Raw genomic sequence first — 135298 nt, forward strand, 5'->3', positions numbered from 1 at the left:
TACATATTTCAAGAGGTCCGGTGATGATTATATCATTTTGCTGTTGTATGTGGACGACATGTTGGTAGCAGGCCCCAACAAAGATCAGGTCCAAAGATTGAAGACATAGCTGGCTATGGAATTTGATATGAAGGACTTGGGACCAGCAAACAAGATTCTAGGGATGCAAGTTCACCGAGACAGAAGTAACAGAAATATTTGGCTTTCCCAGAAAAATTATTTGAAGAAAGTCTTGCAACGCTTCAACATGCAAGATAGTAAATCAATTTCGACCCCTCTTCCTGTTAACTTCAAGTTATCCTCCGAGATGTGTCCTAGCAGTGAAGCAGAGAGGATAAAGATGTCTCGAGTACCATATGCATCAGCAGTGGGAAGTTTGATGTTCGCCATGATCTGTACAAGACCGGACATTGCTCAAACAGTGGGAGCAGTTAGTCGGTATATGGTGAATCCTGGAAGAGAGCATTGGAGCACTGTTAAGAGGATCTTTCGATACATTAAGGGTACCTCGTATGCTGCATTATGTTATGGAGGATCATATTTTACACTCAGGGGTTATGTCGATTCAGATTATGCAGGTGATCCTGATAAGAGGAAATCTACTACTGGTTATGTGTTTACACTTGCAAGGGGTGCTGTAAGCTGGGTTTCAAAACTGCAGACAGTTGTGGCGTTATCTACAACGGAGGCAGAATACATGGCAGCTACTCAAGCTTGCAATGAGGCAATATGGATTAAAAGGTTATTAGAGGAGATCAGACACAAATAAGAGAATGTTCCTTTGTTTTGTGATAGTCAGAGTGTCTTGCACATCGCAAGAAATCCAGCCTTTCATTTCAGGACTGAACACATTGGAGTACAATTTCACTTTGTGCGGGAAGTAGTAGAAGAAGAAACGTGGATATGCAGAAGATCCATACGAAGGACAACATAGCTGATTTTCTGACCAAGCCAGTGAACACTGATAAATTTGAGTGGTGTAGATTCTCAAGTGGTCTAGCGGAAACGTAAGCAGCAGAGAATGGCAAGATTGAAAGGATGTGTGGAAATGTGTTTGATTCTCAATCAAATCTCCAAGTGGGAGAAATGTCTGCAATAATTATTGTAGGGACCACATGCTTTGCTGCCTTCTTTGAAGAGAAAAAAAAAACGTGGGTTGCTATTTCAGAGGAAATTTCGTGGAAGATTATACGCGTCTTCACACGATCAAGGGGCTCTATAAATAGAGCTCCCTCCTTCATTCTGAAATCATCCCTTCTTCGAGTTTTCTCTCATCTTATAAGTATTTGAGTGCTTAGTTCTATAATATTTGTGAGGTGTTTTGTTCTCCTGTATTAAGAGAGTGTATTCTCTTTGGAAACACAGTGAGTGTGTTGTACACCACAAAATATTATAATGGAATTCTTTTCATCTTGCCCGTGGTTTTTACCCTAATAATTTTTAGGGGTTTTTCACGTAAATCTCGGTGTCCAATTTATTCTTTATTTTTGAGATTTATTATCTCAAATTCCGCACTTTGGCACCAACACCCACTATTTTGTCTTTCTTTGAATTTTCTACAATAATATATGTAATGATGGTTTATTAAGGACAATTTCTACAACCACTAAAGTTATAATGACGGTTGATTTTACAGGTCTAGTGCCGGACTTGTCACGGTGAATCCGCTTTAAACGAAGGATCCTTGCTCCATTTTCCCCGGCAGATACTCGGCAACAGTGAATCTTTAGGATTCACTGCGTGTCTTGTTATGTAATGAGTGTGAAACCGTAACGACGTGTAAAGAAGACAACGTTGAGAAATATCTATCTTGGGTTTTTCTAAAGAAGATACTCGGAATTTGGCGAGAAGGCGTTCGGACACAAAGAACCATGAATACCAGATGGAGCAAATGCTATATGTCCTTCCATTTTATTACAACAACAATCTCCTTACTTTCCGTGGCGAGACTGCCCCAGGCAACGGACATTTTGACTCCTTCTCAGGTTCTGAGAGATGGTGATACAATTATTTCATCTGGTGGAGATGTCGCACTGGGATTTTTCTCTCCTGGAAACTCCAAGAATCGATATGTGGGCATATGGTACAACAAAATCAAAGTACAAACAGTGATATGGGTCGCCAACAGGGAAACTCCCCTCACGAATACATCAGGCTTGTTTAAACTCATCGAGAGAGGGTTTCTGACCGTTATTGATGGGTCGAACCGTGTCGTTTGGTCTACAAACTCATCGGAAACCGTTCAGGATCCAGTAGCACAGTTGCTCGACACGGGGAACCTCGTGGTTAAAGATGCAAATAATCCCAACCCGGAGAATTTCCTTTGGCAGAGTTTTGAGCATCCCACCGACCATTTCTTAGCTGGGATGAAACTTGGTTGGAACTTTATTACTCGTCGAGAGGTCTACCTATCGTCCTGGAAAAGCTATGATGATCCGAGTACAGGAGATTATACAATTCATTGCGATCCATCTGGTTATCCGCAGCTTACAATAAAGAAGGGAGATGCTTTGCAGTTGAGAACTGGACCTTGGAATGGTGTTGGCTTTAGCGGAGTACCAAATGGGAGAAAAAATACTATCTACTCCTTTGAGGTAGTCATGAACGAGAATGAGACTTACTATCATTATGAGCTTTTGAACCACTCGGTTATTTCAAGATATACTTTGAATGAGAGTGGTGGTGGACAAAGATGGACTTGGGTGGATGATACTCAAGGTTGGGTCATTTACCTTACGTCACCAATAGATAGTTGTGATACATATGGTTTTTGTGGTGTGCACGGTAGTTGTGACATTGTGAATTCTCCTCTCTGTGGATGTTTGGATAGATTCGTGCCGAAAGATCCAATCGGGTGGCAGAGGACAGATTGGTCTAAAGGGTGTGTCCGAAGGACACCTTTGAATTGTTCAAAGGGAGACGTGTTTTTGAAGTATACAGGTCTTAAGTTACCGGATACGCGAGGTTCTCGGTTTAACGTTAGCATGAATCTTGAAGAATGTGGTGCGTTTTGTTTAAAGAATTGCTCATGTACCGCATATGCGAGTCTCGATATAAGAAATGGGGGCAGTGGATGTCTACTTTGGTTTGGCGAGCTTGTAGATATCAGAGTTGTATCTCAAGGAGAAGATATTTACATTAGGATGGCTTCTTCTGAGATAAGTAAGTGTGTGTTAGGTTTATTCTATTTGAAGCTATCTTTTGTTCATTAATGGAAGTCTAGTGAAAAGTGGAAAATTGGACTAGTTTCTTTAAGGTCATTTTTATCGATTTCTGAGCTTTTCATCTTCTAATTTGGGGTTGTTTTTACTGCTACAGATTCAAAAGGAATGAAACACAAACTTATGGTGATTTTGGCCCTGGTAGGGGGAATGATTCTGCTAGGCCTTAGCTTGATGCTATATTTCAAAAAAAGAAAGAAGACTAATCAACTTGCAGGCCGGGCTAAATCTGTCTCTTTGACAAATAAAAAAGATGAATGCCATGACAGAGAACTAGAGCTACCACTGTTTGATCTCAACTCATTAACTGAAGCCACTGATAATTTTTCATTGAGAAACAAGATTGGAGAGGGTGGATTTGGACCTGTTTACAAGGTAAATGTACCTATATATTTACCAAGTGATACCTTGCAAAATCAAATGATATTTACTCTAGGAAATTCTGATTCCAGGGCCTGTTGGAAGGTGAAAAAGAAATTGCTGTCAAATGTCTGTCCCAAACGTCACTTCAAGGAGTAGACGAGTTCAAAAATGAAGTAAGCTGTATAGCGAAACTCCAGCATCGTAATCTAGTCAGGCTTCTAGGATGCTGCACTCAGGGGGAAGAGAACATGTTGGTTTATGAGTACATGACCAACAGAAGCCTGGACCTGATTCTATTTGGTAACAATTGCTCCTTTTCGTAACATTTTCAACATCTTCATTATGCAAAATCTAAACTGAAATTAAATGCCATATCATTTATGAGACAGATCCATTGAAAAGCAGTTTACTTGATTGGCCAAAACGCTTCCACATCATAAATGGAATCGCTCGGGGGCTTATGTATCTTCATCAAGATTCTTATCTTCGAATTATCCACAGAGACCTAAAAGCTAGCAATATATTATTGGATTCTGATATGAACCCGAAAATATCAGACTTTGGACTGGCTAGAATTTTTGGAGGGAATGAGACTGGAGCCAACACGAACCGCGTTGTAGGAACATAGTAAGATTATCGATACCATTTGATAACATTTTTTCATGCATGCAATTCCTTTTCCTGGGATTTAATTTTCTGGTTAATATGATGCAGTGGCTATATGTCCCCAGAATACACGATAGAAGGGATATTCTCTGTGAAATCAGACGTCTTTAGCTTTGGTGTTCTAGTGCTTGAAATTATCAGTGGCAAGAAAAACAGAGGATTTTTGCACAGAGATCATCAACTAAACCTTCTTGGACATGTAAGCGTTGGATATCAAATGACATAGGTGGATTGCATTCCCCTTTAAAAATTTTAAGGAAAAAAATTATTCTGGAGGACTGCCCTTCCTCGGTGCAATCCACGTAGAAAACAATAGATGCTCAATTAAGAATGTTGTCCGTAATGTCCTGAGAAAATGAGTTTAATGATTCTAACAGGCCTGGATGCTTTACAAAGAAGGGAGGTCATTGGAATTGATGGGCTCTTATCCAGGAATCTCGTTGTGTCTGTCAAAAATATTGAGATCGATCCAAATCGGTCTTTTATGTGTTCAACAATACCCAGAAGACCGGCCTAGCATGTCATCGGTTGTTCTGATGCTGGGAAATGAAGGGATTTTGCCCGAAGCAAAGCAGCCTGGTTTTTTCACCGAGAGAGATGTGTTAAAGCCAGAGACTTCAGTTAGCTCAAATGTAGCAAGTTCAACAAATGAAGTGAGCATTACATTACTAGGGCCTCGATGATCGAACTGATTGTGGTATATTTTTCAATTTTATTATTATTAATATGAAAGGGATACAATGTAATGCGAATGCTTCCTTTAGGCATGTATTTAAATGAAACTTGTTTAGATACTCCCAGTCATACAAATTCAACCTAGACCGTGTTCATAAAACGGAACTCGGAGTCACCGATTGCCTGATTTTTGAAACACGTGGGCCTCATTTGACAATAATGATTTCCAGTATATGCATAATTTGCAGTTGTTAAACGGAACAATGGTATCATTCGGCGAACAATGTTACTCCAGTCACATGGGTCAACACCTCGTGGGGACCGCAGCTTGCTTTATTTGACCAAACAAGTCTACAATAAATATTCGTGTTTTGATAATTATCATTATGGGAAGTCATGGCATATCATACGTGTGGTTGAAAAGTACACACGAGTCACAAATTTTGAAAATAATATTTTAGTCCACGACTCGATCAAAACTATGCCCACATTCTGCGAATCGAACATTCTTTTGAAAATTTGAACCCCGAACTTGTTACGTATGCTTCAGAGTCCTAACTTGACACAACTATTCTTTCTTTTACCCTAAATCAACTTCAATCCCCTGGGCACTCACCTCCGGGTTCGAGATATTGTGTTCTCATGCATCTTTTATATCTTTGTTTCTAATTTCATCCTCAGATATATATTAATAAAAGATGCACCTATGTTACATATGTTATTATTATTTTTAATTTGATCAGATAATACTAAACGATTAACACGAAATTATTTTCAATTTAGAAGAGTTGTTCGATTTAGTGGAGTAAAAAAATAATTATGAAATTAAATATTTTGGTGTGTAGTTATTCTAAAAGTCTCGCACTTAAAAATATAGTATAAATATATATAAAATAAATTAAAACAATTTATATTTCGTGGGGAAAAAAAACACACAAACACATGACATGATATGTATGTATAACGAGGAACCCGGAACGATTGATAACACGCATATGCACCCCCAACATCATCCAAGCAAGAAAACGATTTATCACATTCATACTTTCCTTTCCTTTTTTAAAAAAATTCTCTTTTTGCAGTTTTCATTCTTCACCAAATATTCCCCACTACTGAAGTGTTTCTTCATTATTATTATTTTATTTTTATTTTTTTGCCTCTTTCCGCCCCAATTTTGAAAAGATTTTTCTGACAAAAAGTTGATTGGAATTACTCCCACATCTCGAGCAAAGCTGACGATTTTCATAAGTTAACACAACTGTTTGTGAATCAGACCATCTCGTCTTCTGCAAGTCGCACAGAAAATGTCGTGTAAAATACTTTTACACCAAAAATTGACACCAAGGAAAGACCATATATCTTGTGCCAACATACAACAAATTTGAACTAAAGCAGAGGTCTAACCCTATGAAAATGGAAGGTAGAAAGAAAACTGAAAGCTAAATTTATATCATGTCGAACAAACACATCGGCGGCTTTGTCCCGAGTATTGACTAGGAATCTTGTGGGCATGTAACCTAGTAATTTATATCTAAAAAGAAAGAAAAAAACTAAAATATATATTAAAAAAAAGGAGTTGCAGATAAAAAAACATGTAGCCAGGACTTAAATTTCGAGGAAAAAAAAATAAGTTCATCACTAGCACACTGATATATATTGCTAAACATCCCAATTCACTCTCTTTAGTTGGTTTCAGCACTAAAGTTAACCTAGCCGATTTCACCTGCTTAGAAGCTGGGATTCGATCAAAGGTCAATTCAGATTGTGCTCAAAATTGAAGACTTTAACACAAACAATCGTTATATTTGACATCAAGAGCTAAAGATCTCTACAAAAAAAAAAAATTGAATTCAAATGGAATGATCTTAAGTTTCCAGTCCAATGCCATATTATTAAACATGTCAATTGTCGTAATTGACTCGAACAAATACATTGAGACATAAATCATCCAGTGTTCTTTCCATGGATGCATGTGCCATGATTGCTTACACAATCGTCGTTCTTTATGTACTCAAAGTAGATTAACTCTTGCCAATAGTTTAAACCCTTTTAAAGCACAAGCAACACCTTTTTTCTTAAAAAAAACAAAGAAAAGAAAGACACTAAGCAGTTTGCACAACAATGGTTGATCAGTTGAGAAAATCAAACTTTAATTTTTCCTAAAGCTTAGAGTTTCCCATGTTTAAAAGTACGAACACAATACTTGACCAAGTAGAAAGTAACCTGGAGTTCACAATTTTTGTTGGATGCCACACGGACCTCCAAGCTCGAGGAATCAAACAAATGGCACTAGAAAAAGAACACATTACAAATGAGATTCAATTTAACCGTTCAAACTAGACCAAAACAAAAGACGATATAAAGCTGGCAATATAAATTTTCTGATTCATCTTGGAGAAAAATGAAGAGCTACAGCTAAACAATAACAAGATAAAGGGCAAATATATTAGCATCAACTTGTAGCAGTGCAGATGAAGATAAAGAATAGTCAAATGCTCCTACATCTCTTACTTATTATTTGAATTATATTAGTAGCAATTTGCGTATCCAACTCTGATTCATATTCAGTATAAAATAGATTTAAAAAAAGATACATCATCATTGTCTTTTTCATCTTTCAAGGCATCATGAGACGCTGGCTCCTCTTCATCCTACTCCGCTGAGGAAGCCACTTCCATAACCGGATGATCGACATCTTTTTCATCTGGATGTCTCACGACAATGACAGGACAAATACAATGCCTCACGCAGTAATCACTCACGCTCCCTAGCCTTCCGTTGTCCCCTCTTTTTATGGCACCGAATCCCATGCTCCCCATAATCAAAGCACTCAGTCCGAGTCTTTCAACCTCCAAACACAACCTCTCCTTCATATCATGATCCTTCACAATGTGAATTTTGAACGGAATTCGCGCCCCCACAAGGGGTTGAGCCAGAACGGATGCCTTGGTAGTTGTGAAGGCGTCGAAATCTTCTTCAAGCTTCTGCTGCGATCGCCCGTTCTCTGCTTCAATGATGGAGACGTCAACGGAGCCCCAATCGGCGCCGTATAGGACTGAGGTAGGGCGAACGTGGATCAAAATGATAGCCTCCCCGGGGCGGAGGTAATGGCGGACGGACCACTCAACGGCAAAGGCAGACTCGTCGCTAAGATCAACGGCGATGCCGATCTTGCGTTGGGCGTTGGCTGTGGGAGTGTCGGTGGATATGGGGGCGGCCGGGGGAGAAGAGCGAACCTTAATGGAGGCGGGAGGTGGCAATTCAGAATCCGGCGACGGTTGCTGCATTTTGGCAGTGATGTGCCGGCGTCGCTTGGTTGGTTGACCCGTGTCCGTGTCTCGTAGAAGGTTTTAGCTAGTTCGAAGAGTGGGAAGTAATTTTGCGAATATGCTTCGAATTTTGCAGGGCCCTCCGTCTGCTTGCCTCCAACGCTCTCTCTATTAACGGATCGAGCATAACCAATATATATTAAATTTTATTCTCATATATATATACATATATATACATATATATTTGTTTATATATTAAATTATATTTTCTGTTTTGGTAGATACTATCACATGGTCAGTGTTATCATCCACTCAGCACATGGCACATGTGTTGAGTGATAAATCACAACAGTTCATCCATATATCATAATTGAATGAATGATCATGATTTATCCACTCAGCATATGTGTCATGTGTTGTGTGGATAAAGAAATCTATGTGGATAGGATAAACAAAACCTTACTTGTACACTATTTATAAATAAATTTAACAAACACTTCACATTAAGTGAATGGTAAATAACACAAAATGAAATGTAAATATCAACTCTCTAAATTATATATATAATTATTTTTATTATAAAATTATTGATAATTGATTATAACATCAATTTTATTAATGACAATAGTGCATAAAGTAAATATATTAATAGTATAGAAAACGTGCATAGAATTATCACTTTTATTGAAAATTACAAGAAAAATGTTTTTTTTCTTTCAACAATAATAGCGATAACATAAATATCATAGGTAATATAAGTTACTTTTCTTTCTTAACATGATTTACTCAAATTTATATCATATAGAAATCAACATTTTAAAAAGCTATTGTTTATAGTCGTTGAAACATGAAATAACAAATTATTGGAATTTAATTAGGTACCTGATTATATTATCTTATCTTATTATTGTGTTCTATCCAAAAAATTTACGAGAGAGTTAAAAGAAATATATTTTCACATCCTTTTATATTAAACATGATTGTTTTTATTCAAGGATTTCTACATACGCATATGAATCTAACATATATAATGAAGAAATAAACATTTATTTCTTAATGATAATTTCATTGTTTGGGTAAATATTCAATCACAAACTATATCATATTAATAAATCCTTTTTAATTAAATAAATAAAATAACGTACTAGATCAAAAGGCTTCGATCAGCTTTAATGGTTTTACTGCGAGTCTTTGGCAGAAGCTGTGCCGCTTGCTGGTGATATAGCTCTCCCTGCACTAACATGCATGCAGTACCAATTACCATTCATTATTTTCTTTTCCTTCTCAGAATCCCATTTCAAAAATATATTATTAAAAAGTGCATGGTTTATCTGTTGTGGTACTCCGATTCTCCTTAATTTAAGGAAGGGGTCAGCAGCGATTCTTGTGTTTCAGCACTTACATGGCAGAAACGAACACTGGGGAGGCAAGCATTGATGCCTTCTCCATAATTAGCTACCTGTTTCGTAGATTACAAGTTCTAGGTTTTTCAAGAAGCACTACAGAAAATTAACACACTGATTAATTAATATTTTCTAAAAAAGAATTATAAACAGGGACTGGACTGGACTGGGCGGGCCCGTGATTTTCAGGGGAACAGCGAAATATAGATACTGTTTTTGTGTGTGTGTGTGTGTGTGTAAAATCTTGTAAGATTTATTGTGATTTAAAATTTCAGGACGTACGTTCGTAGAATAATTACCATTGCTAGTTTAGCATGAAAACCCATGTAAAAATCCCAACACCGGGAGACATCAGATCAAGAAACCGAAAATGTAGAGAACGAGACATGGTGGATCCTAAAAAACTCAGAAAATGTATTGCCCCAATCTGGAGTTGAAAAAAGTTTAGCAGCCAAAAGGGTAAGCATAAAGCTATATTTTGGTCCTTGATAACTGGTATTTCACAAAAACGTGAAAAGACAAAAACCAAAGAGCAGATAGCATCTTTGATTAAATTCCTGCATGCTAATAAGAAAGCTTGAGAGACAGATCAATAGAACCGGTGGAGCCATCCAAACCAGTCAGTGCTGCAGTGCTGCTGGCTCCACAACAAGATTGATCTCCAATATTCACAGATTCTGATCCCCACCCGGCCATTAGCTTCATCATCACATACTCATTGTTGTTTGAGTTAATTTTGCTTTTCATACCTTCACCAGATGGAAAAAATTCATACTCCATAACCAATGTATTGCCAGCTTCTGAATTTGATGTTGTTGATGATGATTCTCCTTTCTTGTGAACTGCCACAATCTCGACACCCTAAATGTGATTATGATATTAATTCTTCCAAATTAAGCATGCAAAATAATGTATCACTACCGTAGATGATCAAATTAATATATATAATCTAGAGTTATTTTATATGCAATTCAATTAAATAACTGCATCCGTATTAAAGATTATCAATTAGTAATTAATTACCGGGTGTCCATTATGAATTGTATAAGCCACATTAGGTTCCGGCCGTACTATTGTTGCAAGACCTTGATTTTCTCGCTTGGTGTAGGTAGTTTGTCCAACATTTAACCCCAAGAATCCACACCCACTAAAGTCAGGTTTCATCCCACAGCAGCCCAAATTTTGACCACTGATTTTCTTTTTCTGCAAGATCAAAAAATATTTAATGGAACAAGTCAAGTACTAATGATTTTAATGGATAAATATATGTACACATGTGTGTGTGGCTTCTTAATGCTGAAATATTTGAATTGTTAAAGATGCATATACCTCTTGACAAGCAAGGCAGAGCTGAGTGCAACTCTTCCCAACATTTGGGTTCGAAGAAAGAGCGCCCAAGTTATTTGATCCCTTAACTTCAAACGAATCTGCTTGAAAATGATGATCAGACACAAAACCTCCAAACCCCACCTGACCATTAAACCCCAATCTTTCATTTGGATCATTGAAGCCCATTTTTCCCACAGCGATATCGGGAGCCCCAGAACCACCCAGCTTCGGAAACTGAACAGGGCCCGAAACATTAACAGGAGTAGGATGAAAAATAGAAGAGGCTACGGGAAAGTTAAGTGCCTGATTAGTTGTGTTTATCTCAGTCATTTTCTTCAAATCTTGCATCCTGAGCCGCTCAAGTTGAGCCACCCCCATCCCTCTCTGCCGCTGCTTTTTCCTTTGCCCATTGCAAGACTCTCCCCCCTTTACCTTTGTCCGGCGAGACCGCTGTATTTGCCGGTGATTACGATCTTCCGGCATGGCCATACAGATGTCCGTGTTAGGATCAGAGACCTTCGTAACAGAATTAGCAGCCATCGTTTTATCAAGATACTGTGTATATGTCGTGTTTATACAGAGAAAGAGAAGAAAGAAAGGGAAAGACAACCAACCAGAAGCAGAGGTACAGCTGAGAAATGCAAAATGTGGGTGGGGGTTTCATGAAGTATTTGGAGTGTGTGTCCAAATATGTGAATATATACAGAAAGTTTCATAGTCGCATGTCCTTTTTAATCTTGTCAGAGCTTATCGGCATTTTTCTTTAGTTAGTTAAAGCTTTTGCAGTCTTTATTTGTTGATCTGAGATTTTTTAAACTTAATTCTGTTGGGAATTTATTCTGCGTAATTATTAATCGTATTCTGTGAGACGAGTCTCTGTTTGTGTCATCCATGAAAAAATATTACTTTTTATGTTGAGAGTATTATTTTTTATTTTGAATATCGGGAGGACTGACCCGTCTCACATATAAAAATTCGTTAAACCGTCTCACAAGAGACCTACTCTTGAATAATTATTAAGTGTCCTCATAGCTAGCTAGTAGAAAAGAAATTAACATGATTTGGTCAAGCTGAAACAAGGATTATTGGGAATAATTAAGAAAAATATCATCTTCACCGTATATATAAACATGAGATTAAGGACATCGCATGATTCATTGTGTTTATGTGATAGTACATGCACGTTGATCAATGATCCACTCTATGTCTTTAACGTGTATATATATACACACACATGATTGTATAAACATACCGTATGTGATATGTACACTTTGATTACGCAAACTATTAGTCCAAAAATTAAGTGTTTTTTCAGAAAACAAAACTTATAATATCCGGATACAATCAACAGTAAACACATACATGCACGTAATAGTTATGACCCTAGATGTATACACCGTAATGGATTTTTGGTAATGATCTTAAAATAACAATAATATCCCAAAAGCTTGAGGAGATATGGATTGGATCATTAAAATATTTATTTTTCATTTTTTGGTATAAGAACGATCAATGATGCCTTCTGAATTTGTAGTAGTAGTTATTTTCTTCTTGGGTGTAGAATCCTGACGTTCTTAGGACAGCAAAAGGCATGAGTCCTATAGAATAGGACTGGGTTTGCAAGGTCCAACTTATTGTTAACAGTTTAGAACGTTTTAAGTTTCGAGTTTTGTCATTGGATGTGTGTACATTTAAAGCAACACATAAAAAACACCGACATTGGTTTTGGTTATCGACTCATACATATCGATCCATACATAACTTTGTGTGTGTAAATTATGTGTGTGTGTGTGTATATATATCACAAAATAATTCTAATATTTAATAAAAAAAGATATTTTGATGTGATACGGGTAAATTGGGTGAGTTGGGTCGGACGATTTACTGGATCGGGTCAAAAATTAATAGAGAATGAGAGCACAAGGAGATGTATCCAAACCAGAGGTTTTTCTCCTGGGAAAGGCTGAGGTTGACTTGCAAACACAAAGATACTCACGTGAATGAGCGCCAGAGATGTGTCCGCCGTTACCACTCCGACGCTAAAATCAGTAGGTGAACGAAGAGAACCAATGTAGCAAGAGAATAATATGTCAATGGTCTACCCAAATCTAGAGATTAAATTATGTGTGCAATATATATATGTGCATGAATGCATAAATGCTAAAGAAATATGGTATTTATAAGAAGAAAGTCAATGATGACTTTGTTTTCAGTGCCCACTTACTAATTATAGCAAGATGATTGTCTATATCCTGCTGTCTGACACCAACTTCTCTGGCACATCAAACTGTCCATCTTACTTTGTCAAATCCATATGATTTTGACAGCAATGATTACCAAGATAAATAATCACATACGCGTGCAAGATAAATAATCCATATGCGTGCACTTGAGTGTAGTGTTATTATTGAGATAGCTCGGGTAAAAAGCCATTACCCGAGAATCATTCATAACCCACGACCCGAACCTCCCGGGATATCACCATTATTTATTGTTGATAACATATATTTTACGCATTGAAATAAATATATAGAAAGATAGATACGAGAAAGATAGATACGAGCACCGCATGATATTTTTAGTTATACTAGAGGTATAGAAATGTCTTAAAAATAACATTTCTTGCGCAACAAAACAAAAGCTGAGCACATCCATGTGAGTGATACAAGTCGTACGTTGAAGTATGCGAAAATGGCATTAACGATTGACAATGATATATTGATTATAGTATCAAATATTGAAAAGATAAACTCATATAGAGAATATCAGCGGTACAAATAACTTGTCTTGAATTTACTAAAATGTGTCCTAATTATGTCTTATATCGAGACTTATTTTTTTACCTCATTTATCTGGATACAAATTTCCAGGAGAGGTAAGTCTATATATTTCAATTGTTGCTAACTATTATTAATTATTTATTACGGAATTCCAACCGTCCTCAAAAAGGTTCAGGCAATGTGAAATCCCAATACCATTTAAGACATCATAATCGGGCTTTCACAAATCCTAAAATAATTCCACCAAAATGCCTATAAAATCCATGGACTCGCTCAGCTCCGTACTATGCAGACATTTCAAAATATAAATAAGTAATCGTAAATTGAGAATCATATTCAATCATTTTTACATAATTGATTAATAAAATGCATCTTAACATAGATTAAATTATTTGATACAAACCGCTACTTTTCCCTAGCCGCCGCCGGTCCGTACGCAACCACACAATCTTTTCTCCTCGTACCAATAAAAGATTCTCCTTCGGGGACCATTGGAGATCATGCTCTTATTTTTAAAAGATCAATGGTAAAAATTCATGTGATATGATTTTACGGATTATATTTTGTGAGATGAATTTTTTAATTGAGTCATCCATAAAAAAATATTACTTTTTATGTTATGACATAGTTTGGTACATGGAATAAGAGATGGATTGATAAATAATCATCTTTATCTCATGTCTAGTATCTTTTTAAAAATCACATGATATTGATAAATAATTTTTTAGAATAATAAAATGTCCCTTCTATTAGATGTAATAATTTTAATTTTATGATAAAATACACTACAAATGACTTAATTACTCTCAATTTATAAACAATTTTTATAAATCTATGCTAGTATGTAGAAATTAAAATCAAATAAATATTTTTATTTATTTTTGTATATTATATAATATGATAATTATATAAATGAATTCGAGATAATTATATAAATAATTTTTATAAATATTAATAAAATTATTAGTATCACTCGATTAACCTTAAAAATTGATATTTGACTTGACTCACAAAATCAATAGTTCAATTATCATATTATATAATATATAAAATTAGGTGAAAATAAATAAATCATGCAAGCATTATCGACGCACTGAACATATAAAAAATATGAACTCAAGCAACAATTTTGAAATTATAAAATTTATTATGATAAGATTAATTTTGTCATTACAATCTAATATATAAATTTAATCACTCCTATTAAAATCATACCAAACATTAAATATAATATCATACATCTTATTTATCATTAACTTATCATTATATTATATATCACATGTTCATACTATCATGTGTACCAAACTATGCCTTAGAGTATTGTTTTTTATTGTGAATATCGGTATGATTGACATGTCTCACAAATAAAAATTATCTCACAAAAGATCTACTCAATATGAACACAAGTTAAAAATATCTTCCATGGAGAAGCTGTATATGCCCCCACTCAACGCACACATACCTTGGACCCTTCCACGGGCCGGCCTAGCATGAATGGGTCGACCTCAAGGCAAGCCACGGTAGATCTTGTTTTGAAAACATTTTGTCAATTAAATCCACCCCTCCACAAAGGATATCTTATTTATAAGTCGGATCCATGGCATCTCCCAAATTAACTCAATAGGAACGTCGTCCAGCTCGCTTCTCTCCTCTCCTCTCCGCTCCTCTTAATTTTTTTTTTTTTGGGACATATGATTTTCATAAATGTTATAATGCAAAATGTTTTTTATTCCATAAATTTTTAATCATACGGCACCAAATATACGCATAAAATTTAAATAATATCTCTTATGAGTAGAAATTAAATGTTTTTTTTAAAAAAAAAACATTTGGGTGTTTATTCGATTGAAGCTAGTAAGAGATTAATATTTTTAAAAAAAAAAGAAAAGGAAAAAAAGTGCAAGCATGCGAAAATACTTTGGTGTGGCGAAGCCAATAATAAAGTCTATAAAGTAAAGATGTTACCTTCAATGCCAAGATATTATAAGTTCTTAGGCGTGCTAGGTTGAGTCCCAATCCAATATTCTACTATGACTAGTTCTCTTTTGAGACGGTCTCACGGATTTTTATCTGTGAGACTGGTCAACCCTACCGATATTCACAACAAAAAGTAATATTCTTAACATAAAAAAATAATATTTTTTCTTGATGATCCAAATAAGATATATGTCTCACAAAATACGATCCGTGAAACCGTTTCACACAAGTTTTTGTCATATGCTATTTGCTACATTATGCAACTATAAAAATAACTGATGACACGTTTATTCTTAATAATTTAAAATTTCGTATACCTACCTATACAGCACACAAAATTTTTTCACTAATAGCGGCGACCTAACTATAATCTGAGAATAAAAAATTAAAAGATCTCTTAGTACCAATAATGGGTAAATTACTTGTACATGGTATAATAACTATTAGCACATCGGACAAGATAAAGATGATCGTCGATCTCCCTCCACCTTTTCCCATATGAATAATTTTACGCTTTAAATGAAATCTTACGTAGATAATTAATACTGTGTTAAATGCGGAATTAAGCAAACAAATAAATCTGAGGCGTCCGTATGCAAAAGAGTCGGTACTAATTAACGAAAGACTTGGAGAATGGGAAAAAGAAAGGACAGATCTGGGTCATATCTTCTGCTTTTCATGTCGTGTTTGCCCAACAGGGTAGCAGTCATATATTATATGAGGGAGACGGAAGGAGTATAAAATTCGGTGCCAAATGTTTTCTTAACTCAAAATTATACTGAATTTATCAGATTCATAAGAATTCATGACAATTAAATGAACAAAGTGAAGCTGGAATTGAATTTTCCACGAATTGCGTGCTCCATGTAATGTCATCGAAGCTTTAAATGGAAGCCCCAAAATGCATGTACGCATACTTGAATCAATATATTAGATGATCAATTAATGCCGACACAATAATATTAATAATAAATCGATGGCATTTCAAAAAGTTCATGATCACTAAAGAAACAACTGATCCTTGGACTTCCAACAATCTTCGCATGCAAGGAAAAAACCCCAAATAATGTTTGGATACTTTATTCGACCTAATTCTTTCATGAATTCTTGTATTATATTGTTGTGTTATGGAACAAGCAGAACTCATATTTTTTTTTCCAGGACTTTGGTCACATTCCTAACATAAATAATTTAAAATATATACAAAGTTTCATTTTTAATATATGTTAAAAGTTTTACGTTTTCTTTACACGTAACAAAACAAACTAAGCACACGTATGGAGAGAGGAATCAAGCTACATATTAAAGAACACATTTTTTTTCCTGATGTTTGGTAATGAGATTCAAAAGTTTATACAATTAAGATTTATGTAAACTAGCTCCTGGGTGAAGGTGATTGAAATAACAAATATTAGTGAAGATAATTTACGAGTACAATTCCCTCTTATAATTACATATGTTCCCACAACTTTTCAAGAATCTAAAGAAACAAAATTATACATTAAAAAATTTTACACACTCGCACGCATTACTACAAGTACTTTTTCAAATTGTTTTTTACCCGAAGTTGAAGCAAGTATATCTTCTCGCTCGAACACAAGAAAATTCATTGTTGTATTACCCTGGGACGATTCCTTTCCAGCAACCCTTCCATGATCACCCTTTTCTTGTCCTCCTCTGAGTCGATGACGTAGTTTAGCGACAAGTCGACGCTATTGGCTGCGGTTTCCAGTCGGCAGCGCCGCTGGGGGCGGCAGGGAGCAAAGAAAAGGCATGCTGAAGTGCATGTCACAACGGCAAAAATCTTACCCCAAAAAACCAAAGCGACCAAACAGATAATAAACATGCACATTCCAACTGTACACCCACACTTTTCACCGTCCCTCTTTACGGCTTGTGGATTAATCAAGGTTTTTTTGAAATCCAGGGAAGATGCAGATCGCTTGATTCTTTCCGATCCAGAGCGCGAGTTTGATGAAATTGAAGAGGACCGGGATGACGATCTTGACGAATTTGTGACACTGGGAGAGAATATTGAAGAAGCGTTTGAATTTGTTCGTAACAGTAGTTCCTCTGAATTCTTTTTGGTATTTACAAATTTTGCGTTTGCTGACGATGATGAATAGCCACGGTTTGATCCTAAATGAATCTTGCCCGGATTTCTTGTTCCGAGATTTCTTGGCCTGTCAATTAATTTCAATGAATAAGGTTAATAAAGAAACATAACCCTTAATTTTCCAATTAATGATGGATCACATCAATGGAAGTAAGAATATTAACAGACAAGAGTTGAGCAAAACCCAAGAATTGAATCAACGAATAATCAATCGAAACCCAAAATTAGACAGTTAAAAAAAACTAAAACTACCCTTATCCCTTACCAATGACGTCTTGAAGAAAACGGCTTTCATCGCTGCGGCAAAACCCCGGCCAGCCCTCTTCTTCCATCTGACGGAACTCTCCGAGTCACGGCCGGGGTCATCATCAGCGAAAACTGGGCTAAAACACGTAAAAAACTTGCTCCTCCCCCGGTTCTTTACGTGATCCATTCCATGCAATTAAAATCTTGCAAATAAAGGGGAGAAGAAATGGAGAGAAACGGCAATTAAAAAAAATGGAAATAGAAAATGGAGAGACTAAGGTTTGTAAAAAATAGTGGCGAATATTTAGGGGACGGGTGTCTGAGAAAACCAAGGGACGTGTTCTGTAGTGTGTGGATTTGGACGAAGGGAGCAGAGGAAAGCCGGCTTTGCCGCTCTAGATAGGGGATGGATCGAGGAGATTGGATTTAAATTTAATTCGTATCCGAAGGAGACAAATTTCGGAGACAAATATGGAATTTTATTACACAGAGAAATGGGATGCTGGCTTTTATCCCACATATTTTTACAACAGTCCTGTTTTCACTTGGAAAACATTGACTTGTTTTCTTATCCGTACATGTGTTTGCTGTCTCCCAGAAATAATAAAATATAAACTTCCAACTGGTCCAAGATGAAGCCCAATCTTTTAGAGCATTTAGATTGGATCTAGGCCTAACCAAGACGGGTCAAAGTTTGATCCGATCCGCCCAGCCCACCACATCACGTCTGTATGCGAAAATGGATGGAACGGCTCAAGTAAGGCTCATTCATTGGAAGGTAAAATGATATCTAAAATAATTAATTTTTTTTTTTTAAAAAATAAAAATTCCAGCACGTGACTAAACATGTACCCATTGGCACCGTTTGGTTTCTTGGTTAGTATAAGTAAGGAAATTTAGTAAGATTGATAAGTAAAGTCAAAGTTTTGGATAATTATTTTATATTGGATAAGATATATTATGTTTGGTATTCTTACCAGTTGGATAATAGATTGTTGAATAAAATTGGCAATACCCAAAAAGCCCTTTTCTCTTTATTAAATTTATTATATTCGATCCTTTTGCTCACCTTCTTCAATCCTCTTTCTCTCCACACCAGTACCCTACATACGGCTTCATATTTACACAGAACACTTTTCTTTACAAACGCAAGTATTTCTTCGGCAACTAATCGTCTAAAGGATCTGCCGGGAAGGAATTAGTCTCCACTAGTGGCAACGAATGTTCCAATTCGGTGAGTTAACACAATTACTTTTAACAGATTTTTGTATTATTCTATTTTTTCGAAATGAAACCCGAAATTCCAGTTTAGATTGAGTGTCCCTTTGTTTCGCGTCTTAGTCTGATTATATGTTACTGTTGTCATCTAGCTTAATTTCATTACGCTCCGATCATTCGCGAAAATTTCTGGTCACTCATATCTGTAATTTGATACCGTATCTGCCCTTGATATTGTCTTGTTCTGAAACCTAATTTTTGTTCTTATAAATATGTATATTTCAGTAGGTCACTATTTATTTCATGTATTTAATAAGTTAGATTTAAATAATTACATGGTTTTATTCTGTATTGTGAGTTAATGTGTTAAATTATTTAGTGTTATGGAGACAAAGCCTACTCCTCAATGTCAGTGTTGCAATGGGTTGATGCTCTTACGGAAAGCTGGTGATCAATCCACTCGTCCGGGTGAATTTTACTACATATGTTCGGCAGCTCTTAACCATCGAAACAAATTCATCCTGGTATGACCAGTATCAAGGAAGTAACGTGATACACAAAAACAACATGTCAATGGAATATACTACGGGCTCTTGCAGTGGTACGAAGCAAACATGTATCAATCACAAAGGTCCCTCGACGCAGGAACATTCATTTAGTCAAGAGTGTTACCCAAGGAAGAAAGAATCAATCGCCCCCACAAAAGAATTTGTTGACATTGCTACTGACGTAAAAGAAGCAACCGGAGACAATAGAAAAATGGTCCCGAAGCCCATGCATATTTATCAGATGATATTTGTTGTTGTTTCGGGTGCACATGTTGTTTCGTAAGTGTGTTCCTCTTATTCCTACTATTGTGTGTTATTTTGTCAAAGTAAGATAAGTATAAATATTTGTAAGATCTCTGCTAGTTGTACATGTATGTTGTATCATTCATTTTGAAGTAGAATGATTCAATGTTAGTTATGAATATCACTTGTTGGTTTTGAGATTTTGTATTTTAATACAATGGAAGCAAATCAGTGGGCCTTCAATGACTTGGTAACAATATTTGTGATACTAGTTTACTCCCTCGAACTATCATACAGTGTATCAATATATCATTACCATCACTAAACATTGATTCAGCTCTTAATTAACTTATAATATGAAATATTTGGTGTTGTCTTGTGTTGATTTGGTCGATCATTTTTGGACTTCTCCACACCAAAACAATTGACACATATAGTAGAAAATTCAATGCTTCTCCATTTGCTGCTGTAATGCATTTAATATTTTTGTGGTTTCAATAGAGATGGGACATTACAATTAATATTAGTTGTCACACCCTGCTAGTGAGGAACAGATTACATGGAGTTAAAATATTGGTAGTAGGTGCACCATCATAAATACATGAATTACTTCTATTTAAGTCTTTCTTTCCTTGGTACTCGGACATGCAAGCATTTTGTAACACCACAAATGTAGTTGAAGAAAAAATGTCTCGAGATTTGGAGGTGTCATCTGAGGAGTCGGTGAATAGCACTTACAAATATGTATTCCCACATGTTATTGAGCTTATATCAAGTGATGATGGAGCTGAAATCGAGATTATAGTAATTTCATCGGACGATGAGAATGATCTCAAAAGCGATGAAGATGTCATATTGGGCTTCCCAACAGCTACGCCTCCAACAACACGTAAGTTTGATGAAATTGTTCCGCCTACTGCTGTTAATGGATTACTCTCTACCAACATTAGTGGAGATTCAACAGCACTACAACACAAGGGTATGAAGCCTAAGATGGTTAATGATCTTGAGGGACAGAAAGTTATAACAGATGCAGACAATGATGGCACAAATGAGCACGTTGTTGGGGCATTGGCTGTGAGAGAATCGGTAGAAATCAAATGCTACGAAACCCCGAAAAGTGCTATAAACTCCAGTGGCTGAATGTTGCATCCGTCACTAAAGTTAATTAGTTTTGGAACCTTTTTTGTTGTTGGTTTTCACCAATTTGTCTTGGGTACAATGGTGCGTAATGCTGTTGTGTATATAGGCAGCAATGTTTTTGTTTTTGTTCCAACAATTGTACATACTAACCCAAGATAATGTTACTGGTTCCAAAACATGAAATATCAAGTGCAAATTTTTTTTCTCAATGTGAACAATCGGAAAGGGCATATAACCTACTAGTGCAATTTCATCATATTTCCAAAAGAAAATACAGGTACAAAGTATTACATTGTCAAATAAGTTTCATCTACAAAATATGCCAACGGATTTTTCAATGTCAACCGTCGGAAACGACGGTAAATTAATAGTGCAATTTCATCATATTTCCAAAAGAAACTACAGATACGAAGTCATACATTGTCACATAAGTTTAATTTACAAAATATAACAACGGTTTCTGAAATAGATGATCAAAGCAACTAACTAGACCATTCCACACACAAAATAGATACTGTGGTAGTTAGTTGAACACAGTCATGCACAAAATACAAAACAATTTCATCCCATTTCAAAACCTTTGTCAAGTCCAATGTATGAAATGTAATTTAAACTACGTTCTTCTTAGTTCAATCTTCCTTAAGTAGCCTTCGAACCAACTTCAGCCTTGCATGTTGAGGAGCTTTAAACAACAGATTCTGTTGCTTTGGATTTTCTGCTAGCAATGCAGCCGCAACAACAATTTCATCTGGTACTAGTTCGGGGATTGATTCTAGCACAGCAAATACATCCTTTGTTGCGTTTACCGTGTCATACTCAACACCAATTCTCTTCACAAACTCGTTCATCACAGCTCTTGACATCTCAGTGAAATTGTTAATGGCATCAATGAATAGTTCTTCACCATCTGAATGCTTCTTCCGTTTCTTAGTGTTTTTTGATTTACTACCAACTTTGTTCACAGATGGAGCATTTGACACCGACATGGATTCACATGCTTCCTCACACTCCTGGAGAAGAACATTCGGTCCAATTTTGTCTTCGGGCACAATATCATTGTCATCAGTCATGTTTAGTACTCCTTGAAGGGCCTCAACAAAGCTCTCAGCATGCTGTCCCGTTGCACGGTCATTTCCAAATATTTCGCACCAATCGGGAAAATAGGGCCATGTTTTGTATCGCCACGTACGAACACTGCTATCAGTCTATTGTATATTGCAGATTAAATAGTGTACAAAATTAAAATTTAAATGAAAAATAGCATGGAGTTGCACACTGCACATAGTTATGAAGTAAATAAAGAATGCAAAATGTAAAAATTTCAAGTGAGCTTTACCTTCACAAATGAATCCCACGTTTCGTCAGTTGCTTCAATCCTCTTCTCTGTTTCATTCCAGCCAATTCCACTCCTGCTAAGCATTGTTAACAAAGAACCATGAGTCCTTTTCCAGACATGTACCTTTGAGTTAATATGTGTGTTCCCTCGTAAATCGGTGTTTGGAAAAGCCTGGACAATAGATTTCTCTAAGACAGTCAAGTATCCGCAGCGAAACCCATTTTCACTCTTCCATCCAGTATTCACTAGTTCTTTAAGTGCCTGAATGAGGAATTCATCCTCTTTTTGTGTCCACACTCGGCGAATTCTCTCAGATTTCTTAGCGGTGCTAGTTGCAGTAGCAATAGGTGAGCTAATATCCATGATGACTAGAACAGTTTATACTAATCCCTGTACAATGCAGAATTATTTACGTAGACAATTTTAGTCGAAAAATGGAACCGCCATACATAAATTTATTTAAATACACAACCAACATCGAGTTTTACATATCAAAAATATAAAGACAGAAAACTTCAATCACAACAGAAAACATAAATCAACAACCGTTCACATATTGTCTAAAATAGCACAAATACAGAAAACTACATGAACAACATCATTTCTCAGTTATTATGGTACATAGACAGTGCTAGGTTTTCCCTCCATGTGTCCCATGCAGGAGAAGATTCAACATTGCTAATGAAGTCAAAATCTCCGGTTTCTGTAAGTTCAACATATGACTCATCATCTACATCTACAGGGTCATCTACCATTTCGGAGCGAATGAAATTATGTAGCAGAATACAAGCCATTACTATACGGTTCTGAACTTTCAAGGGGTAAAACGATGGGCTACGAAGAATAGCCCATCGTCTTTTCAATAACCCAAATACTCTTTCAATAACATTACGAGCATGACAATGTTTAGAGTTGAAAAACTCTTTGTAATTTTGGGGTGCAAAAGAACCGCCCACCCACTGATCCATATGGTATCGAGTTCTCCTATACGGCGTCAAGAATCCTTCAACGTTTGGGTAGCCATTGTTGCACAAGTAATACCAACCTGACATTTGTCAATAATATTAAAAGTTAGCGACAACAAATACAAAAATACAAAAGGGACCTACCAACAAATTATATTTCTAATCTCATTATGAAATAATGTGCGAGAACTATCATTTCATTGATTACTAATTAAAACTTGAGATATTAAATAAATTAATATTAAATGATATTACAACTATAACAAAAAACGTGTACATAATAAAGTCGTAAATAAGAAAATAAGATATCAAACATGTTCATGTAACAAAACATATCCAAAAAAATATTTATACTCCATACTGAAATTATGCGAGAGTAGTTCGAACCTCTGGGAATTTTTAGCCCATCTTGGCGATTAACTGCATCACGTAGAACACAAGTGTCTGCCGCTGATCCTTCCCATCCGGTTAGTGCGTAAATAAACTGCATGTCACTATTGCATATCCCCAAAACATTTATTGATGTTGTTCCTTTTCTATTTCTGAATTTCGCTTTGTCTTTATTTGGTACTTGGACACTTATATACGTTCCATCCAAAGCACCCAAACAACCCTATAATGTATGTTGTTCATATACTTCAAATTAGTCGCAATAACATTTGTGGTTGCTAGTCTTCATATCATGAGTTTAAATGCATGACGTCTAACTAATGAGTTTTAGAATGGATGCAAATAAATGGTGATAATGAGTAAAGACACTTACCTTGAACCATTTCCAAGTATTGTTGGAGCAAGTATCATCCACAGGAAGTGATTTGACAAGTAGTAGGGGGTGTAGTTTCAGAATCGAACGGAGTACTTCGTGAAAATGAGAGCTCACTGTTTGTCCACTTCGTAAATAATCATGACCAATCACTCTATCTTTCTTGTGATATGCTAAAATAGATAAAAACATTGCCACCTTCTCCTCAATACGAACATATTTCGAATCCACTACGCCACTGACATTTTTTACCAAATAACAAAGACGTGAAAATGCATTACGATCCATTCTCAAATTCGCAACACACTGCACATCTCCTAATTCAATAATCCTATGTAGATGGTTGATTTGAGCAGGTATTCTCCCAGTAACATTATAAGACCGATCTCTTCTACGGTATCTACGAGGCGACCGTGCTACAAACTTCGTAAAGAAACGTATTAACATCACTAAGAACATGAAGGACCTGCTCAAATGTTGGTGTACCGCTACAAATGTTGCGATGTGCCGATGTACTTCAGCCATGACAGAAATATTTATGCCACAAGTTCAAACCATTTAAAGTGATCTACTAAAAAACACGAAGACCATGTAAAAACTTATATCGCAACAAGTATGTGTACAACAAAAAAATCCATAAGAATAAAGTAAATATAATACGAAAATGTAACGATACCAACACAAATACATATAAAAGTGAACAGAGTAGGTTCTTCCTTCGGCGTCTCGGAAAAACACAAACAAAATAAGCTGATCTTTGTAAAAATGCAGGATACGAAAGTATCTAACCCTTTGTAAGAAGATAGTAAGATGGCTTCCTGTGTTGTTCTTACAGGAATTTCATGGATGTTGCGTTCCAGTCTACAGCTGCGAGAAGAAGATAAATGAGATTTGTCGGTCAATGTTCAAAATAAATGCTAGGGCTTCGAGGGTAAATCGGTAAAATGTGTTCGTGTACTTCATGTCACTGTAGATATTGGCTATAATTGTGTTGGGCTCCATTTAGTATTACTAATATCTTCCACACAGTGAATTGTAACGGGCCCATACACAAACACACATGCGTTGTCATCGTACCAATCACGGTACTAAATCTGAAATTGACACAAATAAGCCACTTATACATGTTACCAAACGGTGCCATTCAGTATTGGGTTTTCCTTTGTTAGCGGGACTTCAACTTGTAGTAGTTTCTTGGGTTGTAAAAGTGGACTGCGCGTTGGGGAGTCCCTTTGTGGCCGTCATTTTTCCCCAAAATGGCCCGTCAGTTTAAAAACAAATAAATTTAACAATTTTTGTGTGAAAACCATATTATACAATTTAAATTCTAAATATCCGTTTGGAGAATATTTTTCACACACCAAATAAAATCAAAATCAAACTTAATAGTTTTAACTTTATTAAATAATAATCGTTAGAAATGTTAAGATTGATGCTTGAAACTATCTGAATATAAAAAATTAGTTCAAAGTAAGGATTGTCCAATTTCATTTATATAATTTCGAAGTTATTAATCTAGTCGATGTGAGATATTTAACATACTATCTCACGCCTATTAATGAACAAGTGGATCGTGAAGTTTATTAGATATTATCATATGTTTCATAGGGCCGTCAAATAGATATCGGTAGTGGGTTTTGACTCCGATATCCTGTTAAAATTAATATTTAACGTAATTCAACTTCAAAAGTTTATTCAAATGAGAAAATTATTTAATTCTATATATCCAACTCTCAACAATTTTATCAAGAGGATTTGAAATTTAACAAGAAACAATAATCGTCTAATGATCGAAATGTGCGTTGGTCGTGGTTTAAATTTTTTGAAATTATGTATATTTGTTGATAAAACTAGGAGTGATACAGCGCCTCCAGTAAGGTAAGTAGAGAGACACAGGACAACACAAACACGCCAACAGGACTGGAGACTGCTCTCGCTTTTGCTTCTTTCTCCTTCTCCAAACGTTAGGGCAAAGAATATACTCATTAATTTTATATATATATATATACTATATATATATATAAAATATATAACCAACACACACACTCTATTCTAGTATACACCATTTCGCCGCCTTACCGCATACTCTCAGATATCCAGTCGCTGCAATTTGTTCTATGGATTTGCTTCGATCGTATCTCTCTCGGGTTCGGATCCCTGAGCCCACTAACCGTATCTACAAGGAGGAGTGCTGCATTTCTTACGATACTCCGGTATTTATTTTCTCCTTTTTCTTTTCATGCTTTGCTTTTGCTTTTAACTTCTCCTATTCTTCTTTTGCAACTAGGGATTTTGTGCTTCTGAGTGCGGAGTTGTGTTGTTTTTGCCGATTATTCTTTTTGCTTGGCGTTCGGATACTCTGTTTGTGAATTAGGGTTCATAAGATGCTACTAGTTGAATCTTTCGGTCCGACTTCTGGATCGTAATCGACATTTGGTTTCATATAGTTTTCGCTCCCCTAATCCGCTTCAGCTTATTATTATTATTATTAATAATTTATTATTATTATTATTATGCATTGTGTGATGGAGGAGTTACCGAGCAATCTGTTTCTATCAGTGTAAGCTGAAGTGCGTCACTGCTTGCCCCTCCTCCATCGAGTATTGTAATTTAGAAGGTGGATGACCTGTGCCGCTATTTTTATGTATGTGATATTGTTTTCATTTTTTTCCAGAAATCAGATGGTGGATTGTTCGTGGATATGAATTCGTTTCTTGCTTTTGGCAAGGATTATGCCGGCTGGAACTACGAGAAGAGTGGAAACCCTGTTTATCTGCACATCAAGGAGACTCAGAAGCCTGTATCTGAAGACAGGCCTTTAAAGAAACCAACACTTCTAGCCATAGGTACTCAACAGATTTTACGATATTCTTTGGTTTCTGGAGTACACGTAAAGATGAGGTTCTTAGAAAGACTTAATGATTTGTTCATTTTATTTCTAATCACTCGTGCTTCAAGGGGGGAAAGCAAAATAATTTTCACGTAGAATTTAAATTCTGAATTACTTCTCAGCGGGTGCAGTTCAAATGATTGAAGATAATACCCTTTTGGCTTTTGGCATGTTTTCTTATTGTTTTGGATGTGCTATGATATCTCTATGTATGTATTTGGCTCATCAAGTGCTTTACTCTAGCAGATTCTAGAGTTTTCTTTGTTAATTGTATGCTTTATAGCTGTACCATTTTGAAAAATAGTTCCTTGAGTTACATTTTTCTATTTGCAGGTATTGAAGGAGGATTTGACAACAATGACCCAGAATTTGAAACAAGCTATGAAATAGTTATTTTGCCAGATTATTTGACCCTTCCTTTCCCATCAGTAGAGTTGCCTGAAAAGGTATTTCTTCCCCTTCGTGTATTACTCACATGTTATTTTGTATTGTGAAAATCTTCAGATAATCATCTAGATAAACAATTTAATGAACGATGTGAAATACACAGTCATAGTTTTTAGGTTTTTTGTGTCTGTCTTGTAGGTTAGATTAGCAGTTGATTCTGTAATCATGAATACGGGCGCAGAAAAGAAAGATCAGGTTGCTGCCTGGACTGCTGATACAAAAATCATCAGTAAACATGCTATGGATCTGAAACAGCTTGACAATGGTGTTGTAGTTCCTCCATCTGGTTGGAAGTGTGAGAAGTGTGATAAGACTGAAAATCTTTGGTTAAATTTAACAGATGGGTCAATCCTTTGCGGTAGAAGGAATTGGGATGGAAGTGGGGGTAACGACCATGCTGTTAACCATTATAGTGTGACTAAATATCCATTGGCTGTAAAGCTTGGAACTATAACCGCTGATTTAGAGGCAGCAGGTAATGCCTACTTCTCTTTGTTATCTGTAGCCTCCTGGGGATTTATCATACTGTTGTTACCCCAATCTTCATAAAAGATACAATAGTTTTATTTACGACAACCACGTAACCAAGTTATCTTGTTTGAAACCGATGCCCTTTGTTTCTCATTGAATGATGTCATATTTGTATGGCATCACGCCGTCACCTATATTGGCACCTGCTTTATCTGTGGGATGATGGGTAAATTTAATCGGCAGATAGAAGACCTTGATATTCCAATATGCTTATTGTACCAGTTTTTTTTTTTAGGCGTGGACGTGTCTTTTGTTTGTGGTGGTGCCAGCGGTCGGGGGATGGACTAATCGTCCAGGCCCTGAGAAAGCGTTTGGGTTCCCCATATTACATGCTATGATTGGTTTAATGATATTCCAAATGAGGGTTTTTGATATATTTATGAAGATGTTCACTCTCATACTTGCTAATTTTCACTCAAAAATCTAAAAAAATTTCTTCTTATTTTTATTTATATCAGAATGTTGTTGGAGCTGCGGAACTAGTTATAACTGCTCTTTGTGGTAGATGTATTTGAGAGACTGTTAAGAATCACAACGTTAACATGCTCGCCACCATTTTCAAATATAATCATGAAATTCAAATTTTGGCAGCTCAGATGTTTACTCTTATGACGAGGATGCAAGTGTTGTAGACCCACTTCTAGCACAACATATGCAACACTTTGGTATTGATTTTTCATCCTTGCAAAAGGTATGAGTAACTTTAATTCATTTAAAAATTTATTTATGTTATTTTTACAGAATCTAGAACTCTGTCCTGGCCCTCCCGAGTCTCCCGGGCATTGTGGATGTTAGAAAATATGATGTGCTAACTGCATATTAACTCTTTGTTTCCTTAAATAATCTCTTTTTGGTCAACTTTTGTTTGGACTCTGTTGAACTTTGCTGTTTATTTATTTATCTGGTTCGTTAAATATCCTCAAATAATAGTTAGTTGTTTGTTTGTTTTCCTAATTAAAATAGCCATTATTATTGGCATCATAATCCTAATTTTTGTTACTTGATAAATTTGACTTATTCCTGTGCTAGACTGAAATGACGACTGCTGAGAGAGAACTTGATCATAATACCAATTTTGACTGGAACCGCATTCAAGAGAGTGGAAAAGAAGTTGTACCTCTATCTGGGCCAGGTTACACAGGACTTGTAAATCTGGGCAACAGGTTGATTATTTTTATTGTAGAGTTGCTGAAATCTCATGCCATTTATTCCTTCTTGGTTCCTGAACTTTGTTATTTGCAGTTGTTACTTGGCTGCAACTATGCAAGTTGTATTTTCTACTTATAGCTTCTGTTCACGGTTAGTTGTTTGCAATGTCTTGAAGAAATTTAGCTATTCTTAGTGTAGGCCGCCACATCTTATTCTCTATCTGTTTACTTATTTACTTTTTTGGTTTTCCTTTTAGATACTATAAGCACCAAAGTTTGAAAGCAGCTTTTGATATGGCTCCTGCTGATCCAACTGTAGATTTGAATATGCAATTGTAAGTAGCTAGCCTTCATAAACAAAATAATGAATATCCTAGTTCGGTTGTACTTGGTGAAAAGTGTTCTGTCCATTTTTCTATTGTTTTGCAAATTAAATTCTTTGTTGATTGGAAACTGCTTCTTTCCCATACACAGTAGGATAATGGATTTCCTAAAGCAGTTGTACTTGTAATGCAAGAGAAACTAAATTATTTTATCAGAATTTTAGGAAGTTGCAATATTTACGTACTAGTTGATCGTCCTTCCTGGATGTTTTAGGTGATGTATTTTTGGCACATAAATAAAGTTTCAAGTCATCTTTTACGAATTAATTTCAAGCTTTAATGCATCAGATGTTTTAATCTTTCAATTATGTTGAATAAATTGGGTTGAAAGGTAATCATGACTCGTCTATTAGATGTGTGATTGGGGTTTTTACGAGGATTGATTATTTAGAAAGGTAAAAGGTTGATGTTGAGGTGGTGATACAGATCAGCATGACTATCAAAAGTTTAGTGGATTCTACAGCCCTTAAAGCTAAGTTTGTGTTGTCACTCCATAGGTCGATAATTGATATGAAAATGGTTGTTTTTAACTCTTGAGCTAAAATCTGTTGTTGCCCTCGTTTTCAACTCTTGGATGTGTCTTCTATGGTGCAAGGAGGTTCTTGTCTGATTGTACCAGGCAATATTGAAGAAAGAAAATTGCTGTTTCTACCATTATTTGATTAAACCTATTCCTTTTTCTTTGCAGAACAAAGCTAGCTCATGGCTTACTTTCTGGTAAATATTCAGTTCCAGCTACCAAGGTAAGTTATGCCATATTCATTGAAACTTTATTGTTTTTACTGTGGGTAACATTTGGCAACTTTGTTATACAGAAAGACAATGCAGGCGATGCAGACGGCACTTCATTAACTGCTGTAAGGATCCTTTGACTGCTTCCGTTATATGAATTCTGGCTCTCTAATCCAGGTTGTTTCTCTATCTTCCAGAAACAAGTTGGAGTTTCTCCTCATATGTTCAAGTCCGTTATTGCTGCAAAACACCCCGAATTCTCAACTACAAGACAACAGGTAGTTTATTAGGTTAAATGTTATTGTTAAGTTCATCTGTTTTGTGGTGAGACCGTGTGCACAGCTTGACAGGTAGGTTTTGAGTGCACGTGGACTGATACTTTTGTGAATTATTGGATCATGTTGTTGGTGAGACGATTCACCTTCAACATGTTTATCAGTTCAGGGGTACTGAATTTGTTATAAATGCCTTTTTCCATCTGTTGTTTTGTCTTGTATTATGATGCATAGTTGACTGACAGCTGCTTGTTGGTGGTTTGAGAGAATTCTTTTACGGAAATCTTTGTGTTGTGCTTGACAAAGTTGATTCCTGCAGTTTCTTCAGTCATTTTGTCTGTTATTGCTGCATTTGTTGTATAGTATAGATGACAGACATAAATTTTGTCTAGGATGCTTTAGAGTTCTTCATGCATTTTATTGACCAAGTTGAGCGGATTAACTCTGGGAACCCAAACTTCGATCCTTCAAAGAGTTTCAAGTTTGGCGTTGAAGAGCGATTGCAATGCAGCTCGGGCAAGGTTGCCTATAACAGAAGAAATGATTATATTCTTTCTCTGAACATTCCTCTCCATAAAGCTACGAACAAAAGTAAGTTTGTTTAATGATCACAAGTCTAATATAATGTAACTTTTCAAATAGTATATCCATTATTCTAACATCATGTTTCTTAAAATTCCAGATGAACTCCAAATTTTTGAAGCTGAGAAGGATGCTATGGGGAAGGAGCTGTGAGTTGGAATTCTCCCAAGCACCTATACGATCAGCTTCATCATATTCTTTGCTAAATATGTAGTATTCTGGCAGGGCATCTAATGAAATTGTTCACCCTCGCCCAAGGGTATCGTTGATGGATTGTCTGAATTGTTTCTCTGCCCCCGAGGAGTTAAATGACTTTTACAGCACAGCCTTAGATGCTAAGACTACTGCAATCAAGTGAGTTTCTCCTCTTCTTTTATTTTCCCTTATAAAAATAAAATTATATAACTATTTTTTTTGTTTCCTGAATTTAATTTTTGAGGCTGAATATTTGGCTTTTTATTTTTTTTCTGTATGTCTAAAATATTTATATTTGTCGCCACAGAACTGCAGGTCTGACTTCATTTCCTGATTATTTGGTATTGCACATGAGAAAATTTGTCCTCGACTCGGGGTGGGTCCCAAAAAAACTAGGTATGCGGTCGTTTATATTCGTTTCACTTGCTGAAAATAGCTATTGATTGGGAATGGTGGGTGACTCTTTTTGAATTGATTTCATAGATGTCTATATAGACGTTCCAGATATGATTGACATTAGTCATATGCGCAGCAAAGGTCTTCAGCCCGGGGAAGAATTGTTACCGGATAACGGTATGTCATTTCATCATTTTCCCATTGTCGATATCATTTTTTGTTAAATGCTTTCCTTTTTTCTTATAATTAATGGAACTAGTTATCGTCCTTTTATTGATTTGTTGATTGTTGAATGTCTGATCCTTCATTTGTTTCCTATTTTAAAAGGTGGTTTTTTATGTTACAGTATGTACGTATGATTCCAAATAGTTTGTGTGATTATAATAATTTTATAATATGTAGCTATCTCAATGGATCATCAAGGTGAGAAACTCTAATGGTGACCTTTATTTGATTCTTTTGTGATTGTTGTTTATATCAGTATTTTCTTACTAAGGAAGTAAGGATCATTAATGCTATTCAAAATTGTTACAAGGTCATCATCATTACTTAACTAGTATTTGGGAAAAAAATTATCCCTACGTTGGACCAATTAATCACAGACTGCTCTGTTTCATTAGCTGTTCTTTTGTTCCACAATACGCCTTAAAACTGTTGTTATTTTCAACCTCTCTGTTATATGTGCAGCTTCTTTAGATGACGGAGTGAAGACTGATGCTGATGAAGACATTATTTCCCAACTGGTGTCAATGGGATTTAATTATCTTCATTGTCAAAAGGCTGCAATCAATACCTCCAATGCTGGAGTGGAAGCAGCAACAAATTGGCTGTTTGACCATATGAATGATCCAGGTGATTCCTCTTCAAAATTGGATCTTCAGAGACAGTTTTGTAATATACTAATATAAGAGTTTCCTCATCGTATATGCTACACAAATTAATATCAGTTTTTTCTTCAAGATATTGATGAACCTATCATAAAAGAGCAGAAGAGTTCTCTACATATTGACCAGTCAAAACTTGATACTTTAGTATCATTTGGCATTGAGGAAGAAGTTGCTCGGAAGGCACTGCAGGCAACGGTAAAATACTATCGGCTAAATTTTTTTTGGGATACATTGTAGAGTTGCTTTCAGTAACGGCTAAATTTTTTTGGGATACATTGTAGAGTTGCTTTCATGTAACGCTCTCCATAATAATTTGCAGGGTGGTGATATCGAAAAGGCGACAGAATGGATATTTAATCCTCCTCCTGGTTTGTCAAATATGGAAACTCCACCAAGTAGCAGTGGGTCTGTGGTTGATGATGCTGTACCTGATGGAAAAGGAAGTTAGTTCCAAAATCCTTTAGGAATTTATAATCTCCTTCTGTTGATATTTCCTTTCTAGATTCTTATCAATGCCTCTACTTGTGCTTAAAGTAACTAATTTTGTGCTGAAATGTTTATGTTTCTTGTCCAGAATACCGGCTACTTGGGTTCGTAAGCCACATCGGCACATCTACTCATTGTGGGCATTATGTTGCTCATATCTACAAAGACGGGAGATGGGTGATTTTCAATGATGAGAAAGTTGGGGTTTCTCAGGATCTACCTATCGACATGGGATACTTGTACTTCTTCGAGAGATATGATGGTTGAAAAAAATTTTACGTACCACTGAGCATGTGGAGCATTTTTCTGAAAACAATCGGTAATATTCCTGGTTTTCTTTTTGATTGGTTTTGAACCGTAGTTAGGCCTAGTTGTGATAAACCATCTGATCCATACAGCCAGCGGAGACTCATTTGTTCACGATCTATATTTCTCCCATTGTCGTCGTATACCAATATTCTACTTGTTCAATCATCTGAGTTTGGTAATTGTCTTTCATGCTTATGGGTTGATTTTTAGGAAATCTACCATCTGTTACCTTTGCTTTCTTTACAATTGAACTCTATGCGTCAACTATTTGCAATTTAAATGACTAGATGGATTCATTTTGACAAACTCAACTAAAATCAATCATCATAAAATTTTCTAGTGAAATAGACAGCCAAATAGTTAGTTTTCATTTTAAAGTAAAAACTTGTGTGAGACGCTCTCACGAGTTGTATTTCGTGAGATGAATTTATTATTTTGGTCATCTATGAAAAAATATTACTTTTTATACTAAGATTATTACTATGGTTGATATATCTCACAGATAAAGATTCGTGAGACCGTCTCACAATAGATCTACTCTCATTTTAATTATTAAATAGTTTTTAAGTTATTTATTATTTGTTTTGTCCTTTTAATATTATGTGACAACTAGATTATAGGAGAATGAAGATTGCTGCTACTCATTATACCTTCATTGTGAATTTTTAATTATTTCATTCTTAGAATCCGCATATAGTTCAACAAATAAATATAAAGGCTAAATGTTGAGTGGGTTAATGGAATATTTACCAAATCACTATAAATCAACTAATTTATATATATATATATAACTAGTCATATTTGGCCTCCCAAAAAATAATCCAAATCCAAACAAATATTAAAAATTACACGCGAAAAGTAGTGTCGACATGTTCCATCGTAATATAACAATTTGTGTCAAACACATTACCTGTTTCGGAAGTTCGTAGCCAAAGAAAATCCAAAAAAACTCGTTCCTTTTGTGTCTGTATTGTATTTCGGTATTTGATTGATTGTTTGAAATATAGCGTAATTCTGCTTGGACGCATTTTTCATTTTCATGATTGTTCACCGTTTCAATTTTTTTAAAAAAAAATTAAATAACGCCACACTTTTATTTTATTATTCTTATACAAACCCTACATACCCTTTAAATTTTTTATTTTGTTTAATTTAACTGAAACGAGAAAGGAAGATGAAATTACATTTAAAAACAGAACAAATTCCATAAATCGAAATTTATAAACGCTTAAATTAAAAGTTTTGACTTTTTTTTTTTAAATTAATTCTTTTGATTTCTAAGATGTCAGCCAAGTTGAATTTTTTAACATAAACAATTAGAAAAACAACAGGGGTAGCGATTGGAAAGTAGTACATACGAGAAAGTACGACGTTACCAACATCTAACAAAGAAGCATAGTACAACAAATTCATACGATTGTACCACATGATTACAGCGCTTTATATGAAGAATGAAAAGCCCTAAGTTTCGTGAAGAGGTTTGAAAGCTCAAAAACGTCATTGAGTGCAGCGTTGATGATATCCCATCTATTCTTGGCGGATGTTTTTCCATTTTTGACTGTGGTTCTGTCAATGCTACACTCAATAACGTTTTTCATACTTTATTTGAAATCACAATTTATGGAAAGTTTTGTGGCTCACACTATCTTTCACTCTTTGTATAATTTCATCAAATTTATTCTTTGTTTACATATCAATCATGAGCATATTTACAATAAAAAGTAATAATTTTTTATGAGTTAACTAAAAAAAATATCTATCATACAAAATTGACTCATGAGATTGTTTTAGTTCTTGTGTGTATAATATTATTCTCCTCACACGGTGAGTCTATAATTTAACAGAATTATCTTACGATAAAAAAAATAATCAAGTGGCACTCACCAACACAGAATTAATATTTTAATGAATAACAATATATGATCATAGATAACCACAAAATTAACATTCATGCATAATATATAATATATTAAAGTTGAGTCTAATCAAATCTATATAAATTTAAAAATGATAACAAGAATATAAAAAATACACATCAAAGTCGTGGCCCATCGCCCCTACGTCCACTGGAACAAGTAATTCCACTGGGCATGCTATGCTAGGCTTCAAAAACCAGGGGCTTCTCGTCGCCTGTTTTCTTTACCAACTCACATCCAATTCCTTCTCGGGTCCCTCTGCATAAATAACAACCCTCACCATCTTTTTCTCCGCATCATCAAAACATCAATCGCAAAATCACCACTATTCGATCGTCGACATCTCTTGGAAATTTATCGATCATAATCAAAATATACAAAAGAATGAGTTCCGGAGGAAGAGCTTGGTTAGTAGCAGCAAGCATTGGAGCAGTAGAGGCCCTGAAAGATCAAGGATTCTGCCGATGGAATTACGACATCAGGGTCTTGCAGCAACACGCCAACAACAGTCTCAGGGCTTACCGTGCTACGGCCAAGAAACCGATCCCCGCACCGACTTCTTCTTCCATGGTTTTGAATAAGATGGTGGCAGAAGAAAGAATGAAGAAATCGGAGGAATCATTTAGGAAAGTTATGTACTTGAGCTGCTGGGGTCCTAACTGATACTTGCATTCTTGTTAGCCTTTATCATGCTCGGTCAACCAAAAGAATCAAAGTTAAAATTTTTCTTCTGAAAACTTTATTTAACCCTCATCAATTTTAGCATTTTTTATTTGATCCTTCACTATATATATTTCAAATTCTCCCACGGATGCAGAGTCTCAACAAGGACATGGACTGCTGTATTTTGCGAAACGGCTTCTTCAATCAAATTGGATTTGTGTGAATGGCAGCTAGATTTATGCTAAATCCAGAGAAGACTTTGATTCTAGCCCATTTTTAAAGTTAAAATACCATCAAACATATATGTTAAAATAAATATGAAATATTATACAATTAATAGCAGATGTTAATGTTTTAAAAATAACACCTTTTTCTAGTATAACATGAAGAGTAGTTTTTTTCTGACACAATCTCACGAATCTTTATATGTGATATGAGTCAATTCTATCGATATTCACAGTAAAAAGTAATACTTTTAACATAAAAAGTAATCATTTTTCACGAATAACCCAAATAAGAGATTCATCTCACAAAATACGATTCGTGAGACCGTCTCACACAAATTTTTGTCTAACAATGAAGTATATTTTGAAAGAACGACAACCATCTTTTCTAGATGCACGTTTGATCTTTCCTACAAGATACCATAAACCAATACTCGTGACCACTCATCCATATAAAATTGTTGAGTGAGTATGGATGAGTGAGTAGTCATGATTCATTTATTCAAAACACATTTTATGTACTGAATGGATAAGAGTACTACTCATATAGATAGCATGAACAAAACCCTTTAAAAAATGTATTCCACTTATTTATCTTGTTAAATCTTGCTTGTGAATCCATTAATGAGGTTCAATTTATTTAAAACATAAATTTATTATTTCAATTTCGAAAACCGAAATCGATTAATTGCTGATCCCTATTGAAATATCAACAGAATTAATACAGGAAAACTGTGCCGATTAAAGTTGAAAAGAACATTTCCCTGAAAAGAAGCGATATTTAACGAAGGAAGTATCGGAAAGAAACACGGACCTAAATGAAATAAATAGGTCACCAACCACCTAATCATTCTTATCAACTGTTCCCCGCCAGACCTTTAAAATACTTTTCTTAAATTCTGATTCCAATAATTTATTTTATAAATTAAAAAAATTAAAACGAAAACAGGAGTTGTTACAATTTTAATATGTATTAATAATTAATATAAAGTCACAAATTTGAAAAAAAAGAAGAAGAAAAAAACCAAAATAGTAGGACCTACCCTTGCTCTCCACATAGACAACAAGTTTAGTGGATGATTACCATTCGTTTTATTAATATAATGTTTTTTTATTATTTTATATTCAGAGTAGGTCTCTTGTGAGACGGTCTCATGAATCTTTATCTGTGAGACGGGTCAACCCTACTGATATTCACAATAAAAAAGTAATACTCTTAGCATAAAAAGAAATACTTTTTCATGGATGATCCAAATAAAAGATCTGTCTCACAAAATACGATCCGTGAAACCGTTTACCTCATATTCATTAGTTAAACGTCGTTTAATGAAATAATGTTAGTGATTTTAAATATATCAGAAAATATTATAAAATCGTCCGAGAAAGATATTAATAATAAAAATCAAATTTTTTGTCGTTGGATTAAATATTCATCAATTTTATCGATTCAGACAAATAAAATAAAAGTGTTTTCCAGCCAAACCATCTTCCCCAACTTATTCATGCGACTGTCAATTATGTTAATCACTGGTGAGACTGAACAGTAAGCGTGTGTTGGCGGACGCCAATTCCCACTCAATCCTGTTTAAATCCCCCCTACAAATCCGAGATGCGCTTCTGAGTTCCCTCTCTAGCATGGCCGCAGCCGAGAGTCACCATCACAAGAGGTGGCGCCTCTGCCCCTTGTGGACGAATCAATCCCACCACAGAAACGGTGGCGTTGCCTCCATCACTCGCTCCTCCTCGGTCTCATCCGTTGCCAGATCGATTCTTCCTGTGCGCAGAAGACTTCACCTCGATCCTTCGAAGAACCTCTACTTCCCTTGTGCGTGGTTTAACTAACTTTATTAGTTTTTTTCCTTCCTTAAGACTGTTGGTGAATTTGGAATGAATTTGATTTTGCTATGATTGAATTTGAACTTTATTAGACTTGTCGCTGATTAGCTTAGCGGGTTGTTTTTTGTTTGGTGCTCGTGATACTGAAGATGAGCCAGGAAAGCAGGCAAGGAGTGCTATATGGATTAAGAACTCCAGCAAGTCTCACGTTGCATTCAAGGTACGTAGCTTCTGCTTTTGACAATCATACTTTTTTTTTATTTGTTATTAAACTTGTAATTTTTTCTAACTAATGAAACAAAGTGATTTTTCGATATTCCTAATATCTTTATGTTTTTGTATTTTTTTTTTCCGAAGTTGGGAAATTCTAGTTAATTAGGGGAATCTTTCTAGATTACTTAGATTCCCAGGCACGACATTCTATCTCAATCTTTGGTTTCGTTTTAGGACTTTTGGGATATAACAATGGGGAAATAAAAGGTATCAAATTATTATTTTAAAGTAATGAAAATTGAAAACAAGTATTACGTACATTTGTTTTGACTTTCACACCATCGTTGTGTATAACTTATATTGGTTCTTTACGAGTCCAGAAACACACTTTATATATTGTTTCTTCAAATAGATATTGAAGCATCTGTTTTTGAAATTTCAATATCAATAAATAGAAATGGCCTAGAAGCAGAAAATACTCTTTGTTTATCTATATCACATCTGGTTTTCATTTTTCGTTTTTCGTTTTTTTTCCCATTTATTCTTAAAGGTTATGTTTTTATTAGTTCGTCCAACCTATCATCCTCTATATTCAAATGATTTATCAGTTATAATCTTTTACACATATTTTCAAATTTTTTAGATATTTTTTTATTTATTATTCTTTGTATTTCTCATTAAACATTTTTTTAAGGAAACATTACCGTATTAATTACTTTTATTTTAAAATTTTAAAAAGATCACATAAAAATACAAAACAAAATACTGTTTTATTATCTTATTTTGTTTTCAAACAGAGACACGGATTATTTGATGCCGAAAAAACAGAAGAACTGATTCTCCACTAAGGTGAAACAGGAAAAAACACAACAAAATGCGACCAATTGGACAGTTTATGGGATATGTTGATGGAGATTTGAACTCCATAAAAAAGAAAAAAAGAAATAAAATAGATTTATGCTTTCAGTGTTTGTGAACTGGATGATTGGTAGCAAATTGGGTTGACTGCTAGACTGTGTTGTTTTCTATCTTTAGTTTCAAACTACCGCACCAAAGAGTTGCTACATGAGACCTCCTGGAGGTATCCTTGCTCCTGGGGAAAGCTTCATTGCGACAGGTAATTGTTTTCGACATACTTTTGTCCTGAAAAGTCCACACTGATTATTCAATTCTCAAATCCTGACGGACATGGAGTGAACCAATTTGTATGCTTTATCAACAGTGTTCAAGTTTGTGGAGCATCCAGAGAACAACGAAAAGCCTATGAATCAGAAGAGCAGGGTTAAGTTCAAGATGATGAGTCTTAAGGTGATTGAAGGAACAGATTACGTGCCAGAATTGGTAAGTGAAACGCCCATTAGCAATTTTGTCCATGAAGCATTTGGTGATGAGGGTCATTGCAAGCGTAGAAGACTTGACGCAGTTGAACTCTGCGAATGTGGCACTAAGTTCACTTAAAGGGCCCTTACTGGTTCATGGTTTTCTGCTATAATGATTGAACATTGCCTACTAGCAATGTTGTCCATGAACTATGTATTGTGAGGCTTCTAATAAAATACTTGCTTCTGGTTTATTTCGTGGTCCCAATCTTTACTGTTGAGTTTATGCCTGCTCATGTGTGTTTAGCAAGGTTTAACGATAACCCACGATACTAAACTTGTAGAGTGCATTTTGTTGAATAGTTTGGAAAAAATCTGTTGTGGAATAAAAAGTTGGTCAAAGTAATATCAGTGTCTACTTACACTTATCATTTATCATAGAGTAGTTTACGTTTTAAATTGGTCATAGCTGGAAAATTAATCACCAACTGGCCTCTCTGATGGCCCAACCACTTGTCAAGAAATTTACCTGCACGAGGGTTCCTTGTCAATTCAACATCTGCTCCATGTTGCCTTTTTAAAATGGATCACTGCTGGCTGCTACTTCTTCTACTTAACATCCAAGACGTGTTTCCCATTACCTTCACCGGTTTCAAGTATTCGTGCACGGTTATTTGAAATAGTGTACATCTTGATACACTTGAAGGTAGCCAGTATGCATGTTGAGAATGTTAAAACCTCTGTTTCTCATACATGTTGATTTGAATTTTTGTGCAGTTTGATGAACAAAGGGATCAAGTGATGGTGGAGCGTATTTTTCGAGTTGTATTCTTGGACCCAGAGAGCCCTAATCCTGTAAAGCACGTTTTTCATCATTTCATGTTACGTTTCTGGCTTCATGTTTGCTCATCTTTGCATCTTATGGAATCATTTGTGAATCTAGGCACTTGAAAAACTGAAGCGTCAGTTGGCTGAAGCTGATGCTGCAATAGAAACTCGGAAAAAGCCTCCAGCTACCACAGCTACTGGAATGGTGGGGGAAGGCCTTGTTATAGATGAATGGGTATCCATTTTTTTGTGTATACTGTTTACCTGTTTGTGCTAGTATGCCTCTGATACTATTTTTCAGCTGTTAAATATTATGCAGTGCCGCAAATTTATTTATTTATTTTTTAATCTTTATTGTTCAGAAAGAGCGTAGGGAGAAATATCTGGCACGGCAGCAGTTTGAGGCTGTAGATGCTGCGTAGCATTGTTCGTTCTTCAGTGGTTGGCCTAATGCATCTGATCTCCCCCTTCAGTGGACTTCTGGGAATATTTCCAACTCGGTCTATTGGTTTGTTGGATGTACCCGAAGTAAAATGTTCCAAATTTGTAGATTGAGTCGAGATCAGTTTTTTTTTTGTGTGGCAACATTAGACTGTCACAAAAGATGATCCTTTTCGTTAATACATTCTTGCCTGTAAATATTGTTTTGTTTTGCAAGAATTATTGCTGTTCCGGTCAACTCCGACAATTATGTCCAGCAAAAGAGGTTCAGACCTGCATTGGTTTGTACTTATTCTTTGTTTTACCCACGTGCATGAACGAAACACAAATGTCAGAGATCAAATTTTTTCTCTGTCAATGATACATATTGACAATGAAAAAGATTAACTCACGGTAGCAGCAGCACTTCCTATTAGCAAGACCAAACCAATAAAATAAAATAATAAAAAGAGACCCACAACTGCACTGTACACATAAAAAGTGGGAACTTTGGTAAAACATGACCATCCATCAAAATCCAAGAATTGAATCAGCAGCTAACATATAAAACCATGACCCGATTAACTGCTCTGCTTAAAGAGGCGTATACGATGATGTTATAAGAAATCATATGTTCTCCGGCAACTGAAATTTCTGCGAGCCAAAGATCTGGTGAGACGCACTTTCCACGAAGACAGCAACCCCACATTTGGCTGAAATGAAACCTTCCCACAGGGGAAAATTGACAGTCCCGGAGATGGTTTTCTTTGCGGCGATGTCCTTAAATGAGCAGAGCTTCTCCAGCCTCCGGACAACGTAATCATTGGCCAAAACTCGACCTTTGTTGGGCCCGTTGGGACAATCTGTCACTAAGCTGCATTCGAACAAAGCAACCATAACATTGACAGCTTGGTGATCCACTTTTGTCCTCAGAGATCCTGTCAACGAAACTTGTAAGGAATCCGATGCTGGCTTCTGGAACGTCGCCTGTCAGAAAAAAAAGAAAGGAATTTTCAATGTTAAAACATTTGTAGATACAGGATATTTGATGGATATTTACAGCTATCGGTCCTGGATTGTGACCTGGAACGTGGGAGCAGTTACTCGGGGTGCGTCTGCAATGGCGGATATGAGCGCTTCTGAATCATAACCCACACATTGAGCCGTTCCCTGAATCACGATTTGGGGGGTGAACATTGTATCCATATTAAGGTTCTCGACGTAGGCCTTTTGCCTGACGGTCCACTGGCTAGACCCAAATGGATCTTTCCAACCCATGTAATCCCAGTAATCTACATGGTAGGCCAACAATATCAAGGGCACATCTAGGTTGAAATCTCCCCTCCCCAGCCGTGAAAAGAGCGTCTCCGCCTCCGGAGATGTGGCGCAGCCCTGTGATGTGAAGAGCTCTACCAACACGGGGCCACCTCTCCGCTGCTCCTCCGTCGTTAGATCCGCCGTCACATTGTCATCGTGACGTGAGGCGGTGGCGGATTTCCCGAAACAGCTGAAGAGACGGCGCGCCATCTCCGACGTAAGTTTGGTCCTATTGGTCTCTCTTGTGTTTGCTTCCTTTGGTGAAAATCGATACAGAGAGACGGGAGAGGGAAAATGTGAGTATTATGATGAAGGAAAAAGAAAAAAGGGTTGGAGAGGTTAATTATGTGTCAAATTCATTTCTAATAAATCTAATGAAGAGGTTAAATTTAATCATCTTTTCTTTAAGAATATCTAAGTATTATTTTATTATATATACAAATTAAAAGAAAGTCCACATACGTAATGGACAGGTGGGATGCCAAATGCGTAACTGGGTGTCGTTTGTTCGGAGTTAGTCACACATTGTTTGTCAAAATTAGGTGGGTCGGGTCGCCTTTGTCGGAGCTGTATAATTTATAATATTTTGAAGATGAATCACTTTAGAATGTATTATACATAATTTTACTATTAGACAAAAATTTATGTGAGACGGTCTCACATGTCGTATTTTGTGAGACAGATGTTTTATTTGGGTCATCTATGAAAAAATATTATTTTTTATGTTAAAAGTATTACTTTTTATTGTGAATATTGATAGGATTGACCCTGTCTCACAGATAAAGATTCATAAGATCGTCTCACAAAATATCTACTCTTATTAATATTGACAGCCAATTCTAACCTTACATGGTTATAACCATTTGTAATTTAAGAGAAAACCATATAATTAATGGTATGTATCCCTATGATAATTAATTTTTTGTAACTGTATTCTTATTTTTTATATCAATACTATATATATATTATTATTAAGTGTGAGGATATGATAGTAACCATTTAAAAAGGATACCAACTTTTTCTTCCAACTTTACCCTTATATGATACTAATATTACACTTTTGTTTTTTTGTTTTGTTTTGTTTTTTTAATTTCAACACACACTTTTATTTTTATTTTTTTTATTTCTACAATTCAAATATCAATTTAGTCCCTCCATAATTTGTCAAATTTCACTTTAGTCCATCGATAATGATAAAAAAATACTGTACAAACACTCATAGCGTGTGTAGAGTAACTAGTATATATAAATACTAATCATGGCACTAACTTTTATTTTTAAATTTTTATGAAAATATTTAAAATTTAATAAAGAGATTAGAAAAAAAAACAAAGAAGCAAAATAACATTAATTGTCGAAAACTATTTACAAAAATACCCAAAACTCTACAATTTAACGAAAACTAACAAAATCCAAAAGAAGTAAAACACCGTGCCCGTGACATAGAAAAATCAGAATTAAATTAAGTGTGAAATTGCACACGATTGCCACGTAATTTCCGTGAATGTTAATTTTAGATGTATCTACACAATGCAACACCGCCAAAAACGTATCCACAAAGTATCGCCAGGCGTCGTGGGTTCAGCCATCCCTTTTTTGTACATTACTGCCATTTGCTGGCATGCCATGCCCACAATTTCAATAAATATAATATATGACATAATCTATACATTAAAAAAGAATATTCCAGAGGTGTCCTAAAACTTCAAACAAATGACTCAACGTCGTCTTTGCATGCTATATCATTAGATTCAATAGTGACATGATTTCATTAAAATTACAACTCGCTTTGGGAAATTTTTTTAAAAAAATGCAAAAAAAGGGGTGGATTAGTAATCAATACGAGATTTAAATGAATCCTGATTGTAGGCAAGAGAGTACGTATAGGCATCTTGCAAATTAAATCATGTGGTTGCACAGAAAAATTCTACAATATGTGTTGTTCGGATGATGATGTTGGCCCAACTTTAATTCTTTGGCGTATTAGAGAATGATGTCACAGAGCATCATATGCATGTACACACCACAAAAAATGGAATCTTAATCTACTCGGCTACCTCATTGGTCCACACACACATACACACACACACACACACACACACACACATATATATATATATATATATATATATATATGTTAGGATATCGAAGATAGGAAGAGTAAAATCAAGAAACGTTTGTTAATTGTTTTCTTTGAAAATCTTCAGTATGTTGGAAGGAAAGGCAGTGATTGGTGAGACTGATATGCTTCAGACCATGCAACAAGATGCTCTAGATTTGGCTGCAAAAGCACTTGATTTCTTCGACGTCACAGAAGCCACTGAAATTGCCCGATCTATTAAGAAGGTAACCATTGTTTGTTTTTTTCCTTTTCCTTTTTCTAACTCATATCGTCTAACTAATATTATTCAATAGTAGTTCTAAGGAAAAAAATTATTTTAAATTTTATATTTTGTCTGTCAAATTCCAACATTAGTTTGTTATTTTTGATTTTTCTGGGTTATTTTAATTACAGGGATTTGATACGATGTATGGACCAGGTTGGCAATGTATTGTAGGAAAGGACTTTGGTTCGTTTGTCACACATTGTTACGGTTGCTTCATACATTTTTGTGTTGGGAGCCTTGCTATTTTACTCTTCAGAGGATCGACGGGACTAGAATTCGAGGGAGATCATGAATTCCCGACTTTGAAGAGCATTGCCTAAAGTCGTAGTTCAAAAACGCGTTTCTCTTCAGTCCGTGTATGTATTATACGCCTTAACGAACCCGTGATGTCTATCTAATTGTAAGCCACAAGATCGAGGTCCTTTTCAGCTGTGCAAATCTTCAAATGTATTTGGTACTTAATTACACCAATAGTTTTGGATTATTCAATATTATACACGATGAATTCTATCTTTTTACAAATTTTGTGCAATAAATTCACTAATCGTATCTCGAAAAGTAAAATTAATAATTTTTCATGGATGACTAAAATAGAAATTTATCACGAAATTAACCGTCTCACGTGACTTTCGGTGATTGATTATTGCCCAAATGTATTGAACACGTTGGATCTATACCTCCTGCCATGGTTGAATTAACCTTTGCAAAATGATATGGTAGATAATCAGTTGAAATAAAGTGTTCAAATTAAATATTTATTAAATTTCTCTGCCAAAATTAGTTTAAACAGACTAGGCTAGAGGCCAGAAGTGCAATTACAACCTTGGAAAATTGGTACGTACATGGTAAAAGGATACTACCTTTCATCCAACAATCCCAGTGTATTTGGAGTCGTGGAGTCCATGGTAGAAGAGCATAAGTCGAATCGAACGAGAACAACATGAAAAGTCTTTTTAACTACTCGGTGGAAATAAAGAAAAAAGTGAATATTCTGCACTTTTGAAATGGCTACAATTTTTGTTCAATTATTAATACCAATTTTCCAATAAAATTTTCTTAAAAATGCTCCATCAATTTGACTTACGGCAAAAACTTGTGTGAGACGGTCTCACAGATCATATTTTGTGAGACGGATCTCTTATTTGGGTCATCAATGAAAAAGTATTATTTTTTATGCTAAGAGTATTACTTTTGATTATGAATATCGGTAGGATTGATCCGTCTTACAGATAAAGATTCTTGAGACTGCCTCACAAGAGATCTACTTTTGACTCACAAGTCATATATATATATATATATAGGGGTGAATAGTTTCGGTGATGTTTTTTTAATATTCTCAAATTGCACTTATACTAACATATTAATAAAGTGTCAAATTTCTAATGTAAAATGTTTGTAGCTTAGTAGATAAATAGATAAAGCATGCTATTCTTAAACAAAGGTTGCAGGAAAATTACGATTTAATCCTTTCACAATTATGATATAATCTTCATTGAAATATAAATTAAATCAATTATAAAAAAAACTTTTTTGAGTGCAAAAGAACGCTAGCGTGTATAAATAGAGAGGTAGTATAACACAATTATAGTGTGATACAAACATGCAACGCGTGGAAACGAAAGCCGAGATATATATATATATATATATATATATATATATATATAGAAAAGCCTTTAACAATTCGATGAATTTACTAGGATACATTTCGCATAAATTCATATATAAACTCATAAAAACACAAAATTAGAAATTAAAATCATCCTGATTCGGCTTAGGCGAGGTTAACAGCGCCGTGTAAAGCCTGAGCCTGTCCTCGCCAAGCGAAGAGCTCCTAGACAATGGCCTCCTCGGCCGAATAAACGAAAGAGATGTAAGCGTCAGCCGATGCTTATATCTCCTCCAGGCCAATTGAATGGCCACAGCTGCCCATGTTCTCCATCCAGGAGAGTAGTAACGAGCACTTCTCTTAACTTTTTCATTCACAAATGTGTACCGAAAATGTTGGGTCACATACTTTACATCATCCGCTTCGAGCCCAAAAGCTTCGGTTGTTTCGAGAGTCACGAGCGTAGATGAAGATGGTGGAAGCCTTTCGATGAAGGGCCTTCGTAGACACCATGAGAGGAGCTCATCTCCACTGAAGTTTCCGGGGCCTAACATGCAGCAACTCTTTACGCCGTCGCGCAGAACTTGGCTGCTTTGGAGATGACCTCTTACTATGAATATCATCCTTTGAACTGGATCTCCTTCTCGTGTTATCTTCCCAACAAGAAAGAGAGTATATACTTATTAATTAATGAAGAATATATATGTCTATTGATTGATATATATTGTGTGGAAATATTTATTTTATGTTCTTCAATCAACGGTTGGCACAATATATGCTTGTTAATTTACAATATCTTATAACTTTTTACTATTTTACACTCACAATTTCTCCTTTTGTGAATATGAGGGACTTGACCCGATCACAGATATTCTCCAGGACCAAGTTATCCATGTGCTGGAACAAAGGGACCTGAAACAGTTCCATTAATTAATTTGAATAGATTTAAAAAGGAAACCAATTTTTCTGATAATTATTAAAAAATTACCTGTCTAACTAAATCTAAACACAGATGATATTTGATGTCTCTCCTTAGTCCTTCAGGCAGATTTCGAGTCATCTCGCATTCATCTACTCCGCGCACTGCTGCCCAACGTTGCCTTTCGTAGTTCCTCACCCTTTGCCTAAACGACACTGGCAGTTGTCTCTTTCTCATCCACCACTCTATGTTCCTCATCTTCAGTTGCATTGCTTGTTTCTTTGACGTGGTCGCATGCAGGAACACCTGATAATATCATTTAATGTGGCCATCTGTATCAAATTTTCATTAATTAATATTAGTGAAGAAATTAAAAGAGGATTATTTAACTTTGATCACCTTGATGTTACCGATCAACATTGTGACCAGAATTAGACCAGTGGTCAGCACAATGATGATAAAAACAAGTTCTAGCCAATCCGTAGTGCTCTCCAAATTCCCAAATGTACTGTTCCATTAATCACAAAGAGTGAAATTAATTTACGTAATGGTTATCACAATAATTTTTATTCAATAACTGTATATTATTTACCTGAGAGTCATGAGACCCCAGAAGATTGGAAACATTATCTTCTCCAAACGATTCTCATTCGTAACGAGCTGAACCGTCCATTTATAAGCTCCGTAGGCCACATTGTCATAGTTTTGGAGGCAAGTGGATCTTGCGTTGGTGTTTTCGCCCCATATGAATCGTGCTCTATCCGTTATCAAATTTGTTGTTCCATAATAAATGGGTTGTTGGCAAGTCATCATTCTGAGGTGGCAGTCTTTTGTAACCATGCATTGCTCCTTCAAGCACTTTGCGGCCCTTTGTATGCCTAGCAAGTACCAGCATGCTCCCACAGCCTGCAAGTCATTGGCATCATTTCGTCTTAGAATTTTATTTTAGACATGTTCAGGGGACGTTTAATTCTCAATAAACTTTTCAATTATTTATCGATTCCGAGATAATTGCGTAAAATAATTGGGTTATACACAAGAGCAAGCTTTTACATACATGAGATGCCACAAAATACGCAATCATGTTGAGAGCAATGCCCCACCAAACAGTTCCGAAAATATAGCCGGACAGATTCTGCATGCGTCGCAACAGGCAAACCGAATGGTAGATTTTGGGCACATACTGGAAGATAAATGTTACTAATAGTACTGTCATCACCACCGTTGTTGATCCTTTATCCAACATCTTGGGGATCGCCACCCACATTAGCATCTGAAAATTCATTTATTTCCCCAAACATTACTGGCCATCACTATGTTCCAATGCTTTTACAAATCCAACAATAAATTTGTTTAAATTTGTTCAATTCCTAGTCTCTATGTGACTTACACAACAGATACAATTGTATACTTATGCAATAAATAAAGGAAGATACCCTTTTATGCCAAATCCAACGCCTTAATACATTTGGGGTCATAAGGTTCACATATCCAGACATGGACCCGACGACTTCAAATGTATTGTGACCGTTGGGTCTAATAAAATGTTATTGTCCTTACGCTAGCTAGTTTTGAATTTTCCAATTCAACCTAAGGGTATGTTGGTATAAAATTCTAGTGACGAGGAAATCAGAAGAGGTGCAAAACCGATTTCTTGATCATTTTGCAGCCAAAATGATAACTTTCACTTGATTGAAAACTCACCAAAATATATTGATGATATGTCTTAATCCTAAACACTTGGTTTCAAGGTTATTTTTCAAAGATGCACATATTTGTTAACCAAACCCTTAATTAGCTTACTTAAAAATGAATTTTGTAATATCTTCATTATGAAAACAATGTAAATAAAATATAATTATGTGTACATATCGACATATTTAATTAATGGCTTCATGAATTATTGTACACTCCAAATTTGTATTTTTGTTTTTCGTTTTTAAATGATAATGTGTTAATTAGTTATATTATATTTAAATAAATGTGTGGACATTTACGAGCAGGCCCAGGTCACATGAACTCTAATGAACTGCGCAATGGGTACGATAGTATGCCAGTTATTTCTGCATGCATAGTAAATGTGATTCTCACTCCTACTGCATACAAACAATTCAGATGACATGCCGGATTCTTTACCTCACAAGAACCACTCAATACATCCAAACATTAGTCCAGGCAATTTGGCAGCACCCCCGCTGAGTATGTCACACAACTATTTCTGATAAGTGCCAGAAAAAGGAATCTTCTTACCTGGGGCAATGGAAGGATGATGAATAGATCAAGAAGGAAACCCTTTTTACCCTTCAAATATTTCGACGCGATGGATCGAGGGGTGGTGGAATTGACATCATGCAACTGGGAGTCACTCCTCCTGGGGGGGACCCCGGTGCTGCGGAGGTTCATCTTGAGCTGCAGCCACATGTTCCACAAGTGCAAGGCATCGGTCGTGGTGCGGAGAACGGTGACTGTGACAGCGAACCACCCGTCAACGAAGAGGCACATGCAGTTCTCGCTTACGGAAAGGGCGTAGAAGAAAAGCGGATCCACGAACAAGCCAGCGGCGGATACCAGGAGGAATATCCTGTTCCATTCTTGAACCCATCTTGCCCTAGGGTCCAGAACGTTGCCCCAGAACCACCCCTCATGACGTCTCCGCCCATTGCAGACGATAAAGCTTTTACAACAGTCTGGATTGATGTCTTGCTCCTCCTCTTGGTTCACCTCCTCCTCCACCTCTTCATCATCCACTTCTTCTTCGGAATAAAAATCAGTCTCGTTGCCGACATCGGTATGACTAATCCGTTCTCGCACATGGCTCTCCATGGCTGACGGATTAATCTTTAACTAATTTTGTTTTTTTTTTCAGAACACGATGGATGATAAACTGGGGGGACAATGCATGCTTGGAGACAAGGTGCATCATATAGCATTTAAGATCTGAAGAATGAACGACTTAATTTGGTGAATACCATTTGGTTAACTGACCACTATACCCTTGTGGTTGTATATATAGGCATATCTTTAATTCTTTTATATGTAATAATAAGATTTCGGAAAATCTTGATCCATTCGATGTCATCTTAGCACTTTATTGGAAAATAATTAAAACCCAAAAAATATATATCTAACCAAAATAAACATAAATACAAAATACAATATTAAAAATGTAATATTCTCTTAATTTTTTAAATATAATAAAGATACACAAAAATCGTAACAAGTTAATCAAATATCTAAATCCACTTAGAAGTGATCCAATTGTCAAACTAATACTGTTCAAAGAAACATTTCACCACGTATATTGTTCGAGCATGAAATATGTTGGTCTCTATACCTTACATTCAACTTAATTATAATTAATTGATTTGAAAATGAAATAAAGTCGATCCAAATTAAAATTATATATTAATCGTGGATATATGTCACGAGTCGAGAGGAGCTTGAGGGAAGTGAGCATAGGCCACAACGCACCAGAGGTGCACTTAGGAGATTGGTAGACTTTATATCAGAGTAACAATTGTATAGCATTTGTGGAAGAATTTGTAAAAAACGGGGAGTAAATTTTAGGAAGCAAAAGACGTTTATAGCTTGGATATCGTAAGTCAAAAAGAAAAAAAGAGAAAGAAAACTTGTTTGCATATAAATACAAGAAATAAAAGAAAATGGGGCCTATCCTTGAATTCAAGTTCCATTAACTCTTCTGTATTCATGTAACTTCTCTGTGAACTTCTATTCTTAGGTGCTAACCTGCAGGTGGATCTGATCTACCGAAGCGGTGTTCTAACAATGTACATCGTAATTTAATGTCTGACAATTCTTGTGTGGATTGAAACATTTGATGTGAAATGTATCATATGAATCCATTTTACATGATTTTGGTTTGTTTTATTTATTATGGCTTAAATTTAGGAATTGAATTGAATATCATGTTTTTGACATGATCACCTAAGTTTAGATCTTAATAAATGTCAGGGGTAAAATGGGAAATTAAATAGTTGAAAAGGTACTTGGTGTTGAGGTTGATAAATGCGTGAAAGGACATGAATCCCCATATTCTCATATAAGTTCGAACAACACAGGTTCGATGTAGTTTCCTCGTTTTTGTTGGTTTGCATTCATTATTTGTAAGAATAATATGTATACATATATGTATACTATTACTTCTTTCTATTATTTGGCTTCATTTGTGGGACTGCTCGGAGAAGTACGTATCATATCAAATTGTATAGGACCAAAGATACTCTAGTCTACACTACACCATAGTCGTTGGATGGACTCCAACCCTCGATGATATTGTGCACAACACCAGATCCAAACAAATGAGACAAATATGTGTGACTGAATTTTTTTATAGCATATAGTTATAAAAGACTTCTGATTTAATATATGATGATAAATTCATTCAATCTACGAAATTAAGTGCTTGATTGGTTGATTTTATTCACTGACTTGTGTATTTGTGCTTTGGTAGGACTACCATGAATCTCTGGCAAGAGGCACCCCACCCCAGAGTTCACGTACGAGATGTGAAAGTAGAAAATTAGGTAGAACTACACCAAAATTTTGTTTCCCCAAATGCCAATTCACTTGGACTTTACTTAAGCTGCTCCATCCAAAAAACTTGTTTTTCCATAGTAAATCTTTAAACCGGAGTTACCTTCATCATCATTCGACACGGTCCAATTTTAAAACTATATACATATATATATATATATATATATATATATATATATATATATATATGAGTAGGTTTATTGTGAGACGGTTTCATGAAACTTTATCTGTGAGACGAGTCTACTTTACCGATATTCACAATAAAAAGTAATACTTTTATCATAAAAAGTAATACTTTTTCAAGGATGACCCAAATAAGAGATCTGTTTCACAAAACACGACCCGTGAGACCGTCTCACACAAGTTTTTGCCAATATATATACACACCGATAATTAAATCTCAATTTTAATATATATATTTAATTTAATGGGTTGCACACAGCCATGGAAATATCACAAAAATGGCTGCGGCTTGCCAACCAACTCTTAGACGGATTTGGCATAAACCTCTTTCTACGAGAGAGCGTGAGTTCTATTTTCATGTTAATTAAAAATAATCAACACCCTCAAATAATTGTGATAGTTATATATACTAAATAAATAAATAAATGGTTGTGGGTTACATACTGATATTATAATATTATATTAAAAAAAGGATACTGAATCTGCAAATTTACAATAATTCCAGGCTACGTTTGGTTTGGAGGATAAAATAAACTAATGATTAGTACGTAAATGATAAAAAAATGATTGTGATAGAAATATAATACATAATATAAAATTCTATTTTGTTTGGTATGATTTTTAAATGTGGGATAATTTTGAATTTTTTGATGAAATGACAAAATTGTCATTTTCTTTTTTTTTCCTTCTTTACTCCAGCGGCAGCGACGGTGTGGTGGTCGGCGGAAGCGGTGGTCGGTCGGCCGGCTGCGGCGGTGGTCGGCCATCAGTAGGCGGCGGTCGACCTGCGACGGCTGCGGTAGGCGGCGTCGGCCGGCGGTTGTTGGCGGTCGTCGTCCGGCGGCGGTCGGTCGTGACGGTGAGTTTGGATATAAGAGAAGGGTAAAATTGAAAAAATAGGATGAATTAAGAGTTGGATAAATAATCCTAGGGGGTGAGGAGTGATTATTTTATCACACCTTATACAACCTAATCATTTAGAGGAGGGATTGAGTTGGTTAAATAAAAATCGTACCAAACGCTTGATTAAGTGGGTTTAAAAATCATAAACCACCTAATCCCATAAACCAAACGCCCCAAGATAATAATAATAAACCACGTTTTTCATACACAACAAGACCCAATATTATCGACACGTTCAGAGCTCTCTGTTAAAACTTGTATTTTGTTTAGAGAAATTCACGAACAAAAATTTCGTCTCCAGAAAAATAAACTAGCAGTTTCTCTTCTTTTTCCCTAATCTTATAATATTCGTTTAAATTTTAACATAAAAACGTCAATTAAATTGTCCATTTTAAATAATGATAAAATTTTATGAAATCATTTTCTTCTTATTAATTTATTTTTTTATATTAAAAGAAAACTGATGGTTTTAAAATTTTGTGATTATTTTTAATTATATTATCTATGAATCAATTTTATTTACTATGCTTAGTCCCTACGATGTCGGCCCGGCCCGGTTTGCCTATCTACCTACATATTGCCTGCTGTTCACAGCACATGAAACCAACTCTCAAGTTTCCTTGTAATACCTTTCCATTCTTTAATTTGGTCTCACACATTATATGAGCCGACATAGAGCATGCGTATCGCTTATGGTACATAGCTAATCCTCTTTAATGAAGAGTCGGAAATCGGAGGGTTACCAATGAAAATTAGCAACAAAAACTATGAGGGACTTCAAACACTGTGTAGAGGAGAGGCGTACTCACATTTATCATACCTTTGCCCCCACACTAATTACAACATTCAACTTTGTTCGGATTTGGATCTTCTGCTGTGGCTGAAGACACGACACCTGGTGCTGTGCACTTTTTAGAAAAGATAGATCAGTTGAAACCAGATCATCTGATAAAATTGCATATCACTATATGTCGTGTTTTCAGCCACAGCTGATGATCCAAATCATGTTTGTTTTTTATGATCAGATTGAAAATAATACAACACACACGACATCACTTTCCTAATATAGTTAAAGATAACTTAGAATGCGTGCACAATTCATTTATGAGTATGGAAATCGAATTGTCGACGTCACGGTTACATAACTCCATTGTCGTAAATGGCGGTAGATGCGGTAGGCGGCCCTCGACCACCGGCCTTCGCCTCAAGTGGGTGAGACGGTGAACTATTTTAAAATTCAACTTAGTACAAGTCGATTAATTCTTAAAACTTAGTCAAGTCTATTAATTTTAAAAATCGATCAATTCTAAAAACTCTAGTTAAAATAGAAACACAACCCACTTTCTTTTGTTTTTACTTTCCATCAACTTCCGAGTATTCTAACAAACAGCCACTGGTCCCCACCACTGATATATGATTATATATCAAATATTGTATAAAAAAATTCAATGTATGGTTATATTCAATTATCTATAAAAAAAAAAATTGCTTAAAAAATTAAATCTTACAACACTGCATGACTTTGTATCTCGAGTGACTTTTCCCCTACCTAAGTATTGCAGGACTGCTACCAACCTGAGTAGTACTGCAGCCCAATCCGAAGTTGAGATGAACATGAATCTTCTCGAAAAGAAGCATCTCACCGTCACTGCAATGTTGCTTGACACCAATAGGCAGAATACATTGATGCTAAAATCTTATACTTTTCCTTCCCCACCATTTCTTTCGGTGTTTCTCAGATTCAACCATCCCTATTCTGTATAATTTCGCCTTGGCTTCCCTAAGCCGAACTTTGTAGTTTTTTCTCCATTTATCAAATCTGTGTTTTAAACAGATTTCAAACATCTAAGCTGCTCTAACACGAGATCTTTTTCAAACACCCCTGGGAGTTTCCTGTTATTAGGTTTTATACAGCGAATGAAGTGTGGTGATGTGCTTTCGAGCTGCTGCATTAATTTAAACAGCTGACTCTGCAACCACATAAGAAACTATAAGAAATTTTGCTATGTATCCCAAATTATGGGAATTTTATTTAAGTTTTATACAAAGAAAACTTGGAAAAAAAACATCTATCATCCTTACATAACTAGTGATAAAAGACTAAAACATTCAAAGATATAAAAATTCAAAAACTATTTTTTATGTAGGTTAAAGTTTTCTCCTGTTCGTTTTTTCCAATTTTCATCCTCCAGCTGAGCATGTGTCAGGATTGGAAGTAGGGGAAGAATAAGTCTCTTCACCTTGAATTTGGTGGCCACACTTTGCTTTTGGCAAGCAACTAGCCCTGAGTGTATCATTAAACTAGCTGGACTTTGGGATTGTCTGCGCAGTGAAGAAGCAAACAAGTGAACAATTGAGGCAGTTGGACGGTGCATGACTACAGTAATTGAATGATTTCAGAATGCAATGGATCCCTGTTCTTCTCCAAGAACTCAGTTGTGTTATAAAGTACCTTAAGAAAATCATTTAGATTATCAAAGATGTTGAATGAAATTACAAGTTATGTATCCCAGTGTGTAGAGTGTCAAGTTCGATTGTAAACCAAATGGCTAGCTTATGAAACCTCAGTTTCCTAAAGTTCAAATGCAAACCCATGGACTAGGTCATGAAACATCATAATTTCAAGGGGGGTAGAAGGTACCTAACCTTATGACACATTAAATTAATTGTTATTATTGCTCATGGTCCATTGATAAGACAAAATTTAATAAATCAAACTTTGTAATAAAAAATGAAGAACTTTGCATAAGAGCTCCAGTTCCTACTAAATGATCACGGTTCTGTAAAGAATACATTTATACCCTGTTCCACATGACAAAGTGTTAAGGAACACCAGAAACCGACCACTCAAGAAGCCATATACTCACACATGCAGAAGATCACAACTCCATCATCTAGAAGCCTCTAGATTTATCTTCCGTTGTAACTAACTTGTTATTCTTTTTTACTCTTTTATCCTTGGTAATTGTAAATATATAACTCCTGTTTTTTTATCTAACTCATATAGAAAAGAGGACTACAATTTACAGAGCCATTTTCCCGTTCTTTTATTTTTCTATCTTGGTATCAGAGCATTAATGGCGGAAGCCACCTCACATGGAGAATCAAGCTCAGTCACAGCATCCAATCTCAACACTAACCTCATGATCTTAAATCCCTCCAACCAAATCAATCCCACCAAATTGACCGATGATAATTTTCTCCTCTGGCAGCTCCAAGTGCTGGCCGGAATTCGAGGACTGGGTCTTGATATGTATCTTGATCCTCAATCACCCATCCCACCCAGCTTCATACCCGGTGAAAATGGCACTGATATTCCGAATCCTCTTCACCTTGCTTGGTCCAGGCAGGATCAACTTCTTTTTTCATTCCTTCTGGCCTCCATGACCGAAGGAATTCAGAGTCAGATGATTGGGTGTTCCTCGTCTGCTCAAGTCTGGATTCGAGTTTCTACCCTGTTTGCTACTCGCTCAAAAGCGAGAATGATGCAATACAAACTCCAACTACATACCCTCAAAAAAGGTAGTCTTAGCATGAAGGACTATCTTGGCAAAATGAAAAATTATGTTGACTCACTTGCTGCATGCGGGCACCATATATCAGATGATGATCAGGTTCTTTATATTTTGGGTGGTGTTGGAATGGAATACGACTCGGTCGTTGTTCATGTCACCTCTCGAGTTGAACAAATTTCCCCTTCGGAGGTTAGTGCTCTTCTTTTATCTCATGAAGGGCGTATTGAGTCATACACTGTCAATATGGATGGCACCACACCTATAGCGAACCTCTCTACTTTCACTCCTGGCAAAGGTCGTCCATCGTCATCATCTTCTAGCTCCCCCTCTCGTGGCAGAGGTCGTGGACGATTTGTGCGGGGTGGTCGACGAAGCTGGTCTAATAGCAACAATCGTCCTATTTGTCAGATTTGCGGATACTCTGGCCACATTGCCGAGAAATGCTATTATCGTTTTGACAAGGAATTCATTTCACAGCCACGAAATTCAGGAAATCACTACACACATCCTTCTTCTAATAAGTCTGAAACACCACCAACTGCTGCAGTGGCTGTGGCGAACTCAGAGAATCTCAATGATGACTGGTGGTTCCCGGATTCTGGAGCTTCTCACCATGTCACCAATGATCTCGCTAACCTTGCTCTCAGTTCTGAATACACCGGCGGAGGTAAAGTTCTCATGGGGAATGGAACAGGTTTGCCTATCACTCATATTGGTTCTTCATCCTTTTTGACTCATGATTCGAACCACACATTATTCCTGAATCATCTTCTTCGAGTCCCTCATATATCTAAAAACTTGCTTAGCGTTAGCAAATTTGCTCAAGACAATGATGTCTATTTTGAGTTTCATCCCTCTTTTTGTGTTGTGAAGGACCTAGCGACGGGAACCACCCTCCTCAAAGGCACCTTACATGAAGGCCTTTATAAGTTCCCCTTGGGCAAACCAGCTAGCTCATCTACTCACTCTGCCACAAGCGTGCATACCCCTCTTTTCCCAGCGGTCTCTTTCTTCAATCAAGTGAACAAGTTTCACCAACTAACTGAAGTGGCACCCTCAACACTTAATCAATGGCATTATAGATTAGGTCATCCTATGCTTTCCACTGTAAAGCACATTTTATCCAATTGTAATATCCCTTTTTCAAGAAATGAAAAATTTGTTTTCTGCCCATCTTGTGAATTAGGCAAAAGTCATCGCCTTCCATTTCCTTCGTCCTTAACCTGTTACAACAAGCCACTTCAGTTAATATATTCTGATGTATGGGGTCCTGCTTACACCACTTCAACTAATGGCTTTAAATATTACATCAGTTTTGTGGATGCCTATAGTCGATACACCTGGATATACTTTCTCAAAGCTAAATCTGAGGTGTTCCAAATTTTCCAACAATTTAAGACCCATGCTGAACTACAATATGATACCAAAATCAAAATTCTTCAAATTGATTGGGGTGGTGAATATAGACCGTTAACTCCCTTCTTCCAAAAATATGGGATTCATCATCGTCTCTCCTGTCCACACACTTCACAACAAAACGGTGTTGTCGAAAGAAAGCATCGTCATATAGTTGATGTTGGTCTTTCTCTCCTTGCTCACGCTCACATGCCTATAAAATTTTGGGACGATGCTTTTTCTACCGCTGTTTTTCTCATTAATCGTCTTCCTAATTCTGCCATTCAAGGAGCTGCTCCTCTCAAGAAATTATCAAATCTTGACCCAGATTATTCCCTTCTTCGTGTCTTTGGGTGCTTGTGTTTTCCCTATCTTCGAGTCTACAATACCCATAAACTTGAGTTTAGGTCTAAACCATGCACCTTTCTTGGCCATAGCAACAAACATAAAGGGTATAAATGCCTAAGTCAAGATGGTTGTATCTACATCTCTCGCCATGTTAAGTTTGACGAGTCTTCTTTTCCTTTTCTCGTTACTCACTCTGAAAAATCTCTTCCTACAGAGACTTCCAATCTTCCTTTACCAATTCTTCCTGTCACCTCTTCGTTCCACTCTCCATTTCACTCACCCTCCCCAACTCCTGCCCCTCCCAACAACACCTCCGAGATTTCCTTTTCACCTCCGGCACACAATTCAAGCTCATCACCTTCCCTCCCTATTTCTTCCCCTGATTAGCAACCTGTTTCTCCCCCTACGAATGTGCACTCCATGGTCACTCGGTCCAAAGCAGGTATTTTCAAACCAAAGGTGTACACTTCTCAACTTACATCTATTCATGAACCAGCCACTACACATGATGCCTTAGCACATCCAGCTTGGTGTCATGCTATGAAAGCTGAATACAACGCTTTAATCCAAAATAAAACTTGGGTTCTAGTTCCAGCACCAACCAACACACCAATCATTGGATGCAAGTGGGTTTTTAAAATCAAAACACATCCCGATGGAACTGTGGCCCGGTACAAAGCCCGCCTTGTTGCTAAGGGATATTCGCAAACTGCTGGACTCGATTACACTGAGACATTCAGTCCAGTTATAAAGCCTACCACAATTCGTGTTGTTCTCACCATTGCTCTTTCTTACGGATGGTCTATTCAACAACTTGATGTTGATAATGCTTTCCTCAATGGTACTCTTAATGAGCTTATCTATATGCAGCAGCCTCCTGGCTTCGAACAACATTGTCATGGTAAACAACTTGTGTGTCAACTACACAAAGCGATCTATGGGCTCAAACAAGCCCCTCGTGCTTGGTTTGACAAGCCGAGATTTGCCCTGATACATTTGGGATTCATCCAATCAAAGGCCGATGCCTCTCTCTTTGTTAAACATGCCAAAGGTTTGATTATCTATATCTTGGTTTATGTCGATGACATTATAATCACAGGTAACAAGGCTGCTCCAATCCAGGATCTTATATGTCAATTAAATTCAAAATTCTCCTTGAAACATTTGGGCAATCTCTCGTATTTTCTGGGCATTGAAGTATCAAGGCCCTCTTCTACTGGCTTATTCTTGTCTCAAACTAAATACATACATGATCTACTGAAAAAAACGAATATGGCAAAGCAAAATCATTACCCACTCCTATGGTATCCGGGTTAAAGCTTTCTTCCAAAGATGCAGAATCTTTTTCTGATGCAACACTGTATCGTAGCATTGTGGGTGCTCTTCAATATCTCACCATAACACGACCGGATATCGCATACAGTGTGAATAAAGCTTGTCAGTACATGCAAAGTCCTTGTCTTTCTCATTGGAAGGCCGTTAAGCGCATCCTTCGTTATCTTAATGGAACCTCAACTCATGGACTTCATCTTACTGCTACCTCTAAGCTCTCCCTTCATGGTTTTTGTGATGCGGATTGGGCCAATGATCCCGATGACAGGCGTTCAACATCTGGATTTTGCTGGTTTCTCGGAAACTCACCTATCACCTGGTGCTCAAAGAAACAATCGGTTGTTTCCCGTTCAAGTACTGAAGCAGAATATCGTAGCCTTGCAAATGCCACTTCAGAATTACTATGGCTTCAGTCTCTGCTCACTGAACTTCATATTAACAGTCGTGTTTCACCCATCCTATGGTGTGACAATATTAGTACAATATCGTTGAGTGCAAATCCTGTACTACATTCTAAATCTAAACATTTTGAGTTAGATCTTTTCTTTGTTCGTGAGAAAGTTCTGGCTAAGCAACTCAATGTTCAGTTTGTTCCCTCCTCTGATCAAATTGCAGATGTCTTCACAAAACCATTAGCTTCTCACAATTTTCATCGATTTCGATCCAAGCTCAGCATTCTGGACAAACCAACGCTGACCTTGCGGGGGAATGTTAAGGAAGATCAGAAACCGACCACTCAAGAAGCCATATACTCACACATGCAGAAGATCACAACTCCATCATCTAGAAGCCTCTAGATTTATCTTCCGTTGTAACTAACTTGTTATTCTTTTTTACTCTTTTATCCTTGATAATTGTAAATATATAACTCCTGTTTTTTGATTTAACTCATATAGAAAAGAGGACTACAATTTACGGAGCCATTTTCCCGTTCTTTTATTTTTCTATCTCAAAGAGATTACTACACTTCACAAAGCAAAACCAACAAAAAAGATATAACTGTTCCTGACTAAATTTCCAATACTTCAGATATATTTATCATTATTCTGACAGGAGTTCATAGCTATCAACAAAACTGCAGCCATGAGAAAAACCAATCTCTCCAGCATATTGGCGAACACTAAATGCTCCACCTCTTTCTCCTTTAAAGCAGTGAAAATCATTCAAGTGCTGCTTAAGCTTCGTACCTCTTGCTCGGTAGTAATAAATCCAATATCTCATTTTAGTGGGTGTAAGTCCAATCTCTTTTCCAATAATATATTGGATTTATAAAAATTTATGATTTAAAATTTTTATATGAATTAATTTTATTCTAATCGGCTCCTCTCATATATCTTAAATTTTTTTTGGATAAGATAGTGGAGTTGCCATTATTATAATCCATTGTTAACGAATAAAGTTAGAGTGTCCGAGTCGATAGAGTAGATGAATATCTTTTGATTGTGACGACCAACACGTCACATGTTATATAATTATAATTATAGACGTGGTTTACAAGTAATTATTATTGTGCGAGCCATAATAATAGCCCGTTACCCAATAAAGCCCAATAATCTTTCGTCTCGGCCCAGTTGGTCCTCTATGAAAATCAACGACTATAAAATATCGGACTCCAGGGCATCGTTGAAATACATTTGATACTAGGGCGAAACTTGATGATATTAGACTAATGGGGAAGAACAGAAATAAGAAGAAGAATGGTTCGGAGCCAATGGCTACGGATTCCTTCCTGAGCTTTTCCGAAGGTTCGGATGATCTTTTGTATTAAATTACCCATTTAATTTTTTTTTGAAGTTACAAAAATGGAAACTTTACGCTTTCTGAAGCTTGTCATTTTCAGTGATGGACGCGTCAGAAGCTGTGGCTCCCAAACCTACTGCCAGTGAATCCTTTAGGTCAGTTCGATTTATCCGTCCGAAATTTTGATTGTTGTTTGAACGTTTATTAATTATGGTTCTGAGGTGTTATTCTTGAGCTATCTCTGTGAATAGAAGACTAGTGAGCCGATAATTGTGCATTTCTTGATATTTGCTGATCCGAAAATGAACTACAGATCATGTCAGTCCTGGTTGATTCTAAGTTATTGTCAGAAATCTAACGTATCTGTTAAGAATTTTGTGCTACCAACTTGACGATTTCAAATCATGGAACTGCTAGATTTGAATATTGGTCATTTATTTGTTTTTCGACCAAATTGACCACCCTGGATACGGGCTTGATGTGATTTCTCTTGCGAACGGGCTCTTGCAAGATTACAGATTCGAGGAGAATTAAATCTATTCGTAGCTGCAGTAGATCTTTACTGAGTTCTAAGGCACTTCAACCTAGGTTGTTTAAAAGCCATGCTGGTCATCTGTACGTGAACCATCTTGGAGCAATCAATTGAGTCATTTAAATCGAAAAGTTATGAAAAACTTGAATTTGCTATTATAGTTAATTTGTACACTGATCGAGTGGTAGATTTCCATTATCAGATTATTTTTCAAGAACGCAAGGAACGAATAAATGATAGTTCTTCGTGTATTGAGATAATATTTCTGAAAAACTAACTGTTTAGGATTGTAGTCTAGCTATTTATATATTACAAATGGATATCTCAATTGCCGTAGACTAATTAACCAAACACCAACTAAGACTTATAGAATGAAGTACTAGTGTGTGACAATCATCAAATGGGTGAAAAGCCTAATCGTTGGTATGGAAATATGATTGCCTCTTCTTGTGATCATCCTAAGAAGACTCATTTTATTTTTGACCTGGATAAATGAGATGATTCGACGTGGGATTGGAGATTTTCTCATTCCTCACACTCAATGCTGTCTAATATATCTTTTTTGCCAAGTGCACATTGTCTTTTAGCATTGTGACTGGATCAACTGGTAGATTGTCATAGAAATTTTGAAGAAACTTGTGATTTGGTGCCGATAAGATTTATACTAGGAAGCTATCCTTGTATTTTATTTGAAATGTGGAACAATTGTGTTGAATTACAATGCAGGAAGGTGAAAAAGGGAAGACCGATGAAGAGATCAAAGAACGCGCGGAAAATGCAGGCTGTCGCAAAAGCCATGTCTCAAATTGAGAAGACTGAGGTGAAGATTTTAAAGGGTGAAAGCAAGACAGCGAGAACTGATTTTGCCAAAAGGCTGTACGACTAACTGAATAGACATGGATTTTGTTGTACAAAGGTTTATTTATAATTTTTTTTCCAACTTTTTATATTTGATATGTCTTGGAATATTCGAATACGTTGTTAAACAATTCAACACATTTATTTATTACAAAATTCTTTATCCAAACACATACTTGTAAGTTCTGTTTACTTATGAAACACTAAAAATGTTTTTAAAATACTTGTTAAAACGACCTAATTGTTTTATAGTTTTTGGTTGCCAATTTTATTTTACACTCAACTTAATATTTTCAACTTATTAAAATTTCACGTCGACAAAAACTTGTATGAGATGGTCTCACGGGTCGTATTTTGTGATATGCATATCTTATTTGGATCATTCATGAAAAAGTATTACTTTTTATTGTGAATATCGGTAGAGTTGATCCTTCTCACAGATAAATATTCGTGAGACCGTCTCACAAGAGACCTATTTTTTCACGTCAAGTATATTACTTAACTAAATATTAATTAAAATCGTTGATGTGCATGGTTGCTAGTAATAAACAATTAGAGCTATTGAAAGCTCGATTGGATCCTCTTACGAACTAATACGGGAGTTAGCCCATTTCGACGACTCGCGCAGCACTAGCCATTAGGGCTTCAAATTATGAATAATATATTCCACTGAAATCTATTTACAAATTCATTAATATATCATTATATTAAATTTAATTAACATAATTCTAAAAAATAATGTAAATGTAGACCGATATAATTTTAGAAAACAATAATACAAAGTAATCAAATAGATTTTTATTCTTTAATTTTTTAATTAAATATTAAATATATATTTATTCTTATAGAAATAGTTATTAAAAACTTCTAGTTTTGAAATTAAAAAATCAATCCCGGAAACTAAATCATAGAATTTTTTTTAAATCATTCTCAAAAATGTAATTAATTGTATATAGAAGAAAATCTGAAATGTTTAAAATAAAGACATGAGTGGAGCTAGATATTGTATCGTCTAACGTATATCTATTTCTATTTTATATTTCTACTATATTTTTTGCTGTGTGCGGGTTGTGTAAGAGTTCTTTTGATAAATCTAATGTGCTTGCTTTTCTTGTTTCTTAGTTGGAGGTGATTTTAATTTTGTTACGGTGTTCTTTTCAGCTAATTTGTTCGCTATTGGGAATTTTGGGGGAGTGGAGCGGATTGTGTATACTTGCTTCTCAAGCAAAAGACCATTTGCGGTGTATTTTCATTGCTCCTAAATCGTTGCATTTCGTGGAAAGATTCTGCTCATTAGGGAAGAGAAAATGTCAATCATGATGGCGAGAGAAAATGTCAATCTTGTGACAAGATCAACTTCTTTACTCACTACGATAAAAAAATGTTTTTTTACGACCTAATGTTTTTTAAAATGTATACTGTCAAGGAGGCATCATGTAGGCAAGACTTCTTTTTCTTTTACTACATTACTTTGAAAATGCAATATCATATGCATCTACTTGATCTTTTGTTCTGGTTAGTTCATTGTGGGTGTATAGTATCATTCAATAATCATTTTCTGATGGATTTTGGTGGGATAATATCCTGTTGAACCTTTTTTTATACATGATTTATGCTTTATTATCTTGTTTTGGCATTATAGACAAAATTTTCATAATTAAAACAATTATCAATATTGTCATAATTTAATTTAAATAGCATTTGGTTCAAAATTTGATATATGAATATCCACGAGGGGTAAAGTGAAAATATGGGATACATCGAGGGGTGATCTGCATTTTACTCAAGGAAAAATCGTTAAATTATCTTCCCGACATCCACCTTCTGCTCCAACTCGAACTCCTCTTGTTTTCACGCAGCGTAAGATTTGCAAATGAAATTGTATCTACTCAACAGTTACGGCTGCAAATTTAGCTGTCATCATGTTCCAATTTTGAGTTTAAAACGTCCACCCACTGAAACTCGTGGTAAATTACACTCCGCAGCACAAACCCGCCATATTTCAATCAATGGGTTCTTGATATTTAATTTTCATTTTGATAAGGTCATCTTGATAAGGAGCTCTCCGGGATCCTCAAGCACGAGCCTGATATTGTTCAAAATGTGAATTTATCGGTTTCCCGTACTAGCAAATTTGATCTTATGAATCCCTTCATGAGTGCCTTTGCAGGTATTTGATATAACATTCACATATGCATGTGTTTTCCCACAAAATTGATACTTTTCTACATTTTGAATGATCTGTTACTTAATTTTTTTCTGGGTAGCTTTAATTATGGGTATATTTTTGTTGTGAAGCTTGCTTATATTCGACATGATACTATTTTATGAAGTACTGTTGGTTTTTGTAATGGTCAGCTGTGGCTTTGGTTGCGACGCCAATGACAAATGCTGTAACTATGGAATCGATAGCGGTGAGAACTTGTAGATTTGTGTTTTAAGAGCTCATTTATGTTTGTTTGTTTTTTTTTTGTTCGTGCAGCAAGAAAGGTTTGTTTTATTGGTTTGCTTGTCATTATTCTTGTAGTAAAAAATGGGTTCTTATGAACTATATATAATGCATAAAAGCGTTTACAAATACATAGCTACATCCAAATACAGTACTTCAGTAACACCTTTACATAACAGAGCAAGCATTTGAGTTCTCATCAGTAAATACTTGAGGCGCATAAGCATACTCCAAGTTGTACTTTGGAGACCAATACTCTTCTCTCGTTGTCGGTTTTCTTTTCATCGTCGTCCTTGCTTTCCTCTACTTGTCTCTTATCTTCTTGTTTTTCATCGTTTTTGTCGTCTTCTTTTTTCTTTCTTCCTTCTCTTCATCCTTCGCTATGGGGGCCTGTTTGACGGTTTTCTTGGACACATCATTCACAAGCTGTATTTAAATGTTTATTCATTAGTTTGGCAATTTGGTGACATCCTTGATATATTTACAATAATTTTGCTTTACACAGGGACAATCAAATTCTCTGCATACTATCGCTGATGGGAGCGCTGAAGATTGGGTTTCAGCCCTCCTATATTCGGCTGGTCAACAAGCTAATGTGGCTGTACAGGACCAGTTGTCAGCTCTCAGTTTTACGAGGTTTGTTTTGACTTGTATCAAACATTTTCTGGTTTCCACGAGGTTTGTGGCTTTTCTTGTAAGCTCTTGCTTTCTGGTTTTTATTTATATGTTTTTGCAGTTTGGCAGTTATTTTTGGAGCTGGGCTTGTAACTAGCCTGTCACCATGTACACTCAGTGTTTTACCTCTTACCCTTGGATATATCGGTAAGGACTCTGGCTCAGGGATTCTCGTGTTGTGTTACTGTGTAGTTCCTCATGATATCTTATCCGTTCTGGATTTTCTTGTGTATTTAGGGGCATTTGGCTCAGGAAAAAGCAGAACAGAGGTAAACATATGGCCTCAATCATTACTATTTGCTAGTCATTTTAGAGCTGGAACTTTAACAGAAAGAAATCATTTCATGTGTCTGAAATTTTAAATCTTTATATTGAAACAAAACCACACCTGGGTAACTTACCTCCAAGGATTAGAGGGCCTCGTGGACGGCAGAAATGCTGTACTATGAACCTCGTTTCTTCTATATTTTTACGTTTGCATCTGACAGGTGATTGGTAACTCGATTGCATTTGCAATGGGATTGGCAACTACACTTGCCCTCCTTGGTGTAGCAGCCTCGTTTGCTGGGAAGGCATACGGTCAGATTGGGCAAGGTCTACCTGTGGCTGCTTCCATTTTAGCTGTTGTCATGGGTCTAAATCTCTTAGAGGTAAATATAGCAGTGATGCTGCCTCCGTGACATGACGAGTTGTATCCAAGTTGGATTGTATTGAATAAAAGCAGCCTCTGATCTTTTGAATCGTCAATTTGTTCTATCTATAATAATTATTAAATTGCTATATTTGTGTTCTTTGCTCCAACATCTTTTCTTGTTTGATGTTGATGCAGATTATAGAAGTACAGCTTCCATCATTTTTCAACAATTTTGACCCTCGTGCAGCCGCAGCTAATTTCCCTTCAAGTAATAAGAACTTTATTTGGTTGCTGAAAAATATTCAACAAAGAAAAGAACAATCATTGCTCACGCTTATATTCAAGAAAGAAAAGAGCAAGCTTAGTTATGATTCTTTTTAATATTTAGCTCTCTTCACTTACCAGGCGTTCAAGCATATTTGGCTGGGCTCACATTTGCATTAGCTGCATCACCTTGCAGTACTCCTGTACTTGCTTCCTTGCTGGGATACGTTGCATCAACCAGGGTACTTTTTGATCTACTTACTATAGCTACACGCAGTTATTTGATGGGGCCGGGAGCACCCCCTCGAGTAACTTTCTTATATTCTAAATTTCATTTAAGCGAGTGAAAATGGGTTATTTGATATTTCCATGACAGAATCCGGTGATAGGTGGCAGCCTGTTGTTGACATACACAACTGGATATGTTGCTCCTCTTCTTCTTGCGGCTTCCTTCGCTGGAGCTTTGCAGGTACCAACTCTTACAGTACAAAATAATCCTTCCAGTATCAAAAGGTTAGCCATTTCTAAATCAGGTGTCGCATATGCAGAGCCTCCTCTCACTCCGCAAATTTTCAGCATGGATCAATCCAATGAGGTAGTACTATTTTTCATAAACATATCAAAGAATATTAGTCTTGACATGCGATTTTGCGTCTTATTTGCAGTGGTGCCCTCCTCCTAGGAGGTGGTGTGTATACGCTGTTGGATAGGCTTTTTCCAGCAACAATGGCAATGTAAGCATCCACTCAAAGTGGTGCACCTCCTTTGTATAGGAAACATGAATACTACGATCGAAACATCTTATTTGTGTAATAATTTAAGATAACTAGTGTCCTTTCGATACAACTCATGATAACAAAAGAACAGCCCCGGTTACAGGAATCAACCGTACCCAAGTGGGAAAATCAGATCTCATTATCACATTTACCTCATGACATTCCTTGCATCAAAACTTAGAAGAGATGCATAAAGAAACAATCACCATCTACCTATTTAGAACCATTCTTTCCATTTTTTGTGAGACGATGTCCAAAATTACAGAGGACAGTGAAGTTGTAGCTGCATAACACCTGTTTAGCAGGAGCCGTGGTTAACCATCTGCACATACTGGTTCAAGGACTCCTGCCGCTGCAGCCTCATATCCTTGTTGAACTTCTTGATGAAGTCCTCCACTCGCCGATTCAACTCGTCCTGGCTCAATGATGGTTCTTTCCTGAGCTTCCCTGACCCCGGTGATGGGGTCATCAGTGGGCTCTTGGCATTTGTCCGGTCATTGAAAGTTTCGGTTTTGGTCACGATCACCTTTGGTGGATTTGTCTTCTCCCAGGTTTCGTTCTTTCTCAAGTGCCTCGTCAATGGCATCGCTCGGCCCTCTGTTATTGTTTTCCAGGTGCTCTCCAGTGTGTCCTGCTTCTTTGGTTTCGACACTCCTAACACTGCTTTACCACCACCTGTTGTTGAACATGAAATGGAAAATGGAATTACGGAAAAAATTTCATACAAAGTGTTTGCAATGGGACAAAAGATCATCGTATGAATGTTTTGACAATCGTAAAGCATATCTTGAATACGTTTTGATTAAAATTTATGGTTTTTAACTAAGAAGTTGGAAAGTGATTATAATAATTGAAGCATGGTATGGGGAAGACGACATTGCGGCTGCGTATCGTTTCAAGTACCGAGGGCTTCTGTTTTGTCGCCTTAGAAGCTTTCTAGGGATAACCTCGGTATTTAACATTGTGGCTAAATTCCATTTCCGATGTCACCAGATTAGGGGCCAGCTCAACGGCAGCTGCCAAATGACCGCTATACTTTTCGGCCAGATCTCGCCGGTTCGCCGATGGCTTCCCGCGTCTCTCTGCGTACGAACGCACAGCTTTGAAAGAAAAGAACTAGGGAAAAAAAGTATAATTAATACCTTCGGGACTAGCTTTGAGATTTCTCCGGTTACCGAACCTAGCCGAGACCGGCGATTTCACGTTCTCTGCAGAATATTCCTTCGTATCCTTGCTGTCCGGCGCATTCCGTGTGGATTTCGCGTCCACATACTCGTTCTCTCTGTTGCTTGCAGTTTCGTCTCCAAACCCCATACCACCGTGTCTGTCAGACTCAGAGGTAGCATTTACAACTGATTCTACGTTTTCATACGCGTCGAATCCTACTCCTTTCTCCACCTTCACATCATAACCGCTGCTGTCGTCGTACTTGTACCCGTCCGTCTGTACAGCACCTTTAACGGCCACCGGCTGTGGCTGCGTGTGAACCATGCAATCTAACGGCTGCGAAGGAGTTGATAGAAACTCTTCATCATCCTTCCTCGACCGTAGCTTGGAGCAGGCGACGATGGAGATGATGATACAGTTGATGAATAGGTACATATACGGAGGCCTGAGCCAGGAGACGACGCCGTTGTATATTGACGGCACCTCATAGAGGGCAAAATCCGTAATCGTTGGAGCTGAAAATTTCAGTATAATCCCAGCTGACAAAAAGATGGTGGATATGAACACAACTTTAACTGATAAAATGGGGTTGCTAGATGATATTCGAGACAGCATCGGCATATTTGAATTTACGCTCTCCGACGGGTCTAGATTGATAAGACGGAGAGATGTGGAGCGGCGGCGTCAGCAATAGTGGAAGAGCGTGTGGTTGGGAAGAAGGGGGTATTTATAAACAAACGGGAGGGATGGTAATTGTTGCCTGGTACCGTGGATAAAATGGGAATTGAATATGCGTTAGCTGGCAAGTACGATTATAGGTGGCATTTCTCCTCTGCTTGCCATGGCCGACCTACTGTGTGTGTGTGTGTGTGTATATATATATATTCAAATACTGTTTATATATATATATATATATATTCAAATGCAAACAGTATTTACCCACGTTACGTGTGTGTGTCTATATATATATATATATATATATTCAAATGAGTATTTACCCACATTACGTTTATCGTGCATGCTTGCTAATTTCTACCAAACATGTCTATCATATAGCTGTCTATGTTATATGGAAATAAATCTTTTAATTTTTGTTTTATTTAAGATAATTGATCAATCATTCAATCATCTTATTTAAAACAAAAAAATTCAGGAACTATTAATATTATTTTATTTTATAATGAGACGATCGACATTATCTTATGTAAACTACTATTCGTGTAGCATAGACTCACCTACTATCATGTACAGAGAGTTTGAGATATATTTTGCTTATTTTAAAGTAATTCTTCTACTGATTATTTTGAAATGAGTGAAAAGACAAAATAGAAAGTGTTTGAAAATAAAAATGTAAAGCTAATATAAGTTAAAATTTGAGTGTTTTGAAAAAATTTACTTCCAAACTTAATTTTTAGTAAAATAACAATAATATCTTTAATTTATATATCATTTATCTTTTTAATTATCTAAATTTTGATATTCAGGTTATTGTCAATGTATTTATATCATTATTATTGTATTTTGAATATTTTGTATCAAAATTAATTTACTTTCTTACAACATGAATTCTTGAAAATTTATGCAAGATTAATAACAAAAACATGTGGAAATTTTTTGTATAAATGCACAAAATTTCTAAAAAAGAAATTCCAAATTATTTAAAAAATGTAAAATATTTTTTTACAAATAAATGTTTATAACAAAATATGATTGGAAATTTGTGCGTAGATAAATTAGATCCAGGACCTAAAGAAGTGCTTTGTAATTTTTTGTGCTAAAGGGTTTCAAAATATGGAAATAATGAATGCGTTTTTTAAACATGGGAACATGTGACTACGAATCAGTGGAGCCCCACAAAAGCAAAATTAAGGTTAAGATTCTTTAAATCAAGTAACAATAAGATGATTATCATTTTCAATATTATTAAGTCTGAGACAATTAAAATAACTAATTTTTGGTAGTCATATTTTGTTTTAATAATTATATATAAATAAAGTGTTAAAATTTTAATGAAAGTTACATGTAGTTCAGTGGATAGAGTATTTGTTTATACATCAAATTGTAGGTCCAATTCTTACTTCGATCTTTTTTTATTCTTTTCTTTTATCTATTTATTTTTAATACATATATCAAAATTTCAATGCAATCTCTCATTATTTTTTATAACTATATTTTGATCATCGTTTAAATATAAACTAAATAAATTATAAAAAAATATACAAATATGCATCACATGTATAATATATATAATGTGGCTGTGGACTCGTCCCTACAGCACTAGCCAACGGTGCTTCTAAAACATGTGTACGACAGTACTTATTCAAATTTAAAAATAATATAAAAATGTTTCTCGGTACAATCAATGAAACCAAGTGTACCTGAATTCCCCGTCATTCAACTTACTTTCGAATAATTAGAAATATTTATTTGTTTAATTTGAAATTATATATTTAATTCGGAGTAGCCTAGAATTACATAACTTCGTTTATGGATTTATTGTTTGATTGCTAATTTGTTATCTCTTAATTAGTGTTTGCTTAAAAGGGGAAAAAAACCCGTCAGCTTCATCTTTTTTATTTATATTAAACATGCAACACGTGATGATATGGTAAATGAAGTATAGTCCATGATAAAGGATATCTACAACTTTTTGCCTTCGACTCTTTTGCCGATTTGATTTAACCGACAGGACAATTACCATTAGAATCTTTGTCTCAAATTTTGGACACACACACGTGTGAAATAAAATATAACTGTATCCTTTGTATAGATCTTGCATTACAAACCCGTTATAACATACGTACTTGTTTCCACCGCCAGATTCACATCTTTCTTCATTTTTCTCAAGTATGCATATGACCTGTTCGAAAAAAAATCGTTTGTTCTCGAGGTAAGCTATATCAAAATGCAAGTCGAAATAAATCGCGGCCGCCGTCGAACCAATTATAAAATGACAAGCGCTGATACCAATATATTTTCCCCTGCAAGATATATATTTGGTAATAGAACAGTTTCATTAAAAAAAATTTATTTTTACCTACTTCTGTACGTGTCCCTTCACCTACTATTAATATTTATAGTAGGTTTCGTGTTATTATTTAGGTATTGAAAATCTGAGACAAATCTATGCGCTGTACACAACAAAAAACACAAGTAATGAGAAGTTGATTGGGATGTGAACTTGAATCAGGCAACACCACAACAAGCTCGTATTAAGAATATAGAATGCGATACTTGCATATGTAGTAAAGCTAAATGAGTCGAGAGCAAGTTATCGATTTTTGGAAAATAGAAAAAGATTTATCTTCAAAATATATCCAAAATTTGACACTTTTGTCGCTGCAGTGTGTTTTAACAGTCAGCATTGCAAATCAGTGAGACTATATATGAAAAACTGTGTTCCCTTTACGATAAAAATTCATCAAAATAAAATGAAGAGTAGAGTTGCGCTCTGACAAAGAATATCTCAAGCTAAACTAAGCTCTCACCCACATTTCTGCAAGAAAATACAATCCTCTACGAATAGTTTACAAATCACAAATGCAGGAGATTACACCCCCGGCCCAAAATGTTTTGTGGTATGTGAATGTGTGATACGCCAGAAGATCTTACCATTTAATGTTTTGAGAATAACCCTTGAGTTAAAGAGGAAAAATCGCACTCTTTCCTGGCTTGGGAAGTTCCAGAAGAAACTGGGGGTGTGGTCTGGTTGCTTGCTCTAACAGGTGTACTGCCATTGGTAGATGCACCGAGTCCCACGGTATATGCGCTGTAACAAATTTGTATTAGTAAATGTTAATAACATGCAAGTGAGTTACCACTTAATAACCCACAAACTTCGAAAATTGCTAGAAAGAGTGTAAAACTATGTTCTCTTTTTGCTGGGATAGAAGGAAGCTGATAAAACGACCAACTACCTCAAACAGCAGCTAGCCTGTTCGAGTCCTATGGAATTGAGTGAGGGAAAATCAGTGAAATAAGAAAAGTGTTGATGTATTTACAGGTGTCCTTCTATTAACAACAAAAATGATGCTGCGTGAGATGAATGATAAACCTCCATGAAGTGGTCAAAATTTACAAGCGGCCCTGCATATACCAGAGGCTGTGTTGCTATGTAATGTCAAATAAAATAAGCAGCACATTTTTTTAATTTTATCGGTTTCTGCCTCTAATATAATATAAAATCAGACATCATCAAGGAATTAGATCATACTGGTACCCCCTGTAAATGATGACAGGTTATAGTAGTATATGAAGCCTATTATAATTAAAAATGGATATAATACTACTCTGTTCCAATTCTGATACAAGAGCAAATAGTTTTTGAACTGCTCCTCAGGTACCATTTTGCAGATGAGAAGTGTTTTCTACGTACCAATAATTTTTTTAAATTATCATGCATAGCAAAAGAGTTAGGGAACATGAGCAGCACTTTTATGACCACTTTTGGCCAAACAAGTCCCACATTGTTAACTCAGCCCATCAGACAGCATCCAATGAGAAAGAAACTAATTGAAAAATGTTAGACGGCAACGTTGCTCCAACAAAAACATGAAAAGGAATAGATGAGCACCGCAAAAATGAAGATTTTAATTTCATAATTATATTAATTGCTAAAACTAAATGATAAATCTTTGTACAAGAAAACAATGAAAACATGCCTTCTACAGTGAAAGCAAAAAAGAGCATTAAATGCTCATGAACTGGAGCCAATTCAGGTCCTTCAACACTTATTTTACCCACCAAACACTAGGATTACATCAAGTGTAAAATATCGCAGTACATTGATAGTGTATACCTGGATATTGAAGGAGTAAAAGAGTTGCCGACCGAATGAGTAGCTCCTGCATTCCCCATCTGTTTCGGGAGCAGAAAAAGCAGAATATGAATGTAAATTTTCATCATTCGATGACGAATACCATATACAACTCTAATCTACCTGCATCATCATTCCAGGCAAATGATAGCCAATGTTTGGCCAACTTTGGTTGGGCAAGTTGGTTCCATTCAATGCAGGTTGCAAACCAGCAGTAGCTTTTGGCATTCCACCAGAAGCATGGGCTGCAGCAGCCATTAGAAGAGACTGTTGTTGAGCTAGAACAGCAAGTTGTTGCTGGTGGACAGAAAACGGTGAAAGTATATTCGACTGCAAAATGGAAAAAAATCAACTTGAACAGTTTTCTTTTATACACCAGGGCAGGACCAAAGCACATTTATAGCGAAAGTCTAAAAATCTGCTAATTTGAATCATCCCATCCTTGCAGATATAATTATGCATGGACTTGTTCAATCTCGTATCAAGTAATAATAACGTTACTGTTTTGGGAATGGATAACAGTTAGCACAGAGCACATAAACGCGGGGGTAGGGGTCGGCTAATGAAATTCTCTAGCACAAAACATACCTGATCAAAAAGAGACATTATATCCGTTTTGGCATCTTTTTGAGGCTTCCCTGGCACTAAACCAGGAATGATTGATGGCGAACCCGTAAAAAGATCTTCAATTCCTGAAGGGGATTGGGTCTTGTTATCATCAAGTTTTGTTTGGCTAGTCTTTTCTGTTGTTGATGATGATGCAGCAGCTGTTGCAAGTTGCCAGATGTTACTTACAGAAGAAACATGTCTAGGCACCAAACTTTTAAGACTCTAAAATTGAGATTGAACTATGCTCCAAAAAATAAAATAAAATAAATTTGAGATTGAATTCTTGGTGCCTAAAATATTTTCTCGAAAAGAAACAAACAATAAGCTGACAGAGAACGAGAGCAATTCACACATACATTGAAATCCAGCCCACGTATTGTCATCCGCAGATACCATGGCAGAACTTTCAACGGAACCATCCAGTGAAAGCATATTGAAAAGATCAGTAGCATAATCAACTTTAGGGGGGGAAACAGTTTCTGCAACATGCTTTGTAGGTTCAGCTGGTTCCGTTTTCTGAATCACTTGTTCAGTCACATGAGATGGAGCAATCTGCATATAAAAATTTAGACAGATAAACAAGGGTCTAAAGTTTGCATTTTCATCCTTCGACTATAATATATTCTAAAGAGAGTAGCACTAGTTTTTCATAAATCAACTTCTGCACTCTTCATGGTTTAATAAATTACTCTATGCTTACAATGAATATCAGATTTCTTTCCCAGATTTGACAACAATTTGCATCTTCAATTGAAATAAAATGCATCTGATTAAATAAGTATCGGAAGGATAAGAATATGGCTACATGAAATAACTCAATTAATAGCATCATGTATATGCAAAAGGACAAGTGGTCAAACTTTTAAGAAGACACGGGTAAACTAAAAGGTCAAATAAGAATGAAACTCGAAATACTTGTTCTGGTCCTATAGGAGTTCTAGGAGCAGCAATATTTTCTTTCGTAACAGGTGCTGGAACATGTTTCCCCTTATCGGCTAAGAGCCCAGAATGGCTGAGATGCCCGTAGCCACTTCTTTCACTTGGTCTTTGCTGCTGTACAGAAGTTTTTTCTTCTATTCTCCTAGGCGGTGACTTTGGCTTCCCATCTTTGGATATCCATCTCTTTTCTTCATACCTTAATTTGAGAAAGGAAAATATTATTTAAAAACCAGTTCATAGAATCAGACGTGAAAAAAGTGTGTGAAAGATGTCCTTGAAAAGAAAGTGGCTCATACTTCGCTCGAATAAAATTTTCGATCCCAACTCTATCATAATTAGGCGGCAGCTCTGCTTCCCAGTAACTGTTAGCCTTCTCGTTTCCCATTGCTATGTTTACGAGAAAAAATATTTAGTTAATATGATGATGTTTTTTAAATATCAAATAAAAATAAACCTATAACATTCAGACTTCTGAAATTATTACATTGAATAAATGAAACCTGTTCAGGAAGCCATGTGTCAAGTGTAGCAGATCTCACCTACAAAGTAGACACAAATGCGTCATCAGTTGGTAGGGATGTAATCGAGTCGAGCCGAGCCGAACTCTTGAATGTTTGAGCTTGGTTCGTTTATAATCGAGCCGAGATCGAGCTTTATTTAACGAATATATGCATGGCTCACGAGCTTATTCAAGCCTTTATCGAGCCTAAACAAGCTTAATAAATATGAATTATACATTTAAATTTTCATTAAATTAATTAAAAAGTAAATTATATATAAAGAAAAATATATTATTCTTATTAAAATAAATAAATTTAATAGATTTTTCTACATATTTTATAAATAATATGCAAAATCAATAAATCAAATATCAAAACTATTATTTTTTCATCTAAAAGATTACTCATGAACTTACCAACGAACATGTTCACGAGCTAACTAGCCGAATACTGTAAAGCTTGAGTATGGTTTGTTTATCTTAACGAGCCTCATTAAACGAGCTCAAACGAGCTTTTATCGAATCGAGCTTCGAAAAGCTCACAAACGGTTTGGTTCGTTTACATCCCTATCAGTTGGCAAGAGACTCAATTCAAAACTTTTAAATATCAAGATGTTGTGTCCAATCTCAGATAACATCAATACAAGAGCTGAACTCTAAAACCGACAAACCTATTTCTACATCTGAACATATCTATAAGGAACAGCTTCCACTGTTAGCTACTCTAAAGACACCATAGAAATTATGTAAATGTTACCTTGGAGATGTGCACTCCAAGACTTCTGTGGATCCCAGAGCATTGCATGCATATGAAAACACCTAAGTTCACACTTGCCCATCGAGGACCTCTGGATTTCAGAAAACATAAGTATTACACTTGAACTTAATTCATGAAAAAAAATTATAACTATAGATTCCACCACAATGCATAATTTTAAAATCAGCATACCATTTTTATTTACTTTTAACGATGATACGAACACATATAATATATTAGAAATACGCACTTGGTTTTGCAATCAGCACATTCCCTATTCTCTGGCAATTTAAGAAGTCCTTCCAAAACCTGATAACACGGAGATCAATGTAAATACAAGGAATAGCGAGAACCTAGTGACACCGTCACAGAGCTAGAAATCCAAGTGCTTTGGGGGAAAAGTAATCCTCATCAAAATAAAATTATCAACAACATAGTAACATAAGGGCGGAGAGCAAAATAAATTTTGACAAGCCATATACAATTACAAAAGAATCTATTCTGATTTACAATTTAAAGAAACTACTCAAGCCTTTCACTTTATTTCAGCCCCATAGCCAACAGTCTTCTAAGTAAGCTCACGACAAACAGTAGGCCAGAGCCCGGGCATTAGCAGATATTTCTGGCATATAGATTAAATAACCACGTACACCTTCAAATAATAAAAGATCATCTAAATTTTCATTAAAACTTCATGACTTCAAATAAACTCTCATATCATCACTTAAACATTATGCAATCTCGATGATACGAAACTGGATCCTTTGTCACAGAACCATCACCAACACCAGTCACGGCCAAAAAATACCAGATCAAATCAGTCAACAATCTCAAAATAAAAAATAGGCCAGATTTTATAGCAACAACTTTCCGAAAACATGTAACATGCGATTACAGTAAAATAGGCCACGCACTAAGAAACGTAATCTTTCAATAATTAGGCTAGGGCAAATAACATCGAGAATAAAATAATCGAACGAGAAAACCGTAAATCAGAAAACAAAATCAGGACCTTTCGGTGCTTCACATTGAGCTCCTTGGAGACATTCGCTTTCTCATTCATGGCAATAATTACTGTGAAGCAAAAATTGGAAGAAATAGAACAGGAATTTGACGACTTCGATTCGATATTTTCCTCTCCCCTCTTCCTCCCACCAAGGACCGTCCGATTCAATTATCGGTGACAAGAAGTTGCTGGAGAAAGAGAGGAGAAACGGAGAATACCAACTAACTGGCTTTTCGTTTGTAAATCGCCCTCCGTTCACGATTTTGATGTTGCCTTATTTTTTTTCTTTTATTTTATTTTCTTTTTTTCAGTGCTTTAGGCGAAGTGCGTGTGAGGTGGAGTCGTTGAGGAAACATCATCCACTCTCACGTGTCACATATGTGGACGACCCCACACGGATGGAAATGCCCGCTTAAAAAAGTCTTCAATGATATCTTAATTTACTACTGGTAAAAAATAAATAAAAAAATATATATATATATATATTGTTTTTTAATAGAGTTGATTGATTTACGAGAATAGACATTTTTTTGAACAACGAATTTTAAATTAAATAAGGATAAATTTGACATTAATTGAATGTTCCATACAAGCATATGGTTAGATTTGAATATAAAATATAAAGTTTATAAGTTATGGAACTTTATATGAAATGCGATTGTGTTAGAGCCGTTTTTTTAATTCAAAGTTAATGCTTGAGTTATAATCATGTAATATTGTGTGTTTTTTTAAAATAAAGGTATTGTGAGAATAAATTTTTTGAAAAAAAAGAAAAAAATTGGGTCTTTTATTGTAAGGAAAGGATAATGAGCTTGTTTAGCCATCAGCAATTGAGAATGGATATTGAGAGCTGATTGGAAAATTACAGTATAGATAGATTGCGCCTCCCATTCCACGCCACATCATTTATATTTTGCCAAATGCACCACAAAAATAGTAACTGATAACTCTATCATTCTTTCTGACCTTGGTGAACTAAATGGTTCCACCACGCTGATAGGGACGGCAAAAGGACAAGATACTAGTGCATGAAAATCGTCTTCTGGCTCGTGTGGCAAAACGGACACCAGTCGGACACTACGAATATGTAAAGCTTTCAAAGTTGGCAAGCATGAAGAAAAGGTTCTCCGGATGAAATTTTGACATTCAATTTCCAAAACAAGCTTCGAATTGATGCCTTCTGGATTAGAATTCAACCATCGGACATTCATTAATATCTTGTAACCACTCAAAATAGTATAAGCTCTCGTCATCTCCTTCCCCCTACATCCGTGTTGGCTCAAAGGTATAGATAGTATAATTCGTTGATCTCTCGAAGAATAATTCCTTCACAAAATCCAAATCCCCCAACAACTGAAGCATTGAAACGAAACATACCTGATCTGACGCCGCCGAAGAATGCAAGCAGAGCCTCTTATGATTATGTCTCCGCGGCCTACACCAGGATCGATCAGGTCGTCCATACAAACGGTTTCCATGGCCTCACCCAACAGATGCCGGAAAATAAAACCATCTGCCTTTTCGCCTCCATAATTGCTAAACGTACTGCCGATTATGTTCTCCAGGAAGGCTACAAATTGATCCCTGGTAAGTGGTTCCATATTTCCTAACCTCACTCCATATGTAAATGTATGTTTCTATTTGCAGATGGAGTTGTAGTTCCTAAGATTATAACCAACACGCTCAATGACGTCAGAAAGGAGAATCTTAAAGCTGAAAAACTCCAGGCATCATCACAAGAGAAAGTTGTTACAACCTCAATCAAAGAAATGGTCTCTAACCAGGGATCTGTTTGTTAACTTGTGCGCAATGCATGTACAATGTGTCCTGGTTGGGCATCTGTATTAGTAATCTATAATTTTGTTTATTAAAGGCACGTTTTGGTCCCATTTTACTGTTGTACATAATGCATAAGCTGAAATGTTTGTAAGTCGTCAACTCTTACCAAGAAAAAGGCACAACTCATTGATACAAAAAATAGCTGGTGTAGTACGGCGAGTCCAATAAGATGGCATGGATTATTTAATATACAGTACATAAGAGCATATAATTGTGTATGGTTGTACACCATACAGTTTCTGGGTCATTGCAGATCATTCTTTCTTCTTGTCACTTGTTTTTGAAACCGATCCAGTGCGGTAAGGTTCAGCGGTGTAGGCATATTGCATCAGTAAAGAGAAGAAAACCATTTCCACTATAACTAAGATATTCTGAAGGGCTTCTTGGAGATGCTCCACATCGAGCCAGAAATGGTTCGATTTAACTATCCCCAATGCTACAAGAATATCAAGGAGGATTCCCTGAAAATGGTTAAAGAACCAGAATCTCATTGATCACGAATAATGATTTGATCATTAAGCTGGGGTTTAGCTAATTGATATGAGAATTTACCTGCCAGAAGCAGAAGAATACAATGCCTTTGACGCACAAAAACTTTGCAAGTGGCTTATGTGGTGCCAACTCTTTTGCAAAAACATGGTAAAACACGACAAGTGAATATAATGCCAATGAAACTGAAGTGTTCAAGATCATGGTGAACGTCCAGCTGAGCCAACTTGGATAAACTCCAAGAATTTGAAACGATATCATCAAGACTGAGCAAACAGGGCGAATCCACACAAATTGCCATGTCCAGTCCTTGAGAAGTTTCAAATTTTTGTGGTCCAGACGAACAGTGTGAGGCTGCAACATTCAAGATTGCTTATAATTTGTAAACATCATGACTACTCCTAATTGAGTAAGGGAAGATTCAATGGTGGTGAGGAGGATAATTTAGAAACATAATGTGGATAGAGGAGCTATACCTGGAAAAAAGTCATTGGAAACGAGTGATGAATTTCTCTTCCTTTAATTTCATCGGGTACTATGTTTTTGCTGATGGATATGTTCAGATAGGTATACATCAAACCCAAAAACTTTGCCATCACCTACAATTGACAAAGTAAAAAAGATAGAGTCAACCAGTTCCATACCTGATGTGCCATAAATTCTAGAGAATGCTCACCAAAGCTTCGTAGCATTCTTTAATAGAATCCAAGAAAGTGAAAAAGGTCGTGCTCCCACGTATGTCTAGCAAACCAACGTACGAGTCAATGGCATATAATGGAGCCATGAGGACGATAATTACAATGGCTGTTTGTTCCTTTGGCTTCTTCCAAGACATGTAATGTTGGGAGACTAGTTGTATTGAGAAGTGAAGGGAAAGCATGACACATACGGTTGTTCCCATCAGTGTAAATTGCCCACGGTCCATCTCGGAAATATCTAGTGTTTGCTGGAAGAAAAACAAAGAAATAAGAGGGCTCACAAACACAAACATATGTTTGATCCATAAAACAAACTACATGTGGGAATATCCCACAAAATGTACAAGTACAGATGAAATGAACAGTAATGAAGCTAATATGATCTCATAAACCTAACAGTTCACAGGAAAATTTGGGGACTCCTGAACTTTTATTCTTCTCTATCATTTACTCTCAGCTCTTCCAGACCCCCACATCTCAATTGATTTCACATTATTCCAAAAAAAATGAAAAGAGAGAAAAAAATATTCCATTTTCGAAAACCTGTAAATGCAAGCTAGCCATTCAAATAAAATCATGATCATGCAAAAGGCAGGAAGCACGTAAATCTGACTAATCTACTTAGTAAAAAGCTTAAAAAATATGTTAAATCTTTTTCATCGTTCTTAGTTGCTTTGTATTTTACAAGTACAATGTGAAGTGGTAGACACAAAAGCTCGTCAATTCCCTATAATCAATGGTCAGCATAAACATACTTCCGCAACCTTAAACGCAAACTATGTCATCTTGGCCTATTCTTTGAATGCAGATCATACCCTCCATACCTTTCTTATCTTTATAATAAAGGGTTTAATCCACTTCCTCTGCAAAGACCAATGCACCAACTGCGGTCGGTTCTTGGGGCAACGAAGGCGTGCACTTAATTTATTATGAACACGATGAGTTGATATTTTTTTAAAAAAAATTTTAAAAAAAAATTATCGAATCACATAATGAAATATTTTATGGGATTAAATATCATATAAGTATTACATCAAGGAGACATCAAAATTAAACCAAATTTGATTGCCATGTGCATTTGAGCTTTGGTTAGTAGTGTTTTGGGTTGGCGTAACTCAACATCATTACATAACAAAAGAGACCAAAGTTGTTGGTTAACATATAGTCATAGATTTCCGGAGGGAATCAAGATCTAGCATTATTGAAATTGAAAAACTAAATTATCTAGATATGTTGGGATCAGGAGCACACAGCTGGGGTGAGAGACGGTGAAATTTTAAATTATGTGATTTGTCCTGTCATTACACGGAACGAACAAGTACATAATTTCACTGGATGTGGTTGTCAAATTTGCTGAAATTAAACGAAGCATAACAGTGATTATCATCTGCAAAAGGTATCGAACAAACTAAAACCGAAACTACTTCTTCTTCCCATTAATCCCTTCATCTCATGAAAAAATACACACCTCTCCAGCAGCCCAGCCCAGCCCAGATTCAACTTCTTAACAGCAAACAACACAAGAGGCACAAGCAGTTCAAAGAAATAATTTTCAGATCATCGAAGAAAGAAAAAGGGAACACTTACAGATTTGTGATGCTGGATCGGAGATGCGAACGGAGCAAAGCAAGAACAATAAAAAGCTGAGAACTTTATCAAGATTTGACTCAAATTTATGAATGAATATAATTAATAATTTCTTTAAAATCGTCACCTACACTTACTTTGAATTATTATATTTTATTTTATTTTTGTTTGGAGACATTCTTAAGAAATAGTAAATATCATTATCTGGCATGCGAACGTGTGTAATGCGTGGCCTCGGATCTTGATGCCTTTCAATTGACTACTATATTCTCGTGTGTAAAATTTTTAGTTAAATCCATTTTTGTAATTTTTTTTTTTGGTTAATGTTTATGAAAAAAGTAATATTTTCATGGTTAAGAGCGGAAGGCCGAAACAATGGCTTGCGAAAGTTATGTATTTCCCAAGGGGAATTAAAAGAAAAGACCAAGAAGTCCTAATATCAGATGCTAGCAAGGCCATTTTATATTATGATCAAGAGAAACAGAGGTAACATCAGAAAAGATCCATGGCCAGTCATAGATTGTGAGTAAAAGTAAAGAAGGCTGTAAACTATATCAATTTTATCGAAATATAAGGGTACAATTCATCGTGGCTATGCAAATACAACCTGATGATGCATGCATTTGCCCCATCAATCGTATATAGATACATACATTAAATAGTAATATTTAAACACTGAGGAAAATTCTCCAGTAGAAAGAATAACAGTTTGCTTTCGCCTGCTTGGGAGCTATCCATTGTTCCATAGTGATGAGTCCCAATGTTAAGTCCTCTTAGATCATCCAATCAATAATATTAAAAAACCACATAATCCATGTGTTTCATCGGCCACGGGGATTTACAAGCTGAGAGAAAACAGCACTTGTTGCCGTTTTTCTGCATCATCATCTGTACCAGAATTATTCATACTCATGCTGTTGTCGAATGGCTCAATATGGGTCGACGGAATTGAAGGGATATGATTCGTACTGTTGTCATCTGGCTCCATGAGTGTCAATGAGGTCTCATCCAGCCGAAGAGCATATTCCAAGTTCCACAAAACATCTCCCATGGAAGGCCTATCAACACCATGCTCGGCCAGACAATTCTTCGCTGTCTCTCCGAATTTCTTCAGAGAAGAAAGATTAACTTTCCCCACAAGATTTTTATCCATAATTTGATCCAACATGCCCTTCTTTTGCCATGTCATCACCCACTCTGCGATATTCACTTGATCTCTAGGAAGCACAGGATTCAAAGCCGGTCTTGCGCAAAGAACCTCCATAAGAACTACCCCGAAAGAGTAGACGTCAGATTTCTCAGTGAGCTGTTGACGTCTGAAGTATTCAGGATCCAGATAGCCAAAGCTACCTTTGACAGCAGTACTCACATGAGTTTGATCAAGAGCTGGTCCTGTTATAGACAGACCAAAATCAGCTACCTTTGCAACCAAATTTTCATCTAAGAGTATATTGGTTGTTTTTACATCACGGTGAATGATACTTTGATTTGCTCCCGTATGAAGATAATGAAGCCCCCTCGCTGCACCAATACATATCTCAAGCCGTTGTTTCCAGGAAAGAGGTGGGAGATCCGTGCCGTAAAGGTGGCTTCGAAGTGGTCCATTTGCCATGTATTCATAGACCAGAATCATCTCTGACCTTTCATCACAGTAGCCAATAAGAGACACAAGGTGACGGTGGCGAAGCTTAGCCAACATTTCAATCTCAGTTCGAAATTCTGCAAGGCCTTGCTCCGATCTAGTATTCCCCCTTTTGACAGCTACTTAAGTTCCTTCTTCTAATGTTCCTTTATACACCCTACCGAAGCCACCAACACCAAGAAGCAAGCTTTCGTTGAATTTATCAGTTGAATCTGTTATTTCTTGGAAAGCGAATATCCGGCCAAGGTTGGAAGAAACTAATGAGATGCAACTTGCTGTACCACTCCTCTGTGAGAAGGTAGACATTTTTGTTACGGTTAATGAGTTTTCAATTAAGGGAAGTGTAGGCCATGGGTTCCCTAGTTTGGCCGCCTTTGACCTGCTTGCCACTAAGCAGAAGTAACATAATCCAAGAGATGCCAATGCAGCAACAGCACCAACCACAGAAACTATTATTATCCCCATTTTGCTATTTTTGGGAGGCAATACATGAAGAGTTTCAACGGAAGAAAGTCCACTTAAGCTTCTAGCCTCATTGCTAATCTTCAAAATTTCAAGACCATTCATGATGGCGTTTGTGACATCAGCAGTTGTATCGGGTCCAACACTGACAGTAAGTGTGTTTGAATCAGCTGAGGTGTTGGTGACAAAATCTCTGTAATAAGGCACTTCCAAGTTTCCCGCTTGGCTAGATAGGTCCAGACTCCTGAAAGCTATATCAGTGTTGATATACAGGTTGAATATGATACTGTTTAAATATTTGCTCACAATATCACAGAAATGAACCCTGATGAAATACGAGAAATTCGGATCAACTAGAAATACCCAGGTGATATTGAAGTTCACATTGACCACATTTGCATCCCCCATGGTTTCAGCAGTAGCATAAACAAAATTTGGAGCAATTTCAGGCCCAACAGAAGCACTATACTTTATATTTGAAGGGTTGACAGAAACATTCACAGCAGAGCTGTTTACATGGAGATACTTCATATCATTCTCCCAAGTTCTTCCCAAAGTGTCATTCTGAGCAGTGATCAGAGGACCACCCATATTCAAGCGATACAAGGTTTCGAGAGCGAGCTCCGAAAGGCCATTAAAAGGACCAGAGGGCGATATAGCAACTGCCTGATCAGGGATCAAGTGGTCAGGTATGGATACAACTTCAATGGCATTGACAAAAGCCACAGAATTTTTCGAAGGAACGAAAGTAATTGCCAAGCTATTCGAAGTGACATTGATTGCGTACTCTTTGAAGAGGTAAGAACCATTATAATTTTGAAATTTGAACTTGTGCAAGAGCACAAAATCCTCAGTGACAACAGTGATAGAAGCAGAAGTCAAATTCTGGCCCGGAAGTGAATAAAAATGAAGGCGAATCCAATGCCGGCCCTCTTGTTTGATGTCGAATCTATAGGATGTGGTGCCTGGAAAAAATTCTGGCAGACTGATAGATAGGAAAAGGAGCAGTATAGTTCGAGGTGGCAGCAATTGAATTTTCTTGGCTTTGCAAATAAACCCATGATTGAACTGAATCAGGGATATAGGTCTGGCCAAGGAATGTCACATTTTGTGAAGATCCACAGGCAATCAAGTAGTTATCAGCAGGAGAGAATGCGGCGAATGACTTACTACTATAGAAGATTCCAATCGCAAATACAGCTACAATTACATATACCCAATTCAACATTTTCATAGCTGATAAAACCCAGACAACAAACCTCAACTTCAAATTGGTTTTAAAATTAGGAAGGTGACACTAGTTTGATTCATCCTTGTAGAACAAATCCCAAGCTACATTTCGCATTAATTTCCAGATCTATTCAAACCAGAGCTAACCCAAAAACTACTTAAAATGGCAAACGACCACAGAAACAAGAAGAATCGCCCAAAAAAAAGTAATCTTGGAGTCAAAAAAGACGCGGGGTATGATAAACTGTAGTAGTTCAAACACATAAAAAAAAGACAAAGATCAATGCTTTTTCAACACCATTACCTCACTCATTTGAGCTCGAGAACTTCCACTGATTATATACCATAAAATATAGAGATGTATTAGGACCCCGTATTAAAACTCCTACTTACGACCCTGAATTTTAAATAGCAGAAGTTCCAAGCTCAAACGACAACAGCTCTTTCCGGGCTGTTGATTTGGTTGTCAATTTACACGGTAGGATATACAAGATGGACCATTAATCCTTCAAATAGCAATCATCAAACAGCTGTTGTCAACAGATAATGTGGGTCTTCACCGGGTTAATCTCAGTTTATCAGAAAAGGGGGGATATTTCAAGCAATTTGGATACATCTCATATTGCTTTCCAGATATAATCATACAATTGGAGATGAAATTAGAGTACAAAGTGTTCCTTTCAATATTTGCGCAATCAATTTCCATTAAATCTCTAATATGATTTTATATTTTTCAAGAATATGCAAGTTTGATTTATAGTGCGATACGTGGAGTGCATTTTATGTAATTATATTAAAATTAGTAAATATTAGCGTTTGAATAATTATTAAAACTATTGTTATAATATAATAAATATATTTAAATTTTAAATATTATTATATCAAAAATGTTTATGTCATTTGAGATAAAATTTAAACAAGAATAATAATTTTTTGCGGGTAAATTGAATTTTTTTTATATTGACTAAATCAATTTGTTAGTAATAAAAAAATATCTAAAAAATCATATATTATTTTGTTTATCAAAATTTAAAATAATATATAAATATTTTTCAAAACTCAAAATTTTCATTTATTAGATGAATAAATTTTGATAAAAATATTTAATTACTTTTTAGAACATGTTAAAAAATATTTACATTGAAGTTCTAGTTAAGACACATAATAATATCAATTTACAGACAATCAATATATCAAAATACATTATGACGCTCTTTTATAAAATTCGAAAAACGTAATATTATATATATATATATATATATAATTTATTTTATTTAATATTATAGAGAATATTAAGAACTAGATATATAAAAGTAATACAAAATTCAAAATCATAACCAAGATTAAATAATATAATATAACAAATATATATACTTAAATATAGTTTATATTTTTCGGAGACATCAAATCTAAATCTGAATTTTCCCGCACATAGTTCAATTCAAAATATGATAGGTGTCGACTGAGTAGTCCAACAAAAACAAACCAACAAACGTTGGTGTCCTTGAAACATCGTATTAAATTTCCCCATTAAATGTTTATAAATGATTATTCCCAAAACAAAATATTAAAATATCCTTTAAATGTCTTGAGACCATGAAAAAATATATAAAACAAAATATTAAAATCGCGTTTTAATAAAGTTTCAATGACATTTAAATGTTGCTTGGCGACTTTGGAATCGCTTTCCATCTAATAGATAAACAAAATATCAAAATCGCATCCAAAGACACCTCACCATTTCATTTTTTTAAAACTTTTTTTATTGTAATCATTATAATAATGATAATATTTATTTTACTCATTTTTAATCTCACAACATTCTCTACATGACTACATTTTGTTTATTAATATTATATATTTTACTTTATTATTTTTATAATAATCAGTGTTGTTTCTTGATAATCAATATTTTCACTGTTCGTTAAACAGATTAATATACAATGAGTTGTGGTTCGATAGAAAAACTTTGCTAGGAGAATTGATCCAGGAAAAATATTTGTATAGAATATTCTATCAACAGTTTTGAGATCAAATAGAGAAATAGTTTTAAATGTGACATCTAGTGGTATCGTATATTTTTTGTCTTGTGGAAGAACTGCTCGTTTCGCCCTGCAATTTCATGTAATCCTAATGAAAAATCAACATTCAATATCAAACAAAGAAGTATTTTGTTTGTGCTTATTGTGAAATCCAAACTTATCGTATAGGGATGAAACTCCAATAATGCACGAGTTTTGTTTTGAATCACTGGACAAAATCAAACGTGATATAATGAGATTCGCAATCTTTCAAGTTTTCACCTCTCTTTAGACGCAAAAAAAAACTGTTGTAGCCGGTGGTGATTTTAAGGAATCTAAAATATATGATACTGGAATCCAATATTAATTTTAAGGAATCCAAAATTATTACTTGGACCCGTTCCACAAGTAGTTTGGGTAATATTTATCATCATGTTTAATAGTATTGCTACTCTAAGTCGTTCATGGGCGGGAATTGATGTTCGACGGGAAGATCAATTATTCCAACATACTTAAACTCTATACGAAAATTTAATATACTCGATTGTCGAGATATATTAAATCGAAAAATAAAAGCCTACTCGAAAACATTTTTTTTAAAAAAAGGAAGAAAACAAAAGTACTGCGTGCTTTGCTAATGATCTTTAATAATTAGTGCTTACAGTTTGAAAGAGAGAACTACTTCATTCTCACCACTAATTTAATATAGAGTAAATTGATAAAATAAAATAAAAATATTATTAATAATTATTTGGAATACCCTGATCGATTAATTTTTTATTTTTTTAAAAATATCCCACTTTTATATATACGAAATTTCCGTCCTTGCTATCTGCCACATCTCACCCCCTTTTTTGACAAAGAACCATTAATTAGGGAGAGTGATGGGTCGATAGTCGATACTGATTTAGCAAAGTCACTGTAGATTTTAAAAGATGAAATTTATGCTCTATAAAAATTAATTAAATTTAAAGAGGATGACAAATTTCTATAACCAAATTAAAGTGATCTTTTTTCCATTTTGGGATCCATCCTGGCAGGAACCAGCTTTTATGTCAATATATTTATATAACTGACCTAAAATTATTTTTTGTTGTATCCGACCAAATTAATCTTTTGTAAACTATCTTCAACTAATTTAATTAAATGGTTAATTATGTTAATTATGTGACTGTCAAAGAAAAACCCGTAGATGATTCAAACATATATAATATACGTGCTTCATTTCCCAGTAATTTAAATGATAACTCATGGAATTTTAATGGATCAACACAATTAAACCTTAATATGCACTACATTGCCGATGATATATATGTAGCACTTGCGCTCCTAAGTTTAGGAAAAAATTCGAGTTTGAAACTCAATTATAACGATATCCTGTCCCGACTCGAAAGGAACAAAAAATCAATCGCACATGAATGAAGTTCCTAGTATATTCAAACTTGTACAAATCAAAGATAGGGGACAGATGGCTAAAAGGATGCTTATGTTCTAACTAATTTTCAAGCCAATAAATAATAATCTCACACGTATATGTTTCTATTCGGATTCTGTAAATTTATTTATTTTTGTAATAAACATTGAAATATCAACTTATCTTAAAACTTGGTTTAAAAATTATATATATGTACAAATTTTCTGTTACACAGTCAATTTCAATAATTTAAATTTCATTTATGTCCGGCACTGAAATACACAAAATTAATTAAATTTTAAACACATGAACAAATTAATACTCAACATAACATAACATATATAAAATAGGTTTTCACTTACTTTGAAAGGGTGAAATGCAAAAATAAATAAACAACTCATTTTTAGAGTGGACAACTTTTGGTTTACCTATTCTATCCGGCAGTCAATGAATTTTTGCACTAAAGAATGAAAGTTACAGTAAATTTTTGGCAGATATACATATTGGTCGGCACTGGTTTGGAACGAGTATTTAAAAAGAGTACTGTGAATATATGGTAAAACTTGTCCCTGTAAATTCTTTAAATAAAAATATAAAATTATTCAAAATGTTTCTGACTACATCTGTCCAACAACCGATCTTTCTTCGTTTGATTAATTCGTGTATTGATGTAAAAGGATCATCTGAATACAAAAAAGACGACATATTCGTGCACCGTACGGATGATCAAGCCTCACCGATAGGATTTGAGAATGGAGCCGCAGAAACAACATACGATGGCTTTCCAAGATTTCCAATAAAATGGTATGTAACAAAACCTCGTCGAGGTTTGCATGTCGGCCACCAAGGCGCCGTGTCGGCACCGCGAACACATCCCCGCCACCGGCTTGCTCCGCCGTATGACCCTCTTCTGGTCCACCAGAAAACAGAAACAAACCATCAAACGCCTGGCCGGAAGCACCAACCGGGTTATGTATATAAAAAAAGCAGCACAGAAATTGAAATCCTGTTTCGTTGTGAACTATAATAACATAATGTTCAGGGCTTTGGGTTTACATGTGTGCTTTTCGTAGAAGTCTAGGAATCTGGGTTACGGGGGGATGAGTCTGATATGTATAGATAGATAATGGCAGTTGGCAGTTGGAAGGGAATTTAAATCAAAAGAGTTCTTTGTTTTTCGACTATTTCAATTTCTGTAGGTTTCATAAAAAAGAATAAGCTAAGTAACCTTCTCACTGGTGTGTGTGTGTGTGTGTCTATTTCTCTCATCATTAATTACTTCCAAGATTGTTAAATAAAAGGTAAAATAAAAAAAATTATTTGTAAAATTTATTATTTCAATAATTTTTAATCGAAAAGCTTATAAAAATGGGGCCGAGTGAGTCATTAAATGATATTAACATGGACCATATTACACAAATATAATTGAATACGATGAAAAAAAAATAAATATTGTAGTTGTTGATTAATGTTGACAAAATTTGTGATTGCTGTATATTTAGGTAAGATCTTCATTAACTCAAAGTGACGAGTAAAATTAGGATTTGGCACATTAGAGGCAAATGACATCGCCGATTATCACATTAAAAATCTCGCTATACCGAAATATTAACGAGACATATGATGCAAAAAATGTTGGTAACTACATCAAATTAAAATCATGTCATTCAACGTAACACGCATATATGTAGGTCTTTTGTGAGACGATCTCACATATATTTATCCATGAGACGATCAACTTTGTCTATATTTACAATAATAAGTAATACTTTTGGTATAAAAAATAATATATTTTCATAAGTGACCCAAATAGGAGATTTGTATCACAAAAGTCTATGTGTGTGTAATCAAATTATCATATTATGATTTTGAGTCATATTTCGAGCATTTGCTCATGATTTTTTTCGGATTTAAGATGGAACATTTTGGATAAAACTAAAATATAAATATCTTAAATTTCATTTATACTACTTATCCAAGCATATCCGATTAATTTGAAAATTATATCTAGATAACACAAGCTTCATTCAAATTCGTGATTATACAACTATTGTGTTGTAGCAACCATTTAATTTTTTTTTTTGGAAAAATATATAACTTAATCAAAGTTGCTGTGGGGACCCGGACGCTAATTCATTCCTTAATCGTCTTTAGGAATAATTCAAACAATTATAATAAAAAGGGTCTAAATTTTTTTTTAAAATACAAAGCAGAAAAGTAATGTAATTCAATTCAAATTACATATTAAACATAAATATACAAATCTTGTATTATCTAAGAATTCAACTAGGTTCAACTATATTTCAATGCTGAATCCTACGTTGCTTCGAAGCCCGGATCTCCACGCTATCTAGTCCAGCCTCTTTCTTTTCTTGACCCCGATCCTATCCCACCTGTTGTCATGCACACATACAAACAAGACAACAGCCGGATAACTCCGGTGAGAATTACATTCTCAGTATAAATCATGTATACATGCAATCATAAAACAATATAAAAGCATATAACAGATATGTCTAACATTTATTCAAATCAGAATATAAATCCATATCAAGAATAAATCCTATTCTAAACATGTACCATCATCAGGAACATAAATCAATATGTACCATATTCAGGAACATAATCAACATGAAGCAATATAACTGTCAATTAGACTCATGACGTCACATTTAAGACTAGACTCAATCCTAGTCTAGGGATCCCGGTTTCCAGAAGTTAGCATTCCCATATCGACCAACAGTAATAGAAAAGACTTCAGTTCTATTCACGTCGATAGGGTATCGATCACCAGTAATAGAAGAAATGTCAATTCTATCCACATCGATATGGTATCGATCACCAGTAATAGAAGAAGCTCGTATTCTATCCACATCGGTATAGTATCGATCACCAGTAATAGAAAGAACTCCGATTCTATCCACATCGATATAATATCGATCACCAGTAATAGAAGAAGTTATGATTCTATCCACATCGATACGGTACCGATCACCAGTAATAGAAGAAGCTCCGATTTTATCCACATCGATATAATATCGATCATCAGTAATAGAAAAAGTTATAATTCTATCCACATCGATAGCCAATCATCCGGTGACAGACTTTGGCACAATCGCCAATACACTACACTATCTTGTGACATCGTGCAATGTGCCCGTGGCGATCCCACCACTATCAGGCACTTCTGTCACAAGATTACTCGTCTAATACCTGCTGTCTATAAATCAAGAGAACAAGTACATCAATCAAATCAATACAATAAGGTAAAGTATGTGATTTAGGGAAACTCGAGCCAAACCTCACTCGAGTTGTGCAATCCCAACTCAACATTAATTTATACCTTTCTCTTCTCGCTCTGACGAAGACGAAGTCCTGCATTCAATCATGTCCATTCTCAATCTGGTAATAACAATACCGAACAGACACAATATCAGTATATAACTCAATTCAACACCTGTTCTGATCAATACTCAAATCAAAACATAATCTGATCAATGCCCATCGACATACGATACCACAATACAATCTCAACCGATACTGAATCTGATCAATATCAATTTACGGATGTTTCGACGGCATAACAATACAGTCTCTATAACCCCGTCAATTTCAACACCACAGATATAATACCAGAACTCATAATCAATATCGGTGCAATTCATAATTTCAATAACAACACCAATCTGATATCGAATCTCAGTTAATCAATTCCAAAAATCATAACAATTACATAATCAGTCCGTTTCTTAATCTGACTTCGATTCTATGATGTCTAACATGTCAAGAACATCATATATGAATCCCATTCAATTCTGACAACATCATAAGTTCAAAACATATCAAAACGTAGTAAAACTTACGTCCAGTTGTAGCTGTCGTCGCTAGGAACACGGTACTGTCCTCGGATTAGAAATCTAACGGACGGATTTCGCAAAATCGCGATTAAAATGCCACGGAGAATTTTCTTAAAGATTCCTTCGATTTCCTCTTTCTCTCTTCTGAAGAAATATGCATGTTTATATATATATATATATATATATATATATACACACACACACCACGCCTGCAGCAAGGCAAGTGGCCTGCTCCCTCGAGTAACACGTCTCGCGCATATGCGCGACATCTTTCGTCGCATATGCGCGAGATACAATTTCTCAGCGCGTGTGTCTCGGCATCTCTCGCGCATATGCGCGCCTTCCGTTGCGCATGTGCGCCGAACTCACTGTCCTGCTCGCGCATATGCGCCCGTTCACGTCGCGCATATGCACCGAGCATTTCCTTGGCTACTGGACACCTCGCGCATATGCGCGCCCACACGCCGCGCATATGCGCGGGGTCTTCTGTCCACTCCGCGCAAGACTCGCGCATCACGTCACGCATGTGCGCGAGCACACCTCCTTACACATACATTTTGCGTCTTTTCTTACCTTTCCCTGTCCACTCTGTTCCGTCTATAATTACATTGATTAATCAATAAATCATTCCAGAATAATCTCAGATTACGGTAAATATACCCAAATCATTTCCGATTACGGTAATCAAATTCTCAGGCCTTACATTTCTCCCCCTCTGAAATATGATTTCGTCCTCGAAATCACAAGCAATCAAATCAGATAAGGAATGAATGTATAATAGAGGTTACTTCAGAAAATTCATTCTATCAAACCATTCTGATAAAATTACTTGCAAATACTGGCTATACAACATCCGTATATACCAATCAACAGCTCATACCAAATCAATATCATCAGCTGTTATCAAATTCAATCTCAAATGTCACCGTAATATCATTCCCATTCAGCGAAAATCTGCAGTACTCACTGTACAATGTCTTATCTATGGCTATCTCAATACTCGTTTGATAGCTATCATTATGCAATAATTCATAAAGTGGCAAGACATCAGGTCACTAGTGCTAAAATCTAGCACTACAGTTTCTGGATATCCTCCAGTATCTAGATAGTTCGCTCCGACTATCCGTCAATCTATAAACAATAGATAAAACATCATGTTATACATTCTGCCAAAAGTTTAAAGTCAACCAAAAATCACGGTATGATATAATTAACTCTGGCATTCAATACAATTTGACCCATTTTCTGACATACCTCTCAGTCGTCTAGTCATATCTGTACGTCATCCTGTACAATATACCTATGCAGATTTGAACAATCGTTCAATCATAATCACATTCTGGTACATTCTTGGCACGATTTCGGTAAGTCTATCACCAGATCCACATAAATGTACTCCTATTTCTATTCAGGAATCGATAATCTGTATAACCAATCTTCTGGTTTCCATCTTTCTGTCTTCATTTGTCAGCAATTTAGACATTTCAATACAAATTCTGACAAAACTGATTTCATTTGTTTACATCAAAACTGTCCGTTCGTATTATCACACATTTCTTTTTTACTAGAATAATACGGAATCTACTACTGTGTGCCTCTGACAATACCTGTCATTTCAAATTCGAAATATCTGGCATAAACAAATCAGCTAATTATATAAAATAAAGCATTACCTCCCTGGTATTCTGATTAACACACTGTTCTGACTATCGAAATCAAGTTCTGAACAATCTGATCATTGTCTCAACTGTGCTACAATCAATCAGTATACTATCTTCAGATATCACAGACTCTGAATACAATCTGTTGCAATCTGGATTCATAGCCGAATAATTCTGTATACAACAATCTCAGTTCCCAGAATATACAATACAAATTTCAACTGTTCGATTCAATCAATCCTACGCTGCGAATATATCACAATATCATAGATAAAACGAGCATAAAATCATCAGGACACTTCAGAACACAGGATTTATCAACCCATACACAGAACTGAAGTATTTCCCAGAGAAACACATAATCAGATGTAACTCTAACTCTCAGGCAATAAATCTTCTAACTGACATTTCAATTCTTTCAATTCAATCAATATCATTCTGTACAGAAGTCTAAAATGAAATCCATACCTGATATCAAATCAAGGCTGAAGTCGCTCTCCCTGATATAAGACAAACCCGGAATTCATTTGGAACGACTATAGCAACTCTCCTGCTACTGACAAATCAATTCCAGACAGGCTCAACTTCAGTAATCAACTGAATACATAAGGAATTTCTCCATTCTTTTCGATAATCATCGAATCATATGTAATACAGATATCAAGGAATTCAAAATCGAGAATCCTTACCGTATATCATTCGTTCATCGGCCATTTCAGGTCCGAATCTTACCATCTCCTGGCAAGAATCTATAATAGTTTTGTACTTGCTAACACATCAATATCAATAATGTAGTCAGAATCAGATAACACAAGTACAATACAATCTAATTCAATCTCATTCTCTTTTTACTGCAGTACACAATATATCACAGAATTCACTGATATCAATTCCTCTCCCCAAAAGGTACAAAGATCCATACTACAGTAATACAGACCCAGCAGGTACAACATATATCAATACAACTCAGTCAAAGATAATCGTAAGGAATGCATTAGTATATATCAATACATATGCAACATAATCATAAAAGATTATTACCTGCCACTATATTATTACGTGTATCCTGGGTCTGTTCCTCGATCACTACCACTAGATGATTCTGCTCCCTGAAATCTTCGGGAACCTTTCTGTGGACAGACTCTAGCAAAGTGTCCCTGCTGTTTACAGATATTGCACCTACAAGTCACTCCCTGGCATTGTTCCATGGGATGTCTCCCTCCGCAAGTCCTGCAATAAACTCCAGTATAACTCGGGCTAGAACCACTGGAGCTAGATGAACCACTCGGTCTGCTTCCTAACTTCTTAAACTGTTTCTTTCGAGCTTTCAGCAAATCTTGCTTTCCACTCGTGCTGCCGCGATCAAATCGGAGAGGGGATTGCTGTGTCTGGGGTTGCATCGCACACACCCTTCCTAATTGTCTAATCAGACTCGCCTCCGCTCTCTTCGCTCTACTCAAGGCATCAGCAAAATGGTAAGGTCGCTGCATATTCATCAATGCAACTATCTCCGAGTTCAATCCTCTGATGAACTGATCCGCTACAGCTTCATCATTCCCAGCCACATGAGGAGCAAAACGCAGTAGAGTGGAGAATTTAGCAACATATTCTTCAATATTCAGTTGGCCTTGCCTCAAATTCTCAAACTCTGCTTTCTTGTCCTCTCGGTACGAAACTGAGAAAAATCTTCGATAAAATTCAGTTCTGAATATTTCCCACGAAATCATAGTACCTCTCTGTTCTAACATTCTTTTACTTGTAATCCACCAACTCCTGGCGGCTTCTCGTAACTGGTTAGGCACCATTTTAACTCTCTGTTCATCTGTACAATCAAGTAAATCAAACAGTATTTCCATGTCATCAAACCAGTTCTCACAATCTTCAGACGTTTCGATACCGCTCAGAATCGGCGGCTGAAATAACTGAAACTCCTTCAACTTTATTTCCATCTGAGTTTCTGACACATCTATCTGATCAGACGAAGTACTACCCTTTTCTGGAACTCTTCTAGGAGGAATATCTGATAATCATAGATGTTAGTAATAACAGGAGACAAATCCGTCTCAATCCGAATCCTGATCAGCTTACTTCTGATCAAGAATCGGTTCTGATCCAGTTTCAAATAGTACATATTACCAAATCAACTCAGATATTCAGGTAACATGTAGCTTAATAGCCAGTAAAAACATACTGAAACCTTAGCATATACAATGTAATTTCAACATTATATTCAATCATATGCTATATAAATCCAGGCAGTAAAACATAATATGATGCTAGCATACACAATGTAAATCAACATTATAAGTAAATCACATGCTAGCAGTCACATGCAGGAAAGATAACTCAATCTACCCCGCTCACTATCTTCTATCTCAATCTCAAGAACCTACAATTCTAGAACCTACTGTTCTGGAACCTAATGCTCTGATATCACATGTTGTGGGGACCCGGACGCTAATTCATTCCTTAATCGTCTTTAGGAATAATTCAAACAATTATAATAAACAGGGTCTAAATTTTTTTTTAAAATACAAAGCGGAAACGTAATGTAATTCAATTCAAATTACATATTAAACATAAATATACAAATCTTGTATTATTTAAGAATTCAACTAGGTTCAACTATATCTAAATGCTGCATCCTAAGTTGCTTCGAAGCCCGGATCTCCACGCTATCTAGTCCAGCCTCTTTCTCTTCTTGACCCTGATCATATCCCACCTGTTGTCATGCACACATACAAACAAGACAACAGCCAGATAACTCCGGTGAGAATTACATTCTCAGTATAAATCATGTATACATGCAATCATAAAACAATATAAAAGCATATAACAGATATGTCTAACATGTATTCAAATCAGAATATAAATCCATATCAAGAATAAATCATATTCTAAACATGTACCATCATTAGGAACATAAATCAATATGTATCATATTCAGGAACATAATCAACATGAAGCAATATAACTGTCAATTAGACTCATGACGTCACATTTAAGACTAGACTCAATCCTAGTCTAGGGATCCCGGTTTCCAGAAGTTAGCATTCCCATATCGACCAACAGTAATAGAAAAGACTCCAGTTCTATTCACGTCGATAGGGTATCGATCACCAGTAATAGAAGAAATGCCAATTCTATCCACATCGATATGGTATCGATCACCAGTAATAGAAGAAGCTCGTATTTTATCCACATCGGTATAGTATCGATCACCAGTAATAGAAAGAACTCCGATTCTATCCACATCGATATAATATCGATCACCAGTAATAGAAGAAGTTATGATTCTATCCACATCGATACGGTACCGATCACCAGTAATAGAAGAAGCTCCGATTTTATCCACATCGATATAATATCGATCATCAGTAATAGAAGAAGTTATAATTCTATCCACATCGATAGCCAATCATCCGGTGATAGACTTTGGCACAATCGCCAATACACTATCTTGTGACATCGTGCAATGTGCCCGTGGCGATCCCATCACTATCAGGCACTTCTGTCACAAGATTACTCGTCTAATACCTGCTGTCTATAAATCAAGAGAACAAGTACATCAATCAAATCAATACAATAAGGTAAAGTATGTGATTTAGGGAAACTCGAGCCAAACCTCACTTGAGTTGTGCAATCCCAACTCAACATTAATTTATACCTTTCTCTTCTCGCTCTGACGAAGACGAAGTCCTGCATTCAATCATGTCCATTCTCAATCTGGTAATAACAATACCGAACAGACACAATATCAGTATATAACTCAATTCAACACCTGTTCTGATCAATACTCAAATCAAAACATAATCTGATCAATGCCCATCGACATACGATACCACAATACAATCTCAACCGATACTGAATCTGATCAATATCAATTTACGGATGTTTCGACGGCATAACAATACAGTCTCTATAACCCCGTCAATTTCAACACCACAGATATAATACCAGAACTCATAATCAATATCGGTGCAATTCATAATTTCAATAACAACACCAATCTGATATCGAATCTCAGTTAATCAATTCCAAAAATCATAACAATTACATAATCAGTCCGTTTCTTAATCTGACTTCGATTCTATGATGTCTAACATGTCAAGAACATCATATATGAATCTCATTCAATTCTGACAACATCATAAGTTCAAAACATATCAAAACGTAGTAAAATTTACGTCCAGTTGTAGCTGTCGTCGCTAGGAACACGGTACTGTCCTCGGATTAGAAATCTAACGGACGGATTTCGCAAAATCGCGATTAAAATGCCACGGAGAATTTTCTTAAAGATTCCTTCGATTTCCTCTTTCTCTCTTCTGAAGAAATATGCATGTTTTTATATATATATATATATATATATATATATATATATACACACACACACACACCACGCCTGCAGCAAGGCAAGTGGCCTGCTCCCTCGAGTAACACGTCTCGCGCATATGCGCGACATCTTTCGGCGCATATGCGCGAGACACAATTTCTCAGCGCGTGTGTCTCGGCATCTCTCGCGCATATGCGCGCCTTCCGTTGCGCATGTGCGCCGAACTCACTGCCCTGCTCGCGCATATGCGCCCGTTCACGTCGGGCATATGCGCCGAGCATTTCCTTGGCTACTGGGCACCTCGCGCATATGCGCGGGGTCTTCTGTCCACTCCGCGCAAGACTCGCGCATCACGTCACGCATGTGCGCGAGCACACCTCCTTGCACATACATTTTGCGTCTTTTTTTACCTTTCCCGATCCACTCTGTTCCGTCTATAATTACCTTGATTAATCAATAAATCATTCCAGAATAATCTCAGATTACGGTAAATATACCCAAATCATTTCCGATTAAGGTAATTAAATTCTCGGGCCTTACAGTTGCCATCCCTAGGCTAGCTTATTCCTTTCAAATTAAGTTTCCACCTCGATGAAATTATTTCTTTTTGTGGGGCCCAATCTTGTTCGAAATGTTTTGTTGAATTTTCATGATATTGAGAAGGCCGCTGGTGCCATGTCTATTTTTTTGACGAGTTTTTTTTTTCTAAAATTGTTTCACGATTTAATTTTATGAGATGAATCTTAAACTCGATTCAAATCATAATAAAATATTATTTTAATATATAAAAACATTACTTTCATGCTAAATATATTTCAGGTCGAATCGTCTCATGGATATAGACTTGTGAGACGGTATTACAAAAGACATTTGATTTAAAAATCCAATTAATTTCAATTTGACCCTGAGATAATATGAAACAAACCCCGATGATGTTAAAATCATAATAACAAGCATATGCAAAAAATTGTTCAAAGTGCTGATTGATATTGCAACTTATCTTAAACTATTTCATTATAGCGATTTTATCAACTAAAGTAGTCGAAAAATCAATACATATAAAAAGCTTAATTAATTAAACCATTTAAATACATATCTATGCAGTATTGACTTGAAATTTTGTAGGTATTCTTAATGGTTTCTCGCCAGGAAGAGGCTTGGGTATGTTCTATAATATTAGGATTTTTTGTAGATAAAACAAATACAGAGAGAGAATATCATTTTGAAAAGATATAAAAAAAATTTCATGGCCACTGAAATTTAATAATATAAGTTTTAAAGGGATTTTGTTTAATATGAACGGTAAAAACGTTGTTTGTATCAAATAGTAATGTTGCCTTAAATGTTGTAACACGTAATGACAACACACAGTGGAATAATAATGAAATAATATAACACATAAATAAATAACTTAAATAAATATAACTTATAGATAATTATGTACAAGTATAAACATTTACGAAGTGTCTCATAACAAAAAAATCACTAGAAAAACAGATTGAGTTTACAAAACAACAATAGTGATTGCATAAAAAACTATATTTCCAAACAAGTTAAGGAATCAAATTGTATGCTAAAAACAAGAATGAAATAACAAAAGAATTCAAAAACTATATGCAAAAAACTGAAGTAACAAAATAAAATCTTCGTTCAACACTCTCACAAGTGTTGTCTAGAGTCAATTCCCATAAAAGTCTAGAAAGACAAAACTCTAAATCAAATATTTAACAAAATGTTATCAATAATAAAAAGATAATTTAAGGAATAAATTATATCATGAAACCAAAAATTATTTTTCCTATGTGAATATGAAAAAAATATAGTAGTGCTTAGCTTAAATTTTTCTTTTTATTGTTGAATTCGTTCTAAAATATTGTAATTAGCACACAAAATAATCGCATAATCTGAATTTAATCAAATATAAACATTTAAATTAAATTAGTGCTTCTAGTTTATGTTTTTGCAAATTACAAATTTTTTTAGGAATTTCGGATATGAAAAAGATGTAATATATTTTTATAACTTTTCAAAAATTTAATTGTCTTTTGATGATGTTTCATAAAACATATTAACGCGACTGACAAGTGCCAAACAGATTTCAAATGTTTGTGCCATGTAGCCCGTGGGCCAATATATAATACTCAGTTAATTATAATTTACCACCAAAAAAATCGAAACGTTAGTGGGTAACTGTGACTTCAAGATTACCTCAGTAGAAATTAAAATAATAATTTTGTATATACATAAAATATTATTTTATTATTATTTTAAAATTTTATAACTCTCATAGAGTCCGTCCTCGGAGATCTCTTAGTTTAGTCCGTCCCTAAATCTGAAGTACAAATTTTTATAATTAAATTTGATTTTATTGTGATGCCGTTAAAAAAAAATTCCTGTATTCGATTTCTTCAATTTTCGCATTTTAATCTAATTAACAAAATGTTTCGCATTTATTATGTTATGTTTGAATTGATGGATTTGAAGTTAACGATTTCGGATATATGATAATAAATATATTGGGTTTTTTTTTTAACAAATAAAATTGACAATTGATTTGAAATCTCCGGACCCCAATAGATTATTTTTTGTATCATTGCATTAAATTTCAAATACATGGATACATTTCAAACCATTCATTCAAGTACCCTATTAAATCAAAATCCTCTAATTCAAACGCAACCTTAATCTATATATTTTCCTATTATTGTATCCAATAGTGCAACATTAATTTTTTTTTAATGTTGTCAAGGTGTCCAGAAAAGAAATGAAAATGTATGTCACAAGGCATAAGCACTCACTGGCCTGCAGTCAATGACACCATTAATGTGATTATATATGCTTAATCATATATAACTTGATTATTATATATATAATTATTAACAACCATAATAATCTTGGGCTCCCGCAAGAACTTTACTTAGGTCAACAAAGTCAACAGATGAGTCAGATCACGTGCTTGCATGTTTAGATCAACAATTGAGTGGTATCGTAGCTAGTGTCAAGTGTAAACTCCAACATGCGCATATGTTGGAGTTCTGCTTAAATATTTTCTCAAACGAGCATGTAACACATGATTTGTTCAATACAAACTATCGTGATTTTATATACTAGTGAATAAGCTTTGTATTATAGAAAAAACTTGTGATCGAAATTCGAAACATATATTAATTGAACAAGCTTCCCAAGAAAACCCTATTACGATTAATTAAATTCAATCAACGGAAAATAAATAGTATTAAAAGCGTTAATCAATTTGTTAATTAATTATATAGATAATAGTCAATAGATATTAAGAAATCTTTTATAAAGAAGTAAACAACAAGCAAAGGGATTAATTGTATAATAAATGACATTACAGCGTCAAAAGCCATGACTTCGACATTTGGTGCTTTACGCCAATCGCGCGTCCTAATTTTGAAAAATTTGTACACATCCCTTTTATTTAATTAGGACCCACGTTTTTGTCCCTACGTTGGAAAAACAAGGGTACCGACTTGTAAAAATTCTTTGAAATTTTCTAAATTCGACGTACTTATAAAATTCATTTATGAATACGTACTGCATATTACCGTAAATTAAGCTTACCATGACATGTTATTTAATTGGGGTTGCATTTTTATATATATATAATAAATTGGATTGGATAACTACTTTAAATTTAAAAAAATTAGTCGGTGTAAACTAAACTGTAAAGTATTTTATTTATTTATTTATTGTAAATAAACAATATACGAATCTATTGAAAAAGAGAAGAAATTGGAGATGAAGATCTCTATCCATCTTCGACTGATTCCGCCTCTAGGATATAATAATATATTATACAAAAATGCGATTGCATGCAGCGATGCAATTTGGCAACAAGTATTTTTGTGTGTGACTTTGAAAACACGACTTTTAGCCTTATTACAATATTTTCAAAATCAAAGTCAATTTACAACCAATATTTTCCACAACCAATCCTTGCAACATTTATTTCATTTTGAAAAAGGAAATAAATTTCGTGATGTTTTTTTGTTTCTTTAAGATTTTAATATTTTATGTATTAAATTTCAGTTTACTATGTTATCTTTGTTTCCGACTTGACGCTGACGTGGTACTATTAAAATGTTGATACGACAAATACATGTATTGTGTTAGATCAATACTTCCAATGAAAAAATGATATAGTTGCTAAAAATCAAAAAGTATAATATTAAAATTGAAATTTAATAAGATATATGATAAAATCACAAAGTAACACAATTATAGAATAAAAATTGCGGTTTTCCATTTAGAAATATTGGTAGTCGCATATTTTCAGTGTGACTAGTGCAATTTTAAGGATGTAACGCGGGCCACGCTACAGAGGGTTGGACAACAGTACTTAATCACCGAACTAAGAGCAACATTACAATTATGCTAAGGATTGAGAACGAAATACAATATGGACTCCTCGAAGATCAAAATTCAGCGAAACAAAAACATAATATAAAACGTTGGCTACTACCACTTCCACCAGTTGTTCAGGTCACCACACAGTCCATCCAATCTCCAAAACTCAGTCTCAAATCAATTCAACCTCCTTCGTTGGATATTTTCTAACATATACAAGAACCTTACTTAAATTCGTTTTTACTGTGATGCATATATGTATAATATACACACGAAAATTTAATACTCAAATACACAGCAACAGAATCATAAGACGCCAAGAATTCCCTCTCTCCGTAAAAAAAGAAGAATAAAAGTCTCTGCTTTCCCCTCGAAAATCCAATCCCACCCACCAAACTTTCAGATCCCTGTTTGCTTCTCATCGATCCTTTCTTGTCAAATACAGACGAATTGCATAACCGCGTGATTACGTACTACGGAGAAGCAAGATTCGTTCATCATACCCTTTGGAATTTTTTATCTCATCCCTCGAGATAGATAGTGTACGAGAATCAGTTTTTTCATGATTGCAGGAATTTGTGCTCCATTCCTTGGTCTCTGATCCTCTTTTTCTGCATCATTGATTGATTGTTCAAACTATAAAAGCTGCCATTTTGTACCTTGATGAATGGGTTTAGTGTAAATCACTGTTACTGAAGAGTAGTTCCATGTTTTACCTTAATCAGAGCAGTGTACTTTTCTCTCTGTCAATAATTAATATTTCCGGGATCACTAAATTATTCCCCTGCATTTCCTGGATCTGACATTCGGTGTTCTGCACCTTGATTTCTTGTGGGTAAGTGTAAGCTCTCGTCTTTTTGCTATTTTATGGCCCATTTTGATTCCATTTGATTTTTTCCTGAAACTTGAAAATGGTTAAATGACTTTCGCTTGAAGCGGATTTTATTTCAGTTTGAGCAAACTGCAAGTTCAATGTTTGAAGCTAAATTTGGATTCAGCTGGCGTTTTACTCTATTTACCATTTGCCGATTTGAAATGTTCCACGAATCTTGATTATCTCATTGTTTGACAGAATTGGGATTTCCCGAGATTATTCAGGAAATGGGGAAAACAGGCAGAGATTGGACGCAGATCTACGCGATCTACGGTGTGGATGACTGGCAGACCCCATTATTCCTTCTCATTCATGCCATGGGCTTCTCTGTTCTCTCAGTTGTGTTCCTTATCTACTTCGAACCTATTTGCCTTTTCCTGCAACACTTTTTCCCGGGCCCTGCTTCGAGTCGCTTCGCCGCAGGTTTCACCGGCTCAGTCACAGCGCTCTCCGCTGTATGCCTTTTCTTCGCCGCCGGTAACTTCTTCTACTCCGCCGTGTCCCTTCACTGGGACATGTCCCAGCGCATCGTGTCCTCTGTCTCGGATTGGTCCTCCGTCAAGCACGCACTTGACCTGGGTTGTGGCCGGGGCATCCTCCTGAACGCAGTCGCTATGCAGCTCAAGAAATCCGGGTCCTCCGGTCGCGTTGTTGGGCTCAATACGGCCCGGACCCAGACACGCAGCAGCACCGTCATTCCTACACGTACCTTGAAAACCGCTGGCCTCGAGGGCGTCCAAGAGTACGTCACTTGCAGGTAGGGAGGACCGGACTATTTAATTATAATATATATATTATGCATCGTTTTTCAACAAGCTCCAAATTTTTATCTCTTCGTTTTTCTGGTCCACTTGAATACAAAAATATAGTAAAGTAAAGTGTTTTAAACATGCAGTACCGACGAATTCTAAAGACCAAGCACTTCAGTATCATACTTCTTCATTTGAATTAAATTTAATATCTTTTTTATCCGGGCCGCCATCTAACTACCAAATATGGTACAAAAGCAGACCAGGTGACCCAAGGACGCTACCCTTCAGCGACAACTACTTCGATGTGGTGGTATCTGCTGCGTTCGTACACAGGGTGGGTAAAGAGTTTGGGGCCAAGTCTGCTGCTGCTGCGGCAGAACGCATGAGGGTGTTGTGTGAGGCGGTGAGGGTGCTGAAGCCTGGCGGCGTGGGGGTTGTGTGGGACCTGGTGCATGTGCCGGAGTACGTGCATCGGCTGAATGAGCTGAAGATGGAGGATATCCGGGTCTCGGATCGGGTCACGGCGTTTATGGTCAACAGCCATATCGTTTCGTTTCGGAAGCCACGTCATCATTTCGTGAGGTCCGCAGAAGTGAGATTAGATTGGAGATTCAATGGTCTTTGTTGACGATCAGGAATAAAAAAATCAAATAAATATTTTTTATTAAGAAAGCAAAGGAGGTCGGAAAATGCAAATATTGGGAAATGGTAAATCAAATGCTCTTTTTTTTAAATTTATATTATTTGTTTTTATGAGGTGAAGAAAAAATATAAGGAAAAAATGCAGATCTGGGGATACGAAGTGGAACCAGATGCTTTGTATTAGAATTGTATACACACAATAAAGAATTAATTATATGGGTTTGCTGATATATTAATTTTGCGATCAATTCATTTTTATTTATTTATTTATTTATAAAATATGTGCTTCTTCGAAAGGGTGGTCTTGTAACTTTGAATCAGCTAGGTTGATCCAATACCATATGACAAATCATATACGATTTTTCTTTGTTTTCGTCGTATGTACTGAACCATTATAAGTCCTAAAGTTGTTCTTTCGATATTGTATCAAAGTAAGATAGAAATTAAACCTGTACAACGAAAAAATATGTCAATTTTGTTTTTCTTGGATGAAAAGAGTTGGGCCGTTGATTATATGTTGTATCAACTGGTCGTGGCGGGTGTTGATGGGTTAGTGTCTCACCAGTTTTGAAAAAGCAAATGAAATGAGTGTTGGAGAATTAAAATCTATGGCATGTGTTGGGAGTGCTGGAATCGGGTAGAGGTTCCCGGGTTGAGTGTTCTGGACACTTTGAAAGCAAAGAATGCTAGTGGGCGCGAGAAAATTTTTTGGTATAACTACTCCGATGCTCAAGTCGGTTAGATATTCACGCAGAGGAAATTGTGATATAGAGAATATATAGCGAGTGTTTGCGGAAAAATTGTTGATGGACAAAAATATATCCTAAATGATCCAGCAAATCTGAGTACTTTTAGGTGAAATGTAATGATAACATTGTTTTCACTGACCGGCTACTCCTCATGATCAGTCATCAGTTAGTTGCCCACGCCCTGTCCTCTGATACTGTTGCAACTGACAACTCATACTGCTTCTTGTTTTGTCACTTCGCCCCATGTGTGTTGATTGATATACTAATGATTTCGAGACGTGAAAAGTCATAATTCTGGGCCCAGAGTCGATGTCTATCCCGCGGTGCTTAGACAGTGGTCATATTGTGATGGTGTAGACAAAGTCCCAGATTCATTATCATAACCTCCTTACACAGCCCGGACTAGTCTAAGAGAGTAGGTTTATATGGGTAAGTGCTGGTTAAATCGGATTCCTTAGTTGTTGCATACTCATAGAGATTTTATATAAGAACATTTTTTTTATCTGAGCTGGTTCTATCCCTTGTAGCCCCAGACTTCCGATCTCTTTATTCTATCTGAGTCTGAGGATGATTCGAGTTCTTTTCGGGGCATCAATACATAATAATTATAAAGTAACCCAACAAAATATAACTAAATTTTTTTGATGAATAATGTGATTATATTAAACAGTGACATTGGTGATAAGCAATAGTCCAGGATTTCAACGTGGAAATAATAGATGTTTAGTTGGCTCCGTACTAGATTGGCTATTTTGTCTATTCGGTCAAGTTAAACTATTAGTAGTTTTCGAGTTCTATTTCACAGTCTTGTCCCTTTCAGTGGATGATTCATCGTCGTAGGCACATTTTATCTTATTCCATGTGGGAAAGTCGACCCATTCCGATGCCATTTTGGACTTGTGATAATACATACAAACCCACATTTTGAGTGCTCCACAACCAGTTTTCACCTTTGCTATACTTATAATTAATTAATTAATCATTTTGGGTATGCGATTACAAAGTCTAATAGAGCAGTCTGTTACGTAAATGTTTCATTTATCTAGTATGATATCATGATGTGAAATTAGTTTCAAATTTTACACAAGTTTTTAACCGAAACCTAAGAGTGTTATATAGTACGAGGTGAAAATGGAGGAAAAGAAAAGGGGAGAGTAATTGGCACATAATTGAAACAAAAGCTTATTCCTCCTCCCCATATTACACACTTTTTGCCGAATTGATTACAAAATGAGGCACAAAGTAAACTTTATTTAATAGCAAGTGACGAAGACAGCGCCTTCCATGCACGTATACATGCTTTTTCTCACGTGATGAAGCTGCTTTATCATTTGCTTCCAATTTCTTAAGGGGGTACTGTCCCCCCACTTTGCTAGCTAGCTTTAGTTGATAAAAGAGGGATTTTCATTTGAACTATTGGGTCCAACATCAAAGCATGCATTATGGTATATATTATGGAGTATAAAAGCTGCTGCCCAATTTCGAATTCTTCACGACTAAGAGATTGAATCGGCACCAGTAGAGGTGATTGTTGATGGGTTATTACTTAATTGCTATAAAAATTTGAATGCTTTTTTCAAATACCCAAAAATTCTTGAAACATAATTCCTTCAAAAGGGATTCCGTTTTGACGTAAAATTATGAAAGACATCAGTTTCCATTAATGTCAAAAGCTATGATAACATTTAAAAAAAAACATTCAAGTAATCAATCGATATATTAGTTAGTCCTATAGCTAGCAATTAGGTGTTAGCTGGGTTCGAATCGAACAGGATTGAGATTTGAGACCAGACAACTAATTTTTACTCCTCAAATTTCAATTTCCGTATCGAGAGAACCGAAGATGGTCCCATCAAATTGAAATGAACGTCTAACTAATTGCTCGGCTCTTTAGGTCTATAGAGTGATACATCGATCAGTCTACCACAAGTATTTCTGGTATCCCCCCCTACAGCAAAATAATTAAGTCTTCTATGTGTTTGGGGTTATTTTGCCTTTCGTGCTTGAAAAATAAGCTAGGACTTTCGGGTCCTTTATGTAAAAATAAGTCATAAAATTCCAAAATATTTGTGTGAATCTAGAACGAAAACAGTATCTCGACCTTTAATGTTCAGGTCCGAGAAACGCATTGTTGGAACTGGGTTGAAACGACAAGCGATTTGTTTTTTGGATGTTAAATACTAAAATTGCGTTATGAAAAGTGTGACAATAATGATTTTTATAACTTTGTTCAAACATTGGCAAAAGGAGCTTCTCTTTAACCTTACGAAAATTGATCTAATCTGTTGCTGTTGCTGCTTGCTGGTTCAAAAATCAGAATTCAAATATTGGAGTCCGGTTATCAAAGCAAAGCCCACCATTTTGGCGGCGGGACGCACTCTAATTTGGGCTTCGATTCGCAGTCCTGTGTCATGAAACAAATATATATGGGCTCAGCATCATCCATAAAAAATAAGCATCCAAGTCCAAAAATGAATATTGACCATCGAAGGACGGAAGTAGGGTATGGATGCCAGCTATTTGTGTCCAGCAAGTGTTGGCGTTGCACCCTCTTTTCTCAAAATACGAACAAGAAAAGTCGTGAAAATGGAATTTCCGTGGCATAGAACGTAGCCCAACTGGGTTCCTCCACAATCTACGTAGTCCGTAGACGTGGCTTCTCCGGTGCAAACCGTGGTTCCAGATATTTCTAAAGGAGCCCAGTTTCTCTAATAAAATTAAATCACGTATTTTATATTTAATTTTAATTATTATTTTATTCATTTATATCTGTTTCGCATTACAAGTGGCCCGGAAGAATATGATAAATAATTCACAAAGTAATCTGCTTATGGAGCTCTTCAATTAAATTTTTGTGCTATATATATCATGTTGATTTTAAATTGGTAATAAAGATTTTTACCAAAGGTATCCGGGCTTTAAAGTGATCAGAGGAAGCCACTGTATGGCCGTAGCCGTCGCCGCCGCCTCTATCGCCCCAAAATCCTTCTTAGCTCTTCGTGGGCCCAAACAGAGCAACCCTTTCTACAACACTCCCGTCAAACTTAGTTTCTTCCACACAAATCATAGTCGTCGTTCCTTACATGTTGTTGGTTCGGTGGCCGGTGAGTTTGACGTCATCCCCGTCCAGAGTGATGACATAGTGGATCAAAAAAGCGGCGCCTTGTTCTCAGGAAAAGAAGCGGAAGGGACGGAGGTGGATCTGGTTGTAGGGGGTTTTGCCAGTGACGCTTCTGGAAGGCTGACTCTTGAGGGAGCTGTTGGCTTCTCAACCTCTGCTTCTGGTGCAGCTGGTTCGGACTCGGTCGATGGGGAAAGCCAGCTGGAAATGGCGAGACTTGTTGATAGGACCATTAATGCTTCTATTGTGTTGGCTGCTGGATCTTTTGCCATCGCCAAGCTACTTACCATCGATCATAATTATTGGCATGTGAGTTATTTCTATTCTCGTGTCTTTTTTCTTTTTTGGGTTTCTGTAGTGTAAATAGAAAATTGTCCGGAAAGTGTGGCTTCCTTGAGATGTATTGTTCTTGATGGGTATGCGACTTTGGGGGATTTGAATTTCATCTTTGAGTGCAATTGCGTTGTCTGATTTAGTTGTTTGCTTAATTCTTTGGAATAGCATCTATGGTAACTGAAGATTGACAAGTTATTTATGACTTTTGATTTCGGTCTTATTGATCCTCTGAATGTTGTTAATTTTGGTCGATTACATGAAGTAATATTTCTCAACTCTTACTCCGGGGATTGTTAGTCTTGTTTGGATGGACGAATATAGGACAGATGTACAAATATTTCCATATTGTTCAATCTGCTGTTCAGAAATTACCCCGTGGGCAGAGGGTTACCCTAAAGAGCGGGCGACTCACCTATTGGTCTGGGGTTGAAAACTTGAATTTTTCATAAAATTATGTATAAAATTTTACTTTTTCTTGATTAAGGGGATGGACGGTGTAGGGGTGGAGAATCTGAAGGATGGAGAGTAAAATTTCTGAAAGGATGAAATTTATGCACTATAGTTTCCTTCGGTTTGGTGAAAAAGATTTGTTGAGCGTTTTTATAGCTGTAGAATTGGTTCTTGATTGCTACATACTTCTGCTTTATATTAGATATTATGTGGAAACGGTTTATTATCTTTACTCAGGGATGGACCCTTTTCGAAATATTGAGATATGCACCCGAACACAACTGGAATGCGTATGAGGCTGCTCTTGTAACAAATCCCGTCTTGGCGAAAATGTTTATCAGTGGAGTTGTTTATTCCTTGGGGGATTGGATCGCACAGGTTCGTAAATTTTGTTTATTGATGAGAAAACTCCTCTGCTATTGGCTGTTTGATGGATTGATGTGACTAATTAACATGTTAATAAATCGCAGTGTTACGAAGGGAAACCTCTGTTTGAATTTGACCGTTCACGTATGTTCAGATCTGGCCTAGTTGGTTTTTCACTTCACGGTTCCCTGTCGCACTATTACTATCATTTCTGTGAGGTAATTATTGCAGAGGCATTGTGTTAAGATTTTATGTTCTAGTACAATATTTTTGAACATACCGTGGTTTTCAGGCTTTATTTCCTTTTGATGATTGGTGGGTTGTTCCTGCTAAAGTTGCTTTTGATCAAACAGCTTGGTCTGCTGTTTGGAACAGCATCTACTTCATTCTTTTAGGGGTCTTACGCCGTGACTCCCCTGCCAGTATCTTTTCTGAGTGGAAAGCTACTTTCTGGCCAATGTTAACGGTAAGAAGCCGTACTCTTTTTTTAGGATGTACAAAACTGGTAAACCTCAAAGAGGACTTGTGGCTTCAATTCCAAATGAAGGATCTAGAATCGAGATCACTTATGCATGCTTGCAAATTGTTTCTTGAACTTTTTGCTTCTTAAAGTTAATAAATTTTCATCTGCTGCTTAATCTTATGTTTTGTGTAATTTGATGAAGTCTTTACTGATATATATTCGGTGCCTAATTCTCATGTCTAACTTGTAATTTCATTTTTTAACTTCGTGAAAATTTAAGGTTAAGCTATTTGAGAGGTTACGGAAGGTGTAATTTCGAAGGCATGAATATCACATGTCGAGAAATATGATGTGTAAAAAGCCTTGCCATAATCCTTTTTAATATGAGGAAACTATGTTTTACACAGACGACACAAAATCGTGTAGAGATCAGCTTTTTTCCATTTCTTTCTACCTGTGTCGGACAAACAAGTGAAACCTATTTTTTAAATAATTGCAATCTGCATCTATTCTACGCTCTTAAAATTTGATTTGAATGTGATTGATTTCAGGCTGGTTGGAAGCTATGGCCTTTTGCTCATTTGATCACCTATGGCGTGATTCCTGTCGAACAAAGGCTTCTATGGGTTGACACAGTGGAACTTGTTTGGGTCACCATATTGTCTACGTAAGCTTTGTTACTTGGATCAAATTATTTATTGCTTTGTAGGGTAGTTTCTTGGATTCGAAAAATCATTCAGAGTTTACGATGATTAACTGTCCTTTTGAGAATAATACTTTTATTTGGTAACGATGTGAATTGGATCCCTCTTATGGCTTGATCATAGTTAAAACTAGGTATCTAGCTCGAATCCATTGGATGGTGGGATGAGGCTTAAATTCCAAATATATTTTTTTGACAGTTACTCAAACGAGAAATCTGAAACAAGAACGTCTGAAGTTCCCACTGAGACAAATCCAACATCATCGATGGAAAGATGAAAAACGTATGGGATCTCGACTTTTATATCTATGATTACGACATTGTCCATTTTTTATTGTTCCTTCGAATCAAGGAATGAAAGAGAACGAGAAGCAGTCAGGAGGAAGAGACAGAGAAGCATTGTCTCAATCCTCGACTGCTGTTAAAGAACCACTGTTTGTATATGTAAAGAGTAACGAACATCGATTCCTCGTGTCTCGGTTTGAGTTTTGATTGTACCATAAGAATATGTCCTTGATAGTTAATGTATATGTTTGTTCATAATCGGATGTTACTTGTTATTTTGGTTTTGGAATTTTATCTGTTAGAGTTGAACGATAATAGATGAATGTCGATAAATATTTCTCATTACCAACGTAAATCAAGTAAGATTCATGCCTCAAAAGATGCTAGTCAGATATACATTCAAAAGTAGCTTCTATGTGTAGCTTTATGATAGAAGTATGTCCGGAAAATTTTTGTCGGAACTTCTCGTGGTTAAGCCATAGACATTCTTGAGAGGCGGCTAGGTATGGGGCAGAAATTCCGCCACCTACAGCTCAGTTTCTGGCTTGGAGGTGTCAAAGCCCTTTGAACAACTTCTCTGGCTGCCTGTCGTCTCCTCGACCTGCTCCTTGGTGTTAATTCCACATACCGCTCGTATGTTACAGAGCGTTTGTATGTGAAGGATCTTGGTGATGCCGTACGTCGAGCCAGATTCTTCTCAGCTCCAACTCCGGCCACCGCCGGAGTTGGTGGAAGCCCATTTTTGGTCTGATCCATAGGATGGAACCTTCGTAATTGAGCTCTCTCTTTCTTGATGAGTTTTAGCTGTTTGGGTTTGGATTCTGAGAATTTGGTCTGAACTTATATAGAGTAGCAAACAATATGACTTCTTGGAAAGTTCTTTAAAGTGGGCAAATATAATCAAAGACACCTTTTGAAAGTTCGTTTGAAAACCGAGGGACGAATTAATTAATACGCGGTTGTTGGTAGACCATTTCGGAACACACATGATTTTGTATAATATATATGTAATAATAATTAATATCGATACAATTTGCACATTTTGTATAAAATAAACTTTATTTTCTTGATATTAACTATTTTTTAAAAAAAAATTGAAAGGCTGATATTAACTATTAAGCACTTAAAAAAAGGATGATATTTTCATGGTCACGGTTTTATGGGAAAAAGAAGAAGAAAAAGAGTCGAAAACTTCTTGAAAGTGGTTTCATTTCAAAGTGGAAGAGTCAACCGTACTAGAATTGTTCTTCAAAATTATTAATTGATTGATTAATTAATATGCACTTTGAACGACTAGTTAAATGATGGTCCAAACTCCAAAGGACATTACTTTGCAAAATGTATCAAATAAAAGGCTAATGTTCAACTTATATGTATATTTTATAAATCCAAAAATTACTCGAACAAAAGTTATCGAAACAATAAATTTAATGAACTTTAAAATTTGGTAACAATTTTTTTTTTTTTTTGTCAGATGAACTTTAACAGGATGCAAATCAGGGCTTTCATCGGTTCAAATTGTAGTTGTCAAATTTAGACTCGACAACTTTTTGTTTGATTGAGATCAATAATTTCTGCAAACGATATTATATTTACTGCCTTTCATTTCAATTTTGGAAATAGTTTTGGGCTGTTGGATACAAAGTCACATTTCATGGAGCCCGTTCGGCATCAATTCAGGGCTGGCGGACTTGACAATAATTAGAGGTACATTATTTTATGTCTTTTCTTTATAATCGAAAATGATCAAAATTGAAGAGCTGGTTTTTCTTTTTCTTCACTTATTTGTTTTCCTAATTTAAATAACGACCATATAAATTACATGATCAGTTTTTCTTACTAGCTGAAAGATTTTATTTTGTGGTCGGGACACAAAATATTTTTAGTCGTGTAAATTAGTAACTAGCATTATTTTTTCAATTTTAGTCTTTTCTAACACGAATGTCGATATAACATCAAACACATCAGCAATATCCGATATCACATCATTGTTCATGAAAGATGACCAAATTCGAAAAAATATAAGTTAATAGATTAACATTGTGATATTTACCGACAGCAAAGTCAAAAATAAAAAAAATATGCAAGATACATGACCGAAAATGTTTTGTAATAGTACATAGTTGTGAATATGTGATTACCTTACCCATTTTTATATAAGGCTCTAGGCTCTTGCCCCTTCATACTTCATGATCGTTTATGTCGACAAAGCCGCACTCGTTCGGTCGTTCGTTCTATAGTTTTGCCTTCGAGAAATAAAAACAAATTATCAATTGAAGAATATCTTGAAATTATAGATACATTCATCGTGACACATAAAATATGCAAGGTCACCTTTAATTATAAGAATCTAAAAAAAAATAAAAAAAAATCGACATATAACATCTGCACTTATGTCTTACGTGCACGTTTTAATTTGTTTATTGTTATACAATAAGTATGCACTAAAAAAAATTTTGAAAACATATACACTATAATTAACAAATTCGTTAATTATTTTATAGGGATATGAAAGCGTCTTTAATAAGAGATTAGAATTATTTTGTTAATCTCCATCAAACCACTATCTATTTTCCCAATTTAAGAAAATTTAAAAAATTATGAATTAAAGATGTTTGTACTCTTTCCTTAAATGGGATTGTGGTTTACGATAATAAATTTGAGTGGGTTAAGATAATGATTTGTTTTCAATATGACAGATGAAGATGGTCCCTAAGTTGTCAAAGAGAGGCAAATTAAAAAGCCACATATGAATTTACCCTTTCTCTTATCCCCTACAATATTGATTTAAAAAACAAACAAAAAATGAAAATATAAAACCCCTATAATATTGAATCCCAAATTTTCCATTCAATAAAGTAAATATATTATAAATATTTCAAAAAATGTTTATGTATGTTAAGATTGAAACTTGGACCTAACTCAACCCCAAAAGCTAGTTTAAGGGGGGAGGATTGTCCAAGACCATATATATAACTTCTAGGTATTTTATCAAACCGACGTGGGACAACTAACAATGTAGCATAAAATATAAAAAAAATTGAAATAATCCGATTCGCCATCAAAATGAAATAATGTTGTGGTGGTAGAGAATATACATACTTTGGCCATATATTGAATTTCACACGATATATCAAAGAAAAGGACATCCTTATCATGCGTAAATTTTTTGGGGATTAAATCAAGGAAAATGTCGATGATGGAAAAGAAAGTTGGCATTACGACAAATTAAGATAACATTTCGTTAATCATAGAGTTTTACAAGTCTATCTTTTTCTTAAATTAAATCATATATATGAATGTTAGTTTTGACACCAAAATTCATTGCACCATGTGATGTAGATAACTTTTTAAATATACCAAAACAAAATGATGGCATGTGATTAATTAATTCCAGATAGCTTAATATATTTCTTGTCAAGATCAATATTCTATGATCCAACATTATAAATTTTTGAATGGTATAAACAAACGAAAAGAATAGGCTATAGTCGTATCAACCAGTTAATTACTTTTCAAGTACAAGTGCACAATAAAAATTTGGTTTTTGTTTTTGTTTTCTGTTTTTTTTTTTTTTTGAGATTGTATTATTTCTTTTACTAGTCCTATATGGGGAAACTTTACGACTAGCCAGCAAGGGCGGAGCCACATTACAAGCCCAGGTGGTCCTAATTTTTTTAAAAAAATTTATATGTAAATTTTTGTATAATTTTGGATAAATTTGATATTAATCCGGATAGATCAATTTAAAATATTAAAATATTTTAGAGTTTAAAATTCTAGCCCGGGTAGAATCGGATTCCTGGCTCCGCCACTGTAGCCAGGGTTATATTGGTCAACATCCCTTACTTGCAATATATATGTGATTAAAGGAAAAAAAAATAGAGGGATTACGTTTCTTGAAACTATTGTACATAAACAACAAATTTGTGAGCCTATGTATACATACATATGTATAATTGAATTTCTTGAAGAATAAATTAATGCCATGCATAATTCTTGAGGGATCGGAGAGAGAGATTCCTTTAATTGTGTGGATATATGGCAAAAAAATATTCTCTTTTTATGAATAAAAGTGTTATTGCTTGTCGATGAACTCTTCTAAGATAAGGATAAGAGTTTTAAAATTTTGAATTACCACATGTAAATTTTGTTGTCAAATTCCTATTAAATACAAGAAATTAGTAATTAAGTATGGCGCGCGCAACATAGCTAGAAATATTATATATATTAAGAGAGTTTATATTTGTACTCTATTTTTTTATTCTTTGTATTCCATTTATAAATAATTTTAACAAATATTTTACACATAAAGTGGAGTATAGATAGCGTATGCATCAACTTCCATATACCTAATTATATAGTATAGATATAAATACATTGCAACCGTCGTATGAAAAAGTAGTTAGACGTCGCGATGGCAAAATGGCGTGACCAAAACTTCTCCCACAAAACATGCGATCAAATAAATTTTCACACGCCTTCATTAAAAATAAAATTAAATAATTAATATATATATATATATATATATATATATTTTTTTTGCAAAGAGGTTTACTGCTAGGGTTTACTGTTTTGTGTATATATATATATATATATCAACCATTTATTTATTCTATAATCTCCTCAATCAATACAAGACCATGATTTCTATAAAATTTCCAACCACAATATCCAATTGCAAAACAACAATTAGCTAATATTATATACGGCTTCACCTATGCTAAAATTGATCACAACAGAAATTTATTATACACTCTCCAGGGTGATCATCTGTGAAATATTTAACAAAATTTTTCAAAATCCAACATACAGAAACAATAATTATATATACCCCCAACCAATCTGACAGCTTAACATAGATCTAGCAGGATCTTTTATAAAATTCCCATCTGCTTAATTTAATATCTTCTTGAATAATTACTATAAAATCTTTTTAATTTGACCCATAGAACTAGATCAATATTACTACATATCTAAGAGTACCAATTCATGCCAGAAACTTGATATGCCTGCTGCGCTGGTCGAAAAACTCCATCTCCAAGATTCCCTAGCATTGCCTGTTGCTGCTGCTGTAGTGAAGGGGTCTGCGGCAGCTGGCTAAGAATGGTAGCTATAGAGTTCGTTGTTTCATCAGTTGATCTTCCGAGGCTTCCATCACAATTTTCAGCTATAAATCGCTTCGTGGACGGGGAGTTCGTGTTCCCTTCTTCGTCGTTCCAGTATAAATTTGGAAGTGTACTTCTCTTCGAAGGGAGGAGGTCTGGGGCTCCAGCTGGTACCCAATTAGGAAACTGTGGTCCTGGCTTTGAACCTGATGAACATAAATGAGAGTTCAAAGAACCGTTGAACGATGCCCCTTCGTATAATTTTTGCTGATCGTTTTCAAGAAATGATGCATAATTTGTGGGCTTGAACAGTCCTTGTAGCCTCTGCTGTCCAACAGGCATTGAGATACTTGGTGGGATTGATCCAAGCATGTCGTTTATATCGTCTCGGTCTTGATCTATTGGCCTTTGGGCGGTGTTCTTTTTATAAATTCGACACAAGACCCAATCATCAAGCTGGAATTATAATCCAAAAATCCAATTAAACTTCATAAAAGCAAATAAAAAACACATTAAAGTAACGTGATTAGTTCTTCTCGGTCACTTTGAGCTTGATTTAAGAAACTAAATAATTAAATTACCCTTAAAGATCCCTTCTTACTGGCTACGTCGTAGCCTGGGGGCTTTGTGTTGGAGGGTTTATTACCAGTGAGCCTGTATTCATGCATGATCCAATTAGTTTTCATTCCCTTTGGTGGCTTCCCTCCATAGAAAACCAGCGCCTTTTTTACGCCAACCTTTTGAGTTCCTCCGGCAGTCAGCACCGGTTTATCCGTCCCAGTTGCCTTCCAATAGCCAGAAGTGGCCGCCCGATTCGGCCGTGCCCCGTTGGGATATTTCCTGTCCCTGGGACTGAAAAAATACCACTCTTGCTCCCCAAATGTTGCCTTTGCTGCAAAAATAGTTATACAACAATTATATCATGAAGCATAGATAATAAGAAATCAAGATATTCGTTAAAAAAATTCGAAATAGCAAATATTTATTCGGTGAAAACAAAACAAAACACTACCTGGGAGTTCCCAAGGATCGAATTTATAAAGATCAACTTCGGCTATAATCGCAACTGGCAACGGTGCGGAGGCGGCCTTGTTCTTGAGGTAGTGCACCACAAGTTCTTCATCGGTGGGATGGAATCTGAAGCCCGGCGGCAGCTGAGGCTGCTGTGAACCGGTGGAGGAATCGGTGCTTTCCATATTTAATCAATCAATTATTAATTTGTAGCTAGCTAGCAATTCTTTGTATATGCAATATTAAATTTATTGCAAGCTTTTGGAATTTTACGAGAGGAGGAGATCATGATACAATTCGATAAATAATTTTTTTTTTAAAGATTTCAACGCAAAATGAAATTGAGTGTACTCCAACCTTTTGGCTGGCCCATCTTTTTATACGGTATGTGATGAAATAATGTACAGTTTCATGTATTTTTTCATAACAAACTCATTTAATTTAATTTATTGGGAGAAGTCTCTGTTTTTCAATATAAAATTTGTTTTTTTGTAAATAATAAATAAAAATACTTAATATCAAAAAATCAATCTAAAATTTTAATTCGGGAGAAACACAAAAAAATAAAAATAAAAATAGGTGTGGTTCACTTGTGTTGGTCCGTTGTGTTCATGGCACATGAACAAAGGGCAAACGTGTCATTTCGCCCTCAAAGGGATGTTAGGATTAATGAATGATGACGACGTTTTTACAATTAAGCGACTGATAAACAGACACGCTCGTGATTTCAGGGTGCAGGAGGAGCCGACACGTGGAATATAATATTCGGGGACCGCAGAAAAATAAATAATAAAAAATATTCGAATTGATTAGACGAGGATAATTATGGGTAGAAAATGCGTGGTTAGCGATAATGCACCCTTTAATTTGTTAGGCAATTACCATCAACTCTAACACCATCCTTTAATTAATTATATTATTAAATATCAATGTAGTCAACTTTTATTTTATTGAACATTTTGGAAACCTATATGTCGTCGTTTATTATTATTATTATTATTACACAAAAACTCTTTTGATACGGTCTCACGGATCAATTTCGTGGGTCGAATACTTTATTTGGGTCATCCATGAAAGAATATTATTTTTATGCTAAGAGTATTAATTTTTGTTGTGAATATCGGTATGTTGACCCGTCTCACTGATTAAGATTTATCTACCGTCTCACAAGAGACCTAATCTTATTATTATTATTATTATTATTTAAGTTTGTTTTTACGTGGATAGTAAAAGTCTATATATAATTCTAAAGCCCTTGCTTGACTAGACAAAAAAGGACACTAATTATACTAGGATTAGTCCAATCCTGATTACACGTCTATAATTCACATCGCTCTAATGTAATTAATTAAAAGGAAATAAAACTAATTACTCAAATATGGTTTCAAACAAATCTAGGGTGAAGAACGCGTTATTCACACGATCAGGAACGAATTGAAAGCTAAGTTTTATGAATTCTAAACATTTCCATTTGGAAAAATAGTGAGAAATGGAGAATTTGACGAAGTGGAGATATAAATTAATCCATGACATTAGTTATACATCAAAATTAGTTCATTAAATGGCTTTAAAGTTTAGTGTTTTCATGAAAAATAGAGTAAATTCTTATCATAATCAATAAAAATTAAATAAAAACAAAACAAACATTTTAATCTCATTCAGGTTGGGGTCTATTTATTATTTAATGATGGTTAAACATCCCATTGGCCATCAAATCACGTAGGCCATTTTTTTCGATTAATTAATAATTTATAGGTGTACGATTATAAGAGGTGCATGCAAGTTATATTATAATTATATATATATATATATTATTTTATGTTTTTGGATGTAGTTAGTGTGTGTGTGTGTGTGTGTGTATATATATATATATAATAAAAAGGATTGAATATATATATTTTTTAAAGTTTAAATTTAATGTCTCAGGCAGCTAGGTAGGTCATGCATGCTGATTTGGGACAGAACATGTTTGTACTTTTGTGTGGTTCCATCTGATAAATCAAAGTTATTTTTTTTACAACAATATTTTATGCATGCAATGATGGTTTATGAGAATATACATTCTAAAATCCGCATGGGCAACTATATTTTATTTTATATAGATAAAACGAGCTTACAAAAAAGTAAAAATCTGACAACTTATGAATCTCCCCAATCTAAATTTTCTAACAGAAGCATAAATTGATTCTTTTTATTTCAAAAAAAAGGAAGTGTATAGAGATTATGAAAATAAAAAAATTAAAACTTGGGGGAGTTATAAATAGCGTAAGTCGCATGTGGGTTACATAAGCATTGAAGTCAAGTCAATGAGTCGTGGAATTACGATATCTATCGGTTTCTTGCGTCAAAGAAAACCTAACTTTGCCCTAATTGTAACAAGAGACAAGTGGAGCCTATATGTACCTGTCACATACTCCTAACTCGTTTTTTCTTTTTTTTTTCTTTTTTTTTTTGCTGCTTCGTAATATGTAAATCCCATGTTTATTTTCATTCATTATAAATGTCCAATTCTCTCTCTTTTTAAAATAATTTTATTCTGAATCGGATTTCGATATATATATAGTTTGTATGATCATCAGCCCACCTCATATATCCTAAAATGACATTAAATATCGTACGTTTTTTTCAGTAAATAGTTATAGATGAGACGCCAGATACATGGAAAAGGTAATATTTTTAATCCTATGATTGAACTTCAATACCAGATTTTGAAATAACATTTAGAATCTAAACATGTGTTGTTTTTAAAGATCTCGATTTTGATGTAATGGTGGTGGGTTTGACAAATACACATATATACATGTATATAAACATATACATATATCTATATACCCTAAAAGGTGTGATGGTGCCGAACAAGTTAAGAATAGGATTGCAGATATCTCGGCCAACAGAATGGGGCAATGTCACAATTTGCATGACCCTTTCACATCTAATACTCATTGTCGATTCCATCTACACCCTCCTCTATCCGTTTCACATTCTTATCATCTCTCCTTTACCTACCAAATTATTATTTCAGACATGACGCACACTCTTTCACGTGTATTATTATTTAAATAATTTGTAACAATATTATAGTTTTTTTTTTCGTGGGAGGATGAGTTTGTTCTAATTGGACCTCGAATCAAAGATCTCATCTCAAAGTTAGGATTTTGTTGTGGATGAGCTACAAGTCATTGACATAAATATCATTAACAGGAAAAATTACAATTTTGGTTTTGTATACATTTCTTTGTAATTTTAATACTCTATGTTATATATAATTTACAATTTTTTTTTTTTGCAATTTATTCATTTTTCGACGTGACGATGACGTATGTAGCATAACATCACTACTAGCGAAAAAATGGTTAGTACTGCCAAAAATTGAAAGATATATGACTTGTAAGACTTCAATTTGACAACATAAAAGACTTAAATCGCAAAAAAAAAAAAAAAAAAAAAAACACATATCAAAGTCTTTGTTTTCTTGTATATCCTACCTAATTTGCTTGTCCAACGACTATTAATAATTAAGCTAGCGGTAATTTATAAGTTCTACATGTTTTAATGACATGGTACAAACAAGTTTGTTGACGATAAAAGGTTTAAAATAATTATGCAAAGTGCAGACAAAAATCACCCATAAATATGAAATATTTAAATTTATGGAGTAGCTACTAGTCATGAAAGCTGGCTCCACCCCCACCCCCATCTGTCAAATTAATAGGTTTCATTATCACAATGGAAATCGGAAAGCATTACTATTTAATGCGATTATTTAATTATTGAATTAAGATTAGAACTTGTACATAACTCGACCCAAAAGCTAGTTCTAAGTGGGAGGATTGTCTAAATCCATATATCCAACCGACGTGAGATAATTAACACACCTCCTCACGCACAAAAATGAAGATCTGGAGCGTAAAGTTTACAAATGACCCAACTATTGGCATAAAAAGTCGTCTAATTATGGACAGTCCAACACATAATAATAGAATATGAGCTCTTATATCATGTTAAGATTAGAACTTGTACCTAACTCAACCCCAAAAGCTAACTAAGGAGGAATGTATACAAAAACTAAGAAATGAAAAAATTAAAGGGCATTAAGTAGCTGGTTTTGCTTTTCCTAATCAAGATTAAGAAATTATTATCATGGAGATTATCGCTTTCAGTAGTGCTAGCTGTTGGGAATCAATTTCAAATCACTTGCCATTTTTGCATGCCAAAACAACTCAATTCCAAGCTGTTAATGGGGCCATAGGATCGAGAATATATATGAAATATGACATGTAAAATAAAAATGGATCGGAAAGAGAAGAATAATATTGACCTATTCTTTTTTATCACATCTGGTGATTATTCGCTGAATCAGTAATCAGTAACTGATGGAAGGATTTAATTAGGTTGTGTTTCGATGGAAATATTTGGATTTGCGAGAGTATTTCAAATCAAACGAAGTTAGAAAGTGTATTTGAAATCGAAGTGCAAAAAATATACTGATCAACACAAGCAATTTCGAATTCTTTTTCCTAATTTTTGAGCTGAATGCATACAAAAAAATGTGATTCTTCAATCCAAATACGACCTTAATCTCTCTTTCAAATTTTTTATAAGAAAACTGGAAAAGTTAGTTCATGTTATCCATCCTGCTTCGCTACACTCGAGGCCAAAGCCGTGAAATCAATACGCTTCAAACCCTGTAATTTTGGTTCATGGTATGAGATATATAGTATGGAGATAAGTAATATTTTGTAATAATAAAATAAATAGAAAATGATCGTTAATATAGTGTTTGATTTTATTGGTTTGATTAATTAATTTGAGATAATATGATATTACCATTTTGTCATTGTTGAAAATATTAATAGAATATTAATAATATTATTTATTAGGGGTAATATCGTAATTTTATATTATTGATTTGATTGATGTGAGATAAATTATTAGGAATTTGATTGATGTGAAATAAATAATTAATAATTTGATTGATCGAGATAAATAATACTTGTACAAAACAAGTTATATGATAGGACTATTTATATTAGTACTTACAAGTACTTGAACCAAACAGTACCTGAAATGATTGTCTAGTACATATATACAATATTTGGTAGATAAATAATTAAACAAATCATGTTATTTCATAATCCATAATCTTATGAGTGCTATGAATTATTTTTCTTTTAATTGTGTGATTTGCTATAACCCCTCCCCACCATTCATTTAATATCATATAATATAATAATAACTTTTATTATTATTATTATTATTTAAACGACCGGTGGAGCTTGTGCGTCAACGTGTTGTTTAGCTAATTTTGATTATTTAAATTGATTTATCGGTATCGTAATCCGAGGAAAGATCCCATTGCATATCCAATTAAGGTAACAAGGAACAGAATTATCTCAAGTGTTATCTTATCATTAATATTCTGCTGAAATCGGAATATACATGATTATATTTACCATACATCTTGATCTTCTATGAAACATAAATATTCGAGATTTAGGCATAAATATGTATAATATGTCATACTAGGATGTTTTATCGAATTTTTTTCATGAAGTAGAAACATGCTGTCGTTACTTTTCAATTTGTATTGGTACACCAAGAACTAGTACAATGGTTTGCAAATCACGTTTGTCATTTAAATGACATTGGACGAGTCATGTGCGATAAATTCGCTCGAAAAAATGTTGACATGAATAATCGAACTCTTGATATCATTGGTCTGAGGACGAGTCCTTGGCTTATTATATACAACACAGTCAAGGATCGGGATGGTTAATAGATCGTGTTGTTCGAAATAGGCCCAGTTCAATTCAAAATGGTGAGTACTCTGTGACGTTTCAAGCTTGCCCAAAAAAGATCCTGTTACAATAAGTCCGTGATATAGGCCCATTTATTGGTCCATGAATAAATGGGCCGACGGTCCATTAAACCTGAATTACAATGTTACTATTAAACTGTTAAATCTTGTTGCTATATAAATGTTAATGCCATATTTTCTGTTTTGCGAGGTAAAATTTGTGGGATGATTATTATGAACTTATTTATGAAAATTCATAGCAATTATTAGATATTACTCATTTAAAACATTTTTTGGAAATCAATTTATTTTTGAAATGTCATCTTTTAATCATATAATTAATTTGAAATAAATTTTTTTGTGAGATAATTCATGTCATCCTTTTCTTATATAATAATAACTAATTTGAAAATATTTTCAAAATCAAATTAAAATATTTTGAGACAAAAAATTGTACTTTTACAAGCACATTAATCAGAGATGGTTTAGGAAGAAAATGAATGTCTAGTCTAAGGAATTTTTTTTATATAATATTTTTTCATAGTTTTTTGTCCTATTAGATTTTATAGAGTATATTTTTTAGTAATTATATGCCATTCTTCTATTATTATTATTATTATTATTATTATTATTATTATTATTATTATTATTATTATTATTTTCTAGTCTTCTCATATCTCGGATATATTAATTTATTAATAGCATCCAGTATTATCCAATTGCGCGCATATTCTTATTTGGACTTTGAAATTTCAACCTTTTAAAAGTTTGTCGTTAGGAATTTTCCTTCATTTTAAGTGTGATATCGTGAGAGTTCTAATTCTACATTGGTGGCATTAGGAAAATAAGTCAGTTTATTTTAATATTAAAATTTTTAAAAAAATGACGTAATAAAGTGAAAAACCGAAGAGAAAATACGTAATAATGATATTTTAAGGATTTGATTTTTACGTTCTTTTTAGTTTTCGCAAGGAAATGTCAATACGGTGAATGAAAAAAAATCACTTTCTATTGAAACTTTCAAATTTGGCCAGTTGCCTCATTGCTATGGTCAACAATTTGGCTTCAATCTCCTCTGTCTATTGAATAAATAAACATTGTTATAAAAAATAATAAAAGCCAAAATGTCTGCCCAATGAATTTCATGTATTTACACCACTAATTAACATTTCTTTTTGACCTTTTCCATTTTTCATTGGGAAAGCCCGAATCCGCTGCCGTGGGTCGGGGGACGAACTCGGAACGGATCAAACCCGTTGGAAAAGCTCGGAGTGAACGGACTCGGGTTGCCAGGGAAAAATCTGGAATTGTCCAATATGCGTTGAGATCGGATCCTGCTATCTACTTCGTCTTCGACAAAACTACTCCCAATTTGAGGCAAGGAAGGGGCGTACATTTCATTTCCTCCATTTGCGTTCATCTGTTGATTCTGGGTTGGACCAACTTGCTGGGCTGGAACGAATTCGGTAAACGAGGTAAGTCCAGCTAAAGTGGCCCAATCAAAATTCCCGGAGCTCAATTGCTGCAGATTCAGCTTCTGATCTTCATGCGGAAAGTTGCTCATGGGATTCACGCTTGGCAGAGACAAGAAACGGTCATCAATGACCGGCAAGGACTCCAAAACGTCGTCATACTGAGATGAACAAGACGAAGACGAACCGTGACTATACTCCTTGCTCTGGACTCCAGAGATGGCGGGTTTCTGCCCACTTGAATTCTTTTTGTAAATTCGGCACAGGACCCAATCATCCAGCTAAAAACAAAAAACGAAAAAATCTATCAAGCTCAAATTTAACACAAAAAGCAAACAAAATAGTATTTTTAAAAGTGAATTTTCTTACCCTAGAGGTGCCGCTCTTTCTTGGAGATTCAGAAAGCCTGTACTCGTGCATAATCCAATTGGTTTTTGTCCCTTTAGGTGCCTTTCCAATGTAAAAAACGAGAGCTTTTTTTATACCGACTTTTCTTCCTTGTGTTGTGATGATCTTATCAGTCCCGGTGGCTTTCCAGTATCCAGAGCCTGCAACTCTATTTGGCCGCGATCCATTCGGATACTTTCTGTCTCTTGGACTGAAAAAATACCATTCTTTTTCTCCAAATACAGCTTTGCCTGCACAAAATCGTTTCTTTTAAATGTAAATTTCGAGCGAAACTTGGTCCGTTAAAATGATATGTATACAGTGTTAGGTATTTACTTGGTAGATCCCAAGGATCAAATTTATACAAATCGATATCACCGATTATCTGCAGAGAGAATTGATGGCCTGCAACTTTTCTGCAAAGGTACTGCACCAAAAGCTCTTCATCAGTCGGGTAGAACCGGAATCCGGGAGGCAACGTCAGCTGTGAAAGCGGGTCGGTTTCTTGGAGTCCCATGTTTTCCTAATAATAATTCAGAGGAGATCTGCAAAATATTTTGTTTTTTAATTAAAGATTTAATCTCTTTTTTTTTTTCTCCGAAAATGGAGAAATACAGAGGGTATTTATAGAGTATGGAATAATATAAAAGAAATAGATAAGTACGGTCGTCCTTTTCGGAGTGTCAAAAGGTGGGGCCAATGCATCGCCGTTAAAAATCTGACACGTATTAGAGAGTTCGCCTATCGTGTGGCCTGGCCGACCTTATCCAAGAGCAGGTGCATCTATACTTGCTTATTTCGCACACCTAATTAAATTTAAATGATAAAAACCTGTGTGAGATGATTTCACGGTTCTTATTTTGTGAGACGGGTCTCTTATTTGGATCATTCATGAAAAATTATTATTTTTTATGCTAAGAGTATTACTTTTTATTGTGAATATCGGTTAGATTGACCTGTCTCACAGATAAAGATTCGTGAGACCGTCTCACAAGAAACCTACTCAATTTATAAATAAATCCCTTTTAATCCCTTCATTTTGCATGTCTAATTCTATCTTCTTCTTTTTTTATTTTTCTTAAATGAAAATTCAAATAAAAATTTATATTTCTCAAATAAATTAATTTATTTGCCAGTAAATCGTGTGGTGGGATAGTGCATCATCTACAAGTTTAAATTAACGCACACGATTATCGTAGAAAATTGTACTGCGACGACTGTAGCGTGTTTCTCACCAGGCTGGCGGCCACAGACCCAATGACGTCACAGTCGTTGTCAACCTTTTACGTGGGACATTAATCACTAAATTGACTTTCCGAATATTATTATTATATAATAACAGCTAATAAAAAATTTAATTTCTACAATTGTTTTTTTCCCCAAAAAAACAAGAACCTAGGTTGCTTAGTCTGGGGGCTAGTTTAATAATTAATTAACAAGTTGCATATTTTTTTTTTATTTTTTTTTGGGCGAAAACAAAAATGGTAGAAGACACGTGGACATAATAAGACGAAGAGGGTGGGTTTAAGAGTTAGGCGGAAGAAAAAAGAAGATCACGATTATTCGACACGTCGTCCTTTGTATTCTTGCGGCTTTTGTCTTCTTATTTTTTAAGGTTTCTTTCACTCAACCACATCAATAAGTGATTGCAGTCAAATTGAACTTACAGCTTGGTGTAACGTAATCTTCTTTTATAAAATTATTCATGATATTTATTTATAGAAATTTATTCAACACCATGTACTTTTATTTATAAATATATTGATTATTAACTTTGATTTTGACATATATCTCGAATATTCTGTATATGTACACACTTATATAGTTATATACATATATATGTATATGTTATGTGTGGTGTGGGGGGGGATGGAGCTAGCTTTCACGTCAGAAGCTTGACTTCTCTTTGAAGCAAATAAATTAATTGTGAGATGTTTTATTATATGGTTTTTATAATACATTTAGTGCACGTGGTGGCATGACAACTCTTCCTTTTTTTTTACTAGGAATCAATTAATTGTTTTGGTGGGTCAAAAGGGCGACGTTTTTTTTTCTAGTGATTGGTTTAAGATTACAATGATTGCATGGGATTCTGATAAGTATTAGATAACCCTATTCCTTTTTGTTCAGGTTTGCTTTCACGCAATTTAAACTTTTGACTCGTTCAGACTTCGGAGATAAGTATATGCTTAAGTTCTGTTATTTTTTTAAAGTTTAGTTTCTTTATTTATAAATAGATGCTTCTTAATTTACTAATATAAAAATGGTCCTCATTAATTTGGTATAACATTACCATCATATACATATATTATTTACATATTTATATATATGTTGATCAACCTCTCTGTATCAACAATTGAGATGACATTCACCTAGTAAATGTACGATCTCGATATAATTTTTCACGTTCAATAGATGTGTATCATCTCAGTTGTAGGAAGACAAGGTTGGTGAATATGATAAATAAATAAATAAATATATATATATATATATATATATATATATATATATATATATATATATATTTGTGCATGAGAGAGAAGATAGATCTCAAAATATAATTCAATAATAGAGTATGTAATAAAATTTTACGAGAACTAAAATATCAAGAAACCAATAATCATCACCATGCTGAATGTTCTTTTTGAAGCAAATTCTGGCGAATATTCTTTTTCAAGCCAAATGATGAACTTACTTTCGCATTAATTTTACAATATTCAATTTTATCTGCAACTTGATCAATCTCACGGCTCAACTTTTATTTTTGTAATCTTACACTTTTTTCCTAAATAATGAAATAATAAGAAACAGACAAAGTAAACAGAATAATTTTGCAGCTTGACCCCGAATTCCTATGCCATTATAATAATGATATAATTAAAATCTTTTATTTTTGCTGTTAATAACATGCATGCATGATGCATGTGAGCCAAACTGCGCGCATGCATGCATATACCCTGTGGTATTATAAATTATCGCCATACATATATATATATATATTATACATGACAACCACAGGAGGCAAACATCTTGGATAAACTAAAGAGATGGGACAAAAAGGGAAGGAACTGATGACAACTTTTGATATATTTCGGCAGAGGAACATGAAAGCACGAACAATGCATGCAGAGCACCCCGACCCCAGAAACCATTAAAAGGAGCGGTAGGTGCATGTTCTGTGGTATGTGGATATGCCAAGAGGTTAGTTTCGTTAGGTTGGAAGTGTTTTGCCAAATATGTATCTATTAATGCAAACTTATTTCTGTTTTATCAAAACAAAATTCATATATCAAGACACAAAATACAATAAAATAAATAAGCTGTCACCCATTATATATTGTGAATAATATTGTTCTTTCTTCTTCCAGAAGGCTTATTTATGATCTGGAGATTCTTGGCCAAGTCATTTTGCACTAACCCTAGTTACTGAGTGGCCAATTCTTTTTACTTTATACTGTGTCAAACCTTTACGTTTTAGGAAAAACTCATCCACAATGTCATTAAAAAATTTGGATATCTAACAACCCCAATAATTTGACGAGTAAACACACACACACACACACACATATATACGCATATATATATTCCAAATATGTTTATTTTTTACAACCGAGAAATAAAATAAATATTTTATTTTGTAATATAGATATTTTAATTGAATCATGTCTATGAAAAATATTGTTTTTTAATATCAAAAATATTAATTTTTATTGTAATATGACCATCATTGACTCGTCTTCGAATAAAAATCCGTAAAACCGTATATAAAAGAGTTGTATGTGTCTCGCGGAGTAAAAGTCTTTGAAACAAATTTTTTATACTTATCACGATATGGTGCAGATAATTAAACATTAAAACAATAATTTATCTTAGACCACATGTTGGAAACCCCTTTTCGGCAACTTGCCAAGTTTGACCAACCAATTATAATTCAAAGTTTAATTAAGGAGCTATTATGTGCCCCACGAGGACTTTAATATGCATGGCCCACGTGGACTAAATTATGTAATTAACAACAACAAAGACTCAATTCAATTTCTGCATTTATTCATATCTAAGTGACAATGGAGTGGATAGACATCATAAAATTTCGGTATTTATTCATAAATTCAAAAATATTTCTAAAGTGATTCTCAGGAACTTACACTAGTAGAAAAATCGCTTTTTACTTCGCGTATTCAATGAAGTAATAAGGTAGTTAATTGTCGAAGTATATGGACGTGAAGTAATAGATGTACCTTTTACTTCGCATAATAACCGAAGTTGTATGATTGAAAATACTGAAGTCTTTGGCCGGTTTTCGAAGAAAAACCGGTCCAGAAAAACAACTTTGCTTTAACAGAACAATGTTGAAGTAAATTAATTCTATCACTTCGTCTGATTTCTTATTGACGAAGTATTTAATATTATGTAACTTCACAATTTGCAAATAACAACGAAGTAATTTACCTATTACACTTCATTTTTTTTTTATTTTGATGAAGTAATTGTTAAAAAAAGACTTCGCAATATATGACTTAATACACTAATATAATTAAACTCATAAATTATCCATCTAAAAATTATTAATATCCACGAATCCACAATTACATATTCATCAATCCACAAGTAACCCAAAAAATGTATCCACAAAACCAAAAGTATATCCAAAAATCCACAATGACAAACAAAATATTTGTCCCAACATACACCATCCATCTAAGCACCTACATAGGAGTAAACAAATTCACTCCATTCACTTCTAACCTCGTTATATTGACATTGGGTGTAATATTGGTTCTTGATGCATCCTGCAAACTGAAATTTGAAACATAAAAAACGTAAGGCTGGATGATTAAAACATAAAAAACGTAAGGCTGGATGAGCCGCCAAGCTAGCTAGGAAAATTAAAACTTAATCTTGGAACACAAATATAATTAACTCATGCTTAAAAACAATTATAAGAATTTCCCATTTACAACATATTTTTTTTCGAAGAACAAGCTGTCACAAAAAAGTAAAACCATATTAATTTGAGGATTAACGTAAAAGAATTAATATATGAGACAATTTTGATATGATTAACATGATGCATGTACCAATAAACGCAGACAACAAGAGTCTCGAGTTTAATCCGATATGAGGGAACCAATAAGGACAGATATAGACCAAAAAAACAGGAAAAGACAAAATCAGATCACCTTAAACTCCAACAAAATCTGAAGCCACCCAACTTCTTGTTTCAAGAAGCGAAATCAACTTAAAAGTAAGAACAGATTGAATTTGTGCCACTTGGAAATGATACAAGATTCTTGAAAAAAAGACAACACTTACAGTCCAGAATCATACTCCCGTATATGATTTCTGGACTTCAAATTTCTTGATAAAACCAACAACCCACCAAATAAAACAAATGAAAAGAAAGTATTTTAACCAAAACATATATCAGCAATAAACAGAATAAACACAAAAGTTTAAGATTACAACACAGAAGATATGAAAATCAGGAACAAAATTTCTTTTTTTTATCAATAATATAAAATATATCACAATGACAACAATTCATCTCAAGCAATTATCTCAACAATAAAATATATCCCAATGAGAACACATTATCTCAACAACAACACATTATCTCAACAATAAAATATATCTCAATAGCAACACATTATCTCAACAATAAAATATATTTTATGACAACAATTCATCTCAATCAATCAACAAATTTATCCCAAGAAGAAACTCATCATCTTCTCCAACTGTGGATCATCGCAATCGACTAGCTCTTTCGTGTACCTCATCACACAATATCCACACTCAACCGAACCACTTTTTTTTCAGATTACCCTATAATGGAATTGAAAAGTTAATGCAACAATCACAATCTAATCAATAACCACTACCAATTCATGTATTCATAAATAAGTACGATACATACCGTCAATATTTTAAATCCTGGCCCTTTAGAAATACCCTTGGAGGCATTGTACATCTTCACCCCACTACATTTTAAAAAGTAAGAAGTTATTTTTTTGCATATTTATAAGTTAATGTATTCAAAATCAACATAAGCTACTACTTACTTTGTCACAATAGTTTTCCATGTATCATCTCGGTTCCTGTTAGACGTTGAATCCAATAAATATATCATATTCTTATCTTCGTTGACGATTGTCAAGATCCAATGGTACCTGAAAAAATGAAATTACAGCATTGACTACCATGAAGTAAAAATCTATAAATAACTAAATTCTTACCCAGTGTTGTATGGGATGAGGCAGATGCTATCTCTACACACACATATTAGTGGTTTCAAAGTGTCCGTGATAGTTACCAATTGGCTCCTTGTTCGTGCTCCTATTTACTTTGTCACTTTCAGCAGACTCACCGTGCCAAATCCAATTCACATAATTTTGACTAAAACCATGGAAATAAAGATGCTCTCGAACGGACTTAGCTAGTCTTTTTTTAAGATTTTTACATTTGCAACAAGGACAATGAATTAAATTGGGGTCAATATGGGGATTCTCTAAACAACCTCTGATAAACAGTTCCACACCCTCCTCGTACTGTTTTGACCTTCTATCCGAGTGAATCCAAGAATTATCCATTTCAATACAGCAAAATACCAGAAATATATAACAATAAATTTGATCTAAACCTGAAAATATTACATTTAATAATGTCATTTTTAATTTAATTTGTTGAGCGCAAAAAAAAACGAAAGAAGACTACCTATTGACTAACAAACGAAAGAAGACTACACAGATGCATATAAGTTAGAAAAACAAAAAAATTCGACGGAGACAATGACTAACAAACACCTTCATGTCCAGTCCTCAACACACAGTGCATATAAGTTAGAAAAACCGAAAATTAGACAATGCCTAACAAGAAGGGGACAACAAATATTTTAGACAATACCGAACATTAAGAACCCAGAGACGGACAACCAAAGCCTTAGAAAACAACACGCACCTCCAAAGAAATGGTGTGTATCTCAACCACCAACCTCATCAGAAACTATTGAGTCATACAGAAAGGGACTTCTCAACTAGTAGCTCTTGATAATACAAGACAATAGACTACTGAGTCTTTGAACACAACAATATATCAATTACAGTATCGAAAGACCTACCAATCGCTTGCATTAATTCTGTCAACACGTGAGCCGCATAGAATACACTTGACTTATAAAGTCTTAACACCATGTATTTCAAACTTCTGATAAGGTTGGTGGTGGCCATTTTCAATAAATAACTCAACAGAGGTACGACAACAAGAAAGTAACCAATTATCGTTCTAATCAATACCATACCTCGGGAAACTGGTGCCGGACTAACTCAGTGCTTTGAACGGTGGTGGTGGTGGTGTTTTGCTTCCCTCTCGGTGAGTGGAACGACGGTGGTGTTGGTGGTTCGAAGCCCACGGCGGTGAAACGGCGTGATGTTAGGGTTAATTTTGAAAGAAAATGTGGATGGATATAATGAGCTCGTCTGTGAAGGAAATATGATATGATCGATATTATTCAGCGACGGTTTCTAAAAATCCGTCGCTACTAGCGACGGTTTTTGACAAGTCCGTCGCTAATAGCGACGGTTTTTTATAACACTGTCGCTGACTAAATCGACGACGGTTTAAAACCAACCGTGACTGGAAATGTGATTACATGCGAAAATTGATGTGTGAGGGCAGTGTCTCTTGCGCATATGCGCGACACCGATGCGCGCATATGCGCGAGGTAGGCAGAGGACCTCGCGCATATGCGCGAGGAGGCCAGTAGCTACGATGCGAGAACAGAGGCACTCGCGCATATGCGCTGAAGTGTGTGCGCATATGCGCGAAAAAAGCGTCGCTATTAGCGACGGGTTTTTAACTACAAACCGTCGCTAAATGTTCAGTATAGTTTATCTTTCTTTGTTAATCGGCGCGGTTCATCTTATTACTTCAGCATGAACTTATTTTTCTTATTTTTTTTACTTCGTCAACATTGATATGCCGAAGTAAAATATAATAAAAAAATATAGTGAAACCCATGTTTTTAAACATCCGAAGTAAAATGTATTATTTTTCTTCGCTTGTGTTATTACTGAAATTGTTGGTAATGTATTACTTCGTAATTTATTATTGCCGTAGTAAAGCCTGCCGAAGTAAAATCCGATTTTTCTACTAGTGTTACATTGGTTTTCATGATGATGGTGTAGGGGGTGCTACTATATGTACTAGTGACTCTTAACACACGTTGCATGCTTGTACAATATTTTAAATATTTCATTTGGTTTAATCGTTCTTATAAAAAATAGTGAAAGATTACATTGCAATTTTGATAATAAATTAACTACCTTAGATGACATCAAAATATTTAATTTCATAATTACTCTTCTTACCCTACTAAAAAGCTCTTCAAGTCACCCCATATTTTACATAGAAAAAAATCTAAACAAAATTTCTCTAGTAAATCATACAACTATTCTAATTTAAAAATAATTTCGTGTTAATTGTTTAATATTATTTGATCAAATTAAAAAAAATAATAACATATGCCACGCGTGTACATTTTTTACTAGTAAAAGACTAGTAAAAGATAATAAAAGCAAAAAAGAGAGCTAGATATTTAGGGGTGGATATAAAATCGGCGAAGCGCATTCAAACAAACACACAAAATATTACAAGAGTCGTTAGAATTTATCGGATCCAGCCGCCTTTGTTTGATTTCAAATAATCATGTGCTTATTATCTCCAAAGCGTCGGCTATTTATCTGAGAAATCACGGCTGTGTAATTTCGCATGAAGCTCTCAAAAGTTCCAAGTTTTCAGCATGGAGTAAGCCACGACTTTTAAGTTTTATCTAGACTATATTTAATATATTAAATACATGACGAACTTAAAATAATTAATTTTATGGTCATTGTGTAATTTTTTATAAATTAAAAATAACCCTATAAAATTACCAAAAAAAAAAAATTTATCTTCATGTAATAAAAAAATATCATAAAAAAACTAATTTACTCTTCTTTTTTTTATCACATCATCTCGAACAAAAAATCATTAAAAAATGTTTTAAATTTTTTAAAATTTCCAATATGATCTCTAAACATTTAAAAAAAGTTATGTTTAATGTCCAAAAAAATTAATATGTATACATGTATCACATAACAAGAGATATCAGTATCTAATAATAAGTTTTTCCATTTGATCTCATTGACATCTATATATATATATATATTTTATGCAATTTGGAAATATTGATTAATCTATTTCAATATATCACTTGGTTCTCTTATATTTTTTTGGAAGTTGACACATCAGATGTAACATAGAATAATCCGTTAATTTTGAAATATTTATTGAAATAAATTTCCCGGACAAAAGATCTTCCAAATTGTGCGCAATTATTTTATTTTATTGTACCTTTAATTAAACGTTTCTTTTGGCTTCAAACGTTTAGCGTTCTAAAATAGATATTTCAAAATTTTGTTTGAACCAATAATAAATTTTTCCCATTTTATACATAAAACGTTTATGAGTTGAATCTTAATCTTAATAGAATAAAGGTATGATTCTTTAATTAGTGACTTTTCATGAGCTCAATTCTATTAATTTTTTGATATTGTACTACATTATATCAAGTTGTTTATTTTAATTTTTTTACAAAAACTCCTGTAAGACCGTCTTACGGATCAATTTTATGAGACAGATCTCCGACTCGACTCTTTCATGAAAAAATATTATTTTTTTATCAAAAGTATTAATTTTCTGTGTAACTTTGGATCAAGTCAACTTTTATCACTAATATAAATCCGTGAGATCATCTCACAAAATACTTACTCTTAAATTTTGACCTCACCGCATTAAAGTATTGTTTATTTTTTTAATTTAAGGGTTCAAAAATATTATATTCATTGACATTTAAGGAAAAAACAGGGGTCGAAAAATCTAATGTGCCCCCTTGATGGAACGATGCACGTATACAATTGAATGTAATTGGATGTTTGGGTTCCTTGAGCGTTTGGGTGTGACGAAATTTTAACAATCTAAAACGGATCCATCAACGTCATTTGTATATTATTTTCACCAC

General features: G+C 35.1%; 19 protein-coding genes and 1 pseudogene across 27 annotated transcripts; 8 read left to right on the forward strand and 12 right to left on the reverse strand.

Moving 5' to 3' along the window:
* Positions 1 to 1628: 1628 nt before the first annotated feature.
* On the forward strand, positions 1629 to 5044 carry LOC142519479 (G-type lectin S-receptor-like serine/threonine-protein kinase At4g27290). 2 transcript variants are annotated; one of them, XM_075622510.1, is made up of 6 exons: positions 1629 to 3168; positions 3319 to 3596; positions 3674 to 3884; positions 3974 to 4211; positions 4299 to 4449; positions 4628 to 5044. In XM_075622510.1, the coding sequence occupies exons 1-6, from the start codon at positions 1872 to 1874 to the stop codon at positions 4931 to 4933; spliced, it is 2481 nt and encodes an 826-aa protein (XP_075478625.1). In that variant the 5' UTR covers positions 1629 to 1871; the 3' UTR covers positions 4934 to 5044. The 2 variants fall into 2 exon arrangements, with proteins under 2 accessions (XP_075478625.1, XP_075478626.1); XM_075622511.1 differs by having other exon boundaries at positions 1631 to 3162.
* Positions 5045 to 7371: 2327 nt separating this feature from the next.
* On the reverse strand, positions 7372 to 8359 carry LOC142519484 (universal stress protein PHOS32-like). Its single transcript, XM_075622518.1, has one exon. It carries the CDS (start codon positions 8210 to 8212, stop codon positions 7577 to 7579), a length of 636 nt encoding a protein of 211 aa, XP_075478633.1. The 5' UTR covers positions 8213 to 8359; the 3' UTR covers positions 7372 to 7576.
* Positions 8360 to 9463: 1104 nt separating this feature from the next.
* On the reverse strand, positions 9464 to 11561 carry LOC142519483 (uncharacterized). Its single transcript, XM_075622517.1, has 3 exons — positions 10927 to 11561; positions 10621 to 10800; positions 9464 to 10458 (listed from the first exon to the last, which is right to left on the reverse strand). Exons 1-3 carry the CDS (start codon positions 11464 to 11466, stop codon positions 10162 to 10164), a joined length of 1017 nt encoding a protein of 338 aa, XP_075478632.1. The 5' UTR covers positions 11467 to 11561; the 3' UTR covers positions 9464 to 10161.
* Positions 11562 to 21617: 10056 nt separating this feature from the next.
* LOC142519910 (uncharacterized) lies at positions 21618 to 25116 on the reverse strand. 5 transcript variants are annotated; one of them, XM_075622924.1, is made up of 4 exons: positions 24262 to 25116; positions 23886 to 24111; positions 22534 to 22923; positions 21619 to 22402 (listed from the first exon to the last, which is right to left on the reverse strand). In XM_075622924.1, exons 3-4 carry the CDS (start codon positions 22894 to 22896, stop codon positions 21827 to 21829), a joined length of 939 nt encoding a protein of 312 aa, XP_075479039.1. In that variant the 5' UTR covers positions 22897 to 22923; positions 23886 to 24111; positions 24262 to 25116; the 3' UTR covers positions 21619 to 21826. The 5 variants fall into 5 exon arrangements, 3 of the variants coding, with proteins under 3 accessions (XP_075479041.1, XP_075479039.1, XP_075479038.1); XM_075622923.1 differs by having other exon boundaries at positions 22534 to 23578; XR_012813814.1 differs by having other exon boundaries at positions 21623 to 22391; positions 22534 to 23578.
* Positions 25117 to 26134: 1018 nt separating this feature from the next.
* On the forward strand, positions 26135 to 33709 carry LOC142517970 (ubiquitin carboxyl-terminal hydrolase 14-like). 2 transcript variants are annotated; one of them, XR_012813440.1, is made up of 21 exons: positions 26135 to 26474; positions 26936 to 27107; positions 27485 to 27597; positions 27737 to 28073; positions 28726 to 28820; positions 29159 to 29292; positions 29372 to 29428; positions 29535 to 29612; positions 30349 to 30403; positions 30476 to 30517; positions 30590 to 30670; positions 31060 to 31258; positions 31350 to 31398; positions 31475 to 31603; positions 31752 to 31840; positions 31928 to 32017; positions 32528 to 32692; positions 32801 to 32922; positions 33047 to 33170; positions 33302 to 33532; positions 33612 to 33709. XR_012813440.1 is itself a non-coding variant. In XM_075620511.1 (20 exons), exons 1-20 carry the CDS (start codon positions 26379 to 26381, stop codon positions 33478 to 33480), a joined length of 2406 nt encoding a protein of 801 aa, XP_075476626.1. In that variant the 5' UTR covers positions 26135 to 26378; the 3' UTR covers positions 33481 to 33709. The 2 variants fall into 2 exon arrangements, 1 of the variants encoding a protein (XP_075476626.1); XM_075620511.1 differs by having other exon boundaries at positions 33302 to 33709.
* Positions 33710 to 37797: 4088 nt separating this feature from the next.
* LOC142518074 (vesicle-associated protein 4-1-like) lies at positions 37798 to 41240 on the forward strand. The gene is made up of 7 exons (XM_075620696.1): positions 37798 to 38150; positions 38311 to 38381; positions 39410 to 39491; positions 39597 to 39715; positions 40471 to 40548; positions 40637 to 40756; positions 40884 to 41240. Exons 1-7 carry the CDS (start codon positions 37961 to 37963, stop codon positions 40941 to 40943), a joined length of 720 nt encoding a protein of 239 aa, XP_075476811.1. The 5' UTR covers positions 37798 to 37960; the 3' UTR covers positions 40944 to 41240.
* A 99-nt stretch (positions 41241 to 41339) lies between these two features.
* On the reverse strand, positions 41340 to 42589 carry LOC142518073 (uncharacterized). Its single transcript, XM_075620694.1, has 2 exons — positions 42025 to 42589; positions 41340 to 41928 (listed from the first exon to the last, which is right to left on the reverse strand). Exons 1-2 carry the CDS (start codon positions 42466 to 42468, stop codon positions 41569 to 41571), a joined length of 804 nt encoding a protein of 267 aa, XP_075476809.1. The 5' UTR covers positions 42469 to 42589; the 3' UTR covers positions 41340 to 41568.
* A 1805-nt stretch (positions 42590 to 44394) lies between these two features.
* Positions 44395 to 45150, forward strand: LOC142518484 (uncharacterized). Its single transcript, XM_075621270.1, has 2 exons — positions 44395 to 44604; positions 44774 to 45150. Exons 1-2 carry the CDS (start codon positions 44467 to 44469, stop codon positions 44963 to 44965), a joined length of 330 nt encoding a protein of 109 aa, XP_075477385.1. The 5' UTR covers positions 44395 to 44466; the 3' UTR covers positions 44966 to 45150.
* Positions 45151 to 46305: 1155 nt separating this feature from the next.
* On the reverse strand, positions 46306 to 50117 carry LOC142518021 (cyclic nucleotide-gated ion channel 4-like). The gene is made up of 7 exons (XM_075620596.1): positions 49421 to 50117; positions 48228 to 48443; positions 47763 to 48076; positions 47570 to 47678; positions 47240 to 47476; positions 47077 to 47163; positions 46306 to 46904 (listed from the first exon to the last, which is right to left on the reverse strand). Exons 1-7 carry the CDS (start codon positions 49991 to 49993, stop codon positions 46389 to 46391), a joined length of 2052 nt encoding a protein of 683 aa, XP_075476711.1. The 5' UTR covers positions 49994 to 50117; the 3' UTR covers positions 46306 to 46388.
* Positions 50118 to 60990: 10873 nt separating this feature from the next.
* Positions 60991 to 62617, forward strand: LOC142517789 (uncharacterized). Its single transcript, XM_075620241.1, has 3 exons — positions 60991 to 61145; positions 61241 to 61295; positions 62399 to 62617. Exons 1-3 carry the CDS (start codon positions 61070 to 61072, stop codon positions 62556 to 62558), a joined length of 291 nt encoding a protein of 96 aa, XP_075476356.1. The 5' UTR covers positions 60991 to 61069; the 3' UTR covers positions 62559 to 62617.
* Positions 62618 to 64266: 1649 nt separating this feature from the next.
* LOC142517786 (cytochrome c-type biogenesis ccda-like chloroplastic protein) lies at positions 64267 to 67398 on the forward strand. Its single transcript, XM_075620239.1, has 12 exons — positions 64267 to 64497; positions 64575 to 64700; positions 64889 to 64944; positions 65485 to 65615; positions 65716 to 65801; positions 65892 to 65923; positions 66143 to 66304; positions 66484 to 66556; positions 66694 to 66794; positions 66929 to 67021; positions 67101 to 67147; positions 67218 to 67398. The coding sequence occupies exons 1-12, from the start codon at positions 64404 to 64406 to the stop codon at positions 67288 to 67290; spliced, it is 1074 nt and encodes a 357-aa protein (XP_075476354.1). The 5' UTR covers positions 64267 to 64403; the 3' UTR covers positions 67291 to 67398.
* Positions 67399 to 67425: 27 nt separating this feature from the next.
* Positions 67426 to 69299, reverse strand: LOC142517787 (uncharacterized). The gene is made up of 2 exons (XM_075620240.1): positions 68471 to 69299; positions 67426 to 68003 (listed from the first exon to the last, which is right to left on the reverse strand). Exons 1-2 carry the CDS (start codon positions 69114 to 69116, stop codon positions 67627 to 67629), a joined length of 1023 nt encoding a protein of 340 aa, XP_075476355.1. The 5' UTR covers positions 69117 to 69299; the 3' UTR covers positions 67426 to 67626.
* A 2583-nt stretch (positions 69300 to 71882) lies between these two features.
* On the reverse strand, positions 71883 to 77437 carry LOC142518055 (ADP-ribosylation factor GTPase-activating protein AGD5-like). Its single transcript, XM_075620668.1, has 11 exons — positions 77128 to 77437; positions 76366 to 76424; positions 76116 to 76206; positions 75344 to 75398; positions 75156 to 75246; positions 74836 to 75055; positions 74277 to 74472; positions 73900 to 74078; positions 73435 to 73641; positions 73294 to 73352; positions 71883 to 72264 (listed from the first exon to the last, which is right to left on the reverse strand). Exons 1-11 carry the CDS (start codon positions 77176 to 77178, stop codon positions 72111 to 72113), a joined length of 1362 nt encoding a protein of 453 aa, XP_075476783.1. The 5' UTR covers positions 77179 to 77437; the 3' UTR covers positions 71883 to 72110.
* A 1605-nt stretch (positions 77438 to 79042) lies between these two features.
* LOC142519929 (uncharacterized) lies at positions 79043 to 81895 on the reverse strand. Of its 2 annotated transcripts, XM_075622950.1 has the most exons (6): positions 81735 to 81874; positions 80972 to 81065; positions 80126 to 80395; positions 79926 to 80048; positions 79513 to 79803; positions 79043 to 79421 (listed from the first exon to the last, which is right to left on the reverse strand). In XM_075622950.1, exons 3-6 carry the CDS (start codon positions 80372 to 80374, stop codon positions 79215 to 79217), a joined length of 870 nt encoding a protein of 289 aa, XP_075479065.1. In that variant the 5' UTR covers positions 80375 to 80395; positions 80972 to 81065; positions 81735 to 81874; the 3' UTR covers positions 79043 to 79214. The 2 variants fall into 2 exon arrangements, with proteins under 2 accessions (XP_075479065.1, XP_075479064.1); XM_075622949.1 differs by lacking the exon at positions 80972 to 81065 and having other exon boundaries at positions 81735 to 81895.
* Positions 81896 to 82267: 372 nt separating this feature from the next.
* LOC142519927 (receptor-like protein kinase THESEUS 1) lies at positions 82268 to 85658 on the reverse strand (annotated as a pseudogene).
* A 3209-nt stretch (positions 85659 to 88867) lies between these two features.
* LOC142519930 (uncharacterized) lies at positions 88868 to 89682 on the reverse strand. The gene has a single exon (XM_075622951.1). It carries the CDS (start codon positions 89441 to 89443, stop codon positions 89237 to 89239), a length of 207 nt encoding a protein of 68 aa, XP_075479066.1. The 5' UTR covers positions 89444 to 89682; the 3' UTR covers positions 88868 to 89236.
* A 13281-nt stretch (positions 89683 to 102963) lies between these two features.
* Positions 102964 to 105227, forward strand: LOC142519020 (uncharacterized). Of its 2 annotated transcripts, none has more exons than XM_075621896.1 (3): positions 102964 to 103560; positions 103798 to 104356; positions 104610 to 105227. In XM_075621896.1, exons 2-3 carry the CDS (start codon positions 103827 to 103829, stop codon positions 104977 to 104979), a joined length of 900 nt encoding a protein of 299 aa, XP_075478011.1. In that variant the 5' UTR covers positions 102964 to 103560; positions 103798 to 103826; the 3' UTR covers positions 104980 to 105227. The 2 variants fall into 2 exon arrangements, with proteins under 2 accessions (XP_075478011.1, XP_075478010.1); XM_075621895.1 differs by having other exon boundaries at positions 102967 to 103566; positions 104610 to 105226.
* A 3293-nt stretch (positions 105228 to 108520) lies between these two features.
* LOC142518148 (uncharacterized) lies at positions 108521 to 111741 on the forward strand. Its single transcript, XM_075620854.1, has 6 exons — positions 108521 to 109172; positions 109887 to 110027; positions 110120 to 110233; positions 110308 to 110481; positions 111030 to 111145; positions 111381 to 111741. Exons 1-6 carry the CDS (start codon positions 108687 to 108689, stop codon positions 111457 to 111459), a joined length of 1110 nt encoding a protein of 369 aa, XP_075476969.1. The 5' UTR covers positions 108521 to 108686; the 3' UTR covers positions 111460 to 111741.
* Positions 111742 to 116187: 4446 nt separating this feature from the next.
* On the reverse strand, positions 116188 to 117937 carry LOC142519907 (NAC transcription factor 56-like). Its single transcript, XM_075622922.1, has 3 exons — positions 117587 to 117937; positions 117156 to 117466; positions 116188 to 117030 (listed from the first exon to the last, which is right to left on the reverse strand). The coding sequence occupies exons 1-3, from the start codon at positions 117768 to 117770 to the stop codon at positions 116443 to 116445; spliced, it is 1083 nt and encodes a 360-aa protein (XP_075479037.1). The 5' UTR covers positions 117771 to 117937; the 3' UTR covers positions 116188 to 116442.
* Positions 117938 to 124563: 6626 nt separating this feature from the next.
* LOC142519242 (NAC domain-containing protein JA2L-like) lies at positions 124564 to 125834 on the reverse strand. The gene is made up of 3 exons (XM_075622189.1): positions 125578 to 125834; positions 125224 to 125492; positions 124564 to 125135 (listed from the first exon to the last, which is right to left on the reverse strand). Exons 1-3 carry the CDS (start codon positions 125756 to 125758, stop codon positions 124575 to 124577), a joined length of 1011 nt encoding a protein of 336 aa, XP_075478304.1. The 5' UTR covers positions 125759 to 125834; the 3' UTR covers positions 124564 to 124574.
* Positions 125835 to 135298: the final 9464 nt, after the last annotated feature.

This window comes from Primulina tabacum, chromosome 11, assembly GCF_025594145.1.
Source record: "Primulina tabacum isolate GXHZ01 chromosome 11, ASM2559414v2, whole genome shotgun sequence".
NCBI classification, from domain to species: domain Eukaryota; kingdom Viridiplantae; phylum Streptophyta; class Magnoliopsida; order Lamiales; family Gesneriaceae; genus Primulina; species Primulina tabacum.

Bases quoted from the DNA above. Each gene is read 5' to 3' on its own strand.
- LOC142519483 (XM_075622517.1), bottom strand. From the start codon at position 11,466: ATGGCTGCTAATTCTGTTACGAAGGTCTCTGATCCTAACACGGACATC. The intron at 10,801-10,926 runs GTATATGCATCT...TTGATCTTGCAG, and splicing joins TCTGCCTTGCTTGTCAAGAG to AAAAAGAAAATCAGTGGTCA. The intron at 10,459-10,620 runs GTAATTAATTAC...AATCACATTTAG, and splicing joins CAATTCATAATGGACACCCG to GGTGTCGAGATTGTGGCAGT.
- LOC142518148 (XM_075620854.1), top strand. From the start codon at position 108,687: ATGGCCGTAGCCGTCGCCGCCGCCTCTATCGCCCCAAAATCCTTCTTA. The intron at 110,028-110,119 runs GTTCGTAAATTT...AATAAATCGCAG, and splicing joins TGGGGGATTGGATCGCACAG to TGTTACGAAGGGAAACCTCT. The intron at 111,146-111,380 runs GTAAGCTTTGTT...TTTTTTTGACAG, and splicing joins TGGGTCACCATATTGTCTAC to TTACTCAAACGAGAAATCTG.
- LOC142518074 (XM_075620696.1), top strand. From the start codon at position 37,961: ATGGCCGCAGCCGAGAGTCACCATCACAAGAGGTGGCGCCTCTGCCCC. The intron at 38,382-39,409 runs GTACGTAGCTTC...TTCTATCTTTAG, and splicing joins AGTCTCACGTTGCATTCAAG to TTTCAAACTACCGCACCAAA. The intron at 39,492-39,596 runs GTAATTGTTTTC...CTTTATCAACAG, and splicing joins GGAAAGCTTCATTGCGACAG to TGTTCAAGTTTGTGGAGCAT.
- LOC142518073 (XM_075620694.1), bottom strand. From the start codon at position 42,468: ATGGCGCGCCGTCTCTTCAGCTGTTTCGGGAAATCCGCCACCGCCTCA. The intron at 41,929-42,024 runs GTCACAATCCAG...TTTTTCTGACAG, and splicing joins TAACTGCTCCCACGTTCCAG to GCGACGTTCCAGAAGCCAGC.
- LOC142519929 (XM_075622949.1), bottom strand. From the start codon at position 80,374: ATGGACCGTGGGCAATTTACACTGATGGGAACAACCGTATGTGTCATG. The intron at 80,049-80,125 runs GTGAGCATTCTC...TGTCAATTGTAG, and splicing joins AAGAATGCTACGAAGCTTTG to GTGATGGCAAAGTTTTTGGG. The intron at 79,422-79,512 runs GTAAATTCTCAT...AACCATTTTCAG, and splicing joins TATTCTTCTGCTTCTGGCAG to GGAATCCTCCTTGATATTCT.
- LOC142519484 (XM_075622518.1), bottom strand. From the start codon at position 8,212: ATGCAGCAACCGTCGCCGGATTCTGAATTGCCACCTCCCGCCTCCATT.
- LOC142519930 (XM_075622951.1), bottom strand. From the start codon at position 89,443: ATGGTTTGTTTCTGTTTTCTGGTGGACCAGAAGAGGGTCATACGGCGG.
- LOC142518055 (XM_075620668.1), bottom strand. From the start codon at position 77,178: ATGAATGAGAAAGCGAATGTCTCCAAGGAGCTCAATGTGAAGCACCGA. The intron at 75,056-75,155 runs GTATGAGCCACT...TCTCAAATTAAG, and splicing joins GAAAATTTTATTCGAGCGAA to GTATGAAGAAAAGAGATGGA. The intron at 74,079-74,276 runs GTATGTGTGAAT...AACTTGCAACAG, and splicing joins TACGTGGGCTGGATTTCAAT to CTGCTGCATCATCATCAACA.
- LOC142519910 (XM_075622926.1), bottom strand. From the start codon at position 22,896: ATGGATATTAGCTCACCTATTGCTACTGCAACTAGCACCGCTAAGAAA. The intron at 22,403-22,533 runs GTAAAGCTCACT...AATATACAATAG, and splicing joins CGTGGGATTCATTTGTGAAG to ACTGATAGCAGTGTTCGTAC.
- LOC142517786 (XM_075620239.1), top strand. From the start codon at position 64,404: ATGAAATTGTATCTACTCAACAGTTACGGCTGCAAATTTAGCTGTCAT. The intron at 64,498-64,574 runs GTAAATTACACT...CATTTTGATAAG, and splicing joins TCCACCCACTGAAACTCGTG to GTCATCTTGATAAGGAGCTC. The intron at 64,945-65,484 runs GTGAGAACTTGT...TGCTTTACACAG, and splicing joins TAACTATGGAATCGATAGCG to GGACAATCAAATTCTCTGCA.
- LOC142519020 (XM_075621896.1), top strand. From the start codon at position 103,827: ATGGGGAAAACAGGCAGAGATTGGACGCAGATCTACGCGATCTACGGT. The intron at 104,357-104,609 runs GTAGGGAGGACC...GTACAAAAGCAG, and splicing joins CAAGAGTACGTCACTTGCAG to ACCAGGTGACCCAAGGACGC.
- LOC142517787 (XM_075620240.1), bottom strand. From the start codon at position 69,116: ATGCCGATGCTGTCTCGAATATCATCTAGCAACCCCATTTTATCAGTT. The intron at 68,004-68,470 runs GTATTAATTATA...GTTCAACAACAG, and splicing joins TCTCAAAGCTAGTCCCGAAG to GTGGTGGTAAAGCAGTGTTA.
- LOC142518484 (XM_075621270.1), top strand. From the start codon at position 44,467: ATGTTGGAAGGAAAGGCAGTGATTGGTGAGACTGATATGCTTCAGACC. The intron at 44,605-44,773 runs GTAACCATTGTT...TTTTAATTACAG, and splicing joins TTGCCCGATCTATTAAGAAG to GGATTTGATACGATGTATGG.
- LOC142519242 (XM_075622189.1), bottom strand. From the start codon at position 125,758: ATGGGACTCCAAGAAACCGACCCGCTTTCACAGCTGACGTTGCCTCCC. The intron at 125,493-125,577 runs GTAAATACCTAA...GATTTTGTGCAG, and splicing joins TGATCCTTGGGATCTACCAA to GCAAAGCTGTATTTGGAGAA. The intron at 125,136-125,223 runs GTAAGAAAATTC...TTTTGTTTTTAG, and splicing joins GAAAGAGCGGCACCTCTAGG to CTGGATGATTGGGTCCTGTG.
- LOC142519907 (XM_075622922.1), bottom strand. From the start codon at position 117,770: ATGGAAAGCACCGATTCCTCCACCGGTTCACAGCAGCCTCAGCTGCCG. The intron at 117,467-117,586 runs GTAGTGTTTTGT...CTATTTTTGCAG, and splicing joins CGATCCTTGGGAACTCCCAG to CAAAGGCAACATTTGGGGAG. The intron at 117,031-117,155 runs GTAATTTAATTA...TTATAATTCCAG, and splicing joins GTAAGAAGGGATCTTTAAGG to CTTGATGATTGGGTCTTGTG.
- LOC142519479 (XM_075622510.1), top strand. From the start codon at position 1,872: ATGAATACCAGATGGAGCAAATGCTATATGTCCTTCCATTTTATTACA. The intron at 3,597-3,673 runs GTAAATGTACCT...TTCTGATTCCAG, and splicing joins GATTTGGACCTGTTTACAAG to GGCCTGTTGGAAGGTGAAAA. The intron at 3,885-3,973 runs GTAACAATTGCT...TTTATGAGACAG, and splicing joins CCTGGACCTGATTCTATTTG to ATCCATTGAAAAGCAGTTTA.
- LOC142517970 (XM_075620511.1), top strand. From the start codon at position 26,379: ATGGATTTGCTTCGATCGTATCTCTCTCGGGTTCGGATCCCTGAGCCC. The intron at 30,671-31,059 runs GTAGTTTATTAG...AATTTTGTCTAG, and splicing joins TCTCAACTACAAGACAACAG to GATGCTTTAGAGTTCTTCAT. The intron at 31,259-31,349 runs GTAAGTTTGTTT...TTAAAATTCCAG, and splicing joins CCATAAAGCTACGAACAAAA to ATGAACTCCAAATTTTTGAA.
- LOC142518021 (XM_075620596.1), bottom strand. From the start codon at position 49,993: ATGGAGAGCCATGTGCGAGAACGGATTAGTCATACCGATGTCGGCAAC. The intron at 47,679-47,762 runs GTAAATAATATA...TTAATGGAACAG, and splicing joins TGGGGTCTCATGACTCTCAG to TACATTTGGGAATTTGGAGA. The intron at 47,477-47,569 runs GTGATCAAAGTT...TGATATTATCAG, and splicing joins TGTTGATCGGTAACATCAAG to GTGTTCCTGCATGCGACCAC.
- LOC142517789 (XM_075620241.1), top strand. From the start codon at position 61,070: ATGGGGAAGAACAGAAATAAGAAGAAGAATGGTTCGGAGCCAATGGCT. The intron at 61,146-61,240 runs GTTCGGATGATC...TGTCATTTTCAG, and splicing joins CTTCCTGAGCTTTTCCGAAG to TGATGGACGCGTCAGAAGCT. The intron at 61,296-62,398 runs GTCAGTTCGATT...ATTACAATGCAG, and splicing joins ACTGCCAGTGAATCCTTTAG to GAAGGTGAAAAAGGGAAGAC.